Genomic DNA, 122870 nt, shown 5'->3' on the forward strand with positions numbered 1-122870 from the left:
ACGCGCCAGTCCCTTATCCAGGGACGCGCAGAGGGGGAAGCCGACGTGAGATCCACGATAGACTCCCCCCTCCACGCCACGCACGTCGGGACTCCGCCGAAATTGAGCAGGACGAGGCCAAGCTCCGCCGCCCAGTGCTCGACGACCTCCCCCCTAACGTCGGTGCGCGGGGAACCCCAAGACGCAGATTTCGCGTTGAAGTCCCCCGCCACCAGGGTCGGCCGTCCCAGGGAGGCTCGGATGCGAGCCCCCAGCTCGTCCAATTGTTGCTGGACCCGCCGAAGGGGCCAGGAGGGGGGAGGTACACCGCCACGATGTCCCCCCCCCGGGCCCATACGTAGGAGGCCCCCTGCCCCCCCATCCCGAAAGAGACGGCAGCACCGCGCGGCCACGTCACCGCCACGGTGCCGCCGTCGTTGCGGAGCCAGACGGGGTCCCCCGGCGGGACCCGGTACGGCTCCGCGACCACCCCGACCGCCCCGCCGCGCTCCAGAAGCTGCTGCATAAACAGGTCCTGGGCGCGGCGGGCGTGGTTGAGGTTCGCTTGGACGACCCTAAGGCGCATTATGGACACTCGAAGAGGCGTCCTCCGCGCCCTTAGGGTCGGCCCGCGATCCCCTCTGTGGTAGAGGCAGTCCCCCGCCTCCCTCCGGCAAGGGTTCCGCCTCCATGAGTTCATCGGCCGCCGCCGCAGCAATAGCGGCAGCAGCCCCACCCAGGACCGGGCTGGAGCCCCCGGAGGGACACGCGCGGCCCCCCGCGCCCCCCGGCGCGGCGGCGTCCGAGCGCGCCCCACGCGCCGGAGGCAGGCCGCCCCGGACCACCGGGGCGCCGCACTGCGGACCGCCCACTCGGTGACCACTGGGGCGGCCCGCCTCCGCGCACACGGGGCACCTCACGGGCGCCGTACATCCGGCCGCCCGCTGCCCCGCCCTCTCGCAGCGGTAGCAGGTGTCGCTCCTGTCCACCCTTCCACCGCATGTGCTTCTGGCGTGCCCCCTCTGCAGGCACCTGAAGCACTGCAGAGGGAGCACGTCCAGGAGCTCCGCCCGCACCCGGAACCAGCCCCCCAACACCAGGCGCCCCCCGTTGACGGCGGCGATCCGGTTCGCCGCCGCTTGGTAATCTAACCTAACCTAACCTTGAAACCGCCTCCAGGAGGTGAAATAACGAAAAGGTCACCTACACCAACGACGTCCAAAAGCCAGGATGAACGGGGGACAGCAGCGACGAACGTGGAGGACAGCGGAGAGCGGAGCGCGACCAAACAGTCTGGTGTAAGACTGGAGAGGTTAGAGGAGCGCGGAAAATGAATAATCGCGTGTTGAAAAGACGAAAAGACGCGAGTTAAGGTTTTTAGTTGTCATGATTCAGTTCTGTTAAATTTTAACTTTTCTGTTGAACAGATATATAGTTTTTTTTTGTTTATTATTGTTATATATAAAAGATAAAGTTTCTTTATGATTTTATTATTATTTCAAGTCTATTTTTTAATAGCATGTAAGTTTGCGTTGAGCGAAAGCTGCGATATTATTAACGCATTAGAGAAAGCGAGAAATTCGTTAAAAAATTCATATTAATTTCTTTTATAATTTTCTCACAGAATTAGTATTATTATTATTATTATATGCATGTTTTTATAACATTTACTAGCAGTAAGTTTTATAGCATTAAGGATAGTGTTAGCAAAACCAAGCTGACAGATAACTGTCAGATAGATGTACGAAGATTTCGTGATATTAACAATACAAGCGTTAGAAAAGCGTAACGTGATTTTTCACGTATGATAAATTTTATTATTTTATTTCAATTCGCTGAAAGGACGAAAAGAATAAAGTTACGCGAGAATTTACTTTAAATGTTAAACTGTCAAATATTTTGCGTTAGCATGAATCAGCTGTTAGAGCAGATACTTGATTACTATTTATTTTTAGTTATCATTATTATTTTGTGTCTGTGGACAACGTTCATAGTGGCATATGCGTACTGCATGCTAATAACGATTTCGTAATTTTAGGTTATGATAAATAAAGTTGATTCTATGTTTAAAATTATTTTATTTCATTGATTTTTATAAGTTAAGATTAAGTGCAAGTCGGTGGCACCGAAAAGTGCAGCCGCAACGTGCAGACATATATGTTTGTACGAATAACGTTATAACATCGGCACTTCTTAGTGCCAAGCGCTACACGCACGTTCCCGTACGACAGCACGAGCGAGAATAACATCATTGGTCCTAAGCTTCATGGAGGGGAGCATCGCAGGCACAGAGGCTGCGCATTGGACGAGGATACTATCTTGCGCTGAGCGTCTCTCGCATGGCGTGGGATAGGACGAAGAATCCGAGAGGGAGACGAAAGAGCTCGGATTGGTCGGCGAGGGAACTGCGGCGGCGGCGGCGCGTGCCAGTATAAAATACGACGACACGGCGTCGCAGAGAGAGAGAGTGACGCGAATCTTCAGACGGGCAACACGTACGTGCCGAGAAGATAAACCACGCGTACCTAAGAACGACTTTCGCGCCTAAAGTCTTAGCGTGCGTAGCAACAAGTCGAGTCTTTTGTTCTTTCCCGCGGAAGGCATACCGCGACAACAAATTGTTATTTGTGATACGTGCGTGCGTGACAAGCTTTCGCGAGTTTTCTTGCGACTTAACAAAAGGCTAAAACGACGTGCGATAATATCAGTTAACGCGAACACGCGTAATATTTTGATAAATTCGTTGAATGCGAGTAAGCGAATTTTGTACACGGAATCGAAGAAATTTCCGTTGACAGGTTTTATAACCTAGAAACACGAACACGTTTGTGAACAAAGCGACGCGTTCGGGACATGTAAATATTTTTTGTGAACGAGTGAGAGGAAGGAGAAACGGACACGTATGTGAATTAAAGCGACGCGTTCGGGATATTGTTAATAATAACATTGTTGTGTTTAATAAACATTTATTTGAGTTACACGAAAATTAATACATTGAGTGATTTATACAAACCTGCTACGTTCCATGCATGAAATCCAATGTGGAAATAAATCATCGTAGCTTGTGATCTGAAATAAAGAGTGAATTAGTTATTTACTATTCCTTTGGGATTACTGGAAGAATATTCAGCTTACCTGCGGCGACGATCCTGACGAAGGCGGAGATCCTGAAGTCCAGAGACGATAAAGTGGTAATTTTTACACTTGTGGTGCGTTGCCAACAGTCAAATAAAAAAATTGTTTAAAAATGCCTAAGAAAGCGTTTAAACTATTGCAAAAGTAGCGAAAAATGGAATAAAGTCAACTGGAATTCACTATAAGGTGGTAGTTTACTCTTGTGGTACTGTGGAAGCGGTGTTTAAAAAAATATTTACAAATGGCTAAAGATAGGAACTGTCAACAAAACCTACAAAAGCTTTGAAACTATTGCAGAACTATTGGAAAATACCGTAAAGCCGGTTGAAACTCGCCATAAAGTAGTACTTTACTCTTGTGGTGCGGTTCCAGCAGCCAAATTAAAAAATTGCTTAAAAATGTTTAAAGGCCAGAACTGTTGATAAAACCTATTAGAAACTTTAAAACTATTTGGAATGCATGTAGAACTGTCACAAAAATTGCGGTGCAAAAAGTAGTGGTGTCAACTTCACAATGACAGTCGTAAGCTAATCAATTATAATAAAATATTACAAGCATTTGTTGTGAAAAAATACTACTGGTGTTTATACGAACATAATTTTTCTTTAAAAAAACGTAAATCTATGTGTAGAACCACAAAGTATGTATTATAATATACGTACGCGTGTATGTATGTACACAAATACATTATAACATACATAATTCAAAATCTAACATTATATAGAAATGTAGATATTATCCATGATCTGCATCTAATTAGAGCAATATACAAAATTTTTTTTTTATGATAGTATATATTAATCATATTTTAACACAAGTTAGGATAAATATATGTTTCCTTAGCAAAAAAGAGAATATACGTGCAATATATCTGTGTATTACCAATACATATCCAATACGTCTTAGACCTAAAATGACAATGGACGTAAGGAAAAGTGGTTACACAGAGAGAATTTTCTCTTAAAAATAATCCTGAAAATTGTAGTAATTGTGAGACAACGTAAAGCTCGCAAAATTTTACTATATTTTTAACAAAATTTACTAAAATTTTAATAAAATTTATTATATTTGTAATAAAATTTGTGTAAGAAAAACACGTAATAGTAAAAAGTGAAATATTATGTTGCAACTTTTATAAATTTTTAGGAAAATAATTGTTTTTTTAATTATCTAATTTTGATTTATTTTATTATTTTGTGTGTAAAAGCATAATAATTGTAGACAAATTATATTATGTAACAATTATACTAATCTAATTTTAAAAATTAGAATAACGCTTATGAAATCAGAAAAATACAATTTTTTAGAAAGCCAATTTTTATTATTTGTCTTCTATAAAATCTTTATCTAAAATAAATTACCATATTTTGCATATTACAAGATATTTGCAGGACATTCTAAAGAGATTACCTTGTATATGTGTGTATCCATATTACATTGATTATCACTAATGGTAATAAAAAAAAAATAGAGCTTATATGATAATATGGAAATTATAAATGTTGACATTATCGACATTTTTAGTTTCGTAAGCGACAGCGCAGGATTATTGGCGTTCAGCCAGCATTGCTAATGATTCTACATTATCGACGCCGATCAAGTTCGACGGGCACTCCAGTATCCCCTTAATAAATCATTAAGATTAAAACTTTTCTTCTTCAAATTATTAACAGGAATTGAAAGAATAACATTATCATCAATAGTAACTTTTGTATCGTTACATAACTTGCATCGAGTAGTAAGAATAACTTGATGCTCTACCAAATCTTTTATAAAATTGTATTTTGTGCAAAGAGCCGTAAGAAAATCAAATACATCTCGTTTAACACACGTTGAAAAATACTCTCCTAAGTATTCCCGTATTGCATAGGTATTCAAATTATGTAATCCATTTTCATATCGGTGAGCTAAAATACTTAAAACATCTAAATTATCAGAATTAAATAATTGTTTTCTAATAATATTTAAATGTAATAAACATTGCAATACAGCATTTGCATAACATGAAACTTTGTCAGTATTTTGGAAACCACGTAGAATCCAACAAGCAGTACTACGTCGAACTTTTTGATCCGACTGTTGAACAGAAGTAATTGTTTTCCATAATGTCCATGGCGTATCTTTAACTTTATGATATCGTTCTTTTGAAATAGTAATAATTTGTTCTTCCGGTTTATGTATTCGTTTTAACCGATTATATTCGATAATTGCCTCTTCACTAGCTATTACACACGAAGGATCGAAATTAATCAAATGTAATCCATCCAGAGATGTTACTCGGGATAATGTGACATAAATCTGACCACAACTAAATACAGAATTACCTACATCCGTAACAACATTTTGCAAACTTAATCCTTGGGCCTTATGAATGGTAACACCATAACTCAAAGATATTGGAAATTGTTTTCTAATAACAAATGCTTTTTCCATAACTTGAAATTTGACACTTACTTTTTCAATCGAATACTCCAAACCAGATGGTAAAAGAAGTTTGATTTTTTCTACATAATCCGTAGATGGATCTTGCACAACTGAAATAACTGTAGCAATTGTACCATTTACAAGGCCTAAACTGGCATCAATATTACGTCTTATCATAACTTTCGCTCCAATTTTAATTGTAATTCGTTTGGAAAGCCCAGCTGTCCTACTATTATCATCATCATTATCCGCTAATACCTTTGTTATTCTTTTTTTTATATATGGAATACATTCAATCTCATCTTCAGCAATTAATAATATATCTTTTGAAGAAATACGACTTAACATTGCATTGTTAAGAACATCACACATATGACAAGTAGGCAGTAAACAAACGGTATCAGGAGGCAAATTATCAATAAAATTACATAATTCACCTAATCTTTCTTCGAAAGACTTACCTATAAAAGATATTTTTCTCTTTTCGAGAATGTCGCAATCAGATTTTGTCAGTAAACCAATACGAATTCTCGAAAGTAATTCACGATAAGATTCATCTCCTTGTTGGCGCATATTGATCGTTAATTCATCGTAATCAAATAAAGTAGTCCATAAATTAACAGCATTTAAGGCACCAATAAATTTTTTAACTTTTACATTTGATAAATCTACAAAGGCAGGATCTTCATGTACAGGAGGTAACTGAAGTAAATCTCCAAATAGAAGAATATGCACTCGACCAAACCAACCATCATCACAATCAATAGTATCAAATATTTCAGATAATCGGAAATGTATATACAATAAAATCAAATTAGATATCATTGATACCTCATCAATTATAAAAAGAATAACATCTTTGAGGTCTGCTCGTAAAACTTTTAATACATGATCAGCTAATTGTTTATAATTAGGAGTAGAACCATGTTCAACGGGTAATTGAAGTAATCTATGTACTGTCAAACCATTTATATTAAATGCTGCTATACGAGTGGGCGCTGCTATTGCAGTATCCTTATTAAGATTTTGTTTTATCCAGCATTTAATAGTTTTAATCAAGAAACTTTTACCAGTGCCTCCTTCTCCACTAACGTATAATCGTAATAACGATTTTTTATCTGACACGGTATTAATGACTCTATCAAATACTCTTTTTTGATCTGCATTCAATTTTAAAATCATTTCAGATATATCGATTTCTTCGTGACCACCGAGATCTTTAAAATCTTGCATTGCTTCACCAGCTTGAATATTTTGAACACCTATCGGATTATCAGGATCATCTTGAAACAGATCTTGTTTTTCGTCGATCTGCTGTTGAACCAACTTCTTCACAGTTTCAATTGCTTTTTTTAATTCTTCCATTTTTTCATGATACTGAAATGCTTCAACGAGATGTGATTTTACCTTATGAAATGATTCTGCATAAGTATCACAATTGTTTTTAAGATCTTCCATTTTTCGCCACGGTTGAAACATAAGAAGTAATGAAAAGAAATAATTTTCCGGCCGCGTTTTAACATTATATTTATAATGAGTAATGAGATGTCCACGTTGTCGCTGTTTAAGGTAGTAACCATTATTTATCTTGTAATATTTAATTGTTTTACTTTGTGGCTTAACTTTCGTAATATCATACCATTGCACAAATTCATATAAACACATTGATTCAAATTCTCTCGGTCTATGTGGATAATGGTCATCTATTACAGACGCACAAAATATATCTATAGAATCTCCATCGAGAGCTTCAACTTCCTTAACGTTTTTGACTCTTTTATATCGTATCTGATTCGTATCCAACCATTTGAACGTCGTATCTCGATCAGTTCCATATAAAGGAATACTTAGTAATGTATCAGCAGCTTCAAGAGCTCCACATTCTCTATTATTTAAAAATCGTAATCCAATATTCCAAAGACAGCTTGCTACCGATTTGTTTGTCTGATTTTTACAATCAAGAATATTGTCAGATAATTCACATTGTCCTGATTTACTTACATACTTATTTATGTACATATTAATAAACCTTGAATTTTCTCCAATATATTGTATGTCCATATTTCCATTCCATGCAGTAAGAGTAGGGATATTATAGTCATTTGTATAACGCTCTTCCTCCGTTCGAGGAAGATCATAAAGCCTACTTCTAGACTTTAACTGTTTCCTACCTGCTATCGAACTTACAACATCTCTTAAACATAATGTATCCGTAACAGTACGAGGAAATCCAAAACGACATGTACGACCAACTTTACGTCCCATTTTCTTAGAACGAAGACAATAATTGTTATGTTTGTGTTGTTGGTATGTATTAACCCGCTCATATAATAATGGAGAAATATTTTTATCTGGCATTTTACAAGTTACATGTTGTAAAATAAATTTAGAAATTTCTTTTTCAGAAGCTACACCAATAATTGGTGCATCTTTAATCCAAATTAACATATGAAAATGTTGTATCCCTCTACCTTGATATTCTCGTCGCCAGAAGTAATGTGTAACTTCTCCAATCGGATGATCTTCGGAACAAATAAAATCAATCAATGCTCGAAACTTATTATCAAGAAATCTTGACGTTGATATAGGATCTCTAGCAACGAGAACACTGGTGGAAGACGAATCGTTACACCAACCATTTACTTCACGAATGTATTGACCTAAATCATCCCACATCCATTTACTAGGACTCAATGTTAAAAACCATGTCGCAGGTCCGTAATGTTGTACCATGCACTCTAAATCATATCTTGGTCTACGCCAATATTGTGCCGTATTTCTTAGAGTAGAAAATATTGTACTCAAATCGGACTCCAATAATTCTTTCTGCACTGCTTGTAAATATTCCGAAGCCGTGTAACGCTCTCGCAAATTGGTTACATTCAATTTTTGATAAATACCGCGCTTTAATTGACGATTATTTGCATTATTTAATAAATAAAACAAATATTGTTGATTCAATCTATATGGGGTTGTTTAGAAGTCAAACGACATTTAATATATTCATGTTCATGAAGTTTAATTTGTCTAGTTTCATGTTGTCCATTAACACCAAAGGGATATAAATTTGGAAAACATAGATCTAAAAATTTTTCACGGTTATCCAGAGGTAATTCTTCAATTTTTAACATTTGATACAAAGCGATAGCACTTTCACGTGTTTTTTTTTTCATATAAAGGATAAATGGTATACTGTTCGTAATAACTATCCTTGTCATCGGTAACCTGAGTTAACATAGCATCACCTTGAAGATTTAAAACAATAGCTTCTGCATTATTTTTTGTTTCTTGCATTTCAATTTTTGAATTCAATAATGTACCATCATCATCATCATTATCCGATACAAATTCAGTATCATTTTTTGTTTCTTTTATTTAAAAAAATTCTACATTCTTTTCCGAACATAATCCATCGCAAGTATCTGGCAATATAATGTGTTTATAAAGGTGATTATTACGTTTTAACCATACCAAAGCATCGAATACTTTTTTAAGATTTACCATTTCTTCCCAAATAATTTTTGCTTTTGTCGGAATACCTCTAACTAAAATGTACAATTCCATATTGTTTTTATTTATCGCATCAGTTTTCGAACATATTTTGTTCATTATTTGTTCTAATGGTAATGGTAAATGAAATGTTCTACCTTTTACTTTCTGTACCATCTGCCTATGGGGCAGCCTTTTATTCATTACAGTTCCCATTTTAACAACAGTTTGAAATGCTTTAGCCCTTTGTATTAACATTTTTTCGAATGAATTAAGAGATAATATTACTTCGGGAACATTTTGGATGAATAAATTGTTTAAAATACAATAAGCAGGCATTAATCCGTTACGAAATTTTTTTTGACAATAAAGACATATGTATTGAGGATTAATATTTAGATTTTTTATATGTGCCATTAAATCTCTCCAAATTGGAATATCTAACTGTGTTTTAACCTTACTAATTTCAGATACACTTCTCTTATAGCAAAGTCTCTCACATGAAACACAAATATATCGAAGTGTGTCCATGAAACGTTTAGTCAACGCCTTAAATGCTTTGCTATATTTAAAAATAATATCATCATCACTCAAATCAGTTAAACTTTGATGATGTTTGTACATATTTGCTCGATCTTGTGCCAAAATTATAAGTTCATTTAATGTATCAATATCAACAGAATTTAAAGCCTTTTCTAGATTTATTAACTTTCGATAGTCTGCTCTCAATCGATAAATCAAACGTTTAATAAATCTCACCTTTGGAAAATGAGGTGATAATAACTGAATAGAAAGAGACATCGCTTTACAAAGATTTGGATTAACGTAACAAGCCTGTGTATGACCTAATTTGTCAGTCAAATCATTTACTGTACATTTCTGACAAACCTTGCGTAATAGTTCTGGTATTTTCTTTAAAGTACATATATTTATTGTTTCGAGAAATTGTTTATAACGATCAATTACAAATGAATCAATTTTACACGAAGTATCGCACAACCATGCTTTTTTAGCTTGTGCTTCTACCAAAGGTAATACATTTATAACTTGACCTTTTACATTTGTTATCAAAGATTGCGATGAAGAAGTAAATTGTTCACCATATGTAGAATCGATAAAATAATTTTCGGAAGAAGCTATATGACCCGATATACCACATAACGCACGTAATTTATCATCAATTGTTAAACACTCAGTAACGAGAGTTAAGTGTACTTCAGCCTTTTTTTTTAATACAGCTAATATTTTATACATATTATGAATATAATTATTTCTAATATGCATAGACCAACGCAAAATCCTTTCAGCTTCTAATCGTCTTTCAATTTTATTTTTAATATCAAGTTTATCCATAATATCTGTTATTGTCATGGGATTACGCATATGTATGTAATTTTTTGACCAAAACTTTTCGTATTTTTTAATAATACTTTGACCAATATTTTTTTCTATGGCATTAGATTTTAACTTTTTGTTATAATGTCGTTTGTTATATAACCATTTGCGATCAGAATATTGTATTTGTCTCTCTCGTTCACACTGAGAATTTATTAAATAACGTTTTTGCTTTTGTTCACGTTGTTTTACTAAATCCTTTTTATAACGACATTGCTTCTGAATTCGATTATGTTCTAATTTCTGATTATACCAATATTTCTTATTAGCACGATTTTTTTCTCTTTTGTGATATGGTTTAACTTTTTCAGCGCGATTTTTTTCAATACTTTTGTAATATTGTTTAACTTTTTCAGCGCGATTTTTTTCTACACTTTTGTGATAATGTTTAACTTTTTCAGCGCGATTTTTTTCTCCACTTTTGTGATATCGTTCAACTTGTTTAGCGCAATTTTTTTTTCCACTTTTGTGATATCGTTCAACTTGTTTAGCGCGATTTTTTTTAATATTTTGATAATATCGACGCCGCTTTACAGCACAGTTAATTTCTAAATTCTGTTCATACTGACGTCTCTTTCTTTTCCTACTAATATAATAACTTTCTGAATTTTCTTTATTAATATCTTCCACTTTTGAGCAATGTTGATATTCCAAAGATTTATTAACATTGTTATCTTCAACATCTTCGTTTATATCTACTATTAATTGTACATTTGATTTTAATATGTTTTGTTCATTTTCATATTGACATTTTTCAAATATACGAACTGCTTTAGTATCTTTTGCTTTTACTACTGCTAAGGGAAGCACTTGCTGAAGAATATAATTTGCATCTTGAGGAAAATGCTCAATTGTATTAGATTCAAACATTTTTATTAAATGTGTACGCATTAAACTATGATCATATTTTACTTCGTTGGGATTTATGTTAAATAATAATGAAACAGCAAAGGCTATTGCAAAAACACCACAATCGCTACCGTTTGGTTGTTCTTGCACAGTAAGAAATGTGATAGGATTCTTGACAAAGTCATAAGTTGGAAACAATTTTTGTAAAAATTGTTTCTGACACTCACTCAACATTTTTCCATTTAAAGAATCGTAAATAAATATATTTTTTGTATTATAATAACTGCATATCCAATGTGTTCCCAATAACGTAGATGGTAATATTTGTATATGCTTTTTGTTTGTCGGTATGGGTTGTATAGTATTCATTAATTGTACTCGCCATGTTTCGACAAATTCATAATCTGAATATTTCTTTAAAAGATAATTAAAATGATCCATATGCAAATCATTTAACCATCTGCCTTTAGCAATGATATCTCTTTGTTCTAACGACAGGATCATTTCTCGTTTACATCGTTTTTTTTTATTAACATGTTTTATTTTAGAATTATGACTTTTCTCTAACAAATACGATTGTTCCTCGTGTTTGCGTTTTGTACAAGTCGCTTTAATCTCTTTTACGTTTTCTACTAATGGAACTACTTTCCGAGCAACATACTTTGAATCTTGAAAAAAATGCTCAATTGACGCATTTTGTTCCTTTGAATAATTTTCATGTAATCCATTATCATAATTTTTTTGTAACTGATTTAATTTCTGTTGTATGTTTTTTTGGTCAGATTGACTTTTAGCACATTTACGAGCTGCGTCAGTCGCTCTTGCTCTTATTACTGCTAATGGAAGCACTTTCTGAGAAAAACCATACTTTAAATCTTGAGGAAAATGCTCGATTACATTTGATTCAAAAATTTTTACTAAATGCGAACGCATTAAACTGTAGTCATATTTTACCTCTTCAGGTTTAATATTGAATAACAATGAAATAGCAAAAGCTATTGCAAAAACCGCGCAATCATTAGTATTTGGTTGTTGTTGCACAGGAGGAAATTTAACGAGTTGTTTATCAAAACAATAAAATGGAAATAATTGTCTCAAAAATTGTTCATAGTTTTTGTGCAATTGCTTATTATTAAGTGAATCATAGATAAATATATTTTTTGTGTCATAATAACAACACACCCAATGTCCATTCAATGGTTTACTTATATCATGTAAATGTAAATTCAGTGGATCAGATATACTACAACAGGTCTATCTGGACTAAAAAAGTTTAAAATGTGGATCAGATATACTACAACAGGTCTATCTGGACTAAAAAAGTTTAAAATGTATTTTAAAAATTTTGGAAATTCTTGAAATGTAAAAAATATCTTATAACAAATGTTGACTGTTAGGGAGAATTCATACTTTGGCAGAAAAGCAGAAAAGCCAAAGGCATTCAGAGTTCGTGCTGGCAGTGTATTCTGCCTTTCTGCTTCAGAAACGGTCGTCGGCTACTAATAATTAGCGTCACTATTGTATATAACCCTATATAGGGTTATATACAATAGTGACGCTAATTATTAGTAGCCGACGACCGTTTCTGAAGCAGAAAGGCAGAATACACTGCCAGCACGAACTCTGAATGCCTTTGGCTTTTCTGCTTTTCTGCCAAAGTATGAATTCTCCCTAACAGTCAACATTTGTTATAAGATATTTTTTACATTTCAAGAATTTCCAAAATTTTTAAAATACATTTTAAACTTTTTAAACTGAAACGCATTATAACCCAAACAAATGTATATACACTTAAGTATTTTTTTATTATTTAACTCTTCATTTGGTTGTTCATTCATCTCGAATTATACACAATTAAACAATAATATAGAATATTGTTAATATATCAATTTAAACGCGTTATTAGTAATATAGTCACTTTCGAGACCTCAATATCGAGATCTCAATATCGATCTCAATTTCTCGATAAATCAATTATCACTATGGTATTAAACATTCGAGTAATTTTCATTCACAGTATACATAGAGGGTGCGTTCGAAAATAGCTTTCGCTGGTGCTGGGAGAAAAAGTTAAGTTGGTAGTATTGAGAATTTCCAACGCTGCGTTCGTTTTCTCCCAGCTGGGAGCTGGGAGTAGTTGGAGACCGATCAAATGGCATTTAGTGCAAATAGCAATGAAATATTATGTCAGGCGCGATAACGTATACATTGCATATGTTTTATATAATAACCAAAATTTATCAGTCAATTCAAGGTAATGTTTTTCTTTGTCTAATAATACTTAAAAGTTTAACATTTATATTAATAAATAAAAAGCAAAGAATGAAAGGAACATTAAATTTTATTAATATTTTTTATTATAATGTATGGTTGCCGTCTATGCTCAGGTAGCAAAAATAGAAGGTACAACCGTATGCGAATAATAGTTCGATAATTAACTTAATTGCTACAATATGTTCCAAATAATTTTTTATTTTTGGTACGTTTCTCTTTTCATCTGTGATTGTTACTGAACAAGATATTTTGTAATTCTTCATCATTCGTCGTCATCACTGTTATTAGATGATAAACTATACTAGAATCCCACACAGCACACTTTATCCTGAGGATATCCCAAATTATCCCAGACAAACAAAGGCGATCCCACGGATATCTCAATGAGTAGCTCCTGGGATATCCTACAAAAATATCTTAAAATATCGTAAAATATCTTAAGATATCATACGATATCCCATTAATATATTTCGATATCCCCAAAAAATATCTTAAAATAATATAAGATATTGTAAGATATTCTATAATATCTTACGATATCCTATTACATCCAGATAATATCCCATCATATCTTTTATCTCTTATACAATTAATAGAGCGTAAATCAAGTGTAAAGAAAAAGTAAATTATAATGTAATAAAAGGGTGACAAAAGCGTTAATTAAATCTCTAAGAAACGTAAATTAAAACAGAACATAAAGAAAGCACACTTATCGAAATAATATGATATATATTAATAATACTAAAAAATTATAAAAAATGACATTAAAAAATTTTTCTGATTTTATACAAATAGAGCAAAAACAAACTTTTTAATAAGTTATTCCACATGCTATTTTGCACGCATATGTAAAAATGAATAAAAATCTAAAACTTCATATTTATTCATAAAGTTAACTATACATATTTCATCCTTCTGATAACATCTATTGTAATGATATGTATGCATAACAAGTATGTATGCATAAACAAGAAGTGTTCATGAATTATCACGTGGCGTTAGAATGCGTACGATCTTCGAAGTCAAGCAACGTCGCCGATGGTTGACACTTTTCAGATATAGAGATTAAACATGCTTTAACGGGTGTACGACTGTGGCTTGACTGAAACATGTTGTTATAGTCTTCTTCCTCTTACAAGATTACCGTAAAAATAATTAGAATTTTTTATTTTTTGTTTGTTTTTTTCAATTCTTAAAACTCTCAAAAATACTTAGAAATATTCAAAAATTTTCATTTTTAAAGTTTTTCCGAGAAACGTTTCAATTCTTATAAAAAATCAGAATATTTATCAGAAGCCTGAAAAAAATTTTTTTAATTCTGACAAATTTTTTCACTAGGGTATATTACGATATCTTAGGAAATCCCTTGGATATTCTCTGGATATCGTTTGAGATATCTACAGGATGTCAAATCGGTGGACGTTTGTGCATTCCTTGTTGGATATCCCTTGGATATCGCAGATGGTCCACGGATATCCAACGATATTGCGATATCCCAAAATGACATCCTAGAGACATCCCAAGGATAAAGTGTGCTGTGTGGGAAGAATCAAACATGTTTTTGAGTAAAATATTCTTCAATAATAACTTTTCCATAATAATAATAATAATGTTGATTAAATTTGTATATTCTTTTTATCGACTTTCGTTTCTTATTCAACAATACGAAAAGAAAAAGCCTGTAAATACATTATATTAAATAATTATTTATACATTCAGTAATTTTTTATATTGATTAGTTAATTTACGAAAAGTAATAATTTATGAATTTGCATTAAGAAAATATTTTATTTCAAGTAATTTGTTAAATTTTATGTATGCGTCACAACCACACATAACAATAAAAAATATTAAAAGAATGTTAATAATGTTCCTTTTATTTCTTGCTTTTTATTTATTAATGTTATTTTACATTTACTCTATTTTACATTTAAGTGTTATTAAACAAAGAAAAAGGATTACCTTGAATTTGCTAAATTTCAACAATCGTAAGTATAAGTTATATAAAACACGTGCGTACGTTATCGCTTGTTAAGATATTTTGTTGTCATTTGCACTAAATGCACCTATTCGATCGATCTCCAACTACTTCCAGCTGAGAGAAAACGAACACAGCGTTGGGAATTCTCAATACTACCAACTTAACCTTTTTTTCCCAACACCAGCTAAAGCTATTTTCGAACGCAGGCAGAGTATGTCTTGCGACAGAAGGAAGAGGTTATGTGTAAATGTATGTATTTTGCAATATTTTATTTTTTTTGTAATTATAACAATATATTTTGGGTGCATTCTACTTAACATTTGCAACACTCCTGAGCATCAATAGAATTACATAAGTTAAATAAAAAATCGAGACCTGAATATTTTAAAAGCAGATAATATATCAACACCATAGTTGATACAATAGTTGATTTGTTTAAGATACTTTACTCTTGCGTGTCCGTATAAACAATTGAGTTATACAAGTTAAACAAACAAAATAAATATTTTAAGAGCAAAAAAACAATCATTTCAATACTATAGTTAATGCAGCAATTTATTTTTTAAGGTACTTCCCACAAAACATTAGGATATACATAGTATATACAATGTATATACATCCATGTATATTACATATACTATGTATATACTTCCGTCATGCACTGTATATAGATGGAATATACATAGAATGTGCAAATGTTACCGTTGTGATGTACATTGAAGATCCTCTGTATGTACATATGTATATGAAATGTATATTATTTACATATTCTGTGTATATACCTATAAAACATTCGGGTATATGTCATGTACATACATTATATATACATCAATGTACACACTTTTCTACTACAATGTACATATAGAGGATATGACAGAGAATATATAAATATTATCGGAATGAGATTCGTTAACGTATTTCATATGTATATACAGTACACGATATTAAATGTATATACATCTCATGTACACTATTTGAATATACATTTGTGGTACATAATATGTATATCCATTAATATATTTCACATGTATATACAGCGCGCGATATTAAATGTATATACATCTCATATACATTATTTAAATATACATTGTGGTACATAATATGCATATTCGTTAATGTATTTCGTATTTATATACAGCACACAATATTAAATGTCTATACATCTTATATACATTATTTGAATATACATTATGGTACGTAATATGTATATTCGTTAATGTATTTCGTATGTATATACAGTGCATGATATTAAACGTATATGCATCTCATATACACTATTTGAATATACATTATAATACATAATATGTATATCCGTTAATATACTTCATATGTATATATAGCGCATGATATTAAATGTATATACATCTTATATACATTATTTGAATATACATTGTGGTACATAATATGTATATTCGTTAATGTATTTTGTATGTATATACAGCACACAATATTAAATGTATATACATCTTATATACATTATTTGAATATACATTATAGTACGTAATATGTATATTCTTTAATGTATTTTGTATGTATATACAGCATATGATATTAAATGTATATACATCCTATATACATTATTTGAATATTACATTATGGTACATAATATGTATATTCGTTAATGTATTTTGTATGTATATACAGCACACAATATTAAATGTATATACATCTTATATACATTATTTGAATATACATTATAGTACGTAATATGTATATTCTTTAATGTATTTTGTATGTATATACAGCATATGATATTAAATGTATATACATCCTATATACATTATTTGAATATTACATTATGGTACATAATATGTATATTCGTTAATGTATTTTGTATATATATATACAGCACACGATATTAAATGTATATGCATCCTATATACATTATTTGAATATTACATTATGGTACATAATATGTATATTCATTAATGTATTTTGTATGTATATACATCTCATATATATTATTTGAATATACATTATGGTACGTAATATGTATATTCGTTAATGTATTTTGTATGTATATACAGCACACGATATTAAATGTATATACATCTTATATACATTATTTGAATATACATTATAGTACGTAATATGTATACTCTTTAATGTATTTTGTATGTATACAGCATATGATATTAAATGTATATGCATCCTATATACATTATTTGAATATTACATTATGGTACATAATATGTATATTCATTAATGTATTTTGTATGTATATACAGCACACAATATAAATGTATATACATACAAAATACATTAACGAATATATATATATATATATATATATATACATATATATATATAATAAAAAGAATATTTAATAATAATTAGAATATGTATCATATTCTAATTATTATTAAAGTCTTTTTATCATTACAATGTATGTTCATACATCCGCATGCATATTTTGTACTGCTTAGCTGTATGTACGTATAGAAAATATGAAATATATATACAAGAAAGTTACCGGAATAATGTATTACACTAAATATATAGAAAATCAAATTTACAATAAAAAACTATAATTATACTTATATACAGCAATTAAATTTATTATATAAAATAAAACATACATTAGATAACGAAGATAGAACGATTTTTGAGTCACTATAAATGGAAAACATCATAATATATAACTTTGTATTTTAAACGATTTAATCTTTGTCTTGATTTTGCACATCCAAATTTTCTATTCCTTCGTCAGTTTTTTTTTGTTGTTATTATTATAATGATCCTTGCTCCTAACAAGCCATGCTTTTATGACATTTATTATTTCCAAATCTGTACTGTTAGCAGCATTTTTGTTGTACCGTACGGCAGCTATAAAATATTTACAAATTATCAAATATAAATTAGCAAATTATCCTAATTTCAAAATATTTATTATTAGTAATAGCATAATAAAATTAGAAAATTTAATAAAAATTTTATAATAATATAATAATATGACAACAATTAAATATAATAAAACTTACATAAAATCGTATTTGCAATGGTTAAATTCTTAAAAGGTTTTTTTTTAGCTCCTTCCCAGGAGTAACCCATTCCAACTTCATTGGAAAAAACACGAAACATAATTCTTTTGACGATGTCTTTAACATTACATCCTCCGATGCTACTTAGATTCTGAGACTGCAATAACAAAATAATAACGAAAATTCAATTATTTAAATATTTATTATAAATAATGACTTAGAGAAAGAGAGAGAGAGAGAATAAGTTCTTTTTATTAAATTATTATAATTATATTTTTAATATTTTTTTATATTATTATTAATTTATAATAAAATTATTGATTTAATAAAAATCTATTAAATATTATTTATTTTTTCCTTTATAGGTTTTTTGGGGAAATAAGGGGGGCATTTTATAGATACTTGTAAGCATCAAAATTATTAGATGTAAATTATTTATTCCGGTTTCATATAAGGTTTGTGTTTCGACAAGTAAGCGGTACGCAGTTCGCATGATGCAAGGATATTTACAAAAATTATTATTATTTAGGGACCAAGATCTACTGATCGGAATAGGGGTTTTTAATATACTTATTGTATTTATTTTTTATCACATAAGTGATATTATGCTATTTTAAAGATTTGTCTTTACATTTATTTATTATTGCATATGTACGTGCGTAAGTGCGTATGTACATACGTATGTGCGTGTTGTGTGTTGTGTATATATTAATATTTTTTAATATATCAAATTAATTTTTTTGTTAAACATATTAAAACTAAGAGATTACACCAGTGTAAGAGCTCTGGCAGACCAGCGCGACTTTCCGTCGCGCGCGACGCGCGATATCCAATGGGCGTACAGAGATAAGCGGAAAGGCGGTCGCTCATTGGACATCGCGCGTCGCGCGCGACAAAATCGCGCTGGTCTGCTGGAGCCCTTAATGGTTAAAAACAAAAAATAACTTTGAAAACTTGTTATAGCTAAACAGTAAAATGAATGGAGAATCGGTTTTAAGACCTTTACTGTGCCTGTCTTAAACTGTAATTTTTTTATTTTTTTGTATCAAAATGACGGCGCTGAAGCTCTGAAAATAAAATTGCATTTTTCTGGAGGGTTTACGGCAGAAGTGTCGTACGTTTTCACTTAGGACAAAAAACAAAATGTTTTCAGAATCTATATTAAATTTGCTAAAGAAGTACGTAGGCATTTGTTAAAATATTAATTTATATAGAAATGGCAAACATGTAAAGTTTTATTTTTACCTAGAAATTTTTTATCCAAAAAAATTCAGTTAAATTTATCTATAAAAAAAATTACCGATTTTAAAAATCCTACATACTTTTCTAGAGAATTTAGTTTAAATTATAAAAAAATTTTGTTTTTTTGTCCTAGATAAAAATCTTTCTGCTAAACGCCTTCTGTTAAAATCCACAAAATAGCAATTTTATTTGCAAAGATTCAGCGTCGATAATTTGATACAAAAAGATAAAAAAATTACAGGTTAAAACATATACAGTAAAGATCCTAAAACCAATTTTTCATTTATTTTATTGTTTCACTACAAAAAATTCCCAAGGTTATTCTTTGTTTTTAAGTATTTACACTGGTGTAATCCTTTAAATTCCAAAGAATCATATGATTTCCAAAGAATCATATTCGTACAAAACAAATGTAAAATAAGACGAAGAAGGATGCCCATTTATTATTAAACATAAATAAAATGTGTCATATAATGAAATTGATATGTTTTGATATCGATACGTACTTACAATTTACAATGTCTTCTTCAATTGTAAAATAATTACTTAATCTTTAATAAATGCACATAAAATTGATAAAAAGTAAATAGAATATAAAGACTCGAATCAATGAAAGTAAATTAATAAATCTCGAGATCATATCATGATGTTATAATATATTACCTTGATTATATTTATATTAATATTAGTATTATGGATTAATAATATTAGTAATATAGATTTTATTAGTATCATTGTGTTTAACTGTATTTACATTACTGTTGTTATTCAATAATATTATGTTATTCAATAATACAATCTTTATTGATAATTTTTTTTATAAATTTATAATGTAAATTTAACACATTTAAAGAGATTTGATTAAATATGGGAATAAAATATATAAAAATTATTAAAATTTATTTGCATGACACTGTTAAGTATATTTAGAATTTTTTAATATAATTTCTTTTGAATAAACTTCTTTTAATATACACATATTCTAATATTTTATATATTTTAGTAGAAGGAAGAATTTTTCTTACCAACATTGTCCTATTTTCTTCTGAGCTTGATAGCCAAGTTTCTAATTGAGCTAAAGACTCATCGTTTACTGGAAATAATTGTACAATATCCGGAATTTTATTACATCTATTAAGTATAGATGGATTTTGAGATTCATCTGCTTTATTCTTTATTAGAACATTTACACTTTCAGAAATGTCATCAATTTTTAGGCTGATGATATGTAATTCCCTTAAAATTCGTTTTTCAAAATCTAAAATGTAAATAATTATAATTTTATATTGTATGTACGTTTAAATTACTATATATTTTAATAACCAGAGATGAGAAGTAACCGTTACTTTTATTTTTTTTCAATAACGATTTGGTAAAGACGTTACAATTTTTCATAACGTTAATGGTAACACCAGGGTTCGAATAATCACTTTTGACAAGTAACTCGTATCATTATAAATTATTCTTTGAAAAAAAAAATTAATTTTTTATTTTGTTAGTGTTAGGGTGGAAGTATCGCGAACGACCGACACGCCGAACTGCGGACACTATAGCTTTATTAATACAAAAGGTATATACAAGAAACGAATACCGTGAGACGACCGCGACAACGTACTCGAATGGCGGAAGGCCAGACTCTTACGCGGTAGTGAACGAAAGTGAACGCACGGGGGCGCTACCGGTTTCCGTCCCGCATGCGGATCGCACCATCGATTACCATCGATATCGATAACACTTCCCCTCGAGCCGCAGCGGAGGCGGTCACACCTCTATAGGCTTAAGGACTTCAGACCCATAAGACGAACACAGTCCTCGTGCTTCCTTCTCGGTAGTCCTTTTGTGAGAACATCCGCTGCCATCTCATCGGTTGGAATGTATTCGATGGATATGTCTCTCCTCTTGACAGCGTCACGCACAAAGTGGTGCCTGATGTCAATGTGCTTTGTGCGAGCGTGATGCACCGGATTCGCAGCCAATTTCTGCGCACCTAAGCTGTCGCTCTTTATGATGACGCTCTTCAGATTAACTCCAAAGTTCTTCAATAGTCCTCTCATGTACAGGGCCTCCTTGGTTGCCTCGGATAAGGCCATGTACTCTGCTTCGACTGATGACAGTGCCACCGTCTGTTGCTTCTTGGATTCCCAGTTCACTGGTCCTCCGCCCATAATGAAGACATAGCCTGTGTATGATCTACGGTCGACGTTGCATCCTCCCCAATCGGCATCCGCAAACATCATAGGAGGGTCGTCCGAGCGCTCGAATATGAGCCCCATGTTGCTGGTTCCCTTCAAGTAACGTAGAACACGCTTTGCAGCCTTCCAGTGAGTTTCAGTATAGCAGTCGTTGAATTGGCTTAGGTAGCTCACTGCGTGAGTGATGTCGGGCCTCGTTCCCACGGATAGGTACATTAAGGCCCCGATTAATTCCCGGTATGGAAAATCGGCTTCCTGCTCGGTTTCGTCGTCCTGGTCACTGACTAGTTTGAGGCCGGGTTCCAACGGTGTCGTCACTGGTTTGCACTCGGACATGCCGAACCTGTCCAGGACATCCAGAATGTAGCCTCTTTGACCGATGGTAACCGCGTTCTCACTCCTCGTGAATTCCAGGCCTAGACAGTGCTTCACGTTGCCCAGATCTTTAACGCTGAACTTGGCGCCGAGATGATCCTTCAGCTTCTTAATGATCGCCTTGTCCCGTGACATGATCAAAATATCGTCCACGTATACAATCACGAAGCTCCTACTCTCGCCCGATCCAATGTGGTAGACGCACGGGTCGGCTTCAGAAGGTGTCGCGCCAACGCTTCGCAATTCTTCGTCCAGTCGTTCGTTCCAGGCGCGTCCCGCTTGCTTAAGTCCATACAAGGCCTTTTTTAACAGACAAACAACGTCTCCTTCCCTTAGCTCCTTCAGCATATCCCTTGCCATGCTCCGGGTAGTCTTACTTCCTTGTCCGGATTGAACGATGTGCTCCAAGATGTCCTCTAAGTGTTTCGGAGGTTCCATGAATATTTTTTCTTTCACGTCGCTGTTCAGGTAAGCCGTTGTGATGTCTAGTTGCTCAATCAACATGTCGCGCTGAGCTGCAATAGCTACCGCCGTCCGTATAGAACTCAGCCTGGCAACGGGGGCAAATGTCTCGCGAAAGTCTATGCCGGGTCTCTGGGAAAATCCGCGTGCTACCACGCGAGCCTTTCTCTTTTCAATGTCCCCGTTAGAGTTATACTTGTTTCGTAGGACGAACCTACTTCCAATTGCTTGTTGATCCTCGGTGCGTTTGACTAGCGTCCATGTATTGTTTGTAATAAGGGCTTTTACCTCCGATGCCATAGCTTCTTTCCAGGCCGATGAATCCGTCCCCGAGATTGCTGATTTTATAGGGATCTCGGCCAGACAGGCGACCTCATCTCGATCCTGTAGGTTGGCGCAGCGCTCCTTTCTAGGACGACCTGGACGTCCGGTCCGAATTATGCGAGGGCGCCCGGGCCTACGTGCCGGTGTTTCGACCTCATTTTGATCTCCTTGATCTGCCTCCTCAGGCTCCTCTGCGAGTATTTCTTCGTCGGATTGTCTCGAGGTTAGCTCAATATCGATGTATGGAGTCTTCGGACGATCAGTAGAATTCTCTGAATCGTTTTCTTCTTCTCGGTCGTTGGTTTCGCCTTCCGGGTGGAAGTCTTCAAACAATGTCTTCGATCCCTCGACGTGTTCCTCCAGGAACTGCACGTCCCTGGTTACCTCGACCTTTCGCGACTCGGGTATCCACACTCGATAACCCTTAGACTCAGCAGAATATCCTATGAATACTCCTTTTCTTGATCGAACGTCAAACTTCCCCTTCGTCGGGTTTCTGTCGAGACAGAACACCTTGCATCCAAACTCTCTGAAGTGTTTTACCACCGGTGCTCTGCCGTGCCAAGCCTCGTAAGGCGTTTTTCCGTTGAGCTTCTTGGTAGGACATCGATTTCGTATGTAGTTCGCTGTAGAAACCGCCTCGGCCCAGAACGATGAAGGTAGACCGGATTGGACCAAAAGACATCTCGCCGATTCCACCAATGTCCGGTTTTTTCTCTCTGCCACTCCGTTCTGTTCTGGCGTGTAAGCTGTCGTTAGACGACGCTGTATTCCTTGCGACTTGAGGTATTCATTGAACTCCCTGTTGACGAACTCGCGCCCGTTGTCGGACTGGATGCTTTTTATCTTTGTGTTGTGTTGGTTTTCGACGAGGGTTTTAAAGGTCTTGAACTCCTCGAGCGCTTGACTCTTATTCGTGATAAATCTTACTTCCGTCCACCTCGTGCAGTCATCAGTAAACGTGATGAAGTAAGTCGACCCGCCATTCGACGACATGCGCATAGGGCCGCAAATATCGGTGTGGACGAGCTCTAATTTCTTTGTTTCCCGACTGGATTCCTTTGGAAAAGACGGCCGTGTCATCTTCCCCTGAATGCAGATCTCACATTTTAAGCCTTCGTTTCCATCTCGAATATCGACTCCGCGAACAGCTCCGCTCTTGACCGCGCTATGCAGATCTCGAAAATTTAGGTGGCCCATCCGTCGATGCCAGATTGATGAAGAATTCATCGATGCCACAGAATTTTCGCTTGGTTTACTCACGAGTTCGACCTCCTGGCAACTTTCAGGCAGCGTCCCTTCCACGTAGTAGAGATTATCGGCGCGCTTCGCAGTTAGCTTAGTGAGTCCGTTCTTGTCGATGATCGTGGCCCTCCGTTTGCTAAAGATCACATCGTATCCCTTGTCCGTAATCTTTGAGACTGACAATAAGTTCATGCGGAGTTCAGGAACGTGCAGCGTGTCTCGCAGGGTCACGTCGCTCCGCTTGCCATCCACGGTCGCCACGACTCTAGCAACACCTCTCGCCTTTATTTCGGTGGATGCGTTGTTCGCCAGCTTCAATCTGCCGGAATCGCTCTCGTTGACGTCTGTAAACGTGTTAATATCTTTGCAGAGATGCGAAGTACACCCGCTATCCAGGCACCAGATACTTACGTTAGAGTTATCTGTTGCTTGACACGCTTCATCCCCGTCATCGGTCGATAGAAGGGACACCCCCGAGGATTGCGTCTCACTTGCCTTCTTCGATGTACACTCCGAGGCCTTGTGTCCTTTCTCGTGACATTTGAAGCATTTGAGCTCGAAATTTTTGACCTTGCGTTGATCACTCTTTCCGGGACGGGCCTTCGGTTTCTTCTTCTTTCCCACAAACATGGCACCTTGCACCGAGGTTGACGCAGATGCTCTTCTCGCATCGTATTCCTCAATTATCTTAATGCGTAAGTTCTCGGGCGTCGGTAATTGATCACGACTTTCGATAGCGCACCTGAAATTTTCGTAACTCGCCGGTAAACTGTAGAGCATCATTATCGCCAGCAAATCCGGATTGATGTCCACATCCATATCGGATAACTTATCGACCGCGTCGATAAAAACATGGAGGTGCTCCCGCACATCGCCCGTTTCGTCCATCTTTTGTAAAGTGAGACTTTTCAACAGGGTTGCTTTGCGCGCCGGCCCCTTCGATTGGAACGTGCTCTCTAGCTTAATCCACAGCTCACGAGACGTTGTGCAACCTTTTACTAGTTTCAGCTGACCGGCACTTATGGACAGTATTAGATCCGACTTTGCCTTGTCGTCCTTCGTGGACCATTCACGAACCGCGTCGCCTTCCGTGGCTTCGGGCTTCGGTATGTCTCCGCTTACATACCCCCAAGCGTCGTTCTTGATCAACAACGCTTTCATCTGAAGCTTCCACGTGTCGTAGTTATCGCGTCCGAGCGCCTCAATGCGTACGCCACTGTTCGTATTCATCGCGTGCAGTTCGTACCGGCGTCACGAGAAGAAAAGGAACACGAAAATCAGCGATCGAATGCGCGTCTCACTCTTGTCGTATACTCCGCACTCTCGATCGATTTCCCGCGCGTACGTCGAACCGAGAAGCACTCGCAATAGTGTCCCGTTCTGTATCCGGTGCTTTATGGCACTCTTCCGTCCCGACAGCTCTCTCGCTCACGCCGAGATCTCGCGCCAGACAAAGTATCGTACCGCGTGTATGCAACCGAACGTCACTCCTGCGATTTCGGATAGTCTGGGCCCATAACCTGTTAGTGTTAGGGTGGAAGTATCGCGAACGACCGACACGCCGAACTGCGGACACTATAGCTTTATTAATACAAAAGGTATATACAAGAAACGAATACCGTGAGACGACCGCGACAACGTACTCGAATGGCGGAAGGCCAGACTCTTACGCGGTAGTGAACGAAAGTGAACGCACGGGGGCGCTACCGGTTTCCGTCCCGCATGCGGATCGCACCATCGATTACCATCGATATCGATAACATATTTGTTATCTAACGAATAAAAGTAACGCATGAATAACGCATGAATAACGTTATTTTGACTTATGTAACAAATAAAGTTACAAGTTATTATTTTTAAATAAATAACGCATAATATGGTAACGACTTGATTGTTAAAAGTGACTATTCCAAACATAGTCTTTCCATTAATACTGTGGAAAGTTGTAATATCATTATCAAATTGTTATTATAAAAAAGTAACGGTAACAGTAACGGCGTTACTTAATTTTAACTCGTTACTTTCCATTTCTATTAATAATATCTCTCTTACCAACACTATGACCCAAAATCAGAGGAGATTTATGCTGCGATGTGTTTACTGTACGAGTTATACAAGGAGTAGAAGCGTTACTATCAATTTGATTTCCTGCGCCTCTCTCTAGAAAAAATGTAATTTATGTGAAAGATAAAAATATATAAAGTAGAACTCTTTTCTGTAATTTAGATTTTTTATTTAAAAAATGCATAAACAATTTTTTTATTAGATTTTGTGAATTATGTATCTGTACATTTTTTATATTTTCAATTATTAATTATCTTCATTAATTATCTTTTTATTGTTAATTATCTTTTATGAATATTGTCCTGGTTAGTAAAATCAGAATTTTCAATATCTACCTTTTTTGTATATGTAATAAAGAAATGTATGCATAAATACATTAACAACGTAAATATTAACAATATTATAAAACTTTTTTTTATAATGTAATATAATGGCGCGTATTTATAATGTAATATAATGGCGCGTATTTATTGAACGTCTTAAAAAAAATTAAAAAATATTAATTTTTAAATTTCTTTTTAAGATGTTCAATAAATACGTGCCATTATATTACAATAAATATACGCTATTAAATTTTGCAAATAATATATGTAAACATAATACTATACATATATGATTACCACATTGTTCATTTCTTTCAATTTCTTCAATACGAGGATATATTGCATCATCTGATGATGATATTTCTATCTCGGAAGACATTTCTTCACTTTCAACTCTTTTATGACGTCTTCTTTTATTTTTCTTATTCCTACTCTTGTGTTTTAAATTTTCGTTATTGGAAGAAAGATTATTTGTGCTCTTCGCTTTATTAGCTTTCTTTTGTGCTGTTTTATAATCATCTGTAAAAATATAATCATATATATAAATAATTCATAATACACAATTAAAATTACATATTATATATTATCGTAAAAATATTCTTATATTTTTTTCAAAATAAAAAAATTATATATGAATTAAAAATTTTACTTTATATATATATATATATATATATTTAAAAACTGAGAATGCAAATAAGAATTTTTTACATTGAAACATAAGAATAAATATATTTGTAAAGATGTTGAATACATTATAGTTATATTTTATTAATATAATTTGATGTACCAAAAGATTATAACGTATTTATATATATATAGGCATATAAGAACTGAACTACTTTACCATAACGGCCCAAAATACTAGCTTGATGTAATGTCCAACTTGCTTCAGGAGATCGCTTCTTTTTAATCAAATCTCTTATGAGAGAAACATTCTTTGCAATATTTTCTGGAGGCCAATAACATTTTGATTCATTCTGAACATACCATGTATCTGGTACAGCTTCCACAGTATCCTCAGCATCAAATTTCACAACAAACCAAGTCATCTTGGTTATCTTACAAGTAAACAACAAATATTTTAATGTGCATTAAATAAATTTATAAACTTTAACAATCTAATATTAATTTTAGCAATTCCATATAACATAAAAATTACAACTATTAATATTAATAATAATAGCAATGTTCATTATAGTGTTACGTGTTCAAAATCTTGATAAAATTAGTAAAAATAATTAAGAATTTATATATGTAGCAATAAAAATGAAATAAATTTTTTGTAGCATAATAGTTACTAATTTTTTTTTAATAAACTTGATATTTCCTTTTTTGCAGATGAGTCATTTTTCCTTCTTACATATTAAATAACAAATAAAAATGACAAACATAGTTTTGAATAAAAATTATTTTTCTTGGTACGTTGATATATCATTATTAAGTATAGAGTTTTTACAAAATGCAAAATTTAGCGAAGTTACTTATTGCTCGTGGTTTAATTAACGTAATTTATATAATTATCATTAACATTCTTATGAAACTTTATTTTGTTAACCTCATTGTCATGTGCAATGTTTTAAAAAATGCAATCATTATTTATACCTATGTTACCAGAATCGTAAGATGACTTCGAATTATTACTAATTCTGCTAGAAATCGATTAATTTGATTTGTAAGCTTTATCTTGTTTCTCGTTTCAAGCTCGTGTATGACCGTGGCCGCCGTACAGAACAAACTTTATAGAACATTTTATGGGTCAAATGTAAAAAAAAACCATAGAACGTTCTAAAAATATCGTGTTCTGTATGGGCGAAATTTATAGGTTAAAATATTAATACAAATTATATAAGTAAATAAAATTATGGAATACTATATTATACATGTATAATATATTTACCTTAGAAAAGAACAATTCAGAAGAAATTACTGTGAATCTACAATATATAGAATATTGAAATACACTTAACACCAGGATAAAAACGTTACGTATGATACGTAAGCGAGAAGACAAGGGAAAACCGTTAAAAATAATCGATATTAAAGCTTCTGTTTCTGTCTCTGCTCACTTTGCCTGTACACATTACATGTGAAAGAGATGTATACGTATGCATTCGTGTGCTGGCGCGTGCCCATGTAATGCAGCGAAAAGTTGAGCACGTGACGCACACGCGGCACACGTACACAACACAGAGCTATTCCTCATGTGCACAGGCAGCATGCAGAGAGCAGTAGAGAGTGCAGATACTTAGATGGCCTGTTCTTTTTCTCTGCACTGCTGCAGTGATACAACAAGTTAGAATGAGAAAAAATATATTTGTCTCACTTTAATTTATTGCACCAGTTCAGTGCAGCTAAAAAGAACAGGCCAAGAGTCTAGAATTGGCATACCTTGCCTGCATTTCTTAAGGCGTAACGCAGAATGCGTAATGAATAGAGGTTTTAATATCGATGAACTGTATCATGCGTAACATTTTTATCCAGGTGTTAAGTATTTCAATATTTTATATATTGTAGATCTACAGTAATTTCTGAATTGTTCTTTTCTAGAGTAAGTAATTGTTTTTAACCTTTATATATTGTTCTGTGGAAAAACTGGTGGCGTTGCACACGAACACGCACACCGCGGTTTCGCGTAAGGTCCTTGGTTAAAGGTCTATAGTTAATAAGATTAATACAATATTAATATTATATCACAGTTTATTATATATTCACAAGACGCGAATTATACATGTATCGCGTTATTATGCAATCCGGTGTATAGTTTATTAATGTTTGAGGACCACCGTATCCTACATTGTACGTTTCAAGTTCGAAGTCTCTACGTATAATTATTCGCATTCGCGTACAAGATCGAGAACTGATGTCTACGCGCAACGACGCATCTACTCAGACTGCTCGAGAGCCTGACGAGATCTTCCTTGGCGACAACCCCTTCTACTTGGTATAATTTTTCCGCATTGCGATTCGATGATGAACCGCGAATTAACGTGCTTTGATTTGAAGAAGGGCGCCGTATGGACCAATAAGCGATTTGGGTGATGGTCTTAGCGGGGACGGGAGAAGAGTGTTTCCGCGAACACGTTTCTTCATGTTTTCTCGCGTACCGCCAGGAAGTCTTCGACGTAGATACGGTGGGACAAGCAAATTTACGATCTGCATTGTCCTGTGACACCTGTCACATAATTTAGGTTATTTATCGGTGTTTTTTGGACGGATCGGGGGGCACCACCCGGATCCGCTGCGTGACATACGCTTGGGGTCCGTAGACCTGCGTCTTAATTGTATCGAATATGCGTGCACGACTTCGCATCGGAACATATATTATTATATAGGAAAAAATTATGCAAAAATTACTTTACAAAAAATTGCATATTTTTGTGCAAGAATTTCTGTAGTTTTAATAGATTTTTGTACAAAGTTTTCGCTTTCGAAATTCTTTTGCTGAAAATTTTACAAAACATTCTACAGAAAAATTCTGAAGGCAAAAATTTTGTACAAAAATCTGTAAAAACTAGAGAATATCATACATAATAATATGCAATTTTTTGTACAGTAATTTTTGCATAATTTTTTCCTACAGGATACATTATAATATACACGTCATTTTAGTTTTATTTAATTAAATAATTTCTATTAATATTTTTAACTAGTTTTCACCATGGCCATGCACGGATTTGAAACAAAAAACAGGATGAAGTTTTGTAGAAAGCTTACGAATAAAGTACATCGATCCCTAGCACTAATTAATAATGATTCCAAGTCATCTTGTGATTCTTATGATATTGATATAAATAATGATTCCAAGTCATCTTGTGATTCATATAACATTGATGTAAATAAGAATGATTTTAAGTCATCTTGTGATTTTCATAACATTGATATAAACAATGATAACATTATTCAAAACATTGAATATGATAAGAATAACGATAATGTAATGTTGCATAAAAATTCATGTGGCATTAATAATAATTACGTAAATGTTAATTCAACAACGGGCAATGAGTTATTTCATAACATGAATAATATTGATACATTATTACATAATGTTACACGGGAGAGAAATGATGTACCATTATCTATGAAACTAGCCAAATGGGCCATAGAGGATAATATACCATTATCATCGTTAAGAAAAATACTTTCTATTATACGAGAAATACCCGGATGTAATGATATACCAAAAGATCCAAGGACACTTTTGAAAACACCTACAAATGTAGTAGTAACACCTCTAGGAAATGGAACATATTATTATTTTGGTATTGAGAAAACATTAAATTTATTTTGTATAAATCATAAAATCAGCATAGAACAAAATGAAGAGTTTTTATTAGCTGTCAATATTGATGGTTTGCCTTTGAGCAAAAGTACTAATAGTACATTTTGGCCTATTTTATGCTCTATAAAATCAATAAAAATTCTTATGAAACAAGTATTTTTAATTGCCTTATATCATGGTCCGGAAAAGCCAAAGTCTATTGATGATTATTTCAGAGATTTTGTTAACGAATGTATTCATTTATCAAATAATGGAATATTAATCAATTCTTGTAGATATAACTTCCGAGTTTTAATGTTAATTTGCGATTCACCTGCAAAATCATTTGCTTTATCCATTAAACATCACACAGGATATTTTTCATGTACAAAATGTGATCAAGAAGGTGACATGTTTAATAATGTAATGTGTTTTACTGAGACTAAATATTTTAATAAGAGAACTGATACTTCTTTTAGAACTAATGCTCAACAAGATCATCACACTGGTAGAAGCATGTTGTTAGATATTCCAAATTTTAATTTAATAGATAACGTACCAATAGACTATATGCACTGTCTCTTGTTAGGTGCTATGAAAAGACTTCTTTGTCACAAACGATATGGGTGGATTTATGGCAAACCACATTATAAATTACGAGCTCGCGACGTTAATAAAATTTCAGAAAACCTTTCAAAAATAAAGAAATTTATTCCTCATGAATTTTCTAGAAAGACGCGTTCAATAATTGAATGTAAAAGATATAAAGCTACGGAATTTAGATTTTTTGTATTGTATGCTGGTCCTATAGTTCTAAAAGATATATTATCGCCTAAAATCTATAATCATTTTATTACATTAAGTCTTGCAAGTTCCATAATGATAAGTGAATATTATTCTAAATTTGAAAACTATATATCATATGCTCATAATTTAATGGAACATTTTATTTGTCAATCTATAAAAATTTATGGTCCAGATTTCGTATCACACAATATACATAACCTTTTACATTTAAGTGATTGTGTCAAGTTATATGGTTCACTCGATAATTTTAGCGCTTTTCCTTTCGAGAATTATATGCAGCAATTAAAGAAAAAAGTTCGTAAAACATCTCAACCTTTGCAACAAATTATACATCGTACAATTGAAGAAAGTAATATTACTGAATGTACTAATATCATAAAAAATGATTCTGTAAAATTATTAATAGAACATTTCATCAAGATGGACCATTGATAAATAATTGTAGATCTCCACAATACAAAAAGCTACAAACAGATAATTATTATTTAGATATTTCAAAAGTAGCCGATAGATTCGTAGAGTTAAAAAATAAAATAATTATAGAAATTAAAAATTTTGCATTTTGTGAAGACTCTATACACTTAATAGGATATCAATATAGCAAACAACAAAATTTTTATTCAAAACCATGTTTGTCATCTTTATTTGATATTTATTATATAAAAAAAGAAAATAACTCACTTGAAGTATGGAATATTAAGTTGATTAAAAGAAAATTAGTAGTATTACCTTACAAAAAAAAATTTGTCTCGTTTCCATTGCTACATATATAAATTTCTAATTATTTTTTCACATTTCATCAAGATTTAGACTACTTTGAACACTATAATGAACATTATTATTATTATTAATATTAATAGTTGGAATTTTTGATATTATATAAGGAATTGCTAAAATTAATACTCAACTGCTAAATATGTGTAATCTTATTTAAATCTCTGTTCAAATATCATTTGTTTATAAAATATCCAAGATGACTTGGCATTTCATAAAATTTAGTGCTGAGATTACAGTAAAATCTAACATGTGACATATTTTAAAAAATCCACACAATTATTGGCCACCTGAAGACATTGCAAAACGCATTATGAATTTTATAAAAAAGAAACGTTCTCCGCAAACTGATTGGAATATGAACCTGTACGTAATTGTGGTAAGATATATCAGAAAATATTTTCTCAAAAATGGTACTTTAGGATAAAATATTCTTTAAATATTTAAGCAATATGCGAAACATATATTTTATATTTTATAAAATTTTTATGGATATCTTCTTAATATTATACATAGGAAAAAATTATGCAAAAATTACTGTACAAAAAATTGCATATTTTTGTGCAGTAATTTTTGCATAATTTTTTCCTACGGGTACTTACATTTCTGATACCAATGGTATAAAAACAAATATGTACTTTTTCACTATTCTTAATTTTTTTTTCAAATGTGTAATTTTGAAATCAATTTATAAATGATTGTACATAGATCAAAATTTATTTCATTTTTTAATGTATATTCTACGTTTAATTAGTACAAAAACTTTAATTTATTTAACTTGTTTTTTTTTACAATTTCTTCATAAAAAAATACTATTGGACTAGAGGATTATCCGCCAAAGAACTACTAAAAACTGTTCGGACTAATAATTCCAATAATTTACAATAGTTTTTTTGGTGAATAGTCCAATAGTCCAATAATATTTTCCCATAAGGCTTATTATAAAATAACAGAAAAAAGCCAATACACCTAAAAATATAAACAATCTTTCTTTCAATAACGAAGAATTAAAACAGAAATATAGACGTAAGAAGAACAAAAAATGAAGCCATTACAAATCTAACAATGAATACGAGTTGTCTTCTGAAGCGGAAATATTTTCTTTGGATGTAATAGTAAAGCCATGACCCTGATGTTTCTATCAAAGCAACTAAATCAAGTGGTAAGCAAACAATTGGTTATATGACTGGTTATGTGTTTGATATTATATCTATAAAGCAAGAAGAGGTTTTATTTTATCAATAACTCATAATTTATGTTTATATTTATATATTTCCTATATCTTATTTCTTAGTGCATACATTATAATTATATGTACAGGAAAAAAATTTTTAATCTGTCAATTAACATTAATACCAAAGAGAATTAGTAATAAAATATAAAAACGTACAAATGTGATCTCAAAAATGATCTATTCTTTTTTTCATAAATTAATTGTATTTTTACTTTGTTTTTCTACATATGAAAAGCTGAAAAATTTGAGAAAAATGTCCAATTATGTATGAAAAATAATGTTCAACTTATTTTTTTAAAGGATTAACTTTTACTGACAAGGCTAATCAGCTAAAAGCTGCTTCTTCTGTTACTGTGTTTACAGTAAATTAATCTCAAATAGCACAAAACATTGTAAACCTGCTTCAATCCTTGAACAAAATAATGGTGAGACAAAATTTAGTATTTTATTATAGTATTCTGTATCATGCATAAATAAAGTGTATTATTATTAAAAAAAGTAAGTATTGCTACGTAATTAATAATCAATATTTCCTTTTCAGCATTTGAGAAACGAGTCCTGAGAAAATTACACCTTCTTTGTCTAAAAATTGATGACATCCCGGGAAAAGGAATTAGATCTATTGAAATATGACCATATCTGACTAGCAAATTGTCTCTACATTCAATCTGTAGGATGCGGAAAGAAACGGACAAATTAACGGTCATAGGTGATCTCTCTGGATATACCTGTAAATTAAATATATGAGAGTTTTTAGTGCTAAATAGCTTTCTATTGCCAATAATATTTATTAATAATTTTGTGCTCTTTGAACATCTAAGGTTTGCGGAAAACCCAATCTGATCTTGACAAAAATCTGTCTGCAACTACGTACACGATTCCAGTCTGTTTCTTTTCACATTTTGTACAAACTTAATGTAGAAACAAATTTAATTTGCAGATCTGGTTAATTATGGTCATGTTTCGGCAGATCTAATTTTTTTCCGGGATGTTTAAAGTTTTGAATGTTTTATTGAAAAGAATGAACTACAGTACTTACATTAATGTAATGAAGTTCTAGATACCATATTATTCCCAGTGAATGAAAATTTAGTAGTTCAATTAAGCAATTTGGTTAATCTTGAATATAAAATATTTTTGGTAAGACTTTTATAGCTCCATATATTTTTTATAATAAGAAGTGTTTCCACATCCTGTACAGGTTTAATGTAGAAACAAATTTAATTTGCAGATCTGACTAGTTATATATGGTCATGTTTCGGCAGATCTAATTTTTTTTCCGGGATGTTTGAAGTTTTGAATGTTTTATTGAAAAGAAATAAACTACAATACTTACCTGAATGTAATGAAGTTCTAGATACCATATTATTGGACAAAATAATAAGTGTACATGTGTGTAAAATCCACATATATTTTATTTTTTCAAACGTATAAACTTAAATTTATGACAATATATGGTTCCAAAGCATTTTACAAGCAAACATAAATTGTCATTGCAATCTTCATAAAATGTTGATGACATTTTTGTTCAATTTTTTAGCTTCCTGGCATATTATTTAAAATTATTTGTATTAATGTTTTCAAAATCTTTTAACTTTATACATATTTTTAACTTTAAGTCAACTTTTTCCGACGAACCTATAAATTATCTTTTTTACATACTTTTTTTTAATTATTTGCTACATTATTCCCAAAAATGCGTGCAGGTTGATGTCTATAATACGCAAATACATTAATGGATATACACCTTATATACCATAATGTATATTCGAATCATGTATATGAGATGTATATACATTTAACATTGTACGCCGTATATACATTCCAAATACATTAATGGATACACGGATTATATATCGTAATGTATATTTAAATCATGTATATGCGATGTATAAACATTTAACATTGTACGCTGTATATACATTTCAAACACATTAATGGATATACGCATTATATGCCATAATGTATATTCAAATCATGTATATGCGATGTATAAACATTTAACATTGTACGCTGTATATACATTTCAAATACATTAATGGATATACGCATTATATGCCATAATGTATATTTGAATCATGTATATGCGATGTATATACATTTAACATTGTACGCTGTATATACATTTCAAATACATTAATGGATATACGCCTCATATACCATAATGTATATTTGAATCATGTATATGAGATGTATATACATTTAATATTGTAGGCTGTATATACATTTCAAATACATTAATGGATATACGTATTACATACCATAATGTATATTCGAATCATGTATATGAGATGTATATACATTTAACATTGTACGCTGTATATACATTTCAAATACATTAATGGATATACGCCTCATATACCATAATGTATATTTGAATCATGTATATGAGATGTATATACATTTAATATTGTATGCTGTATATACATTTCAAATACATTAATGGATATACGTATTACATACCATAATGTATATTCGAATCATGTATATGAGATGTATATACATTTAATATTGTATGCTGTATATACATTTCAAATACATTAATGGATATACGTATTACATACCATAATGTATATTCGAATCATGTATATGAGATGTATATACATTTAATATTGTATGCTGTATATACATTTCAAATACATTAATGGATATACGTATTACATACCATAATGTATATTCGAATCGTGTATATGAGATGTACATACATTTAATATCGTATGCTGTATGTACGTATGAAATACATTAACAAATATACATATTATGTACCATAATGTATATTCAAATCGCGCATATAAAATATACATACATTTAATATCGTATGCTGTATGTACATATGAAATACATTAACGAATATACATATTATGTACCATAATGTATATTCAAATAGCGTATATGAGATGGATATACATTTAATGTCGTACGCTGTATATACATACGAAATACATTAATGAATATACATATTATGTACCATAATGTATATTCAAATAGCGTATATGAGATGGATATACATTTAATGTCGTACGCTGTATATACATACGAAATACATTAATGAATATACATATTATGTACCATAATGTATATTCAAATAGCGTATATGAGATGTATATACATATTACATACAGTATATTATTTTCACATTATGGACCAAAAATGCATATACATAGAATGTCTGATGTTATGTGGGTTTACTTTTGCATGCGCGTCAACACTCCTGTCGAACTGCCCCCCCCCCCCCCCACATGCAACGAATTAATCATTGTGGAAGAATTACGAGCTTTTTATAAACTTTTAAGCTGATATAATTGCAATTATTAAGCCCATCCCTTTAAACCTAAACCTAAACCTAAACCTAAACTTAAACCTAACTTAAACAACCTAACCTAACCTAACCCCTATAACCATTTCTGCTGTGACAAATGTTGGCAACAGATTCTGTTGCCAAAAAGGCGACAAATGAGAAACATATCTTGTTATTGCAAACACTATTAGCAGATATTCAGCAAATATTTAGCAACGTCTGTCATCAGAATACATGACAAAATAATAGTGAACTGCGAGCAGATTTATTGAAAGTATTGATAACAGATTGACGACAAACACCAAAGTGCAAACAATGTCAGCAAATTGCCTGTAGAAATGCAACAACATTTGTGTGTCAAAGTACGCGACAGATTGATACCAGAAATGCAGCAGATCTGTCGAAATGTCAAATTGGCAATAAAAAGTGCGGCACCGTCGATAGGCGGCTTACTTTCTCGGGAGTAAAATGCAGTCATCAACTCGCTACATAAAGACCACTCGCAGCGCGAAGGTAAGCAAAAATTATCTTCCTTCGCTGCGCCTGCAGAGGAGTCCGATATGGCGGAGGACCGCCACATTATACTTTTATGATACAGAACTGGTAGTATTTTCATTTTTTTTGAGTGAGATTTAACTACAAAGAAATTTAATAAAATTAATTGCACCTAGAATAGATGATATACCTGCGATATAAAGGGAGAAAATATATAGGTCAATTGAGGCCCCCCTATAGGAAATATTAGATGCTAAGGAGAGGGTTGGGTAAATTATTTAATCTGTTCCTACTGCTGAATTAATAAATCTTCCCAGGAGATTGCTTACATCGATTCTCAAATAAAATTATAACTGTGATGAAAGAAGAAATGAAAAGATTCAACAAATCTGTCGTCAATCTATCATCATTTATGAATACAGATCTGTTGCATATTTGGCGCAAATCTGCTGTGAGTTTACGTTGCAACATCTGTTCTCAATTTGCTGCATGAATTTGTCATTGTATTGCTAGTGACAGGTCTGCTCTGGTGTTACATTTATAACCCAATATGACGCTTGGGATGATAAGTTTACTATTCTAGAATTAATACATTTTTAAAATCACGTAGGTATTTATATATATCAAAATAAGTAAAACAACTAATAATTAGTGGCTTGTTATTTAATAATGAATCAGTCAGATGTTAATTTAAATTAAAATTTATCTGTCAAAATTGCAATGAAAAATGCAGTAGACCAACCATAAATAATATGTAATTAATTTTGCATACTTAATTGCTTTTTTAGAAAATTTATTACATGACATTTATTACATAAAGTAATTTTTTAATCAAAATATTTATTACATGACATTTAAACTTTTTAAAAATAAATATAACATTAACGAATATGTACTGGGATCATACATTTATAACATATTATCATTTTTTCCTAACATCATAAAAATATTTTTACCTATTCTCAAAATATTCTGTACATAATAAAAGAAACGTTTTCACACAGCAAAATATTTCACAGAGATGTTTTAAAGATATTCCATAAAATACGTCAAAATATCTGTTGCATAGCAACAGTCACTATCAAAATATTTTAATAAAAAATTATTCTAATTTTATCTTAAGCTTGAATTTTATTTATTCTAAAAAAATTTATTACATGACATTTATTACATAAAGTAATTTTTTTATCAAAATAAATATAACATTAATGAATATGTACTGGGATCATACATTTATAACATATTATCATTTTTTCCTAACATCATAAAAATATTTTTACTTATTCTCAAAATATTCTGTACATAATACAAAGAAGGTAAAAGGGACGTTTTCACACAGCAAAATATTTCACAGAAATGTTTTGAAGATATTCCATAAAGCAACAAAAACATTTTGAAAATATCTATATGTCAGAATAACTGTTGCATAACAACAGTCATCAAATTATTACATGACATTTAAACCTTTTAAAATAAATAATATAACATTAATGAATAAGTACTGGAATCATACATTTATAACATTATTTTTTCCTAAATCATAAAAATATTTTTACCTATTCTCAAAATATTCTGTACATTTTCACACAGCAAAATATTTTACAGAAATGTTTTGAAGATATTCCATAAAACAACAAAAATATCTTGAAGATATCTATATATCAGAATATCTGTTGCATAGCAACAGTCACTATCAAAATATTTTAAGAATGTTTCTAAACTCTTAATATCTCAATAAAAAATCATACTAATTTTATCTTAAACTTGAATTTTATTTATTCTAATCTTTAAATCTCATTCAAAATTATTTTAATATCTGATAACAAGATACTTTAAAATTGATTTAAAACTGTAAATACAAAGATGATTATTATATCTGAAATACATTTTATTATATAAGTTATACTTACAAACTTATAATAAAATATATCACAGAATATATTGAAAATTATCTATATCTATATCTATATGTCAAAATATATGTTACATTGCAACAATCACTATCAAGATATTTTAAGAATGTTTCTGAAATATCTGATTTACAATCACAAAGACAAGATATCTTAAAAATGATTCTGAAATATTTCCAAAATGATGAAAAGTCATATTATTTTGTATTTAGTATAATTTTAATTCTTATTTAAAATATGTTAAAGTTTATCTTAAGATACGTTCAAGAAATATTTTTTTACACACAATCATGATATCAAGTAATTTTATGAATAACTAATAATAAGATACCTTAAAATTGATTTAATTGTAAGTACAAAGATATTTGTACTTACAATTAAATTTATTAATTGATTATATCTCAAATGTATTTGTTGTATGGGGTATACAACCATTGACAAAATTATTAGGCACCTTTATTTCCTCTAATATTCTTGATACTGAATGAGCGTAAACTTTCTATTTATGTGTTGTTTTTATTTATATAACTGACCTTGCAAAATGTTTAAGCAAGTGAAATACAAAGTTTCTTAAAGACGTGACAATATATTTACAAAACTCTTTATCGTATTTCAACTTTGGTTAGTATAGACATGATTATTCCAATTTCATCATTACTTACTAAACTTCTTTGTCTAGTTATTGTTAAAAAATTTTCAAACTCTAAAAATATGAATTAAGTGAAGCAGAATGAGCTCAAATTCTTATGTTGCACTCCAAAGAACTCTTATAAAAAATGATAAAACTAAATGGCTTAAAATCCAAAAGATTTAAACCTGACAATTTTGTCAATGGCTATATATTGCATATTTAAACAAATTGGAAAATACAATGTTTTATTACTTAAGTTTCAATTAAAAACCGTCTTTTGTGCAGACCACTGATTACCTGTACAATATAAAATTATATTATAAATTGTATATTATAATACATACCCACACAGCGAAGGAAATCTGTGGGATATACTGAAACTATTGTGAATATACAAAACATATCTCAATATCTTTACAATATAGCCAGTAGATATACTGATTAAAAAATATACTAATATCCGTACTTATAAAAACATAGAGATATCGTATATCTGCAGAATATACTAAAATTTTTTTATTTTACAATATCTCTATGATATCTCCATGTTTTCTTAAGTGTAGACATTAGTACATCCCAGTAATATCTTACGGATATTGAGATGTTCATCAAATATCTTTAAAAATCCCACAAATATATTTTGCTGTGTGAGGTATTAATTAAAATTATATAAATATTATTATATATACTCACATATACTAATCACACAACAGATACTAATCAAGTCCAATGTTTTCTTAAACACAACCACCTGTAAAAATTTAAAATTATTAATATCAAATACAATGAAATAAAATTGGACTATATTAATCTAACTTTTATTATCTAAGTTTTAAATAAGTTTTATAATGTTTGACTTTTATAAATTACAAATATACATATTTATTTGCATTAAGAGAATACAAATATAAATAATAACACACTCATTTCTCTTTATCGCATTACCGATTTTATGAAATAAATAATGCACAAATAAATAACGCATAAATGCATCCAAATGGTCATGTGCATTTCGATATTTTTTGACATATTCAAACATTTGTACTAGTCAATATACATAAAAAGCATTTAAAATATTTATAAAATAATGTATACAATTACCTCTTTATTGCTGAAAAACACGAAATCTTCCGTAATATACACACAATAAATATAATCACCATAATCAAACAACTAAACAGTTAATGATCAATTGTGTATGATTGTGTACGACCACTTTCAGAAATCGCGCTATCAGCGCCGCGATATCAAAGGATTTAATTATATCTTGAAAAATCCCTATAATCCATGACGTAGCAACCATAAACTACAAATCATTAAGGGTGCCATTACATAAAGCGCGAAAACACGCAAACGCGGAAGCATCCGCGATCCGTTCCGTTCGTTTTGATTGCTTCATATTACACGAAGCGCAATCTACACAGAAAAGGATGACAATATGGTCACAATTAAACATATTTTCTTTATTAAAATGTGTCTTTTCTTAATTTATTGCAATTTGTATTAGTATATTGATTATTGTCTTGAAAAATCCCTATAATCCATGACATAACAACCATAAACCACAAATCATTAAGGTCGGAATTCATAGTCGAATCTTATTCAAGTTCCAGCTTAAGGGGTTACACCAACCTAGCAAAAAAAAAAAATTCTATTTTTTTTTATTACATTTTCTTGAAGCTTCAAGTTTCGAGAATATATCCTGAAAGTTTTATGTTGATATCTGAAAAAATGCCGGAATTACAGAGAGTTGAGTAAAACGGGATCGAGCGTTCGAGTGCTCGAATTGGAGCAATATCAACATAAATCGCCACTGGACGATGATGTGATTAAAGCCATTCGTCCAATATTTGAAAACAACTTTCTAGTGATAATTTACTGGAGAAATGCGTCAGTGGATTTACGCAAAACGTTAACGAAAGTTTGAACAATCTGATTTGGCGCATAGCGCCAAAAGTGCAGCACAGCGGTGCACACGTTGTGCAAATTGCTGCCAATATTGCTGCATACACATTTAATGAAGATGCTGCCGCATATTTATTAATGATAATAAAAGAATTGTGCTGCATATTGCGAAAATCAAGACCGAGCGCGCATCAATGTGGCCGAAGTACGAGCGCAGAAGGCGACGCGCGAAGAAAAGATTGCTCGCTGTCAACAAAAGTCTTCACAAAGCACTGCTGTTATTGATGTGGAAGGAATCTCATATGGCCCCAGAATTGTCGACTAGAGGTAAAGTGCAAAATTCGGCTATTAACAATAGTAGAACTAAACTTGAAACTTTAAACGCGTTTTTCTCAAAACATGGTTTTCAAAGTCGGTGACCACCAGATCTCAAAAACTAATGGATGGATCGTTTTCAAATTTTTACACAATACTCTCAGAAACATTTTTTTGTCGGTGACAATCTATTTTTTTTTAATCGGTCTTTATTAAAAAATAAAAAAATGAAAAGGACAAAAATTTTTCGTTTTTTTTTTAATTTTAACTTCAACTCATCGCCATTTTGTAACAAACGATAAAATCGACAATCGGCGATCGTCACCGACAAACCACTACTGTTAACTTAAAAACACCATTTTGTTTTTTTTGTTTCAGATGGATCGTTTAGACGGGACAGTGGTCACCGCAAAATGCGTTTTTCCAAACCTCAATGTGTGTCGGCGGCCATATTTCTGCTTTCCGTCGCCATTGTTTAATAAAAAATTTTTTTTTATATTGTCGAAACATAAGTCAATAATCACCCAAAATTTCATTTAATTCCCACTACCCGTTTAGGAGGAATAAAATATCAAAGTTAGGCTTGTTTTTCGACCGTCTAGGTTGGTGTAACCTCTTAAGCACGATCTTGAGACGTCAATGCTGTTATTTCATTGGTTAAGTAAATCTCAAGTCGGCTCGAAGCTAGACTTAAGACAATGCTTGAGCTTAAGATCGGTCTATGAATCCCGTCCTAAGGGTACCATTACATAGGACGAAATTCATAGACCGATCTTAAGTTCAAAAATTGTCTTAAATCTAGCTTCGAGCCGACTTGAGACTTAGCCCGGATCTACAATAGGTGTAGTAAGTCTTATGCCATAAGAAATTGACCAATTATAATCGAATATGAGAAGAATATTCAAATATAATTGGTTAATTCCTTATGGCATAAAGCTTACTACACTATTATAGATCCGGGCTTACTTAATCAATGAAATAACAGCATTGATATCTCCAGATCGTGCTTAAGATGGGTCTTGAATAAGATTCGACTAAGACCAACGTAGCGTTGACCAACGTGTATGAATACCGGCCATAAAATAGGAAAACGCGGAAACGCGGAAGACATTTTTTAATTTTTACTAGATTTCCGCGATCCGTAACCCAAGACCTAACCTAACCTAACCAAAGACAATATTGGACAGGACCGAAGCACAAAACGTGACGTAATTAAGACAGTCGAAAAGCTTTGCGTTGTCTACATCTACGACTACGACTGTCTTAATCATTACGCCACGTTTTGTGCTTTGGCCCTTACGAGCACTCGAAATCGATTTATATCGAAAAATTGCTTTCTTTTTCTGTATATGCCACATGAATGGAGGTATCGCAACGTAAAGTCCAATCAACAAATTTTATTTAAGACGAAACGAATACCACCAATCAAATTCTATAAATTTATCCTAACTCTAACTAATTCAGCAATCTGACGGGACGCTCCCAAAATTTTATCTCGTGTATCCGCTATCACGTGGCGTTTGCATTGTCACTATAATTAGACACTAAAAAAGTAGGTATTCCCACGTCCGCCATTTTTCTTCAAACTAGCAAGTAACTAGCATAATGTTTTACATAATATAATACATCGCAATAACCTTTACAGTCTCAAGATCATAAATGTGTCTTCGTTTCATTGACCTGGGGCTCGATTCTTGAATTCATTTGCAAGAGAAACGTATTCGCAAATTCTGTTCTTACAGAAAAGTTGAAAATTTATTGGCTATTGTATGACTTTTAACCAATAAACTTGCAACTTTTCTGTTAGAGCGGGTATTTGCGCATACGTTTTCTTGCGAATGAATTCAAGAATCGAACCCCTAATTTACACCGAGCACTTGGTACGCGTATCAAATAGTAAATAACTAGTGAATGTGTTTAATCATTGGCTGATCAGCTTAAATTCACTACTTGATACGCGTACCAAGTGCTTGGTGTAAACTAGTAGATTGTCACATAAAGTTTGGTGCTTCCAAAGATTATTGACGTATGTAATATACAAAACATACCTAATTTTTCATGCTAGTTAGAAGAAAAATGGCGGACGTGAGAATACTACCCAGATAGCCAAATAAAGGCAATGTGTTATTATTTTGCTGTCACTTATTCCCTATTAATTTTATCAAACTAAAGCCAAGGTGTTTCTTCAAACTGTCTGTTGTTCTGACATCATGTAAAATTCTACATTAGAATTCAACAAACTGACGGCAAGTTGTCAATATGCATGCACAATTGCTGTCAATGTGACAAATTTATTATTTCTCAATGCATGCACTTATAATTATATAAACTCATGAAGGTCATTTGCTCTCCTAATGTTAACTTCGTTCCACGTTAAATTACAACGACAGCAAATTGTGGGCAAGTTCACAACATACATGCAGTACATTAATTTGCCCGATATGCTTAATCTCGCTTGGCTATCTGGGTAACTTTTATAGTGCCTTATTACTATAATACCGCATATTTATTGGTGCCGCCATGTTCTAGGCAAGCCAATCCCCGCGAACTGCCATGATGTCCAATCTCTTTTTCTAGTTACCAGTGGCTCGCGGCACTAACTCGTGTTAAATGAAAATATTTATAGTGTGAAGTTAAAATTGATTATTTCTGGGCCGGATATCTATTTGGGGAGTGTAAAGAAGAAGAAAAAGAAATTGATTTTTTAACGATTTGTCAGTAGGCCTATTCTGTAACATTTTTAATAACAATTTTTTTTGTATATACAGAAAAAGTTTTTTCTGTATATACAGAATATGCTTACAAGCAAGTCGCACGTTGCGTTTCTTTACCACACACACATTCAGGTAATTATAATAAAATAAAATAACTTTTTGACATTTGTTACACAGTTGTGAAATAATAGTTCCTTTATTTTTTGCTACAGGTTGCAGAAAGAGTGTACATTTGGAACGAATTTATAACCATCATTATATAAAATTAGCAAGGAACATTGGAACTAAATGATTGTAGCTGTTATTTATTACAGAATTAAGTGAAATTATTTTAATTTAATTTTTAATTTAACTTTCGGTTGTCACATACACATATCCATCCCAGCGCCCAACCAATGTCAGGAAAACCCCAGCATCCTCCACATCTGGATCATTTCAATCAGCACTGATGACAAAAGGAAGCTGGCTGTCCTAGAATGGTTCAGACGTGATAGAGGATCTTTCTATGTCAGAGCATCCCAGGCATTGGTTGGGCACTGTGATGGATGTGTGAGTGTAGCGGAAGAGTGTGTCAAAGGATAAAAGCAATTTCCACTCCTTGATAGTTGTAAACTCAAAAATCCTGATTTGATTTGAATGACCCACACAGTATATACTTAGATTAAATACTCTATTGCAGCAGAGGAAAATGACCACAGGCCGAGGAAAAAGAAGAAGAATGTTTGATAGTTTTATTATTATGAAGTTTTGAGAATGATGAAGAATGGAAAGAATACAGCTGTCTGGTGGAAACCTAGAACCTCAATGCATCCTAGCAGGTACGGTCTTTTGCTTATATTTTATAATTATCTTATTGATTCTTTTAAAGTATTTCTATATAAACCTAATTAATGAATCTTGCAGAGGCGGTTTTTGACGAGGAGTAGCAAATAATCCATACAGTCTGCAAACACCTTCAGGAATGGATGTTGGTCTCTCATAACTCATAGGTAGCTCAGATTGGCATATGGATATGAAGTATAGGTATTCGTGTGACTTTCATGATGATTCTGCACTCGCTGGACAACAAGCAGACATCCAAGAAATTTCAGTAAGTGATTGTGTGTCAATTCTGATTTAGTGTAGGATATTGTAATATGTAATAATATGCGATATTTTATATGCTACTTTTTGTTTTCATTTTAGATGAAGACCATGAAGCTATCGGCATTTTAGTTTTGATTGACAATTAAAAGTGAAAATTCTAAATGTAAGCATTAGAAATAATTGTTTGTAGAGATCATACCGATATAATAATGTGATAAATGTATTTAGATTTAGATTATTAATTATATATTATGATTTGAAAAATTGAAAAAAAGAAAGCATTGTACTAACGTAAAATAAAAAATGTATTAATGTAATAAATGTAACAATGTAATGTATTTAAAAAAAAATGTATTATACATATATTCCATGGGGCATTTCAGGTGCGGCCTCCATATATACAAAAGTATCAAAATTTAACACTAATTATATATAGAAGGAAATTGTTCTCTTCCGTTTCCCTTCTTTTCTTATAAAAAACTCAATTTTAACCTTGTTTTTTTACTGCAACGATAACCAACTACTACTAGTCCAAGTATCTATGGTTCCGCTAAAACTTTAAAACTTATATAGAAAATTTGGAATAGGGAAATGAAAAGTTAATAAATGTATTAAATTATTTATATTTGAAGGACATATTTATTCAAATATATTTATATTATCTGTCAAACTTGAATATTATTCTCTAAAATTAAAATAATATTTTGTGTAATATATCTTTGTTCCGTCTCGTCCACCCCTTTGTCCACTCCCGCGGCTGTAGCGGCTCTTCTGCCATCGTCGTGCTGTAACAGATTTTTGAGACGTATGTTACGTGTTATGTACATGAACATATATGAATAAAATAGTGCAACGAATTTGAAATTTATAAAACACTTACGTATGTTGATCGCAACTTTCTCTCGCGGTTGGTATCTTTGCAGCTGTAAGTGCTGCGATTCTTGTACCCCTGGCTGTGAATTCGACGCACTTGGCCCGCTTGATCCGCTCGATCCGCTCGACCTGGTCGAAGGCGACTGAGTCCTCGGCTTCAGCACTGGATTTAACTCCGTCGACTTTTTCGCCTGTTCTTCCGGCTGTGAGGTCGGCTGTTCTTCCGGCATCGTTTGCGGTGCTGTTGGCTGAGCTAGACTTACAGCAGCAAACTGCTGTTGTATCTTGTGTAACTCAACCTCCAGAGCCGCTATTTTTTCTTGATAATCTGCTGCCATAATACTGAAAAAATTATTAATTTTATAATTTGTTATGCTATTTTAAATGTTTTAATATATAATTCAATCTCTATTTACATCTTGTCTCCAGCGTCATCCATGATTTCTTCCATTGTTAAATCATCGGTCAAAAATCAATAGAAGTATTTACGCTGTATAAATAATAATTGTTAACGATTTAGTTTATGGTTATAATGATTGTTCGTAAGCATAAGGTAAGGACTGTGACATAAAAAAATTCGATGAATTTAAAATCATTTTAGATTTGTTTCTATTTAACCAATATTAAATTAAAGTTAATCTACAACATTAATGGAAAATCGTTTTAGGTTTATTCTATTAATGTAGATTAACTTTAATTTAATATCGGTTAAATTTTAAATTCATCGAATTTTTTTTGACGTCACATCACAGTCCTTACCTTATCCCTATGAACAATTATAGGCATAAACTAATAGCGATAAAGACTATGATCAAATATAAAAATTTAATTAAAAAGTTGATCTACATTAACCTAAAATAATTTTAAGTTAATCAAATTTTTTTGAATTGATCATAGTCCTTATCCCTACTAGTTTATGGTTATAATGAGCAGTGCAAAAAAAAAAGAACAGACCATAAAATCGTTAACAATTCATTCAGCGTAAATGCTTCTATTGATTTTTTACCCATGATAACAAAACAATGTAAAAATGGAAGAAAACATGGAGATGGACGATACTGGAAACGATATGTAATTAGAGATTATTAATATATATTAAAACATTTAAAATAGCATAACAAATTATAAAATTTATAATTTTTTTCAGCATTATGGCAGCAGATTATCAAGAAAAAATAGCGGCCCTGGAAGCTGAGCTACGGCAAGCGCGACAGCAGTTAGCTGCTGCAAACGTAGCTCAGCCAACAGGATCAAAAACGATGCCGGAAGAACAGCCGACCCCACAGCCAGAAGAACAGCCAAACGGGTCGACGGAGTCAAATCCTGCGCCAAATCCGAAGAGTCAACTCAGTCAGCAGACTTCTACCGGGTCGAGCGGACCAACCGGGCCGAGCGGACCAAGCGGGCCGAACGGACCAAGCGGGCCGAACGGACCAAGCGGGCCGAGCGGACCAAGCGGGCCGAGCAGATCAAGCGGGCAGAGCGGATCGAATCCACAGCCTTCACAGCCAAGGATCACACAAGAATCGCAAAACTTGCAGCTGCAAACATATCAACCGCGAGAGGAAGTTGCGACCAAGATACGTAAGTATTTTATTTTAAATGTCACACTATTTTATTCATAATTTTATTCATATACATAACATAATAACGTACTTCTCAAAAATCTGTTAAAGCGCGACGATGGCAGAAGAGCCGCCACAGCCGTGGACACAGAGGTGGACGAGGCGGACGAGGTGGACGAGGCGGAAAAAAAAAATATTACACAAAATATTATTTTAATTTTCAAAAATAATGCTACTTAACAGTGTTATTATTAATATGCCCTTTTTATGATTTAATGAATAATAAATATACCCTTCAAATATAAATAATAATACGTTTATTAACCTGTTATTTCCTTGTTCCAAATTTCTTAGATATATAACAGTGCTTGAGCCTAGTTGCCCTTTTCGAGCCGATTCCCGAACGCGCCGCCTCCTATGCCCCCACTACCGCGCGCGGCCTTGACGGCCGAGCCGCCGATCTCGCCCGTACGCTTTGTCTCAGGAGCAGCTCTGTATAAGAAATAGTGCCCTGCACAAAATTCATTAAAATTACTTTAAGTAAATAATTTTTGTTTTTATTAACAAAAAAGTACTAACTTTTTTATTACTAATTTATTTTATGTAGTATAACAATATGTAAAAACATAATATGTAAATTAGAATTTTGACAATAGTTTTCCACATCACCTGTGAGATACTATTATTGATGCGTTTTTTTTTAAGTGGTTTCCCCAGTAGGCCTAATTCACTAAAAGATGAAATATAATATACAGCTTGGCAGGAAAACAAAATTTTATATATTGTAAGATATATAAAAACGACAGGAAAATTAGAAGAATGCCAAGCTATATATTATATTTCATCTTTTAGTGGATTAGGCCTACTGAGAAAACCACTTAAAAAAAAGCATCAATAATAATACCTCACGGGTGATGTAAAAATTAAACTATTGTCAAAATTCTAATTTATATATTATGTTTTTACATATTGTTATACTACATATAAAATAAATTAGAAATAAAAAAATTAGTACTTTTTTGTTTATAAAAACAAAAATTATTTACTTAGAGTAATTTTAATGAATTTTGTGGTGCAGGGCACCATTTCTTATACAGAGCTGCTCCTGAGACAAAGCGTACGGGCGAGATCGGCGGCTCGGCCGTCAAGGCCGCGCGCGGTAGTGGGGGCATAGGAGGCGGCGCGTTCGCGAATCGGCTCGAAAAGGGCAACTAGGCTCAAGCACTGATATATAATAAAGTTCCAGCGGAATCAAGAGACACTTAAACTAATAATAGATGAGATTATAAGAAAAGAAGATAAATAAAAGGGAACATTTTCCTTCTATATATAATTATAAATAAAAAAATTAAATAATTTAATTTTAATACTTTGGTATATATGGATGCCGCACCTGAAATGCCACATGGAATATATGTATAATACATTTTTTTTCAAATACATTACATTGTTACATTTATTACATTAATACATTTTTTATTTTACATTAGTACAATGCTTTCTTTTTTTAATTTTTTCAAATCATAATATATAATTAGTAATCTAAATCTAAATACATTTATCACATTATTATATCGGTATGATCTCTACAAACAATTATTTCTAATGCTTACAATTGCAAGAATTTTCTTATACGTGTAGAATTTTCCCTTTTGATTGTCAATCGAAACTAAAATGCCGATAGCTTCATGGTCTTCACCTAAAATGAAAGCAAAAAGTAACATATAAAATATCGCATATATAAATTAATATTACGTATTACAATATCCTACACTAAATCAGAATCGACACACAATCACTTACTGAAATTTCTTGGATGTCTGCTTGTTGTCCAGCGAGTGCAGAATCATCATGAGAGTCACACGAATACCTATATTTCAGTATCCATAATCTATTCCTGAAGGTGTTTGCAGACTGTATGGACTATTTGCTACTCCTCGTCCAAAACCGCCTCTGCAAGATTCATTAATTAGGTTTATATAGAATTACTTTAAAAAAATAAAAATTATAAAAAAAGACTGTACCTGCTAGGATACATTGCAATTCTAGGTAACATAAATCCTGCCATTGGTGATATGGAATTAATGTCATCTTTCCACCAAACCGCTGTATTCTTCATCACCCATTCTTCATCATTCTCAAAACTTCATAAACCATCAAATATCCTTCTTCTTTTTCCTCGGCCTGTGGTCATTTTCCTCTCCTGCAATAGAGTATCTAAGTATGTAGGTCATTCAAATCAAATCGGGACTTTTGAGTATTGATTGTTAATTAACAATTATAGCAACATTTAACTCATCCACAATTCTATATCACACATCTTATCTATCTCATCGATACCAATATAAAATCTGAGCTTGTTACTCAATGACTAATTAATTTTACATTGGTATTAATGATTAAATAGATGAAGTGTAACGTAGAATTGTGCATCTGTTAAATATTGATAACGTTATAAGGAGATAAAAACTGGCTACACAATATCATATACAAAATTACAAGAAAGTAAAATTCCACACAGCAAAATATATCAGATATGTTTTAAAAATCTATACGTCAAAATATCTGTTATACATAACAACAATCAGTATCAGAATATTTTAAGAACTGAAACAAAATAAACTTGAAACGAATGTTTCAGAAATATCCTTTTGTATCAAATATTTTTTTATTATTTGTGAGAAATAAACAATACGTTATATCACATAATGTCCTGCAAAATATTATGAGTACTTAATAATAAGAAAGATACTTCAAATAAAACTGAAATATAAAAATATCTGATTATTAAATCTCATATTTTACTGTATGGATAAAATATTTACGTCTACAAACTTTTACGATTCAACACGCAGCAAAATATCTTAAAGTCTATCTATATGTCAGAATATCTGTAAAAGCTTGATTGAGTACCTCATATGACTGTCCACGTTCCACTCTTTTTCTCGTCCCGGCCCTTTCCGCTGTCCGCTTTCCCTTTCTCTCTCCCCTTGATACCTACAAGGTTGACGATAATGACGACGACGACGACGACGTATCTTAAATAAAATTTTGACATTTCGGACTTTGCATCGCAATACCTCCACTCGTAGAGCATGTAAAGGAAAAATAAAAACAGTTTTTTTATATAAATCGATCCCAAGCTTTCGATTGAGCCTAGTTAGAACTCGATCGGTTTAGCCGTTTCTGAGATCCGATAATCTCGGGTGCTCGCAAGTCGCGTACTCGCGTAAAAGAGCACGGTCGGTCTCGCTGCGCTCTCACTTGGCGCGAGCCACTACCGTGTCTCTTGATATTTTTACTTTTTATTATTACAGAAAATGATTTGTAATGCTTATTATGATATATTTTTCAGCCGACTATGAAGTGGCACGATCAAAATTAAAGTTAGCCGAGCAGTTATCAGATCTAAATACATGCTCTGACGAAGAGGAAAAAAGTAAAAAATCACGAAAAGTCAGAGCTGCTAAAAAACGCCGGTCAAGTTCTACTAGTAACTATAGTGAAGAGTCTGATGAATCATTAATGTTATCTCTTCCAAAACCTCCATGTAAAAAAACTAATATTAATAGAGGAACGTTGCAAAAAAAACTCAGGCACTTAAAGGTAAGAATACAATAAAGTATCTAGGATTCTAACTTTATTCCACCTAAATTCGTTATCAAAACCAACTTTATGTCGAAAAACCGGGAATTTACAGGTTTTATTAATATCTGTTCTATGTTCTTTAATTCTAGTAGCTAGTTTTCTTTTTGTCTGTCCTACATAGGAAGCATTAAAATCTTGGAAAGAAATTTTATATATCATATCACAGTTTTTTGATTCATCTAGTCAATCTTTGTCAGTTTTTAAATATCTAATTTGTTGTTAAGAGAATAAGATACTTTACATTTCTTTATCGAAGTTAATCTTTTAAACTTTTCAGATATATTTTTTAAGTAAGGAATAGTAAAGAAATGTGTTTTTATTAGTGAGATTTATATTATTATTGTTTTTTCTGTATATGTAAATTTAATTCTGTTAATTACGTTAAAGATATATTTCAGTGGATAGCTGTTATGTAGTAAGATTTCAATTATTGCTATTATGTTATTTTGGAATTTAGGGTGTGACAATTGTAGTACATTATCAATTAGTCCTATGTTACGTCCGGCAGACTCCACGATTTCCCTTTGTCAGAAAAACAAATAATTTACAAAAGAAATTCCGTTTCAACGGTCTCCGATAATTTTTTATGCGTCTAGGATTAGTCTGTTAGAAACGTAATGACAAACATAGATGGGCGAAACGACCAAGTAGATAATTCCGACTCCTTTTGAATATTGAGTCAACAAATAATAAATTCTGAAGATAGAAATTCAAAAACAAACATGGGATCTAAGCAAAGTTCACGTTTCCTCACAAAAAATGAGCAATAAAGTATCTAAACATAAGCAAAAAAATAAATAACCGTTTCCTCCATCTGCAAACCATACCGTAGCACGTCTAGCACGATAGAAAAAAATTATTTATCTCTTAAACCTAAAGGGAAGATAACCTACGCGATAGGTCGGATTCCTTCGATAAAATTGAAAGAATGTGGGAGGAAACAGAGAAACTTTCGACAGAATACTTAACGTATGATTGGTCAAAAAGGAAAAACTATTTCTCCAATAAGAAAACTTAGAATTCACCCACCACACAATCCTGAAAAAAAGTCCTACCAGTTAGAATATTTGAACCACCCATATCTGGATCCTCCCTCTGTAAGACTCTGTATATATAATACCAAATCTTGAAAAGGCAGTCAGTAATAGTCAGTAATAATGGTAATAATAGTCAGTAATAATCAGTTAGTTGAAAGTAGTTAGTTGTGAGTTCAGTTACGTTTAGAGTTTTTAATCAGTTCAGTTAATAAGAGAGTTAGTTAGTTGGTAATCATGTAGAATCAGTGCAGGCTACGCAATCTCCCATGTTATTTTTTGTCTAGTAGTCTAGCGCCATCCAAATTATGTCCCTCTAACTAAATAGCAATTTGTCGGTAAAAATGTACGGATCGATCGATAAAAATGTTTATTTTCTATCCTTTTTTATTATTAAATTTTTAATTTTTATTTTATAATTAAATTTTTATTATTTTAAACTACAATACATACATATAAATATATATATGTACAACGTTTAATTAGGTAGTGGCGTAACACAGGCGTGGTGTGCTGAGTCTGACAGAGTGCATTGAAGAAGCATATTATCTGATACATATTTTCTACAACATACAATCTCCAGTTGTACAGTAATGTAAGTCCCGAATTTATGTAAGGCTTAAATACTATGTATACGTATTATATGTATAATACGTATACACAAACATAGTATTTAGGTCTTGTATAAATTCGAGCCTTACATTAATGCACAACTGGAGATTCGTATGTTGTAGAAAATATGCATCAGACATATGCTTCTTCAATGCACTTGGTCAGACCCGGCACACCACGACCAAACACAGTTGTACGCCACTAAAATTAAAAGTTGTTAAATGAGAAACGTACTAAACGCGCTTTTATGTACTTCAATATGCCGCAACACTCTGCTTGCTCGGCCAGACCCGGCAAAGCACAGCCATGTTGCAGACAGTGAGGATGAGGATCACGTGAGCTAACGCCATATTGAATTTTGGCTACGTAGTTCCTGATTTTAAGAAGGACATAAATAAGGGGGCGCTCGTGTACTAGACAAAATTTCGCCATAAGAGTTTGACGACCCTGAATCAGTGTGCAAGTAAACTTTAGTGCCGTTCCGGTCAAAAAAAATCCCTTTGATTCGAACGGATGTATTCGAGAGACCAGTAATGAGTAAGTCTTACAATCACAATTTATTTCTTTGTTTTTACGTTACTCATCTACTCCCTTCCGTTTTAATTTTTTAAGACACGTTCCTATTATTTTATAAATAATTTCCCACTTAACTAGTGTTCCTCGACTCTCCTCTTCAGCTACCACCTTCGAAGAACTTAGTGTTCATTGACTCTTCTCTCCAGCTACCATCTTCGAAGAACTTAGTGTTCCTCGACTCTCCTCTCCAGCTACCACCTTCGAAGAACATAGTGTTCCTCGACCCTCCTCTCCAGCTACCACCTTCGAAGAACTTAGTGTTCCTCGACCTTCCTCTTTGCCTCCAATTACTGAAGAACATGAACACATTCCTCAGATATTCCCAACATACTCTTTTTCTAGTTCACGTCCTCCTTCAAGTTACTCTCCCATAAGTTCCACTGAATCCAAAGACATTTCACCCCCACTCTCCCGTTATGCTTTATCCTCTTATGACTCCAAGCATCTCTGTTTTCCCCATCTAACCATTTAATAAACCCTTCGTTTATTTCTTTGCTCCGCGTTTACCGTTAATACTGTAGAATTAAAAAACAAAAATCTCTTTGTTTCCCTTTCTCCGCCCACTATATACTTATTTAATATTTATACAACTATATTCATACTCACTATGCGTCTTAAATTTAATTATACCGTTATTACAAAATTGTCAAATCACGACTTCAGCGCTTATTTGTATTTCTTTTTATTTTCATTTTTATTTGTTATTAGAATAAATACTTTTGTTAATTTTATGTTGTTGTATCCCTCGTCTCGGGATACAGTGCGGGATCGCTGCCGATGACTCCTCGGGATCAGGTTTCCAAAAGATAACGCCGAGAGTTGATAACAAGAGATATATATTTGTTCTTCCTCTACAATTTCTTTAGCGAACCCAAAAGATGTAAATCTAAGTACAGTTTGTAGATTCGATGAGCGACATAGACTCGTCGCTATTCTTATTAATTATGAGCCCACTCGTTCTCTTTCCGCGGGCCTTTATATACTCAGCTTTTCGGCTTGTTACCAAGGGATGTCATTCGCGGTCACGGGCCTTTGTCCTGTGCACTAGCTTAGCCAGCAATTGCTAGCTAGGCGCATTCCATCGGAAATCAGGAGATTTCGGGTGGCAAAATGAGTAGTAACCGGATATGTTGCCCGGTGCGATGTCCGGTGTGAAGGCCGGTGCGATGCCCGGTAGCAAGGCCGGACGGTGATATCGCGCGAAGTGTCACTCGACACCCTTATCATTATTGCAAGTAAAGTTTGTGTGAGTGTCGCGCACTCACAACATCCCTCCCCCTTATTGAAAAGAAAACGAGGGGGCTGAGTTTTCGCAACTAATAGATTACGCTATTTTATCGCTTTTCGCGTAGTGAAAAACTATTCTGACTATACTAATCGCTATTTCCTTATTGTTTTACACTAATAATTACATACCATTCGTAGCTGGTATTGCTCATTCTCAGATTCGCGTACGCCTAGTTTTAGAACTTTTCAAAACTGAACATGTTCATGTTCAAGGTCTCATTTATGGCCTCTTCTTCGTCGAGGAATATCTCGATGCACTTCCGGCAGTCTCTGGCAGGGCGCACGTCCATTTGTACTTTTCCGCACTTGAAGCACTGGGTGATCGTTTCCCAATGTTCGTCAGGTGAGAGCTGCGTCCGGTATCCGTGTGCCGATGGATCTCGTATGGTGCAATAAAGCCGGTATCGTTGGCGATAACAGCTTCGGCACCATCTTCTCCAAGGAAACTCTGTTTCCACTAGACATCTCTCCGTTGGTTGGAGGCAGATGCTTCGTAGAAGTCTCCCGTACCTTTCTGGGTGGTCCAATGGGCGCACTCCATCGATGGGCTGACTGAGCTCAAATTCCACGGGAATTTTCATCCTGTCCTTGAAGTTGGTGTGTATGCCCTGGAAACTTTATGTCACCGGGGTAATTTGCGGGGCTGGTTCCGCCTGGCTGCTGCTGTTCTTGTTCTTGAGCTTGAACTTTATTTATCGTAACGACAGTATCGAGTCTTTGGGGCTCGATTGGGTCGTCAGTTTTTATAATCCCGTAAGAAACGGAAGTGGTGGGGTGTAATTCCCTAAATCGGACCATATATGGTCATAGCCAATTCAGCTGTGCACATCCGGTGTGTGAGCGAAATTTGCAGAAGTTTTTTTATTCTTTGGTTCCGGTGTAACGCGATATCGTGTGGTCTGATTTTGTTAATCCGAGCTGTGCAAACTAATGCCACGCTTATTTCCGCGGGGGAAAATGGATCAGGGATTGTATATAATATATAATAATTATTATTACATATAATTATTAATTACTATTACATATATATATTAATTACTATTACATATATATATTAATTACTATTACATATATATATATATATGTTTTTTGTGTTAGAAACGTGTGCTGTTGCTTCGTTTTAGGATAGATCTCGGTATCGTATATTCTGTATCTATATCTAATGTGACTCGCTTATTGTTATTTCGCTTTTTCTTTTTTATTATAATAAATCCTATTACTACGGCTATTATTATTATTACAATTGTTATTCCGCTTGTTGCCATTGGAAAAATAAAGTGTGGCGTCTGAAAAATCGAACTTGAATCTTTATCTAGTTCGTTGTCTATTTCCTTTAATTTATCCTTGGAATTTTTTAATTCCGTCGGATTTGGTATAATATTTTTTAATTTTATTTTCTTGAGGCCTGTATCGTTTTTTAAGCCAGGCTTCTGTAGTAGTGAAATATTATACTGAGGTAGATATAATTCTACTCTTGTCTCATGTGGCATCTTGGGTGATCTTATAATTGTATTTTCTGTCACTAACTTACAGTTATTTTTTAATGTAATTTTACCTACTTTTTCAATTGTTTCCTTTATTTTTCCGTGGTCTTTACAATGTAGAGTAATTACTTGCTTTCGTGGTGACGAGTATAGCCACGAGTGTGAATTACTTAGCGTTATCCAAAGGCTGTGGTTCGACGTCGCATTTTTTATGTTACAATTTTTATAATGATCTTTAGTTTCTAGGTACATTTTTATTTCGCAGATAGAGTCTGGGTTTATTCGATATACGGGGTGATTTTCTGCGCATAGGTATTCGGTATTTATCTCTATGCATTTCCGCAGGTCGTTCTTTGCGAGGATTATGTAAGTACGCTGTTCTGTGTCTATTGCGATCAGGGGATTGTTAATTTCTACGAACGAGAAAATGTTGTTCTGACTTGGGATAGGTAACGGAATTACACTTAGTATTTCGTATTTTGGCATCGAAATTAGAGGGAATCGTAAAATAGTATATATATTTATTTGGTCGCAAATTTCTCTATTGTCGACCATTCATTCTCTTTTATTCTGAATGGGAAGTAGAGTCCTTCGGGCAATTGCGAGCTAGCGTCTTTAAGTGATTCTATTATTATTGAAATGGGTGTTAAACGAGGATGCAGAATTCCTTCTTTCAAAAACGTTAAATATTCTAGGTACGTCTTCCGCGTCGCGTGTTAGATCAGACAGTACCGCGTTAATTATTATAAAATTTTCGTGTAGGTTACTTTGGCGTTCATCTTCTAATAATTTTGTTCTTAGTTTGTCTGTCGCGTCCGCGAGAGTATTTTCGTTTTGTCGAATAATTCTTTCACTGTTATCAATGTGGGCGATAGTGGCTTGCATTATTTTTATTTGGTTTTTTATTGCGTGTTTGTTTAATTCCTGTGAGTCGTGTAATATCGTTAATTGTTCGTTAATTAATTTTTCATCGTTTGCGTCCATTGTACCAAACAATGATTTTGCGACTGACCCTATCCCGTCGATTAATCCTCTTCTGTGTATTCTTGTATTGTATGTTGAGTTTATGCGTTTTATTATTTTGTTAGTTCTTTCACACCCTTTTTCAATGACGCTGTGTAGATTTTCGCATGTTTCTTTACCTATGACTGCTATCATTTTGCCTAGATTATCCGTTTTGCGTACGTATTTTTCTACCTGTGTGAGTCGTTTTGATAGTGACGTCACGTCTATCTTGATGACCACCTTCGATATTCCATCTTCGGAAATTACATGTCCTAGGTAATTTACTTCTTTGCGCAGGAACTCGTACTTGTCCGGTTGCAACTTTAAGTTCGCTTCTCGTAGACGTTGCAATACTTCCGTTAGGCGTTTATTATGGTCGTTTAGACTCGATCCGTATATCACTATGTCATCGAGATATACTAGGCATCTGAGTCCTTGAATTCCCATGAGTACCGAGTTCATCAGCCTCTGGGGCAAGGATAATAAATAATGAAGATGGTTAGTATGCAAATAAATTCTATCTAAAATTTATTTTATCTTTGCAAATAATTTCTATTTTCTTAACGAGTATGTATTATATACATATACATGTGTATATGTATATATATTTTGAAATATGAATGATAACATGTTTTACTTGTTTTAGATTTACATCGCACAAACGCACTATGTTTGTGCGTGCGTAGGGTAAACGCGATCGCACGGAGAGAATGCCGGGATCCGTCTCGATAGAGACGCGAAGTGAGCGATGAGGAAGGCGGTAGGTTCACGGGGGGTGATAGGATGAAAAAGGAGGCGATGATGTCTCTCACACTTAATATTTATTTAAACAATGGACGTTCGAAGCGAGGGACGAACCGTATCTTTTACAATTTTGCGGAGATCTTGGTACGTCCCGATGGTTGCTGCCTGGAATCGATGCGGAAATCTTGAAGAACCTCTAGATCGAGACTCTCGCGAATCCGGAAATCTTGCGCGCGATCCGACAGAGATTTTGTACACGAGGCAGAGGACGTTCGCGGGAAAGATACGGTCACCTGCGCACAGACGTAATACACTCACAACATTCACGCGAATACAAAAGTGAAGAATTAATCAACGTTGGTTGACGAGAGAAATAATTCACTCGCATGATCACGGCGCGAATGATAGGGAAGAAGCGGAAGTGAATTCCCGCAGCTAGGATTGGCGGAAGACGGGAGAGATCTGCTGGACGATCTAATGTCGGTGCCGGGCTGCGAGAGACTGACGAATTTTGCATCGTAAAACAATTACGATCGGAGGCGAAAAAAGGGGGCGGTAGGGAACGGATCTCGAGACTTATTTGGGCATTGATTTGGGCCCTTTTTTAGGCTTGTTTATTTGCATAGTTACCACGATGCATAGTTACCTACGATGCGAGCAAACGAAAATCGCGCGCGTGAGGAGCTAGTGACAGCGCCGCGCGACTAGGTGCATCAAAGAAATGAACTACAAGGAGCTCGATGGCTGTCAGGAGCTTCTCACTACTCGCGGATGAAACAGAGCAAATAAAAAGGAAATGTTAAAATTCTAAAGTAACTGCCCACCAAACACCAAGTTACATGTAACGTACCTGTTAGTTGTAATTTCCCACTCAACAATGTAATTGTAATATAACACGTGTGTTATATTGCAATTATATTATTGAGTGGGAAATTACAACTAACAAGCACGTTACATGTAACTTTGTGTTTGCTGGGTGTTATAGTCTCGAACACACTACAACGCAGTATTCTAAAATCGGATGACTGGCAGAATGATTATGTCCTAAACAGACCGGCAAGAATGATAAATAATTATGAAGGAGGTTAGTATACAAGTTATTGATAGTACGGTTATCTGTTATATATTATATATCTATTTTATATCAATTATATACTTTTTAAATCTAACATGTTCTTAAAACTCCATTCTTTCTTATGATAAATTGTAATTTTTCGATATTCTTTTATTTTGTTTGCAATTAAATTATTTAAAACTGTTCTTCTCATGGAAGTCAACGCTATTTGAGAAAGTTATATTTGTTGTATATATGTATGTATACACTGCCGCTGAAAAATATTTGCTTGCTCTGATTCCTACATGAAATTTATGTTTAATTTCTGTTCTATTTCTGTCATTTTTTTTAGATCTGTTGAATGTAAAATTTTAATCTATCAAACATTTTTAATATTATATCCAATTTTCATTTTTTAAATTGTTTATTAATCTTTTGAATTTCTATCATTTACTTAAGGAAGACAGCGGACAAATACTTTTGAGCGGTAATGTAGGATACATTAATAATATACACACATATGTATACACACATATGTATCCACGCATTAATGTATTTTGAATGTGTTGTAGAATCTGATTTTGAACGATATGTTCAAAAATCCCAGCATCTGGAAATGAAAATCAGTAACGTCGCAAAACGATTAAAACAAATCTTAGACAAGATATCTAATATGATACAACCAGATGAAAAACAGGAAAAGATAGACATTTTTCAAGATCTACCTTTAAAGAATGAAAATGAATTACAAGCCATGGAAATAAAACTTGGCAATGATGCATTTTATCGGAATGAAATGGTAATGACTACTTTAATATTAAAAAGTTTCTGTTTAAAAGGACACAATAGTTTATGATTATAGTTCAAATCGTTGTCTACAATGGCAGCAGGGTAGCGTAAGTCGCCAGAGTGAGCTGGTTTTCCGGTGAAATAGGGTGTAGATTAAGTCCGTAAGCAAAGTAAAGAAATAGATCGTAGGAAATGAGATTCAACTATTTTGCTTACGGTCTTACTCCATGCCCTATTACATTGGAAAACCAGCTTATTCTGATATCTTCCAATTTTAATCCACTATTCCTGCTGCCATTGTAAACGACGCTTAAGAATTACAGATCCTAAATTAATATCACTTGTTGAATTAGGGACGCCTAAATGACGCCTTTAAAGAAAATTTACTTAAACTTTCGATTGCTTATATTCAGAACATAGGTATAATAATAATTCCAAATTATTCTAGATCAAACAATTAGCGCGTTTAACAGGGTAAGATTATTAACATTCGTGTTTATTTTTAATGAGACAAATAATCTCAAATGAAGTTGCGGTGCTGTTCAGCCGGCATAGTGCAAAAAAAGGGCAATTTTTCTCAATTAAACTTGTGCCAAGTAATTCAAAGTAAGTAAAAAACAGTTTTCCTTATTAATGTTATGAAATACTAAAATTCCGATTTTGAAAGAGATGTTCGTAAATATTTGTATTTATTTATTTATTACTTATTTATTTATTAAATTTACAAAATATGTTATTTGCCATATTTTTTTTTTGTACCGAGTGCAAATATTTTATTCGATCAGTTTATTTGGTAGCGTTTTTCTATCAGTTGTATAACTTTAAATTATGTTAATACATATAATTATTCACATTACAATAAAAACAAATTTATAATGTAAAATTGTCAAATTAATGGACGTGTTCAAGATTAACAGAGCGGCTAGCCTGCTCGTCGAATGGTTGAATATGTGATTGATTGGATCTATAAGAAAAAATCAATCATATTTAATCGCTCAGCGAGCAGGCTAGCTGCTTTGTCATCTTGAACGCGCAATAACCCTAACCTAACCCTAATCTATATGTAAGCGCGCGCGCCCCACTGCGTAAATGTGTGCGTGTATAAGTGATCGACTGAAACCTTCCCGTTTTCATCATTGCATCAATCTATAGACATTCGCAGCGACACTATATGGGAGAAAGTACCGCGGACATTCGAACGTTCTCAGAATGTACTTGATTAGTCGCAGTACGTAATGCGATTGTTCCGAGAATATACGCAATATACTTTTGCGATATTCTCAGAACGTTCTCAGAATCTCAATGTGCTGTTAGGTATGTTGAAAATCGCGAAATTATTTTAAGTTCAAAATTGCGTTTATCGAAATTATTCTAAGTTCCGATTCGCGAAATTATTCTAAGTTCAAATTTACGGCGAGTGACTCTTACAGCCTTTCGGCGCGAGAGAAGGAGGCAAAATCTCTAATTTCGCCCGAAAATCGCGGCTTACACAGAGAGAAATAAATGGTTGATTTGACTATAAAAAATAGTGGTTTAAAGTGACTACGGAAAGTGTGTGTTATAGTAAATTTAACAATATGATAAATGATAAATAATAATTATTACTTTTACTATATAAAGTAGTCACCGAATTGCTATTTGGGTATAGTCAACGCAGCATTATTGAATTTACTATGTATAATAATAGTAAAAATAACAATCTTTTAAAGTAATATTTGCAATCAATATTGAATCTACTATGCATAATAATAGTAAGAATAACAATCTTTTAAAGTAATATTTGCAACCAATATTGAATCTACTACGCATAATAATAGTAGGAATAACAATCTTTTAAAGTAATATTTGCAATCAATATTGAATCTACTATGCATAATAATGGTAAGAATAACAATCTTTTAAAGTAATATTTGCAACGAATATTGAATCTACTACGCATAATAATGGTAGTTATAACAATCTTTTAAAGTGATATTTGCAATCAATATTGAATCTACTATGCATAATAATAATAAGAATAACAATCTTTTAAAGTAATATTTGCAACCAATATTGAATCTACTACGCATAATAATAGTAGGAATAACAATCTTTTAAAGTAATATTTGCAATCAATATTGAATCTACTATGCATAATAATGGTAAGAATAACAATCTTTTAAAGTAATATTTGCAACCAATATTAAATCTACTACGCATAATAATGGTAGTTATAACAATTTTTTAAAGTGATATTTGCAATCAATATTGAATCTACTATGCATAATAATAATAAGAATAACAATCTTTTAAAGTAATATTTGCAACCAATATTGAATCTACTACGCATAATAATAGTAGGAATAACAATCTTTTATTTTAAAGTAATATTTGCAATCAATATTGAATCTACTATGCGTAATAATAGTAGAAATAACAATCTTTTAAAGTAATATTTGCAATTAATATTGAATCTACTATACATAATAATAGTAGAAATAACAAACTTTTAAAGTAATATTTGCAATCCAAATGGTGTAAAAGTATATTGTACTATTTTTAATAGTAGAATTGATCATTTTATATTTTCATTAGCAAAAAATATATTTATCTTAAAAATAATACTACAGTTAATTTTATCATATTATGTTATTATTTTCTTATAGCTAATTACAGAATAAATAAAAATTAGTACGCCAAAATATGTGATTCCAAAATTTATTTATATAAACTGTGCGAATATAAAATATACGAATGTATTACAAAACTGTAACATATACAAACGTGTTACAAAACATATTAGTAAAATAAAAAAATTATAAATTATTAATATTACATACTTACACTGTTTAAATTTCATGAAATTTAATGTACTTTTAAAATACACAAGTATATTAAATTTCATGTGTCGGTAACTGAAAAGTACCCAGATAGCCAAACCTGCCGAGAGCACGAAGTGAAAAATTTTGACGCATATTATGCTGGCAAAAATTGGACAGTAAGCAATTACAGTTTGCCGTTTCAACTACAATTAACAAAAACACAACAAAAATTTAGTATACTTTGCGTCACAACGTGACGCAAAAAATGCAAAAAAAGTACAACATAATTTAACGACATTAACAAAACAAAAATCAGACATTGTGTGTTGACACAATATATTACTAAAAATTAAGTTAAAAAAACAGATATGCCATGATGTCACATTAAATTAATAAAATGTAGCTAGAAATGTGACTTATTTGCTATCACGCTGCGATACCCGAAACGCGGCGAAGATACAGCACGATATGTCACATGAAATACTGACAGCAAAAATGCAGCAGAAATCGAGCAGAGCCTGCCGTCATGACATGACGGCAAAAACGCGGCAGGTATAGAACGCGATCTGCTTTATCGGTTGTTGACGGCAAAAACATAGCAGAAATCGAGCAGAGTTCGCTATCATGACATGTCGGCTAAAATCCGGCAGATATAGGACGCGATTTGCTTTATCAGCTATTGAGAGCAAAAATATAGCAGAAATCGAGCACAAATTGTCATCACAAGTAATCGCAAAAATGTGGCAAATATTAAACACGATATAACGTATTAATAATTAATAATTTTTAATCAGTAATAAAATAAGAAATAATTAATATATGCAACGTACATGTTTATTAATATTATTATTACATAATTATAATTTATTACATTATATAATTTTATAAATTTGACGTTCAATTTTTACATATACATTATAAATTATAATTAATATACATTACAAATTATATTTTATAATTTATATATACTTAAATTTAATTTCTGGATGAACCCGTTTTAGGCCCGGTTCCACAACTCACGGTTAACTGCTAACGGGAGGTTAATAGATTTTCTGTCTCTCCTTAGATAATAATATAGAGAAAGATAGGTAGTCGATTAATCTCCTGTTAGCAGTTAACCGTGAGTTGTGGAACCGGGCCTTAGAGAACTGCGTTCGGAAATGTCACTTGTGTACCCTCGGTTATCATTTCATCTTTATTGTTCGTCGAATATTATAAAACAAGGATTAATTGATATGTAGGAGCACTCGAGTGATATTTCCGAACGCAGCCTTAATCTTAAGTCAGGAGGTCGATTATTGAATTCATTCGCAAGAGAAATGTATTCACAAATTCTGTTCTTACAGAAAAGTTGGAAATTTATTGGCTATCGTATAGTTTTTAACCAATAAACTTGCAACTTTTCTGTTAGAGCGAGTATTTGCGCATACGTTTCTCTTGTAAATGAATTCAAGAATTGAGCCCCTGTTCTTTTTCGCTGCACTGGTGCAACAAATTAGTGAGACAAATATATTTTTTCTCATTCTAACTTGTTGCACCAGTGCAGCAGTCCAGCGAAAAAGTAGAGGTCACAAGAATCAAGCCCCAGATCAAACTCACTGCGTGCACGTGTCGTACATGCAAAATAATATAAATATTAAGGCCGGTATTCATAGTCGATTCTTATATTTAAGATCATCTTAAGTACAGTCTTAAGATGCCATCAACCAATCACAGAGCCGTATTAGCATCTTAAGACATTACTTGAGATGATCTTAAAATAAGATTTGACTATGAATACCGGCCTAAGTGTTTGTGAGTGCCGTTGTAAAAGTGCTTTTTGTGGTTGGCGTGAAGCGGGAATTATAATTTAACTGTATAGAATTCCCAGTGATCCCATGTGGACGTGCGACGTTTGTGCAATTATAGGTTAGATTAGGCTGGATACAGCATCTGTAAGTAAAAAACGAAAATATTAAATATCTGGATAATTAATAAAGTAAGATTCAGAAAAAAGGACTAGGTAAAAACAAATTTTTACACAAAAACATGTGTAAATAAAATATATTGTTGTGAGCGTGGGCTTTGCGTTTTCGCGCTCATTGCGTACGGCAGCTGTAGTCAGCTGTGGAAAATCAATATTATCGATTGCCTTGGTCAGCTGTTACCGAGGCAATCGATAATATTGATTTTCTAAGACAGCTGACTACAGCTGCCGTACGCAATGAGCGCGAAAACGTGAAGCCCACGCTCACAACAATTTATATATATATTTGCAAGTCCTTCTGAATTTTATATTATTCTGAATTATCAAACTATTATTCGCATACAGTTATACTTTATATCCTAGGTAACAAAAGTAGAAGGTACAACACTATGCGAATAATAATTTGTTAATTCTTCATGCATAGTGAATTAAATGAAAACGCTATCTATTTTTTGCTAAATTTGTATTCTACAAAATTATTTAATTCTTGCATGATGAATTTATCAACAGCGTCTTCATTTAATTCACTAATATTACTGAATGTAATAAAAACCAATTTTAAACACAACTCACCATTCTTTTCTCTGTTCTATAAAAGACTAATACGGGATTTAGAACGATCCTGTTCTCTCCACGAGAAATTTTAAACGTTCTCTCCACGAGAAATAGTCCATGGACGGCACAAGCATCTCATATATACTTCTCCTTGAAGGATATGTGGGACCGTGTTATCTTCTTGAAAGATGTGTGAGACTGTACAATCCCAAGAAAGAGAGAAACAGCATCTGTAACTTAGAAAAAACAACGTAAGTAATATTTTGTTTAATATAAATTAAGTTGTGACAAGAAAATTTTTTAACACGTAACTTTTTATTCACCAATATGTTGTCACAAGTGTAATGCTAGTAACTCAATTTTAAAAAAATTATTTTTTTTTTTGGTGGGACGTAGGAGTAGCACGCTACCCACAAGTGGAACCCACGAACTTGCAGTATCTTTGCATAGCATTTCCATACATCCCCCATCCTCTTACGAGATTAGGGGTTCAGGACTACGCAGTTCCTCCTGGAAATCTTGAAATCTGCAATGGAGAGAAAAGCAAGGTAAGATAATCATTTCTTATTATACAAATATAATGACATGTAAAAAGATGCTATAAATTATTAAATTCTATTATACTTAACATTTCTGTCTCTTATAAAAGAAAAGCTATTAATTTAAATAATAGAATGCAACTATAAGATCTATTTGTATCACGTACAAAAATATTAATTTTAGTGTGTGTGTGTGTGTGTGTGTGTGTGTGTGTGTGTGTGTGTGTGTGTGTGTGTGCGTGCGTGTGTGTGAGTAATAAAATACATTTCTTTTTACAAACATTTAAAAATAACATTAATATCTTTCTTTGAATGAGACGTTAAGTATAATGAAATGTATTTGTAACGACCGTAATGCTGAAGTATCCGTGTTTACGGCCGCTACAAATGTTAACTTGCAGAGCATACTTTTTGTATCTTATTTAACAGGATGTTGGCGTCAAACTTGATCGGGATCGATAGGGTAGAATCATTAACAAAATTGTATATGTATTTCTTTTCGTTCTTGATATTAAGTCCAATTTATAGACAGTAATATATATGTATAGAAATATGTATACTTTAATTCTGGAGAAAAATTTTCAAATCTATAAAAGAAATACGAAATCGCATTATGAAAATTTTGTAACACGATTTCATATATATATTTTTCAAAGATTCTTTTCCAGAATTAAAGTATACATATTTCTATCACTCCATAAACTGAACTTTATATCAAAAACGAAGAAATATCAAAATTTTAAAAAAATCTTAAAAATCTTATGAAAATTACTACTTAATCTGACTGTCTCCAACATCCCCTTGATATTTTTTGTATATGATGATACCTTACCTAAATTAATTCTCCTCTTCAACATTTGAACCCATATTGGACTCCACATCTGAATGATCTTCATTTTCATTTTCGTTGCAGTCATTCCAGTAATCACGTGCTGTTCTGCCTTGTTCTCTATTCTGTCGCACTTGTTGGGTAGCCATCCTGTGCCTTTGTTTCGCTGACCGCAAAGCCTCTCTCGCATACGCTTGGAATTCTGCTCTAGTCGGTTTATTGAAATGTCGGCTGTTACAAACGGCTTCTGTAAGTGGAGAAAAAGATATATTACGAAAAATATCAAAAATGTGCATGCGTGTATAGAAATGTATATAATTATATATGTATATAAAAGCGTGTGAGCTTGTGTGTGTGTGTGTGTGTGTGTGTGTGTGTGTGTGTGTGTGTGTGTGTGTGTGTGTGTGTGCGCGTGTGCGTGTGCGTGCGCGCGTATGCGGGTATATGTACATTTAATATTTAACTAGCTATTTATTATTTTAAATTATTAATATATAAAATATTTATTAAATTAATATATATCACAATTTTTATATGTTAATATAAAAATTGTGATATTAATGTTTTACTGTAATATAAATATCTTTAGATAAGTAGAGATATATTAAAGAAAATATATATTTAAAGATGATAAGGTAAATCATAGAGTCATACCATAAACTGCCATTATTATGCGAGTCCTATACAAGGGTCGTGGTCCTTGTTTAGATCCGAACCAAGTATACGCCACCGTTAGACTATCCTTTATCACTTCTTTGAAGGATAGATTGATTGCTTCCTTTATTGTGAATCCTCCCACATATTCAAGATATTCCACCTATGTTGCAACATAATCGTTTATTACGCGATAATTACTTTTATGTTATTTATTATTATTGTTATTATTACTGTTTTTTACTGTTTTTATTATTACTGTTATTATTATTGTTTTGCAGTTATTATGTTTTACTGTTATTATTATTGTTATAATTATTATTGTTTTTTTTCCATTGACTTACAACTTGGTCGTATATATCCTCATTAACTGTTTCAAAAGTTTGCATCTCCATCTCTGTCGAAATCGGTATACATGCCGGTTTTTGTAATGGTCGTCGTCGGTTTTCCTTTATTTGTACACATTTTAAAATCCGTTCCACAGTATTATTTAATTTCCTGCGAACAAATTGTAAATAAGTTTACAATTAAATATGTGTATAACAAAATTCTCATGTATACATATATATAAAATTTACCTCAATTCCGTTTCTATGCGATCCAATCGTTCTTGAGTTTTGCTATCAAAATTATGTTTATATTAGTAATAATAAAATATATAAATATATAAATAATAATAAAATAAATGTGTATTTAAAAAGCTAATATTTTTAAATGATAGTATATGTTGTTAAGATTTTTGTAATTTTTATTATTTTATTTTAGTAATATTATTTGTATTAAATGTCTTTTATTTATATTTTATATACACATTTATTTACTTGTTATTTGTATTTGTTATTTACATATTGTTATATTGTTATATTTAATTGTTATATGTTATTAATTATATTATTATATTATGGCGCAGTCAATTAACTCTTAAAAAATTTGACCTACAACTAATGTTATATGAATCTTAAACTTACCGACTCTCCGTTTCATCTTCAATTTGTTCTTGTTGCGCTCTGTATCTTTCTGTAATCTGGCTTGATTCGCCTGCGTTTGAGTAAGGAACCTGAAACTTGTTGTATTGATTTAAAACATTATGTTCATTCGGCGGTATAAATGTTGAGCTAGCTAATGCCGTAGATCTAAGTTGTGTGTAAGGAGTGACAGAATATGGTAATATGGCGTATGATTCCGTATTAGGTGATATTTGTACAGATGGGTACTGATTATCTACTTGATGTGCCTGAGTGGATGTTTGCGCTTGTGCTGTGTATGTATAAGAATTAAAATGTGTTTCAGAAGTATTTTGTATATTATTATTATTATTATTAATAAGCGAGGAATTTTCTTGTAAAATTCCTCCTAACTCCCTTATGTCTTCTTCCATAGTTGCATCAATATCTTTTTCTTGTCCGCCAGTTTTTCCCGTCTTCTTTCTACGCGGAGCTTCGTCGGATGAGGTAGTCTGGTATCTCGATGGTTTTACGATGGGTCGTTTGAGACGATTTTCATTTAATGTAGACATCTTTCTATATTTACATAAGTATATTTACATAATTATATAAACTATTTTTTTTTGAAAGGTTTATATGAATGTACGCAACAGACAGCTTATCTTTTTTACCATAAATAAAAAGTTTAAAGTTTTAGAGCTTACTTCTTTCCTTGTTACAAAACTTGTTGATTTATTGTTTTACCAAGCTTTTCAATTAAATTATATAAACATAATCGAGATAATTATATAAAAATTATATAAGGTAGAATGCATAAAGTAAAGATTATATATATTTGTCACCCTTTTTAAATAAAAAATATAACACTAGACGGTATCAAATTGGTTAGCAATTATTATTTATTTTGAGTATTAAAAATACTAACAGTGTTTTAAATGCTTAAAGTAAGTATTCATTACTAGCAAATACAGTACTGCCTATATAGCATATTTTTTATATATTATATTATTATTAAGGATATTTGTATATTATATTATATTATTATATTTATATATTATATATTATATTATTATTAAAGATATTTGTATATTATTATATTTTTATATTTATATATTATATATTATATTTTTATAAGGATTATACGTATTATACTTGTAGAATATAGCAAAGCATCTAATCTTTTCTACGCAATAATTTATTATACGCAGAAAGTAATTTGCAAGAGTGAAAAGGTTTAAACATTTTGAAAATAATAAAATTACAAAATTAAATATCTAATAGAATTAAAAAGTAAAAGATAATACACACAAATATTTTATTCACTACTTTATAATATACGCAATAATTACTTGCAATTACATAATAGGTGAATTTTAATCTTTATTATGTATAATAGCAGCTACAATATACTGAGAGGTTTGTGTATAATTTTCGTCATCACTACTCTCATTATTAAATGTATGATTCCAAAAAGGCATTCTATAACATTTTACACGTACTTCATTGATATGAATGGAACAAGTATGAGAAGTTAATTCAGAACATTTAAAGATGTCTAACGCAGAAGATGTAATACCAATATTATAAAAGTCGTGTACTTGTAAAAATTTTTTAACTAACAAATAATATGAATCGTTAACCATGAAAATATTGACAATAACACAAATGGATCCATCCTTTAAAAGACAACAATTATCACGTTTGTCTACGGTAAGTATCATTCCATGAAATTTAATTTTACGATACTGAGGTGGATTACAATTAAGATTGCGTGGAAGAGGGCCTGAACTGTGCTTTATAAATGCTCCTTCCAAAGTAGAATCAATATTGTCATTATCATTAACTTCATGCGCTTCCATTTCAGCCATTCTATTTGAAATTTGTTGCAGACAAAGACCAGGTTTTCTACACAATTTCCTAAACATTGTCATGTTGTTTTCGTATGGAAAAGCAGAAAATGAATCAAGAGGACCTAATTGTCGCACGTCATTAGTAAGATGAATGAGACCGTGCACATTATAAGAATTAAATGTTGGACCATAAATGTTTTCTGCTCTAATAACAAATTTTTGAAGAGCACAATCTGCAAAATTCAAATATGCTTCCGATGGCGACGTGGAAGCTAAAATTCTTATGGCTGCATGCAAAAGTAAAAAATGTGTGTACACTTCCTTTTTGAGAATGCCATATGTTACGACTGGACCTGTATATAATATAAATTGGCGAAATTCTGTCGCTTTATATTTTGCGCACATATCGAGTGATCTAGGTCGTCTAGCGAAATCGGATGGACAATAAGCTGTAAGTATCTTTAATTGTGTAGATATGCAAGTAATAGCTCTTGCTGATAATTTTGATGATCGTGAGTATTTTCCGTGTACCCATGCAGACAATAATTTTTTAACAACTCCTAGACACACGAGGTGCATATATTCAAACGGAACTTGTGAAACCATCCCTATTGGTAATATGGACAATGGACTCGTGCCATCTCTGTGATGATCCTCATCTATACATCTGGAATATTCCTCATCTGTACGAAGAGAATGACGAACACCGTGGAAAACATAACGACCTTCACACCGTATACCGGAAATTTTACATTTGGAACATGGTTGGCTAGATGTATGGCCTCGATGGTTTAGAATAAAAGCACGAGCTGGTGCATCAGCTATAAAACATCTTAGACGGATTGCTAATTTTTTACCATGGTAAGATACACCTCCGTTAGTTAATATTCTTTTAAAATCTGCGACAAATTTTTCAAAAAATAAATTTTGATCATTCGGTTTTGTAGGACCCTTATATATTCCCACTACTATTGGTTTCAAATGCCTGATATTTACTAGCCGACACTGAATTGGCCAAATGTGAATACTTCCCGACCTATCTAAATAACAACCATCAGTGTTAAAATCTATATCTAATTGATTGGGAAGGGAGCTCATTGGAAAGCGCGAAAGAACTTTACAAATCTCTACTTCTACATCACAATGTAAATATTCACCTGGTTCTATTTTGTATACAGTAACTTTACCCCGCGGAGTATTTAAAAGTGTTCTCACATCTTTAGGTAAATTATGAAAAGACGGGTGTGTTCGAAGAAGAGATAGAATATTATTAGCTTGCACATGAGTGAAATTATTTTCTACGATACAAGATGCCAATCTGTCTCGAAATGATGGCTCACTCGAGGAAACACTAACGGAAGATGAATCTGAAGTATCGTTATCGGAAGGAATCCCGTTACCTTCAACGTTTATACACACATTATTCTCATTGTTAATATCATTTATATCATTGTTAATATTATTCACATCACTCATATCATTGTTAATATTATTATCATTATTTTTAACATTGTTATCATTGTTAGTATTATTGACAATATTATTAGGTACATTAAAAGAATCAGGAATATTTGATTCATTCTGAACATTAGAAATATTACGAACATTATTAACTAATTGTTTTACGTTACCTTTCACACATTTTTTAGATTGAAAATTATTTCGAATTTCAGATATTATATTTTTCTGTTGCCTTTTGCACACTGCATGTATAGATTTTCGTGAAATTGAACGTTTTATATTAAATGATTCCATACTTACATATGTATATGGTTATTTTATTCCCTTTTTACCTCGTCGATTGTTCTTCTCTTAATCCTGGACACCAAGTATTGTGACGTCTAGCAATATTATGCGTCAGATATTTTATCTGATAAAATGAGACCAGACAAGATTATTATATTATTACCGGAAGGATTGTTTTAATCTCAACGTTTATAACAATTACATTGCAATATTTGAATATTATTGACTTTAAACGCTCTTGAAAAAATATAATACTGGGCAGTATTAAATTGGTCAGTAATAATTATAAGCCAGTAATAATGAAATTAGGTAGAAATAATTAAAAGCCAGTAATTAGCCAGTATTATTACTTATTTTGACAAATAATAATGATTTTAATATTTAAATTATTTTTATTACCGGTCAATTTAATGCTGCTATCACTACTATTTTATTATTATAAGGGCGAATTACATTTTGCATATAAAACACTTTGCACGTACATACATGATTATTGTGTAACAAAACTCTATTTAAATTCATCCGGAGTAACGCTCGAGGACATTGCTTTGAAATTTTTCAGAGTAACGCTTCGAAGTATCGCATCAGAAAAATATTTGATACATTATAAACGTTAGAAATAATATTATGAACATTATTAACAACACACACAGCACCGAAAGATTTCAGAAAGTTTTCAGAAAACTGTCAATAAAATATAAAATATTTCAAAAAAATATTTTAGACACGTTTCAGATTGACGAAATGGCCGCTTTCATGTAATGTCAGAAATGCATCTAAAATATTTCTAAAAAGTTTCAAAAATATTTTCCTATATATTTTTGAAACTTTTTAGAAGTATTTCAGATACATTCTTGATATTACGTAAAAGTTAGCCTTTCATGTATCTGAAAGCATGCCCAAAATTTTTTTTTTATATTTATTTTATTGATAGCTTTCTGTAATCTTTCGGTGCTGTGTAAAAACGGTCACCCATCCAAGTGTCAATTCAAAAGAATTACAAAATAATTTCAGAATGTTAAACTTACATTTAATAAAAATTATTTAAAATATGTTATCAATCTTATAAATGTGTTAAACTTGCAAGTTACTACATTTTAATATAATAATTTTATTAATTGTACTATTTCTTCTTTTTTTTAAGGAGGCATAATATCACGTGTACAGAGAGAGAATTTGGAAACATAGCTGCAGAGTGGTTACGCTTTGTAACGCACCGAACAAGAGAGACATAGCAAAGGAAAATATTAAGCAGGATGTCGATGCTGAATGACATGGTAATATAAAATACAAACAGTGCTTAAATAATATATACGAATTTTATAAAAAAAATATATGATAATAATATTAACAATGATTATGAGTGATGTGAATAATATTAACAATGATATAAATGATATTAACAATGAGAATAATGTGTGTATAAACGTTGAAGGTAACGGGATTCCTTCCGATAACGATACTTCAGATTCATCTTCCGTTAGTGTTTCCTCGAGTGAGCCATCATTTCGAGACAGATTGGCATCTTGTATCGTAGAAAATAATTTCACTCATGTGCAAGCTAATAATATTCTATCTCTTCTTCGAACACACCCGTCTTTTCATAATTTACCTAAAGATGTGAGAACACTTTTAAATACTCCGCGGGGTAAAGTTACTGTATACAAAATAGAACCAGGTGAATATTTACATTGTGATGTAGAAGTAGAGATTTGTAAAGTTCTTTCGCGCTTTCCAATGAGCTCCCTTCCCAATCAATTAGATATAGATTTTAACACTGATGGTTGTTATTTAGATAGGTCGGGAAGTATTCACATTTGGCCAATTCAGTGTCGGCTAGTAAATATCAGGCATTTGAAACCAATAGTAGTGGGAATATATAAGGGTCCTACAAAACCGAATGATCAAAATTTATTTTTTGAAAAATTTGTCGCAGATTTTAAAAGAATATTAACTAACGGAGGTGTATCTTACCATGGTAAAAAATTAGCAATCCGTCTAAGATGTTTTATAGCTGATGCACCAGCTCGTGCTTTTATTCTAAACCATCGAGGCCATACATCTAGCCAACCATGTTCCAAATGTAAAATTTCCGGTATACGGTGTGAAGGTCGTTATGTTTTCCACGGTGTTCGTCATTCTCTTCGTACAGATGAGGAATATTCCAGATGTATAGATGAGGATCATCACAGAGATGGCACGAGTCCATTGTCCATATTACCAATAGGGATGGTTTCACAAGTTCCGTTTGAATATATGCACCTCGTGTGTCTAGGAGTTGTTAAAAAATTATTGTCTGCATGGGTACACGGAAAATACTCACGATCATCAAAATTATCAGCAAGAGCTATTACTTGCATATCTACACAATTAAAGATACTTACAGCTTATTGTCCATCCGATTTCGCTAGACGACCTAGATCACTCGATATGTGCGCAAAATATAAAGCGACAGAATTTCGCCAATTTATATTATATACAGGTCCAGTCGTAACATATGGCATTCTCAAAAAGGAAGTGTACACACATTTTTTACTTTTGCATGCAGCCATAAGAATTTTAGCTTCCACGTCGCCATCGGAAGCATATTTGAATTTTGCAGATTGTGCTCTTCAAAAATTTGTTATTAGAGCAGAAAACATTTATGGTCCAACATTTAATTCTTATAATGTGCACGGTCTCATTCATCTTACTAATGACGTGCGACAATTAGGTCCTCTTGATTCATTTTCTGCTTTTCCATACGAAAACAACATGACAATGTTTAGGAAATTGTGTAGAAAACCTGGTCTTTGTCTGCAACAAATTTCAAATAGAATGGCTGAAATGGAAGCGCATGAAGTTAATGATAATGACAATATTGATTCTACTTTGGAAGGAGCATTTATAAAGCACAGTTCAGGCCCTCTTCCACGCAATCTTAATTGTAATCCACCTCAGTATCGTAAAATTAAATTTCATGGAATGATACTTACCGTAGACAAACGTGATAATTGTTGTCTTTTAAAGGATGGATCCATTTGTGTTATTGTCAATATTTTCATGGTTAACGATTCATATTATTTGTTAGTTAAAAAATTTTTACAAGTACACGACTTTTATAATATTGGTATTACATCTTCTGCGTTAGACATCTTTAAATGTTCTGAATTAACTTCTCATACTTGTTCCATTCATATCAATGAAGTACGTGTAAAATGTTATAGAATGCCTTTTTGGAATCATACATTTAATAATGAGAGTAGTGATGACGAAAATTATACACAAACCTCTCAGTATATTGTAGCTGCTATTATACATAATAAAGATTAAAATTCACCTATTATGTAATTGCAAGTAATTATTGCGTATATTATAAAGTAGTGAATAAAATATTTGTGTGTATTATCTTTTACTTTTTAATTCTATTAGATATTTAATTTTGTAATTTTATTATTTTCAAAATGTTTAAACCTTTTCACTCTTGCAAATTACTTTCTGCGTATAATAAATTATTGCGTAGAAAAGATTAGATGCTTTGCTATATTCTACAAGTATAATACGTATAATCCTTATAAAAATATAATATATAATATATAAATATAAAAATATAATAATATACAAATATCTTTAATAATAATATAATATATAATATATAAATATAATAATATAATATAATATACAAATATCCTTAATAATAATATAATATATAAAAAATATGCTATATAGGCAGTACTGTATTTGCTAGTAATGAATACTTACTTTAAGCATTTAAAACACTGTTAGTATTTTTAATACTCAAAATAAATAATAATTGCTAACCAATTTGATACCGTCTAGTGTTATATTTTTTATTTAAAAAGGGTGACAAATATATATAATCTTTACTTTATGCATTCTACCTTATATAATTTTTATATAATTATCTCGATTATGTTTATATAATTTAATTGAAAAGCTTGGTAAAACAATAAATCAACAAGTTTTGTAACAAGGAAAGAAGTAAGCTCTAAAACTTTAAACTTTTTATTTATGGTAAAAAAGATAAGCTGTCTGTTGCGTACATTCATATAAACCTTTCAAAAAAAAATAGTTTATATAATTATGTAAATATACTTATGTAAATATAGAAAGATGTCTACATTAAATGAAAATCGTCTCAAACGACCCATCGTAAAACCATCGAGATACCAGACTACCTCATCCGACGAAGCTCCGCGTAGAAAGAAGACGGGAAAAACTGGCGGACAAGAAAAAGATATTGATGCAACTATGGAAGAAGACATAAGGGAGTTAGGAGGAATTTTACAAGAAAATTCCTCGCTTATTAATAATAATAATAATAATATACAAAATACTTCTGAAACACATTTTAATTCTTATACATACACAGCACAAGCGCAAACATCCACTCAGGCACATCAAGTAGATAATCAGTACCCATCTGTACAAATATCACCTAATACGGAATCATACGCCATATTACCATATTCTGTCACTCCTTACACACAACATAGATCTACGGCATTAGCTAGCTCAACATTTATACCGCCGAATGAACATAATGTTTTAAATCAATACAACAAGTTTCAGGTTCCTTACTCAAACGCAGGCGAATCAAGCCAGATTACAGAAAGATACAGAGCGCAACAAGAACAAATTGAAGATGAAACGGAGAGTCGGTAAGTTTAAGATTCATATACCATTAGTTGTAGGTCAAATTTTTTAAGAGTTAATTGACTGCGCCATAATATAATAATATAATTAATAACATATAACAATTAAATATAACAATATAACAATATGTAAATAACAAATACAAATAACAAGTAAATAAATGTGTATATAAAATATAAATAAAAGACATTTAATACAAATAATATTACTAAAATAAAATAATAAAAATTACAAAAATCTTAACAACATATACTATCATTTAAAAATATTAGCTTTTTAAATACACATTTATTTTATTATTATTTATATATTTATATATTTTATTATTACTAATATAAACATAATTTTGATAGCAAAACTCAAGAACGATTGGATCGCATAGAAACGGAATTGAGGTAAATTTTATATATATGTATACATGAGAATTTTGTTATACACATATTTAATTGTAAACTTATTTACAATTTGTTCGCAGGAAATTAAATAATACTGTGGAACGGATTTTAAAATGTGTACAAATAAAGGAAAACCGACGACGACCATTACAAAAACCGGCATGTATACCGATTTCGACAGAGATGGAGATGCAAACTTTTGAAACAGTTAATGAGGATATATACGACCAAGTTGTAAGTCAATGGAAAAAAAACAATAATAATTATAACAATAATAATAACAGTAAAACATAATAACTGCAAAACAATAATAATAACAGTAATAATAAAAACAGTAAAAAACAGTAATAATAACAATAATAATAAATAACATAAAAGTAATTATCGCGTAATAAACGATTATGTTGCAACATAGGTGGAATATCTTGAATATGTGGGAGGATTCACAATAAAGGAAGCAATCAATCTATCCTTCAAAGAAGTGATAAAGGATAGTCTAACGGTGGCGTATACTTGGTTCGGATCTAAACAAGGACCACGACCCTTGTATAGGACTCGCATAATAATGGCAGTTTATGGTATGACTCTATGATTTACCTTATCATCTTTAAATATATATTTTCTTTAATATATCTCTACTTATCTAAAGATATTTATATTACAGTAAAACATTAATATCACAATTTTTATATTAACATATAAAAATTGTGATATATATTAATTTAATAAATATTTTATATATTAATAATTTAAAATAATAAATAGCTAGTTAAATATTAAATGTACATATACCCGCATACGCGCGCACGCACACGCACACGCGCACACACACACACACACACACACACACACACACACACACACACACACAAGCTCACACGCTTTTATATACATATATAATTATATACATTTCTATACACGCATGCACATTTTTGATATTTTTCGTAATATATCTTTTTCTCCACTTACAGAAGCCGTTTGTAACAGCCGACATTTCAATAAACCGACTAGAGCAGAATTCCAAGCGTATGCGAGAGAGGCTTTGCGGTCAGCGAAACAAAGGCACAGGATGGCTACCCAACAAGTGCGACAGAATAGAGAACAAGGCAGAACAGCACGTGATTACTGGAATGACTGCAACGAAAATGAAAATGAAGATCATTCAGATGTGGAGTCCAATATGGGTTCAAATGTTGAAGAGGAGAATTAATTTAGGTAAGGTATCATCATATACAAAAAATATCAAGGGGATGTTGGAGACAGTCAGATTAAGTAGTAATTTTCATAAGATTTTTAAGATTTTTTTAAAATTTTGATATTTCTTCGTTTTTGATATAAAGTTCAGTTTATGGAGTGATAGAAATATGTATACTTTAATTCTGGAAAAGAATCTTTGAAAAATATATATATGAAATCGTGTTACAAAATTTTCATAATGCGATTTCGTATTTCTTTTATAGATTTGAAAATTTTTCTCCAGAATTAAAGTATACATATTTCTATACATATATATTACTGTCTATAAATTGGACTTAATATCAAGAACGAAAAGAAATACATATACAATTTTGTTAATGATTCTACCCTATCGATCCCGATCAAGTTTGACGCCAACATCCTGTTAAATAAGATACAAAAAGTATGCTCTGCAAGTTAACATTTGTAGCGGCCGTAAACACGGATACTTCAGCATTACGGTCGTTACAAATACATTTCATTATACTTAACGTCTCATTCAAAGAAAGATATTAATGTTATTTTTAAATGTTTGTAAAAAGAAATGTATTTTATTACTCACACACACGCACGCACGCACACACACACACACACACACACACACACACACACACACACACACACACACACACACACACACTAAAATTAATATTTTTGTACGTGATACAAATAGATCTTATAGTTGCATTCTATTATTTAAATTAATAGCTTTTCTTTTATAAGAGACAGAAATGTTAAGTATAATAGAATTTAATAATTTATAGCATCTTTTTACATGTCATTATATTTGTATAATAAGAAATGATTATCTTACCTTGCTTTTCTCTCCATTGCAGATTTCAAGATTTCCAGGAGGAACTGCGTAGTCCTGAACCCCTAATCTCGTAAGAGGATGGGGGATGTATGGAAATGCTATGCAAAGATACTGCAAGTTCGTGGGTTCCACTTGTGGGTAGCGTGCTACTCCTACGTCCCACCAAAAAAAAAAATAATTTTTTTAAAATTGAGTTACTAGCATTACACTTGTGACAACATATTGGTGAATAAAAAGTTACGTGTTAAAAAATTTTCTTGTCACAACTTAATTTATATTAAACAAAATATTACTTACGTTGTTTTTTCTAAGTTACAGATGCTGTTTCTCTCTTTCTTGGGATTGTACAGTCTCACACATCTTTCAAGAAGATAACACGGTCCCACATATCCTTCAAGGAGAAGTATATATGAGATGCTTGTGCCGTCCATGGACTATTTCTCGTGGAGAGAACGTTTAAAATTTCTCGTGGAGAGAACAGGATCGTTCTAAATCCCGTATTAGTCTTTTATAGAACAGAGAAAAGAATGGTGAGTTGTGTTTAAAATTGGTTTTTATTACATTCAGTAATATTAGTGAATTAAATGAAGACGCTGTTGATAAATTCATCATGCAAGAATTAAATAATTTTGTAGAATACAAATTTAGCAAAAAATAGATAGCGTTTTCATTTAATTCACTATGCATGAAGAATTAACAAATTATTATTCGCATAGTGTTGTACCTTCTACTTTTGTTACCTAGGATATAAAGTATAACTGTATGCGAATAATAGTTTGATAATTCAGAATAATATAAAATTCAGAAGGACTTGCAAATATATATATAAATTGTTGTGAGCGTGGGCTTCACGTTTTCGCGCTCATTGCGTACGGCAGCTGTAGTCAGCTGTCTTAGAAAATCAATATTATCGATTGCCTCGGTAACAGCTGACCAAGGCAATCGATAATATTGATTTTCCACAGCTGACTACAGCTGCCGTACGCAATGAGCGCGAAAACGCAAAGCCCACGCTCACAACAATATATTTTATTTACACATGTTTTTGTGTAAAAATTTGTTTTTACCTAGTCCTTTTTTCTGAATCTTACTTTATTAATTATCCAGATATTTAATATTTTCGTTTTTTACTTACAGATGCTGTATCCAGCCTAATCTAACCTATAATTGCACAAACGTCGCACGTCCACATGGGATCACTGGGAATTCTATACAGTTAAATTATAATTCCCGCTTCACGCCAACCACAAAAAGCACTTTTACAACGGCACTCACAAACACTTAGGCCGGTATTCATAGTCAAATCTTATTTTAAGATCATCTCAAGTAATGTCTTAAGATGCTAATACGGCTCTGTGATTGGTTGATGGCATCTTAAGACTGTACTTAAGATGATCTTAAATATAAGAATCGACTATGAATACCGGCCTTAATATTTATATTATTTTGCATGTACGACACGTGCACGCAGTGAGTTTGATCTGGGGCTTGATTCTTGTGACCTCTACTTTTTCGCTGGACTGCTGCACTGGTGCAACAAGTTAGAATGAGAAAAAATATATTTGTCTCACTAATTTGTTGCACCAGTGCAGCGAAAAAGAACAGGGGCTCAATTCTTGAATTCATTTACAAGAGAAACGTATGCGCAAATACTCGCTCTAACAGAAAAGTTGCAAGTTTATTGGTTAAAAACTATACGATAGCCAATAAATTTCCAACTTTTCTGTAAGAACAGAATTTGTGAATACATTTCTCTTGCGAATGAATTCAATAATCGACCTCCTGACTTAAGATTAAGGCTGCGTTCGGAAATATCACTCGAGTGCTCCTACATATCAATTAATCCTTGTTTTATAATATTCGACGAACAATAAAGATGAAATGATAACCGAGGGTACACAAGTGACATTTCCGAACGCAGTTCTCTAAAACGGGTTCATCCAGAAATTAAATTTAAGTATATATAAATTATAAAATATAATTTGTAATGTATATTAATTATAATTTATAATGTATATGTAAAAATTGAACGTCAAATTTATAAAATTATATAATGTAATAAATTATAATTATGTAATAATAATATTAATAAACATGTACGTTGCATATATTAATTATTTCTTATTTTATTACTGATTAAAAATTATTAATTATTAATACGTTATATCGTGTTTAATATTTGCCACATTTTTGCGATTACTTGTGATGACAATTTGTGCTCGATTTCTGCTATATTTTTGCTCTCAATAGCTGATAAAGCAAATCGCGTCCTATATCTGCCGGATTTTCGCCGACATGTCATGATAGCGAACTCTGCTCGATTTCTGCTATGTTTTTGCCGTCAACAACCGATAAAGCAGATCGCGTTCTATACCTGCCGCGTTTTTGCCGTCATGTCATGACGGCAGGCTCTGCTCGATTTCTGCTGCATTTTTGCTGTCAGTATTTCATGTGACATATCGTGCTGTATCTTCGCCGCGTTTCGGGTATCGCAGCGTGATAGTATTTCATGCTTTGTTTTTGCTGTCTTTCTGCGTTTAAAGTTAAATTTGCCAGATTGTGTTCGATATTTACTGCGAATTTGCTGTCATGTTATGGTAGCAGATAATATTCAATCTTTGTTGCATTTCTATCAATATTTTATGTTAATAATCTGTGCTGTTAGAAACTAAGCTTAATGAGGAAGCAGCAGATTGAAATTTGCTGCGATATCATGATCGAGTTTGCTGGCATTATGCCGGCAAGCTGCTAGCATTTTGCTTGCTGGGTATATTTATGTATGTACATGTACATAAAATTTAATGTATATATACATATGTTCGAAATTTAATATGTTGTACATACATTAAGGGCTCTTATCACTGTGAAACCCTGAAAAATTATTATTTTTTGTGAATTTTTATAATGTAAATCAGTATATATACCCTAAATTGTGCCTTATGGAAAAATACTGAAATGATTCAAAGTTTCAGTACCAAAATTTGAGCAATTTTTTAAATTATTTTGCACATAAAAAAATACGAAATTATTAATGAAAAAATGTGTTTCTGATTCCGGCGATAGCCACCGTGCTGAATAATGTGTATAAATTTCAGACCGATCAGTTGAATAGTTTTCTTACAATCACGTCCGCCACTACTTTTCCGTGAGGCATAATTCAGGGTATATATACTGGCAAAAAAACTATTAAAACATTAAACAAAAATTTTTTTTCTTTTAAGATATGTATTAATAAATAAACCAAACATTACTTTGCTAGAAATTTCATACATTTTTTGAACAGTTACTAGACATATATATATTACTCTTGTCTAGTAATTGAGAAGTAAAATTGCTTAAGATCCCAATCAAAATGTAACGCTTTGCTTGCAGTTACTACGCATAAAAAATGCACAAAATTTGAAACTTTTTATTGAATAAAAACAGAATCGTAAATGAATTATTCAACTGATTGATAAGCTAACCTAAAAGCTTGTTTATTAATACTAAACAATAATTGAACAGATGTCAACGTATATTTATACCAGAAAAACTGCTTCAATTACTGAATAAGATCTATCAAATTCTCGTTCATTTCCTAAGCAGCATTGTCAGAATTATGAGAATGCAGTAATACTAGACAATAACTGGATGGGTGTCTAGGAAAACTGCATACATTTCTATAAGAGTAATTACGTTGATTTTTAATTTACTTAAAAAGTTACATTAAAAATTTTAATTTACTTTAAAAAGAAAGACAATTTTTCAGAGCTTCACAGTGATAAGACCTCTTAAGTATAATGCAACTGTGCATGAAATGTTATGTATATGCACATTAAAATCAAGACAGAGACTTAAACTATTTTATATACTAATGTATTACGAAATTTATTCATATAAACTATATATATGAATATGTTACAAAACATATCATAAAATCAAAACATATAATTATAACAAAATCATATTATATATCGTTAATAACATCTTAATAGTATGGTACGCATAAATTCCCATTAGACATTTTTACGCAAGTAAAACAATCGTAATTTTTAATATAATTAAGCGGTACAATCTTAAAAGTATCAGTCTCATTAATGGCATATGATTGTAAAAAATCGTCAAGATGACCCGTTTTGTGTACTCGAACTACAAGAATGAAATCAGATTTCTGTATTTTTATTTGTAATTTTCGACACATAAGAATCTTTTCAATTCGTCCAAAAGTTATGCAATGAGGATTATGGTCTAAAGTAATAGTGACTCCTTTTTTATATGTTATGCTATTTACTGTGACATATGCAACTTGTTCTGCATTTATAAATAAAAGGGGTAATTCAACGGTTGGCATTAATGTACGTTTTAAACAAATTTTAAAAGTAATCGTGTCGACGAAAAATGAATTTTCCAATAAATTATCGGCAAATATTAATTGGTGTTTTACAGCCAAAGAATGACAAATATTTACGCGACTACTTGAAGCATTTGCACTTTTTTTAAGTATGCGATGCTTTGCTTCAAATCGCATTGCCCAAACTTGTCGAAGTGGTCCAATTTTTCGGATGATTTGTGGATAGTGCACCATAAAGTTATATTTTGGTTTTAAACAATCGCCGCAAAGTTTTATATAAAGTTCGTGATGTTTTTTTATTAATTTGGCTAAAGTGTCCGGTGTGTCAGATGTTGTGAATGACTTTAAACATATACTCAAAATTTGTCGAACCAACTTATACATTTTCCAATAATCATTGTTTTTGTCTGCAATTAAGTCACCAAAAATTAATGATGCATTAAGAAAGAAGGTTTTTAATTCTGATGCAGACATTTTTAAATTGAATGTTTTCAATTCATGTAAAGTTATTAATGGCGGCGTACTGTTATTTCCAAAATCAAAAAATTTAATTCTGTTGTTCAAAGTTCGTAAGTTAAAATATTTTTTCTCTAAAATCATGTGACGTAAAATTAGCATTATTTCATCTTTACAGACTCCTTCCAAAAAATCATGCATAATATCGACCATAGACATAGTATATTTAGACCGAGGATTGTCCCAAATTTCGAGAGTGGGGGTATAGGCACACGTAAAAAAGGACAGACAATATAACAGGTACTTTCTTCTCTCTCACACGCGCCTGCGTGATAAGTCACGCCTGTCACGTGGTCACGCCCTATTTGCACTAACCATTGTGCGTGTGTATTCGTCATGTTAAGCGATGCGTGCCGCCACGGTGCGAAGATAAGCTCTAACTAAAAACAGGTCCAAAAATAAGCATTTAAATTTATTAAAATAATTTTACTTTTGTTACTCGTAAATAAACAATCAAGAAGTGAATATGAGTGAAAAAAGAATTTTTAAATGTTACGTATTAAATTGTACAAATACATCCGCAAACAAAAATAAATTGATATTTCACAATTTACCAAAACATCTATATATTCGAAAGAAATGGATAGAGTCTTGCAACATAACCAAAGTTACAAGTAAGACAAGAATATGCAGCGTGCATTTCAAGAACACAGATTATTTAAGTAAGTATTTAAATAATATAATAATATGGTTGTAATATTTATTTCTAAATATTTACTTTTTATTTTAATCTGTATTATTTTATATTTATTTGTACATTTTTGAGCAACATGTTTAGAACATTTGTTCTGAAGCATAATTTTCAAACTGATTAAAATATTTTATACTTTTTACAGATCATAAAAAATTAAAAAAAACAGCATTCCATCTGCAGAGCCTCGAAAAAAGTTTGTTCCAAATATGATGAAGAAAAATCAATATGATAAAAAAAAGTGAGTAGTTTGATTTATTATTATTCTGAATATAGCAGTATTTAATGTTTTAATATTTTCAGTGAAACATGCACATTAAATCGTGTCAGCGAAGTAAAAAACAAAGGTATTAACAATGAACAAGAAAAACAACAAGTACAAGAAAATGAGAAAGCTGTAGTAGAGCAGTCGGTGCATAACCAAACAATAAGAGAAATAGATGCAGAAATCTGTGCAAAAGAAACAGCAAAGTTTTGTGATGAATGTTCAAGTATTAGTATAAATAATAATGGTGTACAAAATAATTGCCAATGTCCTAATATTGAAGTTGAAAATGATAGTGATGATGTACCGAATATTATTGATAATGATGTATTGCAAGAATTGAAAGAAAACTTAGATATTGTAGAAGATATAACAAATAAAGTGAATAAAGAAGTTTATAGTAAAAATAAAATAAGATTTATAAATTTATTAAGAAACGATGAAGATCTTATTGCATTTACTGGAGTTTCATTTCAATTATTACAAAGTTTGATAAAAGCCGTTACACAAGTTAAAGGAAAAAATCAATATAAATTTGGAAATTGTGTACAAGACAGAATAGTATTACGTCTTTGTAAGCTACGACTGAATATGTCTTTTAGATGTCTTGCAGCACTTTTTAATTTAACAAGGCAAAGCTGTACAAATAATTTTGTTTATATGGTTCAATTACTTGCACAAATATTAAAATCTGCAATACATTGGCCATCTATTGAAGAAATTCACAAAAGTATGCCAATTTGTTTTGAAAAATTTAAAAGTACATATGTTGTTCTTGACTGCACTGAAATACCAGTTGAAAAACCTCGCTGTTTGAATTGCCGGCTTAAATTGTATTCGCATTACAAAGGATGTGAAACAATAAAATTATTAATAGGTATAGCACCTTGTGGATTATTGTCATTTTTAAGTGAAGCAAATGGTGGTCGAGCATCTGATAAGGCTATATTTAATCAATCTGGCATCATCAATAAACTGGAACCTACCAGAGATGCTATAATGGTAGATAAAGGTTTTCACATCGAATCAGAATGTATGCAGAATCACATTCAATTGATAATGCCCCCAAAATTAGAAAAAAAGAAACAATTTAATGCTCAAGAAGCTTTATTGACAAAGATATTGCATGTGCCAGAGTTCACGTTGAGAGGACAATTCAACGTTTTAAAATGTTTAAAATTGTTAAACATAAAATATCATGGACACTAATTCCATACATTGATAACATTTGTACTGTTGTTGCTGCACTTGTTAACTTAAAAAATCCATTACTTGCTGAAGATAAATTTTAAAATTTTAAAATTATGTATATTATTCTATTATTTATGTATATGATTGTATAAAATAAGTATATATTGCAATTATGTATAATGGGTATAAATAAAAAAACCTTATATAAAACCTACTAATAAAATCTTAAAACCTTAAAACCATAAAATCTTATATACTAATATAGTAAATTAATATATAAACTTAACTTATTAACTTTTATACATATAAATTTTAAAGTATAACAAAACATAATTTGTAAATTTTTAACTGTAACATAAAAATTTTAAAATACTACTTATTTGTTAAATCTTGTAGAACTTTTTGTGACTTAATATTTTTCATATTTTTACAATCTATATTTGGTTTTAATTTTATTGTATGCTTTAGTATATACTTAAAATAAACACATTGCAGTTTAGATACAAAATCAGAAATTGAGTTGTTGTCATAAGGTACACTTATTATTACACAAGTGTCATTGTACGAAGAGTAAATAACAAAATCATATAGTCTTACATTAGTTACAAACATACCTAATTGCACTTGACAATAGTAAGAGTGATTTTTTTTTAGTAAAAGTTGTCCATTTGTGTTAATAATATATGGTAAAGCTAATAGAACATCATTAATATCTTTTTTCATCCCTTCTACAGGACACTTAATTTCAATAATTTTTTTTTCTGATAAAATTAATCCATCAGGGCTGTAGCCTAGCCATGGGATGTTAGGATGAACTAATAAACCTGATAAAGTTATGTGATGTTTTGTAATTTTTTTATAGCACAGCCTAGCGTTATTTTCATTTTTCAAACCATGATTCGTACTAGTACTACCTTGAAATTTATTATTTAAATGTTTATCAATTTTCACATCCCATTCTGCTTTCTTATTTTTTAAATAAGTCACTGATAGGCACAGCTAGGTGTGATTCTTTTTTTTCTCTCGTAAAGCCAAATATTACCTTTCTGATTTTGTGTACTGCTACTCAATTGAACAGCATCTTCTATCGTTACCTTAACATTTTGATTATAAAAATGTTGTAAGTTTTTATCCAAATCACTAAATTTAAACGGTTTAATCAATCCATTTGTAATCACATTATATAAAAGTGAATCATTTTCTATTGGTGAACAAATTGTCTGACTAAAGATACTTTTGCATTCTTCTGTGGTAATAAATATACTTTTCTTTGAAGCGGTATTAAGTGCAGATCTTTTCTCATTATTATTGTAGCCTTCTTTTAATTTATATAGCATACTGTTTTGTTATCTGCAAAAATACTTGTTTGTGTACGTGAAGAATGTATATTCATTATTTATACAATAAACTAATTAATTACTTTTTAATATACATTGCACAAGTTCATCTGACATACATTGACTAATTTTGGGTACCTTGTAATTAGATTCTTTTTGTAATCCATGACAAAAATTTTTAATTGGTACCGCTTCATACATTGTTCTGACAGTGTTTTTTAATTTGCCCCATTTCTGTTTAATATCAGTGCATGTAGATCTTTCTATATCACACTTTTCTGTCCTGTTAATTAAGTAAAAAATATTTGTTATATCAAAATTAATTAATTTAAAGTACATATAATGATACTTTTAATATATTTATATATAACTTTTACCTAATTAAATATATAAGAGCTCCTATGCAATGCTTGCATTGTCCAGACCCGGCTTTGTACGAACATGAACATTTAATAATTTTTTCATCCATATTTTTTATAATTGATACATTAATTTCATGTGGATTACTATATAAATCGCTTGACTTTAGACATAAAAATATTAAAGTTGTTTTTTCTTTATCAACACCTGTGATGCCACTGTACATCAAGTGATGTGCATTCACAACATTTTCCCCTTCAATATATTTGCGACTGCCCTCACCTGCGTAGTTTAATAAATCGGTTAAATTTATCAAAAAAGTCATTTTCTCTGTCTTACGAAGCATTCAAACAGCATATCTTGGACCTATTTTTAGTTACCGCTTGCCTCCGCACCGTGGCGGCACCCATCGCTTAACATGACGAATTATGGTGTGTATAATCGGCCTTTAGGTTAAGTTTCTACATTTGTTTATGTTTATAATATATAGTATCTTTATTTCTTATATATTTTATAACAAAATTATTTATAAAGTGATAAAATTAAAAATAGTTATTTTTTAATTGTAGGAAATATTGTAAAGCAGTAAAATGCAAATAAAAAGTGAATAATAAACTTTATTACATTAAATTACATTACATTAAATGAACATTAAAAACATATCCAGAACGTTTCCAAATATATATATATATATATATATATATACATGTCAAAATAAACAAAATAATTTTACTTTGAAAATAACATAAGTTGATAACAAGTGATAACATAAAAATTTCTAAACGTATATAAACATATATAAACACAAACTAAACAAAATAATTTTACTTTTAAACTTTATATAAAAGAAATAAATAGCTTAAATGTATACCGTCTTGTATTAATAAATTATTATTGGTTTTGGAATAATGTCATTTTATTATATTTCATTCTAATCCTTTGTACATCGATAACTGATTTAGCTTCATGGTTTAATATGTGAAGTAAAAAAAGTTTTTAAAATTAATTTTATTATTTGATTCCGATGATCAAAAAGGGGTGTTTGATCAAAAATATGATTATTATCATCAAATATGGTTGGAGGAATTTCACTTAAAGTTTGACATATTAAATATTGCACAATGTTTTTGGTTGTAAGCAATTTGCTTCTATTACATTTCAAAACACTATATGCAATCTTGCAAACTGTAATTACGTCAATTGATGCCTCAAATAATTGACCTTGCTTTTTCCGTTGTAAAAGTTTACTATTACAATATGTATCAGATTCTTTCTCTGATACATTTAACAATAGTGATTTGCAAATTGAACAATTAATTTTGTTTGTAACAATTTTAGCAACATAACCGGACATGTAAGCAATAATTTCTTCAGCATATTCACTTAGTTGAATATTTAATTGATTATTATTATTCATGAAATAATTATGATCCATAAAAATAGTGTTCAATGAGTGTTCACTTAAATAATTTTCATCTTGTTTCACAATAGTTTTATTTATTTCTACTTGCACATCATTTGTAGATGTGTTACATAATGTAAGTAAAATGGTATCATCTTTAGGAATACAATTTGCAGTTAGAGGAACAGATATGTTTGCTAGATACAATATTTTTCTAAAAGAGTATTTAAATTGCTTTGCAGATGGATTGTTATTCCAACCATTTTGTCTTCGGATTAAGGAAAAAAAGGTTTCAAGGTGGTCTTGTGATAACTTGTACGTTAACAAAAACTTTATCATATTTGCACTAAATAATTCTTCTGCTAATACAACAATATTTTGTAAATTAATAATAAATCCTAGGAAACCAGTTTTTAACGTGCTTTCAAGTACAGGAATATTTTTTATTTTTAACGAAGTAATATAATCAATGAAATATGTAATTTTATCTTTTATAATAGGTAATTCATTTTTTGTTACAGCACGTTTTGTTTTTGTTTTATTATATAAATTGCGCGAGTTTAGCAAATCAAACATATCATTAAAATTTTTACAAAATGTTGCTGTTGCTGAAGCTTTGGTAAATGTTGGTATCTGTAGGTCACATTCCAAAAAAGTTAACGCACTTGCCACAGAATTGCTAAGTACTTGTGCTGCTAAATTTACTTTCATTTTTTTATTTGAAAAGTATGCATGTTTTTTCCGAATTTTATTTGCAGCATGCAACTTTTCGGTATCTTGTATTTTAACCAATTCTGTAATATATCTCCAACTAATTACATTTCCATCTTTATCTGTGATATCTTCTTTGCCAAATGCATTTCTTACAAGTTTTATCATATGACAAGCGTCGTAAAAAATAAAGACGTGTTTAGATTTATCAGCTGGATGGATAAAATATGGCAAAATATTTTCAACGCGAATTTGTTTTAATTGTGCGCCTAATACTTCGCACATAGAAATGTTTGAAGGAGCCCCATCACATGTAATACTTGTTACATTAATTTGTTTTTCATGGAGTACATGTAAAATGTTGCTTAATATATTTGCTTTGTCAGTCCCGCTTAATGAGTGTATAAAATAATATGCAATAGGAAGTTTAAAATGATCATTTATACAAACCAACATAAAAACGAGAACTTGAGTAGCAAGAGTAGTATCATCGTGACCGATACAAAACCGTGTGATTCTTGACTATCCCAGTCAACTTGTTTTCTAATACTCATTTCGTCTAAAGTAATATTAAATATTAATTTTTTATTCATTTGCTCCACATTTTTTATCTTATTGACTACAATTTGTAGTGCTTGATCAGATATACCCGGGTTAATATTAACACCTTACATCCATGTTCGAAGTGTAGTTGGATGTGGTAAACACTTTAAAAAGGTTTTCCTTACATAAGAATATGCTGCAGGAGAATGGAAATGCAACGTACTAGCAAAATTTCGTAACGAAGTTGGAAATTCTCTATTTCGCTTTCTATTTCGCAACATTCTTGTTAATAATTCATTAATAGAAAGTGGTAAATCCTAAAGTGTAAGAAATAAGAAATGAGAATAAAGTATTAAAACGTATAAATTCAATTTAAAAAAGACAAAATACGTACTGAAATTATTCATAATTGTAATTATTGAAACGTATCCCATACAGAACAAGACAGTCTATGAACATCCCAGAATATTCTAGAACATCCTAGAATATCTATGAATATCTAGAATGTTCATCTAGGATATCTATGAACATCGTAGAATATTCTAAGATGTTCAAAGAACATCTTGTGCTGTATGAAATGTTTGTATGTTTATGTGTGTATAGGGGAAATACGGGAAGTATTTAAAGCTGCGTTCCAGTTAATTCTCGAAAATGATTCAAGATTTAAAACAAAAAAATTCATTTATCGCATTAGTCAATTAGTTGAATTGTTCAAACGATCAATTCTTTCTTTATTTGAAATCTCGAATTAATTTCTAGTATTGCGAACACAAAGCTTTACAGAATAAAATCTGTATGTTTACTCACTTGAATAGCATTTATAGCATCATCTTTTAATAACTGCTTCAAATCTTGAAATAGGTCATGTAATGTTTTTACTTTTTTGTTTAAGCAAGACCTTTTTTGCAGCATATTTTTCTTTTTAGTTCTATTTAAAGTAGTATATTGAAATGCTTTCCATTTTCTGCGTGAAGTGAAATCTTTTTGAGAAAAACATTCTGTATTGTAACGACTTGTTTTTACAAACACACATAGCGGTAGTTTCCTAAAAAGTACAGTATAGATTATTATACTGTTACAAAATTATAGAAAATATTATTTTTTTGCATCTTGAAATAAACTTCAATAAAAGTGTCTTACTTTTCTTTACTTGAAGTATGAATAACACTTGGCAAAGTATTAGAAATTTCATTAACGTTTTGGTCGCTATTAGTTTCTACAGATGTGACTTCTTCTTGCACAATAAATGGAACTGCTGTGGTTTTTAATCTTTTTCTCTGTCTGTATTCATGCATTTCATGATAATCGCTTTCTCGAAAATGATCACTACATACTGTAGCTCCATTATAATTAACAGTGCGACCGATAATATTGAACCACTTTTTTTTAATTTCTTTTTTTGATGGTATGCTATAAATAAATACATAAATAATTTATTGTACAAACGTAACAAAATGTTGCAATATGTATATATACTATTACAATTATTTATTACAAACATTGTGTCAGTGCAAGTATATTTACGTACGCGAAAAATGATCGATGCGGATATAAAGGATTTTGCACTTTGGAACAAATGCAACAAGCAGGAGGCATATTTTTTCCTTATCTTTTTTTGTTATATTGTTTCATCAAATTCCGATTATTTTTTCTTTTATGACAAGGTTATGTAGGTAAGTCTCTGGCACGCTCTGGGTTATTCATAGACATAGTTATTATATGCGTGACCACGTGACAGGCGTGACTTATCACGCAGGCGCGTGTGAGAGAGAAAGAAGTACCTGTTATATTGTCTGTCCTTTTTTACGTATGCTTATACCCCCACTCCTAAACCGAGCAGGCCTGATATCGACACACGGATTATTTATGATATGGAATCCGGTTATATCATTCCAAATGCTTGGTTGTTTTATCCCGCTTTCTTTATAGTGACAATTCATGACATCTATCTTATACGTTTGTTCCGTTCGTATTAATGATTCGTCTGAAATACACAGAGATTTGCGTGCTGTGCTCGATATTTTGCAAAATCTACATGAGTATCCAGAATAGAAACTTTCTATAAATCCAAAGACGCTATTTAACCCCAAATTATCTCCAACAAATGCAATCACTTGAAAATAAACCTTAACTTTTTCGTCATTAAGTATAACTTTAATTCCTTCTTGTTGCAAATTATTTAAATCCATAATTAATTTTGCAAATATTGTCTTTGAATTGTAAGATTTAATATCAGTGGAATGATAAATTTGTGCCAAAAAAATATTTTGTAATTTAGATTTATACTCTGGAGGCAAACAAGCAATCAAAAAATACAAACCCGACAACTTATGAATACCCGAGCGAGACCCTAAAGGATTACCTATTTCTAAATCATCTTGGTAAAGTAGTAAAGGTAAAGTGATTTCATTCAAAGTAAATGTTTTGGTTTTCCACAAATCTGCCTGTATCAGATTTTCAACTCGATCTGTACATTTATTAAGAAATGAAACATAGCTTAAAATAGTTTCTAGAACTTTCGGAGTTGTAATAAATGCTTTTAATGTAGACTTTACAGGAACGTATGCAGCAAATATTTCTATAGTTTTTAATTTGCCATTCTTATCTTTTCCTTCTTGACATTCCAATAAAATACGTTCTGGTTTTGTAAACCAACCGTTGATTTCTAATTTTTTAAATCTTTTAAATTCCGATCCTATCGAAACAAAACTATTTTGTAATGTTTCAAACTTTTCTCGGATTACTAATTTACTATCATCAGAAGCAGAAACTAAAGCAAGTTGTTTTAATTCATTTACATAACTACTATTTAAAAAATAGTAAAAACTATCCATTATACTTTGCGTTTGAATGCGGGAAAGTGTAGTATCAGCGTAAAACTTAGAAATTACGCGAAATGTAGCTTTTTCAAGATTTTCTAACGAATTTTTTTTATTTAAATTTATATTATCTTTTCGAAGTATTTTATCTTCTTTACTTGGAATACTATATTCATTTAAATGTGAGCTAAAGGACGAATCAGTTATAATCTTTGGATTACAAGTAGGTATGTTTTGCTTTTGATGATCAGTATTTACATGTTTTCTGTATGAATTTATTTGCGAAAATAAACGACTGCACGATTTTTCCGTGCATAGAAAACTTTTTATACCAGTGTAACGATGAATTACTTTGGTATGCAAATCTAAATACCTATAATCTACGTGTTCTTCGCACGAGGGACACTTGACAATCATTTTTTAAAATTAAAATTAAGTATGTAATATATAAAATAAAATTGTGTCAACACTGTTAAAAATATCATGAAAGTTAAGTTACACAAGTACATTAAATATAATGTATCTATAACTAAAAAGTATATGTGCATGAAATTTAATGCATGTGTACATTAAATTTAACTTACTTGTGACTTAATTTTTATTGACAACATTAATTTTAATGTACCTGCTTGAAATTTGTTTCCGTTACATTAAATTTAATGTAATTATATTTAACAGCAAGGAAGACTTTTAGAGTCCAGAGAATATTTCACGGTTTCTTCGCAGCGTTCAAATCAGATCAAAGGGAATGCGCACTCACGTATTGTTTAGTGTTCCTGGATGAACTGATGTTATAAACAATATACTAAGTGTGTCAAATTCAACCTAAGTAATATATATCTTTTAAGGAAAAAATCACAAATTTAAGATAAAACTTTTGATTAATCTCAACCTAAGTGGTATATTCTTTTGGATAGTTCAACTTAAGTATTTAACATATACTGTTAAATATGTTCCTGAAATTTTTAAAGTTTATACTCACACACAAAAATTAACTTCTCTACAAAAATAGTGATATTTAAATATTTTGCACCAATTATAAAAACAAATATTTTTATAAGAACTAAAACATTATTACTATTTTTTAGCCAGTTTTTATAATACAAAATTTTTTAGATTTGACACTATAAAATTAGAGTATTACGTTTTTTTTCTACAAAAGTAATAACCCAGCAAACACAAAGTTACATGTAACGTTCCTGTTAGTGTAATTTCCCACTCAACAATGTAATTGTAATATAACACGTGTGTTATACTACAATTACATTGTTGAGTGGGAAATCACAACTAACAGGAACGTTACATGTAACTTGGTGTTTGGTGGGAATATATATAGAAAAGAAAATGCGCCAACTATAAAGTAGATGTTTATACAAACTAGAACATTACTTTATTATTCTTTGGCTGACATTTATAGTTTAATTTTTCTTTAATTCCGTATCAGACTAAAGATTGATATTGAGATTGAAATGAAATGTAACCAATTAGTTGGTCAAATTCTAATTCAATCTCAATCTCAATCTTTAGTCTGATATGGCTTTGATTGTCTTAAGTTTGTCTTTAGATACAATTTTGTTAATTACGAAGTATTTTAACGATAAACTTAAGATCCTTAAATATAAAATTAAACTATAAATATTAGCCTTTTGTATTAAATTATTGGCTGCTGTGTGCCGATACGAGGCTGCTGTGCGCCTGCAAAAACAATTGTCAGGAAGTATATTGGCAAGGAATAAAGAAGATAATATTGAGCTGGCAAATAAGTTTTAATACAAATAAATTATAAATGTTACAAATAAATATTTTAATACAAATAAATATTTTACTACAAAAACTTGGCGCTGCTAAACCGAATAATTTGCTTTAATACAAAATCATTTTCTTACAATTTCACTTACATATTAAAATAGTACATTTAATATACACGCATGAGGGAGAGAGAGAGAGAGAGAGAAAGACGCACGCACGCACGCATAAGAGACAGATATTAACCGCTTCCTTAAAAGTAAATCGCTTCCTTATAAACTAAGTTATATACTAAACTTAAGTAAATCGCTTTCCTATAAACTAAGTTATATACTAAACACACACACACACACACACACACACACACACACACACACACACGTTCAAATGCACATATAAGAAAAAAGGAAGAGCTGGCAAATTATTCGGTTTAGCAGCGCCAAGTTTTTGTAGTAAAATATTTATTTGTATTAAAATATTTATTTGTAACATTTATAATTTATTTGTATTAAAACTTATTTGCCAGCTCAATATGATCTTCTTTATTCCTTGCTAATATACTTCCTGACAATTGTTTTTTGCAGGCGCACAGCAGCCTCGTATCGGCACACAGCAGCCAATAATTTAATACAAAAGGCTAATATTTATAGTTTAATTTTATATTTAAGAATCTTCTTAAGTTTATCGTTAAAATATTTCGTAATTAACAAAATTGTATCTAAAGACAAACTTAAGACAATCAAAGCCATGACAATATCAGACTAAAGATTGAGATTGAGATTGAATTAGAATTTGACCAACTAATTAGTTACATTTCATTTCAATCTCAATATCAATCTTTAGTCTGATACGGAATTAATGAAAAATTAAACTATAAATGTCAGCCAAAAAATAATAAAGTAATGTTTTAGTTTGTATAAACATCTACTTTATAGTTGGCGCATTTTCTTTTCTATATATATCATTACTTTTGTAGAAAAAAAAACGTAATACTTTAATTTTATAGTGTCAAATCTAAAAAATTTTGTATTATAAAAACTGGCTAAAAAATAGTAATAATGTTTTAGTTCTTATAAAAATATTTGTTTTTATAATTGGCGCAAAATATTTAAATATCACTATTTTTGTAGAGAAGTTAATTTGTGTGTGTGAGTATAAACTTTAAAAATTTCAAGAACATATTTAATAGTATATATTAAATACTTAAGTTGAACTATCCAAAAGAATATACCACTTAGGTTGAGATTAATCAAAAGTTTTATCTTAAATTTGTGATTTTTTCCTTAAAAGATATATATTACTTAGGTTGAATTTGACACACTTAGTATATATTACTTAGGTTGAACTATCCAAAAGAATATACCACTTAGGTTGAGATTAATCAAAAGTTTTATCTTGAATTTGTGATTTTTTCCTTAAAAGAAAATATCACTTAGGTTAAATTTAAATCAAAAGTATTATTTTGGATTTTGTTATATATTACTTAGGTTGAACCATCCAATAATTTTTTTCCTTAAAGGAAAAACCACACACTTGGCGCCTTTTTTTTACCTTTTTAAAAAGGTAATTTTGTTCGGATATCACTCATTTTGTATTGTTTATAGACCACTTAGACTGAATTTGATTTATGTATCACTTAAATTAAATTTAATAAAATGTATTTTACTTGATACATAAGTAAATTATTTTTTTCCATTCCATATATCACTTTAGTTGAATTTGATCAAAAGTATTATCTTGAATTTTATAAATTTTTTTTAATTAAAGGAGAACCAGATTTAGCGCTTTTTTTAGCTTTTTTAAAAAGTATGATTACATTGCTGAACATATTTATAAAGATTAATATTTATATTAAATTAAGAATACATTTTTGCTGAATATTATTATTTATTATCAACTTTTTCTAAGAATAATATATAAATATCTTTAGCACCTCTAGGCCATTGCTTTTTGGTAATTTGCACATCATCTGCTTCAATCCAATTGCACAATCCTTCTTTACACATACTTGTAAAATGACCATTTTCAATACATGAACCATGATGAAATATAGCGTTCATAACTTTATATACTTGTCCAGTTATTAATATTTTACTTGTCGGGATAGCGCATAAATTAAATTTTTGTGGTACTTTTACTAAGCTACCATTTTGTAATGAAAATAGACTTAAACATATAATAACTATCTGTTTTGTCAATTTTATTTCTTTCTTAAATAATAACTCATTTCCTTCACAACGTTCACATGATTTATCATGTAATTCAAACCAATGTGAAAATGATATATTTAATAAATCATTAAAATTAAAACTTTTTTTCTTTAAATTGTTAACAGGAATTGAAAGAATAACATTATTATCCGTAGTAACTTTTGTATTATTACATAATTTGCATCGAGTAGTAAAAACAACTTGATGCTCTACTAAATCTTTTATAAAATCGTATTTTGTGCAAAGAGCTGTAAAAAAATCGAATACATCTCGTTTAATACAAGTTGAAAAATACTCTCCTAAGTATTCCCGTATTGCATAGGTATTTAAATTATGTATTCCATTTTCATATCGGTGAGCTAAAATACTTAAAACATCTAATTTATCAGAAATAAATAATTGTTTTCTAATTGTAACGTTTCGGATGTACGTTTGCAGGCTCGTGCCTGTCGCATGCGTCAGCGGAATTATTGCTTCGATGACAATGCGAGCGAGAATATACACTTCTCTCGATTTGATATCATAGCAAACACTTTATTTTACTCTTCGGGAGGCCGGAGGCTTACAGTTGTGACTGAAATATGCGATCGTGTCTACTTGAGTGTGTAACAACGACGAGCGTGGTGAACAATATAGCCCGAAAAAAAACGCGCGCGCCAGAAGCAGGAAAGCGGAAGTAGTTCCTTCCTGGCGCAGTAATACCAAGAAAACGCGTCACGCGTCGCGGAAGCGCACGTGTCGGTATGACAGAAATTCGAGTTAACAGTTGACATCTTGGTGTGCTGGCGCTCATACAAATTTAGAGAGATAAACGATACAACGCCGCCCCCCTTGAAAGGCTTGCCTTTTAATATATAATGTAACGCTGCGAATAATGAATGAAGATTAACAAAATGGTTATAACTTAAATACTAATCTACCACTCTGACTAAAAGGTAACCTTAAAGACTATCGTCAGTAGTTTCTACGGGTAATATCGCAAGTTTGGTCAAAGGTCTAGTAAGAAGTCCCTTCGTAGTTTTAACATCCGCCGTGCAAACGATTCCATCAGATCCAATATGGATTTCATGAACACGACCCAATAACCAATTCAAAGGATGTAAATCCTGCTGCTTGACCAGCACGAGTTGACCGCGTTGCAATTGATTCCCCTTCGTAGCCTTCCACTTTGAACGCGTTTGTAAGGAGTGGAGGTACTCTAAGCTCCACCGACGCCAAAAATGCTGTCTTAGCTGTTCTACGCGCTGCCAACGTACCAGGCGGTTTTCGCTTAGGTCGGTTAAATCGGGAGTAGGGAAACTATTCATCGGAGTGCCAATCAAAAAATGACCGGGGGTCAAATACGCCAAGTCGTTTGGGTCCGCGCTCAACGCTGTGATGGGCCGCGAGTTGAGAATTGCTTCTACTTCACACAACGTGGTTTGCATCTCTTCATATGTCAAGTGAGCCTTGCCTATGATTCTATGCATATGATATTTAGCGGACTTTACCGCGGCCTCCCACAATCCTCCGTGATGCGGGGAACTGGGAGGTATAAAGCTCCACGAGATTTGCTGATCGCGTGAAAATGTTTTAACCTTATCCTGAACAGTGTCGTCATTAAGTAATCCATAAAAATCCCTTAATTGGGTTTGAGCGCCGACAAATGAGGTTCCGTTATCGGACCATACGTGAGAGGGTCTCCCCCTGCGCGATATGAAACGCTTGAACGCGGCTAAGAACGCATCCGACGTAAGATCACCGACAAGTTCTAAATGCACGGCCTTGACCGTGAAACATACAAAAACGGCAACGTATGCCTTATGATTACGCGCGTTTCGACGCTTTCCTTCTCGTAAGATTAAGGGGCCGGCATAATCAACACCACACCGTGCGAACGGCCTCGAAATAGTGACGCGACTGGAGGGAAGGGATCCCATTAAGGCCTCAGAGAGTACCGGCTTGACTCGGAAGCATCTGACGCATCTTAGGACAATTCTTCGTGTTGTTGACCGTAGTGAAAGTGGCCAAAAACGCTGTCGGACGGCGGCCATGGTGGCTTGAGTGCCGGCGTGCATGCTGCGTACATGTTCCTTTGAGATGATACGCTTCGTCAATTCGTGATCACGAGGTAATAGAATCGGATGGCAGGTGTCATGTGGTAAATTTGAGTTTCTCAACCTACCTCCTACTCGAATTAATCCGGAGTGATCCATGAATGGTGTTAGCGATAAAATTTTGCTGGATCTACTGATGGCTTCAGCATTGCTTAAGGTTTTGTAATCGTCTGGAAAGGAATGCTGTTGGACGATCTTACACAAGCGATGCAATGCAGAAGACATTTCTTCATGAGTGATGAACAATGTCGTAGCCCTTGATGATCGTCTGGCGAACCTAATGCAGTATGATATGATGCGGCAAACCTTGTCCAAATTCGAGTATTTGTCGAGGATTTCGTTGATTATGCTGACATCTACGATGGCAACATTGACATAAATTTTCTGAAGCTCCGGGATGTCGTTTCCAAGACGTGGAAGCTTGTTGACAGGCCATTGACACTCGCTCTGTTGCAAGAAGGCTGGCCCCTTCCACCACGTGGTAGCGTTGACTAATTCACGTGGGTTTAAACCTCGCGATAATAGATCTGCGGGATTCTGGGCCGACGGCACGTGCCGCCAATCCTCGGGTTCAGTCGCTCGTTGTATTTCTCCTATGCGGTTTGACACGAACACCGAAAATTTGCGGGAGGCTGATGCGATCCAATTGAGGGCTATGGTCGAATCTGACCAAAGATATATTTTGACGTTTGTTAAGTTGATTGACGCTCTGACCCTTTCAAGCAGCCGGGTCAGTAGCAAGGCGGCTGATAGCTCTAGCCGGGGTAGTGAAATTGTCTTCAGAGGGGCGACCCTTGATTTTGAGCCAAGTAACTCGCATTGATGGTCACCGTTCTTGAGTTTCGTTCGGACGTAAATGCAGGCTCCGTACGCATATTGACTGGCATCACAGAAGCCATGCACTTGTATCATCCTATTGTTTGCACTAAATTTCACGCGTCTGGGGATTGTCAATTGATTTAATTCGATCAGCTGGTTTTTGAATGTGGACCAACGAGTGTATACGGCCTGTGGGACAGACTCATCCCAATCGACATTTGAACGCCAAAGATCTTGAAGGATTAATTTGGCAATCACGATGGTTGGTCCAAGGAGACCCAACGGATCAAACAATTTTGACACTTCTGACAGCATTACGCGCTTGGAGACCGTATCGTAAGCCTTGTCAGGCTCATATGAGAAGTGAAAGGTGTCGGAGGTGGGATTCCATTGGACGCCCAAAATACAAGCGTTCGCTTCCTTGTTAATAACGACCGACTCCTCGACCTGACTAGTTACAGGAGTTAGTAATTCCTTGTTATTTGAAGCCCACTTGCTAAGTTCGAAACATCCTAGCCTCAGGAGCTGTATCGTTTCGTCGCGTATTGTTTCTACTTCTTGAAGAGTGTTACCTCCTGTGAGCATGTCGTCGACGTAAAAATCACGCTGGACGCATGACGCTCCGACGGGGTAGATCGCTGAATGTTGCTCTGCCAGATGTTTCAAGGATCTTGTGACGAGAAATGATGCCGGCGTTGTACCATAGGTGACGGTGACTAGTTCGTAGGTTACTACGTCTGCGGCAGGGTCGTCGCGCCACAAGATTCTTTGAAGTGGAGTTTGAGACGGATGCACCAACACCTGCCTGTACATCTTAATTATGTCGGCGGTCAGTACAAATTTAAACGTACGAAAACGCATCACGATTGACGTTAAATCCTGTTGTACGACCGGACCAACTCTCAACGTGTCGTTTAGAGATACTCCAGTAGTGCTCTTGCAGGAGGCGTCAAACACGACTCTGATCTTCGAGGAAGGCTCCGAGGTTTTGAAAACACAATGGTGAGGCAAGTAGAATGCTCTTATATCTTCGTTTGCAGTAATATCCACTCGCCTCATGTGACCGAGCGTTAGATATTCTGCCATGAATTGCGAGTATTGAGCCCTTAATTGAGGGCTGCGGGCAAGCCGCCGTTCCAAGCCTTGTAGGCGTTTTAAAGCAATCTGTCGAGATTCTCCTAATTTCGTCATCGCTGCGTCCTTGATCGGGAGTTTGACCACGTATCTTCCTTGTGCATTTTGTGATACATTTGTTAGATAGTGCTGTTCACAATATGCTTCATCTGCGTTATGGCTAGTAACGTTGGTGATGTCCTCTATTTCGCAGAAGCGTTTTATTTGATCATGTAATTGAACGTTCGATATAGTTGCTGCGAATGAATGTATATTTCGCGGAGGTGACGACACGATGTCCCGGCGCCCTGCCAGAATCCACCCGAAGTGCGTTTTCTGTAACGTCGGGTGCTCCGTGGAGGCCTTGATTTGTCCCACGCAAAGCAACTCCCAGAAGAACTCGGCTCCGATGAGCAAGTCGACCTTGGCTGAGACGTTGAAATGTGGGTCGGCTAACTTGAGGTTACGAGGTATGTTGTATGAGCTTCGTTGCATAGAGAGCGTCGGTAGTTTACCAGTTATTTGATCCGTGACAACGCAGTCAATTGTGATTGAATAAGAATTCACTCGGGATTGAATCCTTACCTTGACCGCTTGAGTAGCCTGCGAATTTGTATTATTTATGCCAGAAATTGATGTATTTAGCGGGCGTGGAGGCACTCCAATGATTCGTGCATATTCCATGGTGATAAAATTAGCTTGAGAACCAGAGTCCAATAAAACGCGGCATGGCTTCGTAGATCCGTTGCGGTCGAAGGCATTGACCAGCGCCGTGGATAGCATCGTGTACTCTTCACCGTGGCTGGTTGACGCGTGTGCTGACACGGTTGATGAGGAGTTTGGCGTCCTGGGTGCATCAGTGTTATCGCTGTTGCTGTCGTGGGTCTTTGGCGTGCTCTCTCCTGCATGTAGTAACGTATTATGCTTTGCCTTGCACACTCTGCAACCTCCAGATGTGCATTGGTCTAAGGCGTGACTCGGAAATCGTAGGCAATTGGTACAGATTTTACGATTACGAACCTCTGAAATCCTTCGGGAAACCGGCAGCGCCAAAAAATCCTTGCAATGGTACATGGCGTGTTCGCCCTTGCAAAAATTGCATTTTGCCTTGACGGTGGCGACACATGAAGTTTGGCGCTTCGCGTTGGATTGCGGCCGCTTGTGAGCGTCCTTGGATGAGACGTCGCTAGCCTTACTCGTGGCCTCGAGCATCTGGCATTGATGAATGATGAAATCATTGAGCTGCTTGAAGGTAGGAGGTTCCATTCCGGCTAATGAGGCTTGCCATTCTCGCAGTGTGGTTGCGTCCAGTTTTGAACTTACAATGTAAACAAGCAGGTCGTCCCACTGAGATGTAGGGCGTTTGAGCGCGTTAAGAGCTCGCATATGTCTGTTGACTCCATCTGCAATACGCCGTAATTCAATTAAATTTTCCCTTGTCATAGACGGCAACTCCATGATCGCCTCAATGTGTGTGTGGATTATGACACGTTTGTTGTCATAACGCTCCCTCAATAATCTCCAGGCTACGTCATAGTTCAATTCCGAAATTTCTAATGAATGTATTACGTTACTCGCATCACCTGATAAGGAGGATTTTAAATATTGCAGTTTTTGTATGTTGCTGATAGACGTGTTTGAATGTATGACCGACTTAAATGAGTCAAAAAAGGGAAACCATTCATCGTACTTGCCAGAAAAAGATGGAAGATTTAATTTAGGCAGTCGTACGTTGAATGGACCCTCAGATCGATTGGACGCGTTCGAGGTAGACGGTGAGCTCGGCGGGGCGCGTAACGCAAGTACGGGATTGAGAAGTTCGCGAATCTTAGCGGATAGTGAGAAGAAGGCCTCCTCGAAAGTACCGCGGTCGTTGATTTCGTTCTCGTCTATCGACTCGAGTTGAGACTGTATTTCATTGTACTGCGACCAGTACTCGTTTAATTTAATTTTGCGCTCTTCGAGTTGAGCCGCGACGGAAGGCGTTGCTACCGAAATACCTTGGACGTAAGTGCTTATACGCGTGCACGACCCCTTTACGACCGCACGCTGTCGTTTTAGCGAGGCCGGATCCTGCTCTGCGGACATTGCGAATGACGACCCTGTTCGAACGCGTGAGATATTACGAGACGACTTGGCACCCCGAAGTGAACAGTTACCCTTACCGAAATTGCGCGCCGAAGATTTCCGATGCAGGCGGAGTGCTGTCGTCCTCGGATGTGGTCGTGTGGAAAGTCCCTCAGTAGGTCCTTGCCGTCCTTCAATTCCGTGACGAAGTTCTGCTTGAAGCCGAGATCCGTCCCGATGGTGCGAGGCTGCGACGATCCGGGCGAGAGTCACCACGCGGCGATTGAAAGCTTGTAGGTTATGATCGGGCGGTCCCTTGCTGCTACTCGCCGTTTGCTGAATGTATCTCGCCGCTGGGAGCGTGGTTATTGTCTGACCTTTAATCTGATGCTGAGGGCTTAGTGGATGCACCAAGATTCGTCCCCGACGATGCGAGGCTGCGCCGATCCGGGCGGGAGTCACCACGCGGCGATTGAACGCTTGTAGGTTATGATCGGGCTGTCCCTTGCTGCTACACGCCGTTTGCTGGTTGCGCCTTGTCGTGGAGACGTGGCTGATTGCCTGACCTTCCTTGCCCCCTTGCGAAGATCCGGATTGGTATCCGGCTCGAAGGACCAACAATGTAACGTTTCGGATGTACGTTTGCAGGCTCGTGCCTGTCGCATGCGTCAGCGGAATTATTGCTTCGATGACAATGCGGGCGAGAATATACACTTCTCTCGATTTGATATCATAGCAAACACTTTATTTTACTCTTCGGGAGGCCGGAGGCTTACAGTTGTGACTGAAATATGCGATCGTGTCTACTTGAGTGTGTAACAACGACGAGCGTGGTGAACAATATAGCCCGAAAAAAAACGCGCGCGCCAGAAGCAGGAAAGCGGAAGTAGTTCCTTCCTGGCGCAGTAATACCAAGAAAACGCGTCACGCGTCGCGGAAGCGCACGTGTCGGTATGACAGAAATTCGAGTTAACAGTTGACATCTTGGTGTGCTGGCGCTCATACAAATTTAGAGAGATAAACGATACACTAATAATATTTAAATGAAATAAACATTGCAATCTAGCATCAAGAGACACGGTAGTGGCTCGCGCCAAGTGAAAGCGCAGCGCGAGTCCGACCGTGCTCTTTTACGCGAGTACGCGACTTGCGAGTACCCGAGATTATCGGATCTCAGAAACGGCTACACCGATCGAGTTTTAATTAGGCTCAATCGAAAGCTTGGGGTCGATTTATATTAGAAAACTATTTTTATTTTTCTTCTACATGTCCTATGAATGGAGATATCGTGACGCAAAGTCCGAAAAGCCAAAATTTCATCATTTAAGATACGTCGTCGTCATCATTATTATCGTCAACCTTGTAGGTATCTCTGCGGGTAGTGCGGGTGCCGAAATGAGGGACGAAATTCCATCTTTCCTATCTGTCACCATGTGGCGTTCGCATAGTCACTATAGCACCGTATATGGCAAATGTATAAGTCACGTGGGTCGCCAGTCGCTCGCTCGCGCCATGTACCAGCTCACGCGAAGTGACATGTATATTGTGAGGTTATATTGATCGTGTCTCTTAACTTTTTAACATCTCATCTATTTATTTAATCATCGACACCAATGTAAAATTAATTAATCAAAGAGTAACATAGTTCATTAAGATTTTACACTTGTGTCGATGAAATAGATTAGATGTTGTGTTAAAAAAATTGTGTATTTTTATTGCTATTGTCAATTATAATTATTGACAGCAACGTTAAATTAATTAATCAGAGAGTAACAAAGCTCAGATTTTACACTGGTGTCGATGAGGTAAATGATAATGTTGTAAGAATAAGAACTTTCACCTCACCACCACAATGGTATTACTTTTGTACTTTTGTCACCAAAATATCAACATATATTACTAGTAAAGTAAAGAATTGATTAACAATTACAGCAACATTTAACCAATACACAATTCTTCTACATTATACATCTTATCTGTCATTGACATTAATTTAAAATCTGATACTGGTGTTGATTAATGAGTCACATGGATTGCTCGGGCCACGAGTTAGCTCCTGTCAAGTGTGACATGTGTAGCAGAGGTTACAGCAACATTTATTTAATCAATACACAATTCTTCTGCATCATACATCTCATTTCTCACCGACACTAATGTAAAATCCGAAAGCTTTTTATTGTTGATTAATGAGTCACATGGATTGCTTCGGCTATGAGTCAGCTCGTGTCAAGTGACATGTGTAATGGAGGTTAAATCATTTATTTCTCGTTCATTAAGATTTTACACTTGTGTCAATGAAATAGATGAGATGTTTAAAATTGTGTAAACATAATTTCTTTGTGCTCTAATTGATAATCGTATTGATGGTAGACCGTCGTCGTCGAAGAACAGCTTCCTGCATCTTCGACGACGACGTTCTACCATCGACACGATTATCAATTAAAGAACAAAGAAGTTATGTTTCAGAATTGCTGTCGGTACTGAAAATCTATAGTTGTGTATAGATGGAACTGAGGAAACTACTTGATGTTCATGGTAAGAGACTAAAATCTATAATTCTATTCTAAGTTTGACAACATTCAGGAGTAGCATGGGAGAAGCGTGCACTGCAGAACCACGATTATGACAACAGATGGGTGCGTTGATGGAGATGACAGGTCTGTACGAGTTACTATAAACTGACTTCGCTGTTTATTATTTATGTTGTAACTTTAACACGTGTTAGCTTTAATAATTAAATTAATTAATAAATGCAGCCAGAGTTAAATATTAAACAGCAAAGTCAGTTTACATTATTGTATAGATTTTAAATTATCTAAAGTTATCTGAAATTAATTTTCTTTTGATTCTTTCAGAGTTTATTTTTATCATTAATCAATCTTGCAGAAGTGGTTTTGCACAAGGAGCAACTATTCCCCATACAATCCACAAACATCTTTGGGAATAGATGTTGTATCATAGATAGCTCAGATCAAATTGGCATACGACGGATATTGAAGTATGTATTTGTGACTAATCCTGCGCTCACTGGACAAAAAGCAGTCATCCGAGGAATTTTAATAACAATTCTGATTCATTAAGATATTGCAATATCAATTTCAATAGTAAGAGAGTGTGTTGAATCTGAATTTTGACTGATTTCCAGAAAAAAAATAAATTGATATTGCAATATCTTTACTAAAAAATTACTGAAATTCCTCGGATGACTGCTTGTTGTCCTGCGAGAGCAGGATTGTAATGTAAAAGTAACAAACAAATACGTACTTTAATATCTGTTATATGCCAATCTGATCTGTTGTATGGGGAATATTTGCTACTTCTTGTCCAAAACCACCTCTGCAAGACTGATTAATGGTTTATATAGAACTATGGTTTATATAAACTCTGAAAGAATCAATAAGATTAATTTCTAATAACTCTAGTTTAACTGAGATTATTAATTTAGGATTTACAATAATGTAAACTGACTTTGCTGTTTAACTTTGGCTGTTTAATTATTAAAGCCACGTGTCAAAGTTACAACATAATTTATGAAAAAGATAATCTTTAGATAATTAAATAAACAGCAAAGTCAGTTTATGGTAACTCGTACAGATTATACTGACCTGTCATCTCCATCAACGCACCCATCTCTTCTGTCATACTGGTGGTTCTGCGATACACGCTTCTCCCATGCTACTTCTGAATGTTGTCAAACTTAGAATAGAATTATAGATTTTATAACCTCTTACCATGAATATCAAGTAGGTTCTTCCGTTCCATACACAACTACAGATTTTCGGTATCCACAGATTCTGAAAATAACTTCTTTCTTTGAAGGTTTCAGTATTATTATAAATAAATTTTTGTTCAATATTACTTATTTTATTTCATTTTTTTAAGATTATTAAATACATCAATGAACATTGAAATAAAAACATTTGGGAGATCTGCCTCTTCCGCCTCGTCCGCCTCGTCATCCTTGACCTCCTCGACCTCCTCGTCCTCCGGGCCATTCTTCCTGCCCGCGTCTGTTGTTGCTGTGGCGGCTTTTTCCCAGCGCCGCGCTGTAACAATTAAAAAATTTATTTTTTACTTTTTACTTTAATAATAGTGTGAGATTTTTAAATAAAATACTTACGTATGTTTTCATCTCGCTGTTGTAATCGTAATAATCGTTGCGATTGCGACTGTGAGCTCGTCCCGCTTGACGACTGAGTCTTTGCCTGGCTGCGTCTGCGTTGCTCGTTCAATTGCTGCGGAGACGACCCGCTCGGTCGTACCCGTTCTGGTGGAGTCGTTTCCAGGCTTGCAGCTAACATGTCCATCACTTTCTTCAGTTGCACCTCCAGGGCTGCAAGTCTTGGATTTTCTTCGGCGGGTGCCATGACACTAAAGGAAGATATAATTTTAAGTACGTTTTATGCTTTCGGCTTGCACGAAAACTCAGATAATTCTCACTTGTAACGTTATAACTCAGTTCCTTTTGCATTCTCATAAGTGAGATTAAACTGAGTTTATATCCACAATCCCGAAGCAATACTATGCGAGTATAAAAACGTACTCGCCTTACTGAATGTCGGTCTTACTTTCAGATAATAAATGGAAAACAATTTTCATACTCACATTATGACGTCTACTCAGTGATTAAAGGGAACGCGTAAGTGAGAATATGCTTGGTAACTTTAATTAATGTGAATACTCTGCTTATGTGTGAATAGTCTGCTTTTCAGTATCATGGCAGCCGCCGATAATACCGAAATCGCGGCCCCGAAGGCGCAAATGGGAAAGGTAGCTACTAACGTCACGGCGGCAAATAAGCGAAATATGGAGAAAGAGAGCAACAAGGAGGTGTAAGTAGAAATATTTGCTGTTTTCCATTTATTCGAATACACGAAAACTCAGATAATTCTCACTTGCGACGCCACAACTCAGTTGAATGCACGTTCCTTTTGCATTCTCATAAGTGACATTCAACTGAGTTTATACGCACAATTTCAAGATCTTGTGCTTTGCTGAGTATTCACATTAATTAAAGTTACCAAGCATATTCTCACTTACGCGTTCCCTTTAATCACTGAGTAGACGTCATAATGTGAGTATGAAATACTCACATTGCTTATTGTTTTCCATTTATTATCTGAAAGTAAGACCGACATTCAGTAAGGCGAGTACGTTTTTATACTCGCATAGTAACGTCATTACTCAGTGATAGTGATTAAAATAAGTGAGAATATCACTCGGTAACTTCAATGTGAGTACGCGAGACTCAGTAAAGCACAAGGTCTTGAAATTGCTCCGGGATTGTGGGTATAAACTCAGTTTAATCTCACTTATGAGAATGCAAAAGGAACTGAGTTATAACGTCACAAGTAAGAATTATCTGAGTTTTCGTGCAAGCCGAAAGCATAAAACGTACTTAAAATTATATCTTCCTTTAGTGTCATGGCACCCCCCGAAGAAAATACAAGACTTGCAGCCCTGGAGGTGCAACTGAAGAAAGTGATGGACATGTTAGCTGCAAGCCTGGAAACGACTCTATCAGAACGGGTACGGCCGAGCGGGTCGTCTCCGCAGCAATTGAACGAGCAACGCAGCCAGGCAGAGACTCAGTCGTCGAGCGGGACAAGCTCACAGTCGCAATCGCAACGATTATTACGATTACAACAGCGAGATGAAAACATACGTAAGTATTTTATTTACAAACCTCACACTATTATTAAAGTAAAAAGTAAAAAATAAATTTTTTAATTGTTACAGCGCGGCGCTGGGAAACAGCCGCCACAGCAACAACAGACGCGGGCAGGAAGAATAGCGCGAAAGACGAGGAGGTCGAGGAAGTCGAGGAGGACGAGGCGGACGAGGCGGAAGAGGCAGATCTCCCAAATGTTTTTATTTCAATGTTCATTGATGTATTTAATAATCTTAAAAAAATGAAATAAAATAAGTAATATTGAACAAAAATTTATTTATAATAATACTGAAACCTTCAAAGAAAGAAGTTATTTTTAGAATCTGTGGATACCGAAAATCTATAGTTGTGTATGGAACGGAGGAACCTACTGGATATTCATGGTAAGAGGTTATAAAATCTATAATTCTATTCTAAGTTTGACAACATTCAGGAGTAGCATGGGAGAAGCGTGTACCGCAAAACCACCAGTATGACAGAAGAGATGGGTGCGTTGATGGAGATGACAGGTCAGTAATCTGTACGAGTTACCATAAACTGACTTTGCTGTTTATTTAATTATCTAAAGATTATCTTTTTCATAAATTAGGTTGTAACTTTAACACGTGTTGGCTTTAAAACTTCAACACATGTTGGCTTTATTAATTAAATTAATTAATAAATGCAGCCAGAGTTAAACAGCAAAGTCAGTTTATATTATTGTATAGATCCTAAATTAATAATCTCAATTAACTTAATAATCTAGAGTCATTAGAAATTAATCTTCTTATTGATTCTTTCAGAGTATAAACCATTAGTCTTGCAGAGGTGATTTTGGACAAGGAGTAGCAAATATTTCCCATACAATCCACAAACACCTTCGGGAATGGATGTTGCTTCTGGTATCATAGATAGCTCAGATCAAATTGGCATACGACAAATATTGAAGTACGTATTTGTGACTCTCACATGATAATCCTGCGCTCACTGGACAAAAAGCAGTCATCCAAGGAATTTCAATAATAAGAGATTGTGTGTCGATTCTGATTTTGACTGAATTAATTAAGATATTGCAATATTAATTTTAATAGTAAAAGACTGAATTGCAATTTTTTTCCAAGAAAAAATATAAATTGATATTGCAATATCTTTATTAAAAAATTACTGAAATTCCTTGGATGACTGCTTGTTGTCCTGCAAGTGCAGGATTGTCATGTGAAAGTCACAAATATGTACTTCAATATCCATCTTACGCTAATCTGATCTGAGCTTTACCTATGATACCAGAAGCAACATCTATTCCGGAAGGTGTTTGTGGATAGTATGGGCAATATTTGTCTAAAAGAATCAATAAAAAGATTAATTTTTTCTAATAACTCTAGATTACACAGGCACACAAAAAAAAAGTGGTTGGTCCGGCGGACTAGACTAGTCAATCCTTATGTATTTCGACCCGCTGAATCCAAATCTGAAGTCAGAATTGCAAAGTTAGCTCGCATTTTCTAACCTCAAAAAAATTTTTTTTTTAAATATTGGTCCGGTGGGTCGGACTAGTCAATTCTTATGTATTTTGACCCGCTGAATCCGAATCCAAGGTCAGAATTGCAAAATTAGCTCGCATTTCCTAACCTAAAACAAAAAAATTTTTTTTTTAAATGATGGTCCGGCAAACCAGACTAGTTTATTCTTATGTATTTTGACCCGCTGAATCCAAATCCAAGGTCAGAATTGCTGAATTGGCTTATTTTTTCCTAACCTCAAAAAAAATTTTCTTTTAATGTTGGTCCGGCGGACCAGACTAGTCTATCCTTATGTATTTTGACCCGCTGAATCCAAATCCAAGGTGAAAATTGCTGAATTAGCTCATTTTTTCCTAACCTCAAAAAAAATTTTTTTTAGGTTAGGAAATGCGAGCTAATTTTGCAATTCTGACCTTGGATTCGGATTCAGCAGGTCAAAATACATAAGAATTGACTAGTCTGGCCCACCGGACCAATATTAAAAAAAAAATTTTTTTTGAGGTTAGAAAATGCGAGCTAACTTTGCAATTCTGATCTTAGATTCGGATTTAGCGGATCGAAATACATAAGGATTGACTAGTCTAGTCCGCCGGACCAACCACTTTTTTTTTGTGTGCCTGTGTTATTAATTTAACTGAGATTATTAATTTAAAATCTATACAATAATGTAAACTGACTTTGCTGTTTAACTCTGGCTGCATTTATTAATTAATTAAAATTAACACGTGTTAAAGTTACAACATAATTTATGAGAAAGATAATTTTTAGATAATAAATTAGCCAGGGTTAAACAGCAAAGTCAGTTTGTAGTAACTCGTACAGATTCTAAAGATATTTAGCAATAACCTCCGTTTTACTGACCTGTCATCTCCATCAACGCACTCATCTGTTCTGTCATACTGGTGGTTCTGTGGTGCACGCTTCTCCCATGCTACTCCTGAATGTTGTCAAACTTAAAATAGAATTATAGATTTTATAACCTCTTACCATGAATATCGAGTAGTTTCCTTCGTTCCATACACAACTATAGATTTTCGGTATCCACAGAAATTCTGAAAATAACTTCTTTCTTTGAAGGTTTCAGTATTATTATAAATAAATTTTTGTTCAATATTACTTATTTTATTTCATTTTTTTAAGAATTATTAAATACATCAATGAACATTGAAATAAAAACATTTGAGAGATCTGCCTCTTCCGCCTTGTCCTCCTCGTCCTCCTCGACCTCCTCGTCCTCCGCGCCATTCTTCCTGCCCGCGTTTGTTGTTGCTGTGACGGCTCTTTTCCCAGCGCCGCGCTGTAACAATTAAAAAATTTATAATATTACTTTTTACTTTAATAACAGTGTGAGGTTTTTAAATAAAATACTTACGTATGTTTTCATCTTGCTGTTGTAATCGTAATCGTTGCGATTGCGACTGTGGGCTCGTCCCGCTGGACGACTGAGTCTCTGCCTGGCTGCGTTGCTCGTTCAATTGCTGCGGGGACAACCCACTCGGTCGTACCCGTTCTGGTGGAGTCGTTTCCAGCCTTGCAGCTAACATTTCCATCAGTTTCTTCAGTTGCACTTCCAGGGCTGCAATTCTTGAATTTTCTTCGGCGGATGCCATGACACTAAAGGAAGATATAATTTTAAGTACGTTTTATGCTTTCGGTTTGCACGAAAACTCAGATAATTCTCACTTATGAGAATGCGTTCGAGTAAATGGAAACCAGCAAATGTCTCTACTTACACTTCGTTGTTGGCATTCTTCTCCATATCTTGATCATTTGCGCCGTGAAGTTCGCAGCTGCTAATTTCTTTGTTATTTTTGCCATTTCTGTTTCCAGGCCGCGTTTCAGTGTTACCGGCGGCTGCCATGATACTGAAAAGCAGAATAATTTTTATAATTATAAGTATATTTAATGTTTTTAAGTATATTTTAATGTAATTATATATATATATATATATATATATATATATATATATATATATATATACAGGGAGTCCCAGAGCATACTGGTCACTGTTCATAAAAAGGTAGATGGGATCGAGATGAACATAAAAGTTCAATATTGTTGTGGGTTTGGTCTGCTAATAATCGAGATATAAATTTTTTAAATTATGCGAATGAGAGCGCGCCTTGCGCGCCGAAGGAAGGGCTCGAGCCGCTCGAGCCATAGCACGGCCTACTGTTTCAAGCATTGGCTGCCGGCGGCGGCGGGGGAAAGAAGGAGAAGCGTGGCGTCGTCGCCGTTCCCACGTCTCACCGCACCGCACCTAAGCTCGCGTCGATGGCTGCTACGCACACTCGCGATTACATGACGAGATTATAAATTATTAATAAAAATAGGACAAATTTAAATCGTAATAAACTTTTGTAAATAAGAAAGTCGAAAGAGAGAAAGCGATGGAAACGTATGGAACCTGCAAATAATATAATATTTGCCGCATCAAATTCTCTCATCGTTTTTTATGGAATATTAAATTAACGAAGATTTATCACGATTGATTCTTTATACATTCTCCTTTCGTAACCATCTTATTCGAAAATTACGAAATGCACGAAATACTATCCCTAATATGCACTCTTTGTAAAATAACACGATAGAAAAATATTCACGTTTGATCTAACGACTTCAGGATAAATTATTCGATGCAACTTCTACGGTAATTATAGGTAATTAGAGATCAGTTATGTCAAGTATCGTTAGTATGGTTAACTAGAAATGATTTTCTCTTGTATATGATAGAGAACTTCGAATTTCTTCTATCGTTAATACATTATAAGTCACTGAAAATCTGTCGTAATTAATAATGCAGTTAAAGGTAGAAGAAACTGTAAGTTTTCTATGGTTATAAAAGAAAATCCTTCGTTGTGTTAACAATACATGATATTGAACATTAATTTTTAAGCATAATTATCGTAGTATCACGCCTAAGCTATCGTGAAATCGTTACATCAAGAGGGAATATTGTTCTGTGTTATTACAAAGGGTGTAACATACTATGGATAAGTATTTCGCGCATTTTAGTATGACACCTCTCTCTCCCTCTCTCTTTTACTCTCTCTCTCCCTCTCTCTTTTACTCTGTCTCTCTCTCTCTCTCTCTCTCTCTCTCTCTCTCTCTCTCTCTCTCTCTCCCTCCCTCTTTCCCTCTCTCTCTCTCTCCCTCCCTCTTTCCCTCTCAAGCACTACGTAGTACACAAATACAATAAATATTACCATGTTTAACAACATCTTTAGTTTGTACTTTCTACTTTTATTATGTGTAATTTGAATAAAATTTTAACAATTATCATTTCTTTATATTTTTAGTGTTACACACGATCGAAAAAAAAATTATCAAAAATTATCACTAAAACTGCGATAAATAATCAGCACGATACTTTCTTTCTGAGTGTCGTATCGTGTTTAATGTTAAAAATGTTAAAAAATAGTAATCTTGTTAAAAAAATTTTATGACATTTAATGAAACTCTAATAATATTGATTGGAACTGTTGTTGAAAATGACGTTTATCGTGTTTCTGTAAATACTTTAGAGGGAAAGATATTCCTGCTAAATTACAAAGTATAAAAGTACAAAGTTCAATTTTACATACGAATCAAGAGTAAATAAAAAATTCAATAATGAATAAAAGAATTCAGAGTTTCTTTTACCTTTAATTGCATTATTAATTACGACAGATTTTCAGTGACTTATAATGTATTAACGAAAGAAGAAATTCGAAGTTCTCTATCATATACAAGAGAAAATCATTTCTAGTTAACCATACTAACGATACTTGACATAACATTGATCTCTAATTACCTATAATTACCGTAGAAGTTGCATCGAATAATTTATCCTGAAGTCGTTAGATCAAACGTGAATATTTTTCTATCGTGTTATTTTACAAAGAGTGCATATTAGGGATAGTATTTCGTGCATTTCGTAATTTTCTAATAAGATGGTTACGAAAGGAGAATGTATAAAGAATCAATCGTGATAAATCTTCGTTAATTTAATATTCCATAAAAAACGATGAGAGAATTTGATGCGGCATATATTATATTATTTGCAGGTTCCATACGTTTCCATCGCTTTCTCTCTTTCGACTTTCTTATTTACAAAAGTTTATTACGATTTAAATTTGTCCTATTTTTATTAATAATTTATAATCTCGTCATGTAATCGCGAGTGTGCGTAGCAGCCATCGACGCGAGCTTAGGCGCGGTGCGGCGAGACGTGGGAACGGCGACGACACCACGCTTCTCCTTCTTTCCCCCGCCGCCGCCGGCAGCCAATGCTTGAAACAGTAGGCCGTGCTATGGCTCGAGCGGCTCGAGCCCTTCCTTCGGCGCGCAAGGCGCACTCTCATTCGCATAATTTAAAAAATTTATATCTCGATTATTAGCAGACCAAACCCACAACAATATTGAACTTTTATGTTCATCTCGATCCCATCTACCTTTTTATGAACAGTGACCAGTATGCTCTGGGACTTCCTGTAGAATGGTAAACTTATCATCCCAAACATCATATTGGGTTATAAATGCACTTCATTCTTTCTTAAGCATTCTGTATTAAACAGAAGAATAGATGGTATTTTAAAAACTTACATCATAAAAATACAAGAGTAAAGTACCTTAAACAAATTAGTTGCTGCATCGGCTTTGGTATTAAAATAATTGGTAAACTTTAACAAAAGAGGATCCAGTTTCAATAACTTTGATCTTAGCATATGTTGTCAAGGTCATTTTCCTGAGTGTGATGTTCAAGAGATTTTGGCTGTGCTCGTCGTTCGTTACAAAGTTATAAACAAAAAAGTTTTATAATTTGCTGTAAATTCTGATACTATGTACAAGTAAAAAGAAATATGGGTAAATCTTAACAAAAGGGATTCAACTCCAGCGACTTGACATTGATATTGTCTCCTAAGTTATTAACGTTGTTATTAACAAAAAAGTTTTATAAGTATGATACATGATATCTTTACTTAAAGTCGCAAACCCGGTGCAAAGAAGGTGTGGGTGGGATGCAAGAGAAGCGTTTCGCTCTTCTACATTCTCGCATTAATTTTTATAAAGCACGTATTATTGAGTACCTTAAAATAAGAAAATCTATTAATTTACGGGTGCTGTGCGCCTGCAAAAAACAGGTGCTGTGCGCCTGTAAATATCAGGTGCTGTGCGCCTACACAAACGGGTGCAGTGCGCTTGTAAAAGTCGGGTGCTGTGCGCCTGCACAAACCGGGTGCTGTGCGCTTGTATATATTGGATATTGTGCACCTATAAAAATTAAGTGTAGTGTGGTATAAAAAACCTTATATATATTATACAAAAATGTTTGTAAAAATTAATAAACAAATATCATTAGAACAAAGAAATATTATTATTAATGGTGACTGGATAAATTGTACACATATGGATCATTTTGAATAGCTTTTAAAAAGTTATTCGGACTATAGACCTGTTGAAACGTGGCGAATGCAAATTCCTGATACAATACCACCTATGTCAGAGAATAAGAAACATATACAAATTTTATTTAGTATATCTGATTCACTGAATTTACATTTACATGATTTAAATATTTTAAATAAACCATTGAATGGACATTGGGTGTGTTGTTATTATGACACAAAAAATATATTTATTTATGATTCACTTAATAATAAGAAATTGCACAAAAATTATGAACAATTTTTGAAACGATTATTTCCCTTTTTTTGTTTTAAGAAACAATCCGTTAAGTTTCCTCCCGTACAACAACAACCGAATACTAATGATTGCGGGATTTTTGCAATAGCTTTTGCTATTTCATTGTTATTCAATATCAAACCTGAAGACGTAAAATATGACCACAGTTTAATGCGTTCGCATTTAGTAAGAATTTTTGAATCCAATATAATCGAGCATTTTCCTCAAGATTTAAAATATGGTTTTTCTCAGAAGGTGCTTCCACTGGAAGTAATAAGAGCAAGAGAGGTTGACGCGGCTCGTAAACGTGCCAAAAGACAATCTGACCAAAAAAACACACAACAGAAATTAAATCAGTTATTGAATTACAATTCTCAATTTAATGATAAATTACATAAAAATGATTCAAAAGAGCAAAATACATCAATTGAGCACATTTCTCAAAATTCAAAGTTTGTTGTTCAGAAAGTAGTTCCATTAATAGTAAACGTAAAAGAAAAAGCGATTTGTACAAAACGCAAATACACGCAAATACACGAAGAACAATCGAATTTGTTAGAAAAAAGTCATGATTCTGCAATAAAACATGTTGATAAAAAAAACCGATATCAACGAGAAATGATGCTGTCGTTAGAACAAAGAAGTATTATTACCCAAGGCAGATGGTTAAATGATTTACATATGGATCATTTTAATTATCTTTTAAAAAAATATTCTGATTATGAATTTGTCGAAACATGGCGAATACAATTAATAAATACAATACAACCCATACCGAGAAACAAAAAACATATACAAATATTACCATCTACGTTGTTGGGAACACATTGGATATGCAGTTATTATGATACAAAAAATATATTTATTACGATTCTATGAATGGAAAAATGTTAAGTGATTGTCAAAAACAATTTTTACAAAAATTGTTTCCAACTTATGATTTTATCACGAATCCTGTCATATTTCTTACTGTGCAACAACAACCGAACAGTAGCGATTATGGTGTTTTTGCAATAGCCTTTGCTGTTTCGTTATTATTTAACATAAAACCCAACAAAGTAAAATATAATCATAGTTTAATGCGTTCGCACTTAATAAAAATGTTTGAATCCAATATAATTGAGCATTTTCCTCAAGATGCAAATTATATTTCTCAGAAAGTGCTTCCCTTAGCGGTAGTAAAAGCACAAGAGGCTGAAGCAACTTGCATACGTGAAAAATGTCAATATGAAAGACAACAAGAAAGCATATTAAAAGGAAATGTACAATTAATAGATATAAACAAAGACATAATAGATATAAACAAAGATTTTGAAGGTAAAAATGTTAATAAATCTTTGTTCTCTCAACATTGCTTGAAAGTAGAAGATATTGATGAAAAAAAGCATTATTCTATTAGTAGAAAGAGACATCAGTATGAACAAAATTTAGAAATTAACTCTGCTGAAAAACGACGTCGATATCATCAAAATATTGAAAAAAATCGCGCTAAACAAGTTGAACGATATCACAAAAGTGGAGAAAAAAATCGCGCTAAACAAGTTGAACGATATCACAAAAGTGGAGAAAAAAATCGCGCTAAACAAGTTGAACAATATCAAAAAAGTGGAGAAAAAAATCGCGCTAAACAAGTTGAACGATATCACAAAAGTGGAGAAAAAAATCGGGCTAATAAGAAATATAGGTATAATCGAAAATTAGAACATAATCGAATTCAGAAGCAATGTCGTTATAAAAAGGATTTAGTAAAACAACATAAACAAAAGCGAAAACATTATTCAATAAATTCTCAGCGCGAACGAGAGAGACAAATACAATATTCTGATTGCAAATGGTTATATAACAAAAGATATTACAACAAAAACTGTATCTAGTTGTATAGAAAAGAATATTGGTCAAAGTATTATTAAAAAATACGAAAAGTTTTGGTCAAAAAATTACATACATATGCGTAATCCGGTAACAATAACAGATATTATGAATAAACTGGATATTAAAAATAAAATTGAAAGACGATTAGAAGCTGAAAGGATTTTGCGTTGGTCTATGCATATTAGAAATAATTATATTCACAATATGTATAAAATATTAGCTGTATTGAAAAAAAAGGCTGAAGTACACTTAACTCTCGTTACTGAGTGTTTAACAATTGATGATAAATTACGTGCGTTATGTGGTATTTCGGGTCATACAGCTTCTTCCGAAAATTATTTTATCGATTCTACATATGGTAAACAATTTACTTCATCGCAACCTTTGATAACAAACGTGAAAGGTCAAGTTATAAATGTATTACCTTTAGAAGCACAAGCTAAAAAAGCATGGTTGTGCGACACTTCGTGTAAAATTGATTCATTTGTAATTGATCGTTATAAAAAATTTCTCGAAACAATAAATATATGTACTTTAAAGAAAATACCAGAACTATTACGCAAGGTTTGTCAGACATGTACAGTAAACGATTTGACTGACAAATTAGGTCATACACAAGCTTATTACATTAATCCAAATCTTTGTAAAGCGATGTCTCTTTCTATTCAATTATTATCACCTCATTTTCCAAAGGTGAGATTTATTAAACATTTGATTTATCGATTGAGAGCAGACTATCGAAAGTTAATAAATCTAGAAAAGGCTTTAAATTCTGTTGATATCGATACATTAAATGAACTTATAATTTTGGCACAAGATCGAGCAAATATGTACAAACATCATCAAAGTTTAACTGATTTGAGTGATGATATTATTTCTAAATATAGCAAAGCATTTAAGGCGTTGACTAAACGTTCCATGGACACACCTTGATATATTTGTGTTTTATGTGAGAGACTTTGCTACAAGAGAAATGTATTTGAAATTAGTAAGATTAAAACACAGTTAGATATTCCAATTTGGAGAGATTTAATGGCACATATAAAAAATCTAAATATTAATCCTCAATACATATGTCTGTATTGTCAAAAAAAAATTCGTAACGGATTAATGCCTGCTTATTGTATTTTAAACAATTTATTCATCCAAAATGTTCCCGAAGTAATATCATCTCTTAATTCATTCAAAAAAATGTTAATACAAAGGGCTAAAGCATTTCAAACTGTTGTTAAAATGGGAACTGTGATGAATAAAAGGTTGCCCCATAGGCAGATGATACAGAAAGTAAAAGGTAGAACATTTCATTTACCATTACCATTAGAACAAACAATGAACAAAATATGTTCGAAAACTGATGCGATAAATAAAAACAATATGGAATTGTACATTTTAGTTAGAGGTATTCCGACAAAAGCAAAAATTATTTGGGAAGAAATGGTAAATCTTAAAAAAGTATTCGATGCTTTGGTATGATTAAAACGTAATAATCACCTTTATAAACACATTATATTGCCAGATACTTGCGATGGATTATGTTCGGAAAAGAATGTAGAATTTTTTGAAATAAAAGAGACAGAAAATGATACTGAATTTGTATCGGATAATGATAATGATGATGGTACATTATTGAATTCAAAAATTGAAATGCAAGAAACAAAAAATAATGCAGAAGCTATTGTTTTAAATCTTCAAGGTGACGCTATGTTAACTCAGGTTACTGATGACAAGGATAGTTATTATGAACAGTATACCATTTATCCTTTATATGAAAAAAAAAAACACGTGAAAGTGCTAACGCTTTGTATCAAATGTTAAAAATTGAAGAATTACCTCTGGATAATCGTGAAAAATTTTTAGATCTATTGTTTTCCAGATTTATATCCCTTTGGTGTTAATGGACAACATGAAACTAGACAAATTAAACTTCATGAACATGAATATATTAAATGTCGTTTGACTTCTAAACATCCCCAATATAGATGAAATCAACAATATTTGTTTTATTTATTAAATATTGCAAATAATCGTCAATTAAAACGCGGTATTTATCAAAAATTGAATGTAACCAATTTGCGAGATCGTTACACAGCTTTGGAATATTTACAAGCATTGCAGAAAGAATTATTGGAATCTGATTTGAGTACAATATTTTCTACTCTAAGAAATACGGCACAATATTGGCGTAGACCAAGATATGATTTAGAGTGCATGATACAACATTATGGACCTGCGACATGGTTTTTAACATTGAGTCCTAGTGAATGGATGTGGGATGATTTAGGTCAATACATTCGTGAAGTAAATGGTTGGTGTAACGATTCGTCTTCCACCAGTGTTCTCGTTGCTAGAGATCCTGTATCAACGTCAAGATTTCTCGATAATAAGTTTCGAGCAATGATTGATTTTATTTGTTCTCAAGATCACCCGATCGGAGAAGTTAAACATTACTTCTGGCGACGAGAATATCAAGGTAGAGGGATACAACATTTTCATATGTTAATTTGGATTAAAGATGCACCAATTATTGGTGTAGCTTCTGAAAAAGAAATTTCTGAATTTATTTTACAACATGTAACTTGTAAAATGCCAGATAAAAATATTTCTCCATTATTATATGAGCGGGTTAATACATGCCAACAACACAAACATAACAATTATTGTCTTCGGTCTAAGAAAATGGGACGTAAAGTTGGTCGTATATGTCGTTTTGGATTTCCTCGTACTGTTACGGATACATTATGTTTAACCCATTACTTCCCAAGCGGACATTTTATAGTCGATTGGTTTTCGGCTCAGAAAAGTGATGAGATCACATGAAAACTTAAAACAAAATATGCTTTTCTACGTAAAAAGAGTTGCTCTTTCAGATTCTGGGGTCAAAATTTCAAAATTTTCTATTGGAAATTAAATATGGCGGCTCAAAGTTGATATAAATTTTTTCATCGACTATTGACTTTTTATAGTAGAAAACTTCGAAAAATTTTGTCCATGACTGTTGTAAACGATTGAAGTGACGGAGTTTGCCTCTTTAAAATATAAACTATGATTATTAATTGATTTTTTTAAGTAGTTCAAGTAGTTCAAGATGGTGGATGCAGTATGGCGTCCAAATACATGGAAATCATATTTTATTGCGATATATGTGTGTGAATAGTCATTTCTCACATTTTCGAGGTCGCTGAGTACGAATCTTTGGTCAATTAGTCATTTTTTTTAATGGCGGATACAATATGGCGTCAGAATACACGAAAATTAGATTTTGTTGCGAACTATGTATATCATATTACATCCGCCTTTCGAAAGATATAAATCAAATTCAAGATTCGTATTGAGCGACCTCAAAAACATATACAATTAGTACCCACGCACATAGTTCACAGTAAAATATGATTTTTGTGTATTCTGACGCCATATTGTATCCGCTATTTTGGAAAATAAAAAACACACCCAAAATTTGTTCTCAGCGATCTCACAAATACATAAAATAAGTACTCGGAGGCATAGTTTTTAATAAAGTATAATTTTTATGACATATTGTATCCGCCATTTTGAAAAATAAGTAATTGACTAAAGATTCGTACTCAGCGACCTCGAAAATGTGAGAAATGGCTATTCACACACATATATCGTAATAAAATATGATTTCCATGTATTTGGACGCTATACTGCATCCACCATCTTGAACTACTTGAACTACTTAAAAAAATCAATTAATAATCATAGTTTATACTTTAAAGAGGCAAACTTCGTCACTTCAATCGTTTACAACAGTCATGGACAAAATTTTTCGAAGTTTTCTACTATAAAAAGTCAATAGTCAATGAAAAAATTTATATCAACTTTGAGCCGCCATATTTAATTTCCAATAAAAAATTTTGAAATTTTGACCCCGGAATCTGAAAGAGCAACTCTTTTTACGTAGAAGAGCATATTTTGTTTCAAGTTTTCATGTGATCTCATCACTTTTCTGAGCCGAAAACCAATCGACTATAAAATGTCCGCTTTGGAAGTAATGGGTTAAGAGATGTTGTAAGTTCCATAGCAGGTAGGAAACAGTTAAAGTCTAGAAATAGGCTTTATGATCTTCCTCGAACGGAGGAAGAGCGTTATACAAATGACTATAATATC

At 32.8% G+C, this 122870-nt stretch overlaps 6 protein-coding genes and 4 long non-coding RNA genes across 13 annotated transcripts; 6 read left to right on the forward strand and 4 right to left on the reverse strand.

Moving 5' to 3' along the window:
- The first annotated feature begins 28632 nt into the window (after positions 1–28632).
- Positions 28633–32686, forward strand: LOC114255061. Its single transcript, XM_036287633.1, has 2 exons — positions 28633–29282; positions 30385–32686. The coding sequence occupies exon 2, from the start codon at positions 30393–30395 to the stop codon at positions 32232–32234; it is 1842 nt and encodes a 613-aa protein (XP_036143526.1). The 5' UTR covers positions 28633–29282; positions 30385–30392; the 3' UTR covers positions 32235–32686.
- A 60-nt stretch (positions 32687–32746) lies between these two features.
- On the forward strand, positions 32747–35506 carry LOC118645859. Its single transcript, XR_004963487.1, has 5 exons — positions 32747–32955; positions 33582–33738; positions 34111–34235; positions 34352–34950; positions 35042–35506. It is a non-coding gene; the product is annotated as an uncharacterized LOC118645859 (long non-coding RNA).
- A 9285-nt stretch (positions 35507–44791) lies between these two features.
- LOC118647451 lies at positions 44792–46461 on the forward strand. The gene is made up of 2 exons (XR_004964725.1): positions 44792–45896; positions 45982–46461. It is a non-coding gene; the product is annotated as an uncharacterized LOC118647451 (long non-coding RNA).
- A 9856-nt stretch (positions 46462–56317) lies between these two features.
- LOC118647113 lies at positions 56318–58695 on the reverse strand. The gene is made up of 2 exons (XM_036291353.1): positions 58343–58695; positions 56318–56543 (listed from the first exon to the last, which is right to left on the reverse strand). The coding sequence occupies exons 1-2, from the start codon at positions 58693–58695 to the stop codon at positions 56318–56320; spliced, it is 579 nt and encodes a 192-aa protein (XP_036147246.1).
- A 6740-nt stretch (positions 58696–65435) lies between these two features.
- Positions 65436–67746, forward strand: LOC118646293. 2 transcript variants are annotated; one of them, XR_004963834.1, is made up of 4 exons: positions 65436–65570; positions 66201–66408; positions 66554–66705; positions 67610–67746. It is a non-coding gene; the product is annotated as an uncharacterized LOC118646293 (long non-coding RNA). The 2 variants fall into 2 exon arrangements; XR_004963835.1 differs by lacking the exon at positions 65436–65570 and adding an exon at positions 65830–65981.
- On the reverse strand, positions 66531–72885 carry LOC118646285. Of its 2 annotated transcripts, XM_036288873.1 has the most exons (7): positions 72735–72885; positions 69148–69699; positions 68758–68799; positions 68524–68677; positions 68180–68342; positions 67529–67772; positions 66531–66683 (listed from the first exon to the last, which is right to left on the reverse strand). In XM_036288873.1, exons 2-6 carry the CDS (start codon positions 69693–69695, stop codon positions 67534–67536), a joined length of 1146 nt encoding a protein of 381 aa, XP_036144766.1. In that variant the 5' UTR covers positions 69696–69699; positions 72735–72885; the 3' UTR covers positions 66531–66683; positions 67529–67533. The 2 variants fall into 2 exon arrangements, with proteins under 2 accessions (XP_036144766.1, XP_036144755.1); XM_036288862.1 differs by lacking the exon at positions 72735–72885 and having other exon boundaries at positions 69148–70446.
- Positions 72886–75406: 2521 nt separating this feature from the next.
- On the forward strand, positions 75407–79995 carry LOC118646320. The gene is made up of 6 exons (XM_036288943.1): positions 75407–77380; positions 77729–77770; positions 77851–78004; positions 78186–78348; positions 78742–78985; positions 79843–79995. Exons 1-5 carry the CDS (start codon positions 76833–76835, stop codon positions 78978–78980), a joined length of 1146 nt encoding a protein of 381 aa, XP_036144836.1. The 5' UTR covers positions 75407–76832; the 3' UTR covers positions 78981–78985; positions 79843–79995.
- Positions 78766–81090, reverse strand: LOC118646321. 2 transcript variants are annotated; one of them, XR_004963877.1, is made up of 4 exons: positions 80956–81090; positions 80118–80325; positions 79821–79972; positions 78766–78904 (listed from the first exon to the last, which is right to left on the reverse strand). It is a non-coding gene; the product is annotated as an uncharacterized LOC118646321 (long non-coding RNA). The 2 variants fall into 2 exon arrangements; XR_004963878.1 differs by lacking the exon at positions 80956–81090 and adding an exon at positions 80545–80696.
- A 2655-nt stretch (positions 81091–83745) lies between these two features.
- LOC118647889 lies at positions 83746–86851 on the forward strand. Its single transcript, XM_036293812.1, has 2 exons — positions 83746–85598; positions 85661–86851. Exons 1-2 carry the CDS (start codon positions 85567–85569, stop codon positions 86829–86831), a joined length of 1203 nt encoding a protein of 400 aa, XP_036149705.1. The 5' UTR covers positions 83746–85566; the 3' UTR covers positions 86832–86851.
- A 12031-nt stretch (positions 86852–98882) lies between these two features.
- LOC118647114 lies at positions 98883–107678 on the reverse strand. The gene is made up of 2 exons (XM_036291360.1): positions 107642–107678; positions 98883–104692 (listed from the first exon to the last, which is right to left on the reverse strand). Exons 1-2 carry the CDS (start codon positions 107676–107678, stop codon positions 98883–98885), a joined length of 5847 nt encoding a protein of 1948 aa, XP_036147253.1.
- Between the last annotated feature and the right edge of the window lie 15192 nt (positions 107679–122870).

This window comes from Monomorium pharaonis, chromosome 1 (assembly GCF_013373865.1).
Source record: "Monomorium pharaonis isolate MP-MQ-018 chromosome 1, ASM1337386v2, whole genome shotgun sequence".
NCBI lineage: Eukaryota > Metazoa > Arthropoda > Insecta > Hymenoptera > Formicidae > Monomorium > Monomorium pharaonis.

Excerpts from the sequence above, each read along its gene's own strand:
- LOC114255061 (XM_036287633.1), top strand. The coding sequence starts at position 30,393 with ATGGCCATGCACGGATTTGAAACAAAAAACAGGATGAAGTTTTGTAGA.
- LOC118647113 (XM_036291353.1), bottom strand. The coding sequence starts at position 58,695 with ATGGGAATTCAAGGACTCAGATGCCTAGTATATCTCGATGACATAGTG. Across the intron at positions 56,544-58,342 it reads CACAGCGTCATTGAAAAAGG|GGAATTACACCCCACCACTT; the intron begins GTGTGAAAGAAC and ends GGTCCGATTTAG.
- LOC118646285 (XM_036288873.1), bottom strand. The coding sequence starts at position 69,695 with ATGTCTACATTAAATGAAAATCGTCTCAAACGACCCATCGTAAAACCA. Across the intron at positions 68,678-68,757 it reads CGCATAGAAACGGAATTGAG|GAAATTAAATAATACTGTGG; the intron begins GTAAATTTTATA and ends ATTTGTTCGCAG. Across the intron at positions 68,343-68,523 it reads AGGATATATACGACCAAGTT|GTGGAATATCTTGAATATGT; the intron begins GTAAGTCAATGG and ends GTTGCAACATAG.
- LOC118646320 (XM_036288943.1), top strand. The coding sequence starts at position 76,833 with ATGTCTACATTAAATGAAAATCGTCTCAAACGACCCATCGTAAAACCA. Across the intron at positions 77,381-77,728 it reads GAAGATGAAACGGAGAGTCG|CAAAACTCAAGAACGATTGG; the intron begins GTAAGTTTAAGA and ends TAATTTTGATAG. Across the intron at positions 78,349-78,741 it reads CATAATAATGGCAGTTTATG|AAGCCGTTTGTAACAGCCGA; the intron begins GTATGACTCTAT and ends CTCCACTTACAG.
- LOC118647889 (XM_036293812.1), top strand. The coding sequence starts at position 85,567 with ATGATGAAGAAAAATCAATATGATAAAAAAAA. Across the intron at positions 85,599-85,660 it reads AATCAATATGATAAAAAAAA|TGAAACATGCACATTAAATC; the intron begins GTGAGTAGTTTG and ends TAATATTTTCAG.
- LOC118647114 (XM_036291360.1), bottom strand. The coding sequence starts at position 107,678 with ATGACAGAAGAGATGGGTGCGTTGATGGAGATGACAG. Across the intron at positions 104,693-107,641 it reads TGCGTTGATGGAGATGACAG|GCACGAGCCTGCAAACGTAC; the intron begins GTCAGTATAATC and ends CGCATGCGACAG.